Here is a 118684-nt window from a genome sequence, read left to right as displayed (position 1 = left end):
TGAAATCAAGCCTTCGATGACATAAACAAATATACAAAAAGCACGGTTCTAAAACTCTCATATTTCACCCTCTGCATTTTACACGTAGTCAAAGTTCAGGTGATAATCAAATATCAATTAAATATTAACCATCGTATAGTCAATTAATTTCTGAAACTTTTTTATACGAAATATGCACATCATTTGCTTTAATTTTATATTTGCAGGGTAACTTTCAACTATTTTTCCGTCTGAAACGATTCGAGAATCCTAACAACATATACTTCACACGAGGATTAACAAAGCATAATTGTCCAGAACGTGGCTGCACGCCGTCCTTCCATTTTAAATACCGAGGGTAAGTCTTAGTGTCTTGATTGATATCAAAGAAGTGATAAATAGTTAAATTATGAAATATTCTAGCACGACCCGTATTTTTCACTTTTGAATATAGAAGAACCGAAAGTGTGTGTTATGATGCATTCTAACACTATCGGAAATTTTTCTATATAAACAAAGAAGGCCCGAAGCGTGCATTATTCTGCAACAATGCACTCGCCGTTCTTATTATCTCCCTTGAGGGCGGCATTTTGTTTGAAAAATCTGATAAATAAAAACAATTTTTTGTCGAATTTTGTTGTGAAAACTATCTAGAATGATAGAAAATAGTCTAACTTAGAAAATAAATCCGAACACCAATATCTTTAATTCAGTCGTTAACGCTGTACAGACGTTTAAAGTGTTGTTTACGTGACGTCACAATGTAGCGCCAAACAGCACGTGCAAAACAATGAAAATCAAGTACGCTATTTTAACGTCGCAGAGGAGTTAAGTTTTACATTTATTTCACTTTTAATAATTTGTATTTCGCTTGGAAAATTATAGACTGAAATAAAATAAACAAACAAAGTTTTATCAACGTTTTCAAAATTCGTTATTCTCAAAATGTTTTTAATACACTTGTTACTATATATAGTAACAAAATTGTCTATGATTTCAACTGATTATGAGTGTCACGTGACCTATTATGAGTTTGCGGCCCGGGACCGAGAACTATTTATCATGTCATTACATTGATTCCTGTTGATAAAGTGCATGCCTGATAAACCTAGCTTTATCAGTCACCCCAAGCTTTATCAGACACCTCATCAAAAATTTGCAAAATTTGCGAAATGAATTATAAGAAAGGAATATATTTTCCTGCTACTGGGTTGGAAATATTTAACTGATAAACTTTGAATCGAATAGAAATTTTGAATATGAACGCGTCACTTACAATTAACTTAAACATTCGGGACTATTTCTTTTTGATTTGGCATTTCACATATTATTGCGCGCCGTCTGAACACGAGAGGTTCTGGATAGGGTTTTGCTTCAATTGAAATAAAAAAATTCAAACAACAATTGAAATTGAAAACATGATAAATAGAATACCAAACAAGTGTCTAATATTATAAAATTTATCAGGCTCGGCACGAAAAAAAAGGAGAGCTCGGCACAGCCTCGCCCTTCTTTTTTTTCTTAGCCTTGCCTGATAAATTTTATAATATCAGACACTAGCATGGTATTCTCTATTTATCAGCCCGCAGAACATGTGCACGTGCACAAACTGAACCAATGACGTCATATTTTTCGTCATCAAACAGTTAACTGTAAAAGTGAAAGTAGGTTGTCAGCACAATCGCTTTATTTTTATTATGAGAGCTTAAGCGTACTAAGTACAAACACATTTTGTTACTATTGAAATTTAAAGAAATAATACGACATATTCATTCCGAAAAAAAAAATGAAAGTGAAACTTGCTTCTAGATTCTACTGCTTTGAACACACAAACAGTTAACATCTCTGTACAGAACAGTGGAAGAGTACTGTAGACAAGAATTTCAACGAAAGAACTTCAAAGTATTTTTTTTTTTTTTTTTTGTTTTTTAAAAATGCTACTGTTAGATCTAGCAAGTGTATTAAAGACATTAATACACTTGTTACTATATATAGTAACAAAATTGCCTATGAGTTCAACTGATTATGACTGTCACGTGACCTATTATGAGTTTGCGGCCCGGGGCCGAGAACTAGTTATCAGCCCGCAGAACAATTGCACGTTCACAAACTGAAACAATGACGTCATATTTTACGTAATCAAACAGTTAACTGTAAAAGTGAAAGTACATGTAGGTTGTCAGCACGAATCGCTTTATTTTTATTATGAGAGCTTAAGCGTATTTAGTACAAACACATTTTTGTTACTACTGCAGTATTGAAATTTCAAGAAATAATACGACAAATTCATTCCGAAAAACAATGAAAATAAAACTTGCTTCTAGATTCTACTGCTTTGAACACACAAACAGTAGACTCTAAACATCTCTGTACATAACAGTAGAAGAGTACTGTAGACAAGAATTTCAACGAAAGAACTTCACAGTATTTGTTGTTTTTTTCTTTTAAAAAAAAAATGCTACTATTAGATCTACCAAGTGTATTAAAGACATTAATACACGTCAGAGTAGGGCCGGAAGGTGATAATCGGCCCTGAATGAATAATGGCCCTCGGGCTAAAGCCCTCGGGTCCATTATTCATTTTGCGGGCCGATTATCACCTTCCGGCCCTCTCCTGCCGTGTATTAACCTCTTACTACACACGGTAGATTTTCAACCCACTGGAACGGCCTTTAAAGAACGTTTCTATTGGAAACTCTGAGGCGAAAACAAATTTAACCGCCAAACATAAAGTCCTACTTTGTAATAATAATTGTATTTTTTCTTGACGTGTTAGAATGGAAATAGATATTAATTCTTCGTGCATTATTGTACGGCCTTCGTGATTATATTACTACGCATTTGAACACAAACCGTGCATTATTCTACAACAATGCACTCAGAATTGATATCTATTTCCTAATTCTTACACGACCCGCAATTTTCTCTAAGCGGAAGTGTGTATTATTATGCAACAAAGTCACTGTTGACGTTCTATATTAAGATATGTGACGTTATCATTATACATGTGACGTAACCACTAAAAATGCGACGCGTTGAAAATAAGTACGGAAACAAATCAGGCGCAATTTAGCTTAATTATAAGGTACGGAAGCATTTATGTGTTGATGTCGTGTTGGAATCGAGATAATAGAATCTATATCCAAATCGGTGATTTTATCGCTTGATAACATCACTGTTTGTCGTTGGAATGCGCAACATTATATCACTCGGGCTACGCCCCTGTGATATAATTCCTCGCATCCGAACTCCAAACAGTAATTTTATTGAGCGAGAAAATCACAGTTTGGGATATATTATTTTAAAATAAAATCACCGTTGACGTTCTATATTTAGATATTTTTCATTTTATTCTTTATTATAGTCACATCTATACACATATATACATACATGTATAAAACATTTAAAACATTGAAATTGAATATAGTCATTCTTGAAAGAATTACAAGAGACCTGCTATAGCTAATACTAAGAGGGATAACTCCAAAGTCCATATTATTGAAGTACTGTAGATTTACCTCCCTTATTTACGTATTCACATTCTCAACATTTACATCCTATAAATCAATTGGAATAGGGTTATTGCCAGTATTTGTATAATGATATACCCCATCTCTCACATAGAATGAGTAAATATAACCTTGCTTTACACTAGTTACGCTAATAATACTTATAATAGCAAGAAAAATATTACATACATTTGTATATAATATAAGTACGATTGCATACTAACTTCTGTAAAGGCTTTTATGCTGGCTAAATGAAAGGTGTAATGTAAAATGAACAAACATGTCATCAGATAATTTAAATTTTTAAACATTCACATGGATGTAAAAGAATCTAAATGTAATCATAATAGATCTAATAAAGTTGCTTACCTTCAGATGAGAAAAATGATTTCAAGGAATTCAAAATATAAAAAAAAAACAATTATGCACGACCAATTTACAGCTCTAAAACATAAACACAAAATTACACATCTCCCACTGAACAGAATATTTTAAAATTGTGCACAGATTTGAGACATGATTATTTCTTTACAAAAACATTGTGATTATAATTTGTTATCAATTCATCAAATGAAACCCCGATGAGATTCGGTTTGTAAATATTCATTTGTTACAAATAAATATAAACAAGTGTTTCCTATCCTATACCATGCGCCCAAGTTAGCCGCACTAAGTTGGCGTGGTGCTTAGGATAATCACGTAATAGTGTAACGGCAGCCATCTTACATAAAGATTATCGATTTACTATTTGCAAACTTTTTCTCTGCCCGACTATGTTGCTGCTTTTTCATTGGCTGAATTCAACACGTGATCAATACACATGAAGGTGTAAACTGATTTCATGTTAATTAAAATCATGCCTTTAATCGGACATATAACAATTTTAAATACAAATAATTTTATTTAACAATCCCAGAAGCATTTAAAATAATAAAAATCATTGCAAGGTAAAAAATGCTTAAAGTTGTCATTTGTGTTTTGAATACCCCAAAAACGAAAATAATAACCAAACAAAACAAGCTTTTGCTTTTTTAATTTTATTGATGACCATGATTTGAAAAATTAAGACAAAACCTTTGAAAAAAAATACTTTGAAAAAATTTTCGTCAAAAAAGGATATGAAACCCTGAAGAGTATTTTTTAAACTTTAATACATGTGATGGTTTTTCGGCAGCACTTTTTTGAATTTTTTTTAACTTTGTTATTTGAGAGAAAAATTTTAATTATCCGATCACATAAGTTTTTTATGAGGCATAAATCTAAAATGTTTTACAATTTTTCTGAACCTGTACAAGGGACAATAAAAATAAAAAGTTTTTTTCCATTGCTTCAAAAAGGGACTGGGACTTCTTCTTTTTCGGGTTTTAATTGGGGGGGGAAAACCCACATCAAAAATTTAAACGAGACTTTTTTTCCAAATTGTCATTAAAAATTTTTTTCAGTTTTAAGTTTTAAACGTGAAAGTTTTAAGTTTTCTAGTTCCCCAAGCCCCATAATTTTGTAACGGGTTTCTCCATCATGAATGAAAGTATCCCAGGGCATTTAATTATTTTACAAAAAATGTTGGAAAAATGTAATCCAATTTTTGAATATTAAAAAAATTCGACAAATTTCCCAATTTTTGCAACTATTATTATTTACTATGTATTTAAAAATTAAAAAATTTTTAAATTAATTCTCTCATACCTTTTCTTCATCTAGCATGTTGAACCCATTTCCAATGTTAAAAAAGAGGGGTTAAAAAAACCTCCCATAAAGGGACAATAGGAGTGTTTTTACCCTCCCAAAAGATCTTTGCTTGACCTGAAACATTTGCGAAAGGTTTTTTTTCCCCCCAACAGTCCCCCGGGTCTACGGGTATTGAAAATGTTGAAGCTTTTTGGATGACCAATATTGGGTTTGCTAAAGGAGAGAAGGGCCCCACCAGCCCCTGAGAACAATTTTCACCATGATATTTAAAAACAAGCATTTACAGTTTAAAACCAGGGAAATTAGTTGGCAAACTTTTAGACTGGGGCCCCCAAAGTGAACTTTATAAAAAAGGGCTAAAAGGAATTATACTTCATAGGATTTACAAATAGTATTTTGTTACATGAATTATTTAAAAATTAAATGAATGTAAAAACTTTGCTTTTCAGTTAAATAAATACTCTGCATAAAAATGATGCTAGTTTCTTTTATTTCAAAACAAATCCTTTCCCGCTCTTTTTTGATTTTTCCCAAAATTTTCGAAAAAAATAAATAACAAAGGTGATAAAGGAAAAGCATTTTCCACAGTAAATAAACCTCTTTACAAACCCTTAACCCCAAACAAGAGAACTTTATATTAGAGATTTCAAAGCATTCATATTTCCAAATTAAAAAGCTTCCCAAAATTCATTTCTATCCCAAATAAAAGTTTTTTTATAAATCATCGTTTTTTTAAAACATAAATGCACAAAGTAAAATTTTTGCTTTTTTTTAGTATCTAAAATTAGTTATGAAAATTCAACAATTTATTTTCCCTTCGAACCCATTCTGTTATTTAAATAAAATATTTTTTGATTTTGGTCATTTTTCAACCTTTCATTTAGGGTTTAACAGTAGATTTTAGCATAGCCCAAAAACAAAGAATTCCCCTAAAGGAAGTGGATCTCGAAAACTATGTTTTAGATTTTGGAAAAGGGTGAAATAACTTTTCCCATTCTGTAGATATTCCCGTAACAAAAATTATTAAAATATGTAAAAAGCACTGAAAAAAAGTTTATACCAATATTTTCCAGACTTTTCTTTTTAACACCTTTTCTATTCCATATAATTATTTTTATATAAAAACAACGAGGATTTTTTTGTCAACCCCTTATTGGAGGGGAGTTTTAGACTGCTTGTCTCTAAAAAACAACTGCTAAAATTTTTTCTTTTTAAAAAACTATTTTATAATTATATTTTTTTAATAAAATGTTTTTAATACTTCTATTGGGACCCTTTTTTTTATTAAAAACTACTGCCCATGGTTTTTAAAAATTCTGTTTATGAGTTCACTCAAAAGTAAATCTTCGTAAAGAAACCCCAAAAGCCTTTTTAAACTTTAAATTTCGGCAAAATTTTTTTTCTGATTGAAACACCTTTAATGATTTTTAACTGGCCAAAAGAACCTTTTTAAAATTTTCCTTTTAGCTTCCAAAACTTTTTCCAAGCGAGATGGTGTTTCCACCAGGGTTTTTCTAACTTTCTTTTTTGTTGAGAACCCCAAAAAATTTTTTTGCTTTATAAGATAATTTGTCATACACTCATTATTTAAATATAAAATGGAGAATTTGTAAAAGTTTTTTCGTTTAAAACGTATCATAATTTAAAAAAACTAATCAGATGTTAAAAAATATCTGGTTCACTTTTTAAAAAAAACTTCCAAAAAAAGCTTAATACAGTTTAAAGAAATGATGCATAAAAATTTTACTAAATTTTAAAATTTAACCATCCTTTTTAAAATTGATGGTCGGTTGGGTAAGGTATGGCTTTTATGAAAAATTGAATCATTTCAGTATTTAATAAATGTAAAATTTAAAAAAAATTCAAAATACTGTCACTATACAAAAATCAAAACCCCCACATCCCTTTTGCAATATTTATTTAAAAAAATTTTTTATATAATTTTGACCCTTAAATAAACCAGCGTTACAAAAAATCAACAAATTTTTTCTGGGAAAACGTCAACCCAAAAAAAACACAATTGTACAAAAATTGGGCTATTTAAAAAACCCAAAATTATAATGGACAATCATTTTGATAAACATATTTACCAGATAATAGGGTATCATAAAATTACTAACATCAATTTGTCTAGAAGAGTTATTAGGTGGCAGATAGCATACACATGTATAAAATTTTAACTCTGAAAGTTTTAACCATCAATTGCCTTAAAAACTGTTATCAATAATGTCTTTAACATAAAAATCCTACATTTCCTTTTTCATTAAAAATCCAAAGCCCCCTGAGCCCGTCCTTGCATTTATATGTAATGATTTACGATTATTACCAAACCAAACAAACCCTGGTAATTCAATAATATCATTATTACACAAAAGAGTCTCAGCAATGCCTAAAATGTCAACATTTAAAAACTGAACACATTCACTTCTTAAAATAAAAATTGTCACTGTCTTAATGGTACTCTATTCATTAACATTCCAGAAACCAGAAGTCACCTATCTTCTTCTTCCTCGTCCTTGCCCTCTTTATCCTTGACCCCTTTGACCTCCATGTTCTTGGTCTCTGTTTGTTTTACGACCTTGCTTACCCCAGTTCCCCCTTCTCGATGACTAGAACCCGCGTTACCCTGTGAAGCATTATTCGAAGGTAATTGATTATTGCCTGCTTGATTGGTAGTGTTATTCTAAGTTTGTGTACCTGCTTATTTTGGGATTTTTTATTCTGAGTTTTGATCACATAGCTAGAAAATTTTATTAACACTAAATATCATTTCCCTCATATAAAACGACTTCCCCTATTTACCCCTTTCCCTTGCTTAAAATTTTGGGTTTTAGACGTTTATCCCTTTGACTGATCTGCAGAAACAAATTTTTAATTTCGGGTTTATGGAGTTTCCCCCATTGTAATATTTTGGGCCCCTATTTCACTGTTAAATTTGCTACAAACCCAGGGATTTAATTCGGAATTAGACTGTACGGGGTCCTTTAAAGTCATGATTTTCAATTAAATTTTTTAAATTTTTCACTTTGCCCCAAAAGTTCATTTTTTTGTCTCAAAAAAGGTTTTGGAAATAGAAAATTCAGGCCCCTTTTGTTCAAGGGAAATCATCTGCATACTTTGGAGGCCATACGGATTATTCCCCATTAAGTGAATCAAAGTCATTTGTAGCATCAGCCTTCAGAGTGTCAAATCTCTCTTCCATACACTTGTTCACGCGTTTCATCTCATTGGTGACACGCGCTTATCAGTAATCTGTGACATCTTATCAGTGAGCCTATTCTCAAGCTCTTTATCCAATCTGTCTTCTCTATCAGCTACAGTGTTCAATTCTGTTGCCAAACAGTCAAACTTAGACAGAATGTGGTTAAATTTACAATCACTACTGTCAGACGTTTGCTCACTTTGTGCTCTGCACGCTTCACTCATTACTCCTTCTATGCTACCACTTACATTAATGATACTATCTTGTATAGCACCTGCTATACCCTTCTTCGACACATAAAGATTATCACTGTCTGAGCTATGCCTTTTCCTACTGATTTAGCATTTTTCCATCTGAGGTAATGGCTGAGAGGATGTTTATGTGTGACAATCTTACATGATCTGATCAACATAATCCTTTGCCTCCATTTTCCCTTCGTGATTCCTTCCCTGTCTCAAAGTTATCTTTCCGCTGTCCGAAATATTTTGCTATCCGAACCCTACTCTACTTACAGATAACGTCAATTATTTTTTGAACGGGAAAAGTTTATAAATGTTTACTTGTAACTCTACAGGGCTTAATGTCAGCTCAATATTGTTACAAGTTTTTACTCTCAAGTCAAAGCAGAATCGCCAGAAATAACGTTTTTTTCAGCAGCTGATATGTGACGTAATCATTATACAGCTGATTTAACCACTAAAAATACGACGCGCTGAAAATAGGTACAGAAACAAATCCGGCGCAGTTTTGCTTAATATCAGGCACGACAACATTTATTGTTGATGTCGTGTTCGAATTGAAAAAATATATCCAAATCAGTGATTTTTCGCTTGATTACATCAGGTTGTCGTTCGGAAGCGCATCTTTATATATAATTTATCTCGCATCCGAACTCCATACAGTGATGTTATTGAGCGATAAAATCACTGTTTGGGATGTATTATTTCTTAAACAAAGACACTTTTAAGGTAAAATAGACACATACAATAAAAGTAAAAGGCTTGGTGAAATGATAGAAAACAATACAACAAATGCTAGAAGAAACGAAAAAAAAAGCTGTTACACATGTACAACAATAACAATGGACGTAATTAATGTTAAGAATTGTTATAATCTTAAGGCAAAGCAAACGAAAAGAACAGAGGTCAGAGCCCTACTCGAGTCTTGATAATGTTCTTCTTGGTTGTTTAAGGTATGAGCCCCCTAATGGGCACTATAAGGAACTATAAAATTGACAACATAGGTCAGTTATATACCTTAAAAGACATAAGAATGCAAAATTTAAACAAAGTTTACTGTATGGTTTGTGAGTTAGGGAGATTTTTCTAAAGTAAAACTTGGCTATTAGAAGGGCTCTTATTTAGAAATGAGAACTCTAATTATTCTATTATATAATCATTATGAAATAATGTTTTCCTATGGAAAATATTTTAGAAACAAATAATAGCATTCAGCTAACAAATGACCCATCAAAATTATTGTTTCTACTCAAAATGTTTGAAATATGTATATAAATGTTACCCTACCCCACCCATTTTAAGTAGTTGTATGATCATTTTTCTACTTGGAGGGCCTTGTTCAAAATATCCCTAAAATTTACTCAAATCAGGGGCTGTTTTCAAAGTTTGCATAAATTTTCTTAAAAGTATATTGGATGCACTTGTCAAATATAAAATACTTTTACCGTCTAGTTTTTATTTTATTTGACTTTGAAAATATCGGGTACCATATTTTATAATAAATTTGTAACAATTTAGCCAAAAAATACCAATAATAATTTTAAAATTTAAATGAAACACTTTTTCCTTATCAAGAGTGATCTGAGAGACACAAAAAATGTTCAAAGAAAAAAAAAAAGAAAGAAAAAAAAGTTGCCTCTTCTGGGGCTTGAACCCGCGCCCCTCAGTTACAATGCAGTTGACAGTAGTTCTAGCCTATTTGAGTACTCTTCAAAGCGGAGGTAATGCATTAGGTGGCTCATACCTTAAGTAACACCTAATTTTTCGTTCACAAAATGAAAAGTTACATGTTTTAAGTATATCACCTATTTCATAGGTGTAAGTTGCCATTTCTATGTTTGTATATTGTGTGCTTATTTAATACTTTGTTATATGAATTGAAATTTTGTCGGAATATTTAAAAAGTAAGGATATATTGAAATAAATTCAACAGAGATGCAATGGAAGTCAATTTATAATATTTTTTTTATAATTATCATTTTTAACTATTACCATATTTCAATTTCAAAAGTATAAATCTACATTATATTCAAAAATATCACATAAACCGATGACCATTGATATTCATGCATCCATAGAAAACCCGATTTGACTATCATCAAGAGTAATTGACTAACAAGTGTGGTTCAGAACCTTCTGATAGTCAAAATATTTCAACATCCAAAGCTAGATTCTGAGACTCTTTTTGTTCTGGGTAGAAAAATCCCTATTAAGACGTATAGGGGTGATATTGCCCATACCGGTATATGAAATAGAACAACGCATGTATATAAACCCCTGTCACACTGTCAGTTGGTTAGACTAACCCTACTGATACCCTATACAAATATTTGCAATCACTAGTTTGAATTCGCACAAGTAATAACTGCCATTATTCCATCATCAAACAGGCATTTCTTCATAAATACAAGTATCCAAAATAATGTTGAAGAAAAATAAAGCAGATTTAACTCTAGCGAGTATCTTTTTGCACTGCTTGGTTTAGATAATTACTTATAAAAGCTAAGCGATATTACATAAGAGTTGAAGCTGAATAGAACAGAGTAAGAAAAATTGTAATGGACAATAATGGCAAATCTCTATAATATCATAATTTTGGGGTCTTTGTCCTTTGCTATATTTTAAGTTTAATTTGTATTTCTTGTCTTGTTTGGGTTATTGTCCTGTGTGTGTGTATTTTAATGTTAGTGTGTGCTATAGACTATTGTCGTTTTATATCTTTTCTCGGCGGGGTATTTGGCAGTCTGCTTTTTCTTTAATCTGGCATGGTACCTAAATAGGCGAACTAGGAACCTTATATTTTATTTTTTGCAGCCTTGAACACACTCTTCTTAAACATTCTCCAGCTGAGGAGCCACTTATCGATTGCTTTGGAAATCTGGTTGACGAATCGAATCCAATGGACAAAATAAACAACAGTTTATTCTGGCACAGCAGTAAAATATGGGTAGCTGTTCTTCTTTAGTTTTCACTGTGCACGTGAGCTCATTCCTATTCACACTTTGTTTTATATATATATCATGTTAGATGTTACAAAGTTAACATGGATATTAAAATGGTTGGAGCTTATCAATCGTATAGTAGATTTAAGCTCATTCCAGGACTGAAAGTGCTGAGCATTATTCGCATTACGTTTAGAATTTCTTAGTTTATTATTATCAGACTAATTTAATTTGGATGCTTGTATATCACCATTAAATATATTTTTTACGATTGCAGTTTAGACTCATAAAAATTTTAAGGATATTTTTACATCTGTATTTAAGCTAATATCTCGAGTTTATAGTAACTATGCAATAATTTAGGCTAATATTTGGACTTATTAATATTTAGCAAACATGTTTTAGATTCCTCTTTAGAATGAATATAAGTTAATGAACTTTTATTAAATTCCAACAGTATTTAGGCAATCTATAACATGGAGCATGGATCACTTACATGTTTTATTTTTAAAAATGGCAAGTAATTTATGTGTTTTTTTTTGAAAGGTGCATTCTCGAAGTAATGAAAGCTTTTGTGATTTTCGCCTAGCTTTATAGGTTTAAGCTCGTTATATAGTTTCTAATATATCCTCATAAAATTGGGAATAATATTGTAACGTACTTTTGCCGCAGTGTCAGGATAGCTGTTTCAAAAATACGCCACAAGTTCTACTGTATAAACATATATGCTAACTTAGCATCAGTTATATACAGCACCCGGTTTCAATGTTATATTAATAGAATCTTTTCTTTAGGATTTCCGGAATAAATAATACAACGCTTTCATCAAGTTTCAATTCTTTGGTTTAATAGTGTATACATAGTTTTGTATACATAAACTGCATATATATTCTAACATTTAATATATCTTATCATCAATATACAGAAATAAGCTTCGGCATCATTTCATAAGGCGCTATGTTAAGTGATTTTATGATTTCCTAAAATATAAATCAACAACGCTTTTATCAAGTTTGGATTCTTTGGTCTAATATCCGTTTAGTTTAGGATTAAAAGTTATAACATGAAGTACGTCAGCTCTCATTCAGGTAAAGTTGCTTAATAAAAGTTTAATACATATTCCAATGTGATTTAGGAGTCTTTCCTAGATAGTAACTTACTAAAATTCAGTTTTGATGTTTTCTGCTCAGTTTTGAATTATCGCGCCTAAGCAACTTTAGTGGGCGTTGTTGTTCCAAAATGAGGACTGTCGCTCTATTTATAACCTTTGAGCCGTTTAGGAATTTAGGAAAGGATTCCCGACCAATGAGAATGCACTTAGGATTTATCTAAGCCAATCAGAATTGGTTAGGAATTCCCATCCCAAAATGAGTAAACAGCTCAAGAGATCATAATTACAAAATACAAAGTAAACATATAAAGTTGTAAGTAATCATTATGTTGAGAAATAACACTTACGCTATTTAATACATCTCAATTAAATACTTATGGTAATTTAGCAGGATTATTACAATTTAAAGAGAATTAGGGTGATTCCACAACCCAACTTTTACTACGCGGAATGACCGAACAAATAGTTGCGGTCTTGTTTTACAACAAATAAATTATTACAGTAAATCTCTTGAACAATTGAGAAGCAGACATTATAATCACATAATACAAAAATACATGTTACACAGTAAAGTCAAATATGCTTCATTTCTAAACAAACTACAGATATCGGTACTCGAGTACCTAAAACAAAGATGGCAGCCTCCTGAACATTTTGGGAAAGTTTTAAAGGAATTATTATTTTGACAAAAAATAAATTGATTAGAGCATGTTTCATGAACAATTACTGATTATAACATCAAAACATAATGGATACTACAAATTTGTGAAGTAACAGACATGTTAATCCAGGAATAAAGAAATAATCGTGCTTTCTAAAATGTCAACAATCTAACATGAAATTCGGAGAAAGGTGACATTCAATTTTAGGAACGTTTATACATAGTGAATTATTAGAACGCTGAAAACAGTATTATTACTTTACTGTCCTTATTTGAATAGGAATATTGCGTATACATTACTTATATGCTAAAAATGACAAAAAGTAGTTATTTAATAAATAAATAATGATTCTAAAAATAGAATATTTTAGAAACAATAACAAGCTTACATGTCTTACAATATTGAATAAAAACAGAACTTTCAAAAGTAATTTCAGTTAGGCAGTCAATGTTCTTAAATGTCAAAATCACATTACTTGTATTAAACGTTTTGTTTGTTTTGTGTCCTTCTATCTCTACAGGATAAAAATGACAAAATTAGGTTGGAAATAAATCAAAACGACAACAACAAAGAAATTATTGCGATCATGGACATTAAATTAGACAATGTTGACGTTGTTAGTTCAAGTTATCTCCTAGCAAGACCTATATTGATAAATAAGACGATTGAGTTTACAAACGTAAGGTAAGTTCCAACTTTATTGCATATGTTGTACACACGCCCATGACAAAAGTGTTTCGGGTAATGGTCTGCACTTCTCGTTGTTTAGTCAGTAGATATTTTGAAAAATACTCGTAACAAATCCAGATTGACATTATGACGGGTCCATTTATGATATTTAGCGTAGTACATGTAGTATTGATTTGTGTTTCCATTCTTCCAAGTAAAACTATAGACTATAAACCTTGATGTACAGCTACATCCATATCATTAGTTGAAACTGGCAGAAAGAAAAAGCAAATAAACAATATCAACACAAAATTTTGTATGGAAAGAGACGTTAGCAAAAATTCTGAAAAAAAAAGAACAAGGAAAGAAAAAGAAACACACACACACACACACACACACATTATCTTTGTATGTCAATGCAATATGTTAGTGATCATAAGAGTTTTTTATCTAAAAGGGAGCATGCGAGTTTTATAGATCTGACTAAATTGTTACCTTTTCATTGTATATGTATGCTTTTGTTTGCCTGCCGTTATTTTAAATAATACTTTTTCGTGGTCTCTTCGTTCGACCAGAATAATACCAAGTGTTTAATATTGTTTTTCAATACATTTTATGATAATAATATAGCAATACTAAAATTCTGCAACATTATTTGTATCAATTTTAACAAAATAATAATTCAATTTAAATATCATGATAAACATGAAATGGTCGTATTTATTTCGCAAATTAAAAAAAAGTGTGAAGATGCGTCCGAGTGAATTTGTGCGGCCGAAAGTGGGTGCCAATTCTTTAGTGTGTAATCATATGTAGCCGCCGATGGGTTTAATAAATATGGTCATAATAGGAAAATAAATCAGTAAATTTAAATTAAAATAAATTTCTGCCAAAAAAAAAAAAAAAAAAAAAAAAACAAAACAAAAAAAAAAAAAAAAAAAAAACAAACTCGTTTTGAGTCTTTCCCTTATTTATGAAAGTGTTTAATAAACTTATCTTTTTTCAATACATTACACAATATTTTAAGTGTTGATATTGAAATAATGGTATGGTGTTCTACTGGATTTTATGGTAAAGCTTGCAACGAGACATGTCCTCCTGACAACATAAAGTGCAACATTGGAGAATGTATAGGTATGTGTGATATAGTTACTATTTTTATTTTTATTGTATGATAGCCGATCTAACAGCTGCAGCGAGGGTCAAACGCCCGGTTTAACTTAATATGTCACAGATCGTAAAGTACGTACTGAAAACCAGGCGGCTAAACATTTCATAAATCTCTTACATGATGTTGTGCATAACCTCAAAAATTAAATTGTCCTTTTCAGATAAGAGTCTAAGCTTTTTTGATTGTAAGAAGTTAATTAAAACAATTGATTATAAATGTTCAATGTCCTCTTGCAAAAAAACAGTGCAACTTTGGAGTATGCGTGTATTGTACTTTTTATATCTATTTTTACATTATAAAAACACTGTTTCAGAATAAATGAAAATTTAACCTTTTTTAAGACATCATATAACTGTAAAAGGAATCATCACCGACTTGCTAAAGTCTTACCGTTCTATCATTGCATAGTTATATTGTTGATTTTTTCCATTACACTCACAAGTTTGTAACACGATACATACAATTCTAACATGTTTCAACAGACAAAAAAATGCAAAAATCAGGATTCGTACCCTCTTGTATTACACGAATTATACATGTATGTGATTTATATGCAATGCGGTCGTACGTTTCCGTTCTTCCGGATCTTGGCGGACGCCGAGAAAATCCTAAAATTTTATCTATTTTAGGTTTGTCAAAAATGTCAAAATATAAAGGTTATAGCATTATAAATGCAAATAAGATGGAGTAAGGCAATGGATGATTATTATTTCAGAATTAAATGCAATGTATTCCGACATTTAGGTCGATTTTGATTTAAGAATTTAATTAAGTGATCGTTTAAAATAACTATAGTAAAAATGGCACGTAGATTCAAGCAGCGCTCAATTGCGCATTATATCGACGGTATATAATAAAAGAAAATTACATCAAAATACTATTGTATTTTGACTGTATCATTTTGGCTGTTATGCAACTTTTGTTCCATAATGCACCCAGGTTTTATAATCACGTCTATGCAGGTCTCTTATTCCGTAGATACATACTTGTCCAACGGTAAACTGCAAGATATAGTTGATGTAAGGTCATACATTTGATATTTTTTTTCAGAGTCACAAACAAACAATAATGCAACCTCGTCAAGACAAATAGACTATCACTGTAGAAAAGGGACATGTAATAACGGTGTATGCCAGTGTCCAGATGGTTTTGCAGGCGACAGATGTAACGTGGTATCAAATTATATACTTCCTTACAACAAAACTTATCATTTTCTAAATGACACAACCAGTAATAACACATGTGAAAATGGATACAAGAACTTCAATTGTGACGAGATAGATTTTTGTTGCAATAATTTATGCAAACATGGCCGTTGTTCAAATAATGTGAACATATATTCATGTGACTGTGATGAAGGATTTGAAGGCTTAAACTGTGAGGTAGATATCAATTATTGTACAAACAATACATGTCAGAACAATGCAACCTGCATTGAGGAACAAACAAACTATACATGTATCTGTCAACCGGGATATTCTGGATTAAATTGTGAGGTAGATATCAATTATTGTACAAACCATACATGCATGAACAATGCCAACTGCACTGAGGAACAAACGAACTATAATGTATTTGTCAACCGGGGGTGTATTTGTCAACCGGGGAAATTCGGGGCGGACCCCCAAACGAAAAACTAAAATTTTACATGTTTTAAGGGTTTGGGAAAAAATTGTAAAATAAAAATTTTTGCAATAAAGGGGAAATGATTAAGGCAAGGGAATTGAAAAACAAATTAAAAATGTACTTCCCGGGGAATTTGGTTAAATTTTGAAAATTTAAAATTTAAAATTTTTTTGACTGTTTAAAAAAAACCTATGGGGAAAAAAATTTGGCCCGGTGGTTTAACGGCTAAATTGGGAAAAAATACCCAAGGAAAAATAATAAAAGAAAATTAAACAAAAAAACTTTTTAATTTTGAAAGGGGATTCCATTTTGGTGAGGAAAACTTTTGTTCCATTTGAAGGGAATAAACCCTCCTTGAGGCCTTTTTCCTGAAAATTTGCCCAAAACCGGGAAATCCCGGAAAATTGTGAAGGAAAATTTAATTTTTTTGGGCCACAAAAAACTTGCCTGCAATTGGAAAAATGCAATTAGAAAAAAAAATTTAAAAACTGTTTTCCTTGCCCAAGAGGTTTTACGGACAAATTTTTGGTTTTAATTTTTTAATTTTTCAAAAAATATCCTAAAATCCAACCGTTTGGGGGGGGAAAGGGGGGGGGGAAAATTTTGGGGGGGGGGGGGGGGGGGAAAAGGGGGGGAAAAGGGGGGGGGGGCCGGGTTGGGGGGGGGGGGGGGGGGGGAAAAAGGGGGGGGGGTGGGGGGGTGGGGGAGGGGGGGAAGGGGGGGGGGGGGTTTAAAGGGGGGGGGGGGGGGGGAAAAATTGGGGGGGGGAAAAACAGGTGGGGGGGGGGGGGAAGGGGGGGGGGGGAGGGGGGGGGAAAAAAAAAACCCAGGGGGGGGGGGGGAAGGGGGGGGGGGGGATTTGGGGGGGGGGTAAACAATTTTGGGGGGGTCCCGGGGGGGGGGGTGGGGGGGGGGGGGGGGGGGGATGAGGGGGGGGGGGGGGGGGGGTCTGTTTTGGGGAAGGGGGGGGGGGGGGGGGGGGGAAGAAAATTTTGGGGGGGGGGGGGGGGGGTTGGGGGGGGGAGGGGGGGGGGGGGGGGGACGGGGGGGGGGGAAAGGGGGGGGGGGGGGGGTTAAATTAAATTTTAAAAATAAGGGGGGGCCTAAAGGGGGGGGGAAGGGGGGGGGGGCAAAAAAAGGGGGGGGGAATTTAAATGTTTGGGGGGGGGGTAAAGGGGGGGGGGGGGGAAATTTTTGGGAGGGGGAATTTTTTTTTGGGGGGGGTTGGGGGGGGGGTTTTTGGGGGGGGGGGGGGGGGGGGGGGGAAAAAACAGTTTTGGGTGGGGGGTTTATGGGGGGGGGGGGGGGAAAAAAGGGGGGGCGGGGGGGGGAGGTTAAAATTCCCCGGAGGAAAAAAAGGGGGGGGGGGGGAAACGGAGGGGGGTTGGGGGGTTTTTTTTGGGGGTTTTGGGGGGGGGTTTTTTTGGGGGGGGGACTTTAAATGGGGGGGGGGGCCCCAGGGGGGTTGGGGGGGGGGGTTTCTGGGGGGGAGGGGGGGGGGGGGGCGGGAGAGGGGGGGGGTTGGGGGGGGGGGGGGGGGGGGAGGGGGGAAAGGGGGGGGGGGGGGGGGGGGGGGGGAGGGGGGGGGAGGGGGGGGGGGGGGGGGGGGGCAAACGGGGGGGGGGAGGGGGGGGGGAGGGGGGGGGGGGGGAGGTTGGGGGGGGTGGGGGGAGGGGGGGGGGGGGGGGGTGGGGGGGGGGGGGGGGGAGGGGGGGAGGGGGGGGGGGAGGGGGGGGGGGGGGAGCAGGAGGGGGGGGGGGGGTTGGGGGGGGGGGGGGGGTGAGGGGGAGGGGGGGGGGGGGGTGGGGGGGGGGGGGGAGGAGGGGGGGGGGGGGGGGGGGAGGAGGGGGGGGGGGAGAGGGAGGAGGGATGGGGGGGGGGGGGGGGGGGGGGCTATACATGTATCTGTCAACCGGGATATACTGGACTAAATTGTGAGGTAGATATCAATTATTGTACAAATAATGCATGCCTGAACAATGCAACCTGCAATGAGGAACAAACAAATTATACATGTATCTGTCAACCGGGATATACCGGACTTAATTGTGAGGAAGATATCAACTATTGTTCAAATAATACATGTCTGAACAATGCAACCTGCATTGAGGAACAAACAAAACTATACATGTATCTGTCAACCGGGATATACTGGACTAAATTGTGAGATAGATATCAATTTTGTACAAATAATACATGTCAGAATAATGCAACCTGCTTTGAGGAACAAACAAATTTATACATGTATCTGTGAACCGGGATATACTGGACTAAAATTGTGAGATTGATATTAATTTTTGTGCAAATAATACATGCCTGAACAATGCAACCTGCTTTGAGGAACAAACAAACGATACATGTATCTGTCAACCGGGATATATACTGGACTAAATTGTGAGGTAGATATCAATTATTGTACAAATAATGCATGCCTGAACAATGCAACCTGCAATGAGGAACAAACAAACTATACATGTATCTGTCAACCTGGATATACCGGACTTAATTGTGAGGTAGATATCAATTATTGTACAAATAATACATGTCTTAACAATGCAACCTGCTTTGAGGAACAAACAAATTATACATGCATCTGTCAACCGGGATATACCGGACTTAATTGTGAGGAAGATATTAATTATTGTACAAATAATACATGTCTGAACAATGCAACCTGCCTTGAGGAGCAAACGAACTATACCTGTATTTGTCAACCGGGATATACCGGACTAAATTGTGAGATAGATATCAGTTTTTGTACAAATAATACATGTCATAATAATGCAACCTGCATTGAGCAACAAACAAAGTATACATGTATCTGTCAACCGGGATATTCTGGATTAAATTGTGAGGAAGATATCAATTATTGTACAAATCATACATGCCAGAACAACGCCACCTGCATTGAGGAACAAACAAACTATACATGTATATGTCAACCGGGATATTCTGGATTAAATTGTGAGGTAGATATTAATTATTGTACAAATAATACATTGCCTGAATAACGCCACCTGCATTGAGGAACAAACAAACTATACATGTATCTGTCAACCTGGATATACCGGACTTAATTGTGAGGAAGATATCAATTATTTGTACAAATAATACATGCCCGAACAATGCAACCTGTATTGAGGAACAAACAAATTATACATGTATCTGTCAACCGGGATATACCGGACTTAATTGTGAGGAAGATATTAATTAATTATTGTACAAATAATACATGTCTGAACAATGCAACCTGCTTTGAGGAACAAACAAACTTATACCTGTATTTGTCAACCGGGATATACCGGACTACATTGTGAGGTAGATATCAATTATTGTACAAATAATACATGCCCGAACAATGCAACCTGTATTGAGGAACAAACAAATTATACATGTATCTGTGAACCGGGATATACCGGACTTAATTGTGAGGAAGATATTAATTATTGTACAAATAATACATGCCAGAACAATGCAACCTGCATTGAGGAACAAACAAACTATACATGTATATGTCAACCGGGATATTCTGGATTAAATTGTGAGGTAGATATTAATTATTGTACAAATAATACATGCCTGAATAACGCCACCTGCATTGAGGAACAAACAAACTATACATGTATCTGTCAACCTGGATATACCGGACTTAATTGTGAGGAAGATATCAAGTATTGTACAAATAATACATGTCATAATAATGCAACCTGTTTTGAGGAACAAACGAACTATACCTGTATTTGTCAAACGGGATATAATGGACTACATTGTGAGGTAGATATCAAGTATTGTACAAATAATACATGTCATAATAATGCAACCTGCATTGAGGAACAAACAAACTATACTTGTATCTGTCAACCGGGATATACCGGACTAAATTGTGAGATAGATATCAAGTATTGTACAAATAATACTTGTCTGAACAATGCAACCTGCTTTGAGGAACAAACAAACTATACATGTATCTGTCAACCGGGATATTCTGGATTAAATTGTGAGGTTGATATCAATTATTGTACAAATAATACATGCCAGAACAACGCCACCTGCATTGAGGAACAAACAAACTATACATGTATATGTCAACTGGGATATTCTGGATTAAATTGTGAGGTAGATATTAATTATTGTACAAATAATACATGCCTGAATAACGCCACCTGCATTGAGGAACAAACAAAGTATACATGTATCTGTCAACCTGGATATACCGGACTTAATTGTGAGGAAGATATTAATTATTGTACAAATAATACATGTCTGAATAACGCCACCTGCATTGAGGAACAAACAAACTATACATGTATATGTCAACCGGGATATTCTGGATTAAATTTGTGAGGTAGATATTAATTATTGTACAAATAATACATGCCTGAACAATGCCACCTGCATTGAGGAACAAACAAACTATACATGTATCTGTCAACCGGGATATACCGGACTACATTGTGAGGAAGATATTAATTATTGTACAAATAATACCTGTCTGAATAACGCCACCTGCATTGAGGAACAAACAAACTATACATGTATCTGTCAACCTGGATATACCGGACTACATTGTGAGGTAGATATCAATTATTGTACAAATAATACATGCCTGAACAATGCAACCTGCATTGAGGAACAAACAAATTATACATGTATCTGTCAACCGGGATATACCGGACTTAATTGTGAGGAAGATATTAATTATTGTACAAATAATACATGTCTGAACAATGCAACCTGTTTTGAGGAACAAACAAACTATACCTGTATTTGTCAACCGGGATATACCGGACTTAATTGTGAGGAAGATATCAATTATTGTACAAATAATACATGTCTGAACAATGCAACCTGTTTTGAGGAACAAACAAACTATACCTGTATCTGTCAACCGGGATATACCGGACTTAATTGTGAGGAAGATATCAATTATTGTACAAATAATACATGTCAGAATAATGCAACCTGTTTTGAGGAACACTCGAACTATACCTGTATTTGTCAAACGGGATATAATGGACTACATTGTGAGATAGATATCAAGTATTGTACAAATAATACATGTCATCATAATGCAACCTGCATTGAGGGACAAACAAACTATACATGTATCTGTCCAAAGGGATACAGTGGACTAAATTGTGAGGTAGATATCAATTATTGTACAAATAATACATGCCTGAACAATGCAACCTGCATTGAGGAACAAACAAACTATACATGTACCTGTCAACCGGGATATTCTGGATTAAATTGTGAGGTAGATATTAATTATTGTACAAATAATACATGCCTGAATAACGCCACCTGCATTGAGGAACTAACAAACTATACATGTATCTGTCAACCTGGATATACCGGACTTAATTGTGAGGAAGATATCAAGTATTGTACAAATAATACATGTCATAATAATGCAACCTGTATTGAGGAACAAACGAACTATACCTGTATCTGTCAACCGGGAGATACTGGACTAAATTGTGAGGTAGATATCAATTATTGTACAAATAATACTTGCCTTAACAATGCAACCTGCATTGAGGAACAAACAAACTATACATGTATCTGTCAACCGGGATATTCTGGATTAAATTGTGAGGAAGATATCAATTATTGTACAAATAATACTTGCCTTAACAATGCAACCTGCATTGAGGAACAAACAAACTATACATGTATCTGTCAACCGGGATATACTGGACTAAATTGTGAGATAGATATCAAGTATTGTACAAATAATACTTGTCTGAACAATGCAACCTGTTTTGAGGAACAAACAAATTATACATGTATCTGTGAACTGGGATATACTGGACTAAATTGTGAGATTGATATTAATTTTTGTGCAAATAATACATGCCTGAACAATGCAACCTGCTTTGAGGAACAAACAAACTGTACATGTATCTGTCAACCGGGATATACTGGACTAAATTGTGAGGTAGATATCAATTATTGTACAAATAATGCATGCCTGAACAATGCAACCTGCAATGAGGAACAAACAAACTATACATGTATCTGTCAACCTGGATATACCGGACTTAATTGTGAGGAAGATATTAATTATTGTACAAATAATACATGTCAGAATAATGCAACCTGCATTGAGGAACAAACAAATTATACATGCATCTGTCAACCGGGATATACCGGACTTAATTGTGAGGAAGATATTAATTATTGTACAAATAATACATGTGTGAACAATGCAACCTGTTTTGAGGAACAAACGAACTATACCTGTATCTGTCAACCGGGATATTCTGGATTAAATTGTGAGGTAGATATCAATTATTGTACAAATCATACATGCCAGAACAACGCCACCTGCATTGAGGAACAAACAAACTATACATGTATATGTCAACCGGGATATTCTGGATTAAATTGTGAGGAAGATATTAATTATTGTACAAATAATACATGCCTGAATAACGCCACCTGCATTGAGGAACAAACACACTATACATGTATCTGTCCACAGGGATATAGTGGACTAAATTGTGAGGTAGATATCAATTATTGTACAAATAATACATGCCTGAACAATGCAACCTGCATTGAGGAACAAACAAAGTATACATGTATCTGTCAACCGGGATATACCGGACTTAATTGTGAGGAAGATATTAATTATTGTACAAATAATACATGTCTGAATAATGCAACCTGCATTGAGGAACAAACAAACTATACATGTATTTGTCAACCGGGATATACTGGACTAAATTGTGAGATAGATATCAATTTTTGTACAAATAATACATGCCAGATCAACGCCACCTGCATTGAGGAACAAACTAGCTATACATGTATCTGTCAACCGGGATATACTGGACTAAATTGTGAGATAGATATTAATTTTTGTGCAAATAATACATGCCTGAACAATGCAACCTGTTTTGAGGAACATACAAACTATACATGTATCTGTGAACCGGGATTTACTGGATTAAATTGTGAGATAGATATTAATTTTTGTGCAAATATAACATGCCTGAACAATGCAACCTGTTTTGAGGAACAAACAAACTATACATGTTTCTGTCAACCGGGATATACTGGACGCAATTGTGAGGTAGATATGAATTATTGTACAAATAATACTTGTCTGAAAAATGCAACCTGCTTTGAGGAACAAACAAATTATACATGTATATGTCAACCGGGATATACTGGACTAAATTGTGAGGTAGATATAAATTATTGTACAAATAATACATGCCTGAACAATGCAACCTGCTTTGAGGAACAAACAAACTATACATGTATCTGTCAACCTGGATATTCCGGACTTAATTGTGAGGAAGATATCAATTATTGTACAAATAATACATGTCTGAACAATGCAACCTGCCTTGAGGAACAAACAAACTATACCTGTATTTGTCAACCGGGATACACTGGACTAAATTGTGAGGTAGATATCAAGTATTGTACAAATAATACATGCCTGAACAATGCAACCTGCCTTGAAGAACAAACGAACTATACCTGTATCTGTCAACCGGGATATACCGGACTAAATTGTGAGATAGATATCAATTATTGTACAAACAATACATGCCTGAAAAATGCAACCTGCATTGAGGAACAAATAAACTATACATGTATTTGTCAACCGGGATATACCGGACTAAATTGTGAGAAATATATCAATTATTGTACAAGTAATAAATGTCAGAACAATGCAACCTGCATTGAGGAACAAACAAACTATAAATGTATATGTCAACCGGGATATACTGGACTAAATTGTGAGATAGATATCAATTATTGTACAAATAATACATGCCTGAACAATGCCACCTGCATTGAGGAACAAATAGATTATACATGTATATGTCAACCGGGATATACTGGACTAAATTGTGAGATAGATATCAGTTATTGTACAATTTATACATGCCTGAACAATGCTACCTGCATTGAGGAACAAACAAGCTATACATGTATCTGTCAACAGGGATATATTGGACTTAATTGTGAGATATATTTCAATTATTGTTCAAATAATACATGTAAAAGTAATGCAACCTGCATTGAGGATCAATCAAGCTATAATTGCCTCTGTGCATCGGGATATACTGGACTTAATTGTGAGATAGATATCAATTATTGTACAAATAATACATGCCAGAACAACTCTACTTGTTTTGAGGAACAGCCAAACTATAAATGCCTCTGTTCACCGGGGTACACTGGTGTAAATTGTGAGACGGATGTCAGTTATTGTACAAACACTTCATGTCAGAACAATGCCACATGTATTGAGGAACAAGCAAACTATAAATGTATCTGTCAACAGGGATATACTGGCACAAATTGTGAAAGTGACATTAATTACTGCTCATTTAAACTTTGTAAGAATAATGCAAAATGCATTGAAGAACAAAATAATTTTCACTGCGTTTGTACACCTGGATATACTGGACCGACTTGTGAAACTATTACTTTCTGCTCAAGTTACCCGTGCAACAATAATTCAACATGTCAAGATATTGAAGGAAGCTACGCATGTCTATGTAGAGATGGATTTACAGGACCAAATTGTGAGGAACGTACAAGCAGTTGCCAATCAGACCCTTGCAGAAACAAATCCACTTGTTTTGACAGATATGGAGGTTATATTTGTTTGTGTAGCGAAGGAATGACAGGAGAACGCTGTGACGTACGAGATATGTGTGCTTCCGGTCCATGCTTGAATAATGGAAAGTGCAAAACATTGGGATCAAATCCTGGGGGATATATATGTGAATGCAACGAGCTTTTTACTGGGAATCATTGCGAGTATGATATCAATGAATGTGAGACTGAATCAACTTGCACAAATGATAAGATCTGTAGAAATAAACATGGAGGATACCATTGTGATGGTAGGATTAATTTTGTTATGTATCTAAATAAACATTTCAATATATCATTGCTGAATATGTCATGTGCATGTCCCTGGAACCCATGCCTAACGTTATCGTATCACAGACGCATACGAACTCTCATGGTAGGCATTACTCTGCGTTCTAACTAAATCCAATTTTGAATAATTAATAATGAGATCCTGTCCGTGGTTTGCCCATGTGGTCTGTTTGCTGTCCTGCTGGGCTCATTGTTGTGGTTCTGTGTTGGGGTATGCGTACATTGTATGTCACCCTGTTTTGATCTTGTTTTGCACCTTTTCTTAAACAACAGAAAAGCCTTTTTAGAAGGCCATTTGTTCACACATTTAACACCTTTTCATTTTGTTGGACATTTTTAAAGCATAAGTGTATATTTAGCCATAAATCAAATAACATTAGTTTACCATAGTTCTTTTCAACAATACAACCGACTCTTTCTTAAAACTACTCACCATATATCACGCCGTTTTTATAGCAAGCAAAATTATTCCGTCTGTATCATAAGTTACAAAAATTTCACATGTATCGTTTCGCCATGAACATTACATAATCTTGAATGAGTGGACAATATACTTACACTTGCCAGACATAAATCATAAATATTACACTGGCCAAACCTAAATATATTAATGGCTAGAAATCAACATTGCATCGGCCAGACATTAACTTGCACTGACAAGACATTAAACTTACACTGATCAAACATTAACATTGCACAGGCTAGATATTTACCTTACACTGACAAGACATTAAGCTTACACTGGGTAGACATTAATCTTTTACTGGCTAGAAATTAACCTTGCACCGGCCAGACATTTATCTTTCACTAACTAGAGGTTAAACTTACACTGATCAGACATTAACTCTTCTATGGCCAGACATTTACCTAACACTGACCATAGATTAAACTTACACTAATCAGACATTAACCTTGCACCGGCCAGACATTTACGTTTCACTGACCATAGATTAATCTTACACTGACAAGACATTAAACTTACACTGATCAGACATTAATTTTGCACTGGCCAGACATTAACCTTGCACTTGCAAGACATTTACTTTATCCAGGTTGGATTAAACTACATGAATATCAATCTAGAAACTATTGATATTTGGCGGACATCATACTGAAGCTTAGGTAACATTATACATACACAATAAACTTGGCTGACATTGATCTTACACTAAGCTGACATTTAACACCGAAATTAGGTTTTTGAATTAAACTAACTCTGCCCTGACATTTCAAACTTACACAGGGGTGATATTAAACTAAAACCGAGCAGATATTGAAATAACACCGAATTGATATTTAGCTTGCAATGAGCTGATATTTAACTTACACTGAACTGACACCTATCTGCCGATATTGAAATAACACCGAGGTGTTATTCAAATAACACCGAGCTGATATTTAACCTACCACTTAGCTGATATTTATCTAACCCAGAGCTGATATAAAACTAACACCGAGCTGATATTGAACTTAGAACGAGCTGACTTTAAAACTGAGATGATATAGTTTACATTGAGCTGATATTTAACGTAAACAGAGATCGAATTTCTGCCCTTCTGAGTGAATGCAAGAGTTTTAAATTTTCTTTACATAATTATTTCTTATTTACAGATTTATACAAGTTGGAATCAACAAATAACATGAAAGGTTTTGCTGACGTTAACACGGATAATATAGTACAAAACGTTATTTCAATACTGAGGCAAAGTATAGTTATTTGTGATGACGCGCAGGTTTCCATTGACCAGACACGGTATAAGTAAGTAATGAAAAAACTGAAGTTAAACAAATAGATTTTTATTGATAAAACACAATGCAAAATATTATTTTATTGATCATACAAAAAAGCAAGTTTGAGTTTAATTATCAAACAGAAATAATATATGAAGGTACAAATACATTTTATTACACTTAAACCAAAGAAAGTCTCATCATTTTATAATTGAATCGTCTGTTAAAGAATGTGGCAACAGTGTTCATTTTTTATCTTAATTTACAACAGCAACTGCTTTAAGTTTTTCTTAAGTGACTTTTCTGCGTAACTCCAATTCCTCATTTGCAAATTTACTGCACTCTAAGTGATTCCAATTCTTCATCTGTAAATTAATTGTGGTAACTATCCATAACTGTTTGTTTTACAATTTTTTTCACTTGTAAATTTATTGCGGTAACATTTTTCAATTCTATATCATTCTATATATTCTGTGAATTTACATGAGTAACTATTTTCAAATCTTCATCTGAAACCTTATTCAATTATTCTTCTGTCAATCTACTGCGACAATAGTACATTTATGGTAACTTTTTATTTTAATTCATAGTAGTGCTCACACTCTTTACATTGGCTTACTTGAAAATTGAACATTTATTTAGATAAAAACAATAAAATGAAATGAACTAAAAAACTTTCATAAATTCTTGAAATTGAAACAAGAACATGGCAGGTACATAAAGGCAGGTTGGACGATCCCTTTTAAGTAATCAAGTAATTAAGAAGGTTTAATGGGTTTAATAATACCATGAAAAAAAATCGATTTCAAAGCAAGAGAAGAACTTCAAAAAAAAAAAAAAAAAAAAAATTCAGAAAAGCGATTATTCATATGGATATTTTCACAACATGAAATGTAATCAACACAACTTTATACTTATTTGTACACAGTTTAACAAGTTATTATATCCGTTTAGTATCGGGGCCATAAGGACTATATTATATACTGTAATAATTGTAAAATCCTTACGCGATGTTCAGTTCGTTTTCTACATGAACAAGTCAGCAGTGCACATGTTTTCATTTGTTTCTTAGTTTTCATAATGTTTTTTATCAGTTATTAAAACTCTAGGTAAATCATTATAACACTATTTTAACTTATGAATGGGGATTTTAGTGTGTATTAATTCACGTCGTTGTTTAAAGAGAAAAAAGAGATTATCAATATTCGGATAAAAACATAGATAGAATTAAGAAATTCAGAGGGTTGTTTTTTTTTAAATTAATTTTCTCGGTTTTATCTTCCTCAGAGGCTCTGTTGCAATCAGCGCAATTTGTGATGGAAGACCTTTGACGCGAGACGAAATGGCTAGAGCTATCGGGCAACACACGGAAATATTCTTTAAGCATCCGCATGATGCAAAACAGCATGTAAAACAGGTATTAGAATTACGTGAAATATGCATTGTGACGTTAGGATTTATTAGACCATATATAAGATAGATCTAATATGTTTTAGGCATAACTCATCGACAATATTTTTCATATTTACTTGTATCAATATGATTTTTAACATTTATCTAAATCCTTATCGCGTTTGACAAGGTTGACTTTGCAGAAACTACTATATTACGAAAACCAATATCAGTATAAATAGGTACATTGCGACGGCCCTTCAACATCCAGCAGCCGGAATGAATGGCTGTTGACCGTTGTTGAAAGGAAACAGTTGGTGAGAGTATAATTATAGAGTAAAAATATCAGGCGATTGAAACTGGCTGTTGTTATGAGACAACTGTTGCACAGAGTTGTGCGTTGGGGGGGGGGAGTTTTATTGTGATTAATTTGAAATCAGTATTCTCAGTCATGATTCTACCAAGTGGAAAAATTACAAATGTAACGCTTGCTATTTTTAGAGTTGGTTAGAGTCGCACTGGATCATTCTTGTAGGGATTGTGATAGGTCTGGTGGGTGCAGTAGGCGGGACACTACAGGCTTTTTACATTGTTAAGAGGTAAGTTTTCTAGGATATTTTTAACATCCTTGATTTATAAGATAGTAGATGCATTCATCAGATAGTATATAATGAATATCGGTGTTTTGTTTAATCTTCTTTTCTTCTTGGAATTGTATGCGTTAAATACGCGTATATAGACTCCTTGTATGTTTTAAAGTGAATTGGTCTACGATTGGCACATTTTCCAGATTTCAGATACATAACAAAACAATAAATACATGCATCATTTTGATACTCCTATTTAAATATTTCTTCTTCTTTTTCAAGTAAAAAATGATGTGGCCAATAATTATGTATTGCTCTCGAATAAAACTCATAATAACTCTGTTATGTACGGCACGGATATGAAATATCGGACAATGCTCATCATACTTACCAACAGCATACAAATGTACATATATGATTATTTCATGGTTTGTTGTTAAATGACACAAGATACTTTCAACATAATTATTACTGAGATAACAGACCTTTTAATTATGCCTCAATTTACTTTAAATCTCTCTTCAGATATGACTATAAGAAACTGATAACAATAGGAGTGTACGGTTTAGACAAGTTTTAAGTTTAACATTTGTTTATAAGCTAAAATAAGTAACCATTCAAATGCCAGAAAAAGGGTTATTATAACGGTGGAACAGAGGTGACATGTGGTGTAAATAAAAAAAAAAACACACATACACACGCACGCACGCACGCGCACACACACATGTCACCTCTGTACCACCGTATATTATAGTTAAAGTATAATATTTATAAACATGCAATATTTAACTTTTACAGAGCTCGAAAGAAACTTGTAGTTGACCGTGAAGCAATGGAAATATTGACTAAAAGATTTTCAGTCCCGAGACCACCAAACGGGATCAGACATCGTAACCAAGGAAACGCCGGATATTTCACGAATCCTTTATTTTCTTAAGGACAACAACTAATATGTGATAGCCTGATATATAAAAACGAACAACTTTTGTAGATTATGCCTGTGTTTTTGCAGCAAATTTGTTATGGAATATGTTAACATGTAGCTAAGAATTGAGACTGAATATAAACCTATTCTATTCTACTGTTTAATCTCAATACTGTAACAGTAATATTTAATTATTAATTTATTACATGATAACTATACATAGATTAAATTGTAAATGTACAATGCAGTTCTTTAACTGTGTTTGCATTTTGTAGTCAAACGTTAAAGGTTAAAGATATCCTATGCTCAAATTTGATTTTTACAGTTATTAATAATTGCTACACAGTCTCTTTTTAGTATTAAATAAACATGTTTTGACTTTATTTAAAGCAGATATGTTATGTTTCGAACTCGACACACTATAAGTGGTCACAATATGAATTTATAGTGTCATTAAAAAACTGGCATTTTTTAAGAAAAGGTCAACTTCACTTGACTTGTAATAGGGAATGCAGCTTCCTATACATAGTCTATTCATTATTTTATTCAAATTAAACATATTCAGTAAGAATTTCATGGATTTAAATACATTTTTAAGATAAAAAATATTTTACACAAAGATAAGCATAGTATATCTTTAATGCATCTACATAATGGCAATGTTCATTGATATGCATGAAAAGTACATGGGTAAATCATAAAACTGCTTTTTTTCTTCCTATTCTTTATTGAATTGTCTGAAAAATAAAAAAAAAGATCAAAAGCTTTCACTTCCAACTGCTGCTGTTGAACGTTTGTATGTTCTTTTTACTAGGGAGGAAATGGCCTGTAAAGGTTGTGTAAAGTGATTAAACAGGATTTGCAGTGCAATATATTTTAAAGTAATTTTGAATACATCGTTAGCTATAATTGTAAATACGGAATATTATGTTGTAGTAGCTTTCTGCGGCTTTGTATTATGCTACGGCCAGCGTTAGAAAATAGATATTTCGCGAGACCGAAGGTGGAGTAAGATATCAATTTTCTAACATTGCGAGTAGCAAAATACATGGCCCCAGAAAGCTGCTACAACATAATTTTCCTTTTATTATATACCTTATCGTTTAAACTAAAAAGGAGTTTCAAGATACTTCACTTCTATTAATATTTTCAGGAAATGAAATGTAGCTGTCAAGAAATGAATTCACGAATGACGTAATTTTTGCAAAACCGGCCACGCCTTTAATAATTTTTGTTTCCGTTTCCAAATGCTACATTATACACAGCTAAGATCGGAACCAACGTCAAAAATAGTCCGTCACAAAGGCAATAATAATAATTCATTAATGTTTCCTAAAAAAAGTCAAACGTGTGCATGTGCCAAGGAGGCGGAGCGAAATCAATGAGATGCTATACCGGAGCAATATGCTTATGGTTTTGGTCTGTAATAAAACTTTCGGTCACGAACCAGAAAAAAAGGCAGCCTGTGATATATTTGTTCTTGTTTATAATTTGAAGACATCAAATGTTTTCTGCAGTAATTTGATTGATTAATATTGTAACTATCTGTCCTTTTGACCGAATTTAACACGTTAAACAGTTAAAGATAAATGACAATTGGCGTCAATGTTCGATATGGATTGTCAAGTAAAATGTCTACCCCTTCCAAGGATCGGACCAATGACCACTGGTTTATATATAAAACAAAACAATAAAACAAACAAAACAAGAACTTAAATCAACAACAACAAAAAACAAGCACTCGGGGTTGTTTGTCATTAAACAGAAGCACACTCACATGTCTTGCGAGGCAATGAAATGTATACAGCCAGTTTACATACATCGATGCGTATTACAATTATTCGGAATTTAATGTAAAAAATAACGTAAATTGGCTTGTAAAAACAATTTTTATTTGCATATAAATTATCCATCGACAAAGACTCAACACCGATATAATTTTATTGAATTTATTTTAGAAATCATTGCCATGGCTGAGTATCATTTTCTCAGATGAAAATTTCAAATGCTAATTAAATGTTCGCTCCGATTACAGCAGCAACAATCTTAATTTTATGCTATAAAAATAGAACAAGTTACACTGATAACAACAATTTGCAAACGCGATAAGCTTCAAGAGCTTTTTGTCCAAGTTACTATAGCAAAATTAGAGTCTTTGCACACTTTGAAAGAATACACCGATTAACAGTTTCCGAACTAAAAGACGACATGCTATTCTTTTCAGTAGTTTTTTACGGTTGACACTGTACAAATCGTATATAAAATGGTCTGTAACATGTTAATTTAAATACTTTGGTGTCAAAAGATGTGTTGAAGTATATACTGTGACGAAGCTAAGATCCAAAGGTTTCCATTGGTGTAATAAATTTTAAAATCGTACATTGAATAACAACAATAGCTTACGGAACGTCGGTGGTGCTACTCAGGTGCCCGTTCGTGCCTGAAATAATGCACGGAAGGGCACCCGAGGTCTTCCTCCACCAGTAAAGCTGGAACGTCGCGATATGACCTATACTGTGTCGATGTGACGTAACCCCTACCCCCCAAAAAATCACAACAAGCTAGCTTAAAACCCGCTTAATTTGTATTGTTTTAGCATTAGAGATTTCGATTTTACTCGATGATGTTAGGGAAACAACTCGTATTTTTCACTCGATATACCTCGTTACTTACGTAGTTCATATCGAAACTGTTTATGAATGTATTTTCTCGCAGTTCATTTGAACACAGATATACATACAATTTCTCTATTAAGCTCCATGATTTGAATAAATATCATTACACACATGCTTGACTGGTCTCACTGTCTGTCTACATATTCGCGGCTAGTCTCTTTCTGATATTATACTACAAACGGACAGCGACAAACAGTCTGAGGTAAGAGGGAGGGTTAAAAATCATTTTAATTATGTGAAAAGACTTAAACTTTAAGTCTTTAAACATAGTGTAAGTACAACTACATTCTTAGATGGCTTCCAGATTGGAAAAGAATGACTAGCGACCGGTGCTACGCCTTTCTAAGAAAAGCAGTACTTAATGTATCCCTCCATTTTATATATACCTTATTTGTACATGTATATTACCTTTGCGCTGTGTAATGAGGTAAATAAAATATAAGTAACTAACCTGAATAAAATGTCAGGAATGTTGTTTTATTTTTAGTTAACTATCTTCTTTTTATCATCTCCGTAGAACAATAGCTGTCAGCGGAAATATATTGGCGTGTGAAATTGGTTCCCGACCTCATTCATCTATTTACGATCTTGCGTATCATCGCAAAGGAACCCAATACCGTATATGACCGTTCAAAATAGAAGTCGGAAAGCATTTTTTCAGGTTCCGAATTTATTTATTTCGCTGTAAATCGAAGAAATTAAACTTTCAAAATCGGGGGGTTCATGGACAAAATAAAAAGCTATCGCCTATGGACAAAAAGCACTGATTTCCCTTGGAAGATACGTTTCACAAGCCAAATTGTTATCATTTTAACAATCGAAAAATGATAGGTTAAGATCGTTTCCTCAACTTGGAGATGGTGTTCAGACCTGTGGTTATCGCGTTTGTACCGGACATGTTATCTGCAATACTGATAGATGGAGATGATTGCACACCTATTAATGTTGTTACAATGTTAGCAGGAACTGAGCTTTTAATACGGAAAAGTGCTAGAAGTGTACATGTTCCCTCTAATTTCTGTTTCTGTATTGCTGCAGGTAGGTACGATAGTTTATCACTGAAAATCGATCTTATTTAGGGACCATACACCGCCTGTCATAGAATAGCCCGAAGGCGTCACATTGAATTTTCTGTGTCTACTAACGTTTAATTCAAATTAAGTTGTAATACAATCAATTTTGCCGTTTTGAGCAATCTCTGTGATTTTCTAGTTCTCTATTTAAAAAAGCTATATAAAATATTACAATGAAAACTTCAGACAAGCATATTTCACTGCCGAAAATATACATGTATATTTACAGTGTTTAATGAATGATAAAACGCGCACAGAATCCATGTCCAGATCACACATACAATGTAGATTTAAAGGCATGAAATAAAGTCAAAGGTAAGTCCTGCCCGGCTAATGATTTTATTACTCCTTGGTGAATTTTTAAAATATAATGCATACAAGGTAATCAGCATGAGACGTAGTATTATATGCTAAAGGTCAAAGGTTCAAAGTCTTAACATAAATAGTCGGATCCGTAATATTTTTGGTCATGGGTACACTTGTCTATTGTCTAGTAGGAAAGATATTAAACCCGATTCGTGATAAACATAAATTTCAAAATTAATGAATGATTCTTTTATGTTTACAAAATAGAACACACAAAACATCAAAAATCCCATACAAGTCTCAATAGACAATATAATAAAGTGTACGGAAAATAAAATCCGTGACCCTTCGATGTCTTATCACAAAGTGTTTCGAAGGGACAATATATGGTTGTTTTGCCTCTATGTCCATTGATTATTTCAAAATCTTAAGACTTCGACTAATTTATTTATAACTACATTCGTAGTAAGATATGGCAATGCTATCATTTAGCATGTCACATGTTTTGTATAAACGCAGCGGTCTTTGCCCAAGGTATTGTAAAGGTATTGCAGACGACGACTTATGTTCAATAACCATTGTTCAAGCCATAGATCATTCACAGCCATGTGTGCAGTAAAATACATTTGGATAACTTTATCTGTAAGGATAAACTTAATGAATGCAAACCCATTACAATGCTAAAATCGTTATGACATACATGTACATCCTCTACCTTATTAATTGCCTCTTTCTGAAGACAGTGGTTCATTTTGCATTATTTTACCATTTTACAAAGAAATAAAGCTTGTTATTCAACATGACTGTACAAGCTATATACTGCACGTTCGTAAATTGTCCATTTCTGTCCATGTATACCTTTTCAAAGAAAACTAAATAGCATAAGAAACGCCAGCACATCTCTGAAAAACAAAACGAGCAAAATGCATTCTGGACTATTGTTAATGTGACGAGAAGTTTTCTTCTTGATTGGCTGCGTAGCCCGTGTGCATAGTGTGAATTGTATCAGGAATTTATACTTTTTTAAATAATAGGTTTAAATCATTGAATTTCAACAAAAGCGATCAGTAATAACATAATTATTCTGCCTCATGAATAACCAATTGCATGTTGCAGCTTCTTTGTAGCAGAAGACACACAAATCATTTACAGGGCAAAACGCGTTTTTTATTCAAGGACCATAACTCAGCCCAAAATCATTTAACCGAAAAACCCGTGTAATATGTGCACAAACAAGTAAAGTTTCACTGAAATTCCATTAGCGGTATAAGAGAAGTAGTCCGGATAAACTTAAAAATAAACATTTTTAAGCGCCATTACTCTGACAAAGATCAGTGAACCAACCAAAGCCGATGAAATGCACAACTTAAATTGGTATAGATCATTTCTGTAAAGTCTGCATGGAATTTCACCGGTAGTTTCTGAGTAGTAGTCCAGACAAGCTTCTGTGTAACTGGCAATATAAAAAACACCTTTTTTATTCTAGGGCCATAAGTCAGTTAACAATTTATCAAGTAGAAAACCTGTGTAATATGCGCAAGTACTTCAGCTATCGTTCAATCCTGTGAAGTTTTAAAATTGAAAATGCATTAGTGGTATAAGAGGAGTGGTCCGGACAAATTTTATTACCACTTTTTATTCAAGGGCTATAACTATGCCAAAAATTATTCAGCAGGTAAACCCATGTAATATGTGTAATTATTTGCGCTGCTGATCAATACTGTTAAGTTTAATTGTAATTGCATTAGTGGTATAAGAGAAAAAGTCTCTTTAAACTTTAAAAATAATAATCATAAAATCATAAAATGGCCATAACTCCGACAAAATCATTGAACCGTCAAATACCAAAATCATACACACTGATCATTCTTGTAAAGTTTGGTTGAAATTGCACCGATAGTTTCGGAGGAGAAGTCCGGTGAAGCTTCTGCTTAGCTGGAGACACAGGAAAAAGCATATTTGTCTATTCAGAGCTATAACTCGGCCAAAAATCATTCAACCGGATAACCCATGTAATATGCACAAGGATTTGAGCCACAGATCAATTCTGTAAAGTTTCATTGAAGTTGCATTAGTGGTATACGAGGAGTAGCCCAGACAAACTTTAAAATGACTATCATTAGGGGCCATAACTCTGACAAAAATCATTGAACCGGAAATGCCAACGATATGCACAACTGCACAACTTGACTTGTTACCGGCCATTCCTGCAAAGTTTGGATGTTGCACCAGTAGTTTCTGAGGAGTAACAAGTTTTGTGACAGACGGACAGACGACGGAGAAGTGATCCCTATATGCCGCCATTTCTCGTAGACGCGGCACAAAAGGATAATATTATGTTCCCACCAGTAATAATATATATAATGACACTTATCAAAAAGGAAAGGTGTCCAGTTAAATGAATGGTAAGTTGTAGATAGCATTTTCGAACATTTTGTGTTAACTTTATTTTGAATGTCCTTCTTATATACCTTCTAAAACAGCTAAAGTTTATCCTGCACAATTAAATTGAGGTTGGACAAGTCATATGCGTTTAAGGTGACAACGGAGTCAATTATCACTGAAAATACCTAAAATGAGATTTTTTGCTAAGTAGATTTATCAACCTTTTCTGAACACATTCGTGATTTAATTTTGGAAGCAGTTAGTCCGAAAAATGTGTTTTTAAACGTTTTAAAACGGTACCCATACTATTTGTATCTGCTATTTGCGTGACCTGTCGATTATCGATAACGCTCCGTCCCCTGTTGAGGCATCAATGAGGGAAATCGGTAGTTCCATATATCCGTGAATTACAGGTCCATACTGGTCCATACTTCTCTTAATACATGTATCGTACAACTACCGTACATCTTTTATGAATATCTCAACATTTAGCCTTTTTTATAAATTAAGAAATTGTCGGCCAATGTACGTAACATAATGTATGAAACATAAATAATTAAGCATAGCGGCAAATCGCACGACCACGGGGTTGATTAAAAATGTAGTTGCTAAAATATCCATAATGTGTGAAAATAATTTGTCTGTCCCGTTAATCTGATAGATATTACATTGAGTTGATAGACTTTTGTACGGATTCATGCAAGGGCTTACTTTACATTCAACCTCGTTTTCTAACAATGTCAAGTAAAACAACAACAAAAACAGACAACATTTTTTATGTGAACGCCTATATGACTTGTGGTAAGGTGTCCCTGACAAATTTCTAAACCATTTTAGATTGTCTAAGGATGATTATTTCTCTATGAATAAAAAAAAAAGATATTAAAATATATTCTCAGTGAAAATAAATTGTTCGCCAGTAAATCGGACACAGTACTAATAAATCTGGGACAAAGTATGTAATTTATTGTCTATCCCGGTAGAAACTGGATCTCTATGCCGTGCATAGATGATATTCATGATAATAGAAGTCAAGAAGGCCAGATCATAATGATCGAGTAATACCTTTTATTTCTATTAAATTATGTGAAGCATAATCAATTTGGTGGAAAAAAATATATAATATCCCGTTCTTATTTGTACATCTACCATGGACTTTAAAAGACCGTCAGAAGCTCAGTTTGTTGTTATTTTATTTTATATTTTAACGGAATTTCATACACGAATACACAGGCAGAGGGACACTGGTATAATACAATAATAATGCTGCTGATAATAATAATACACTTCAAAAAGGAAACAATTAAATACCCCGCTAGCGGTGCGCAAATGCGTTCCATTTCCCCCCACTGAGTGCCTCAAATTTTACCGATAGTCACGTGACATGTGCGACAGATATCAGACGGACAGTAAATCACGTTAAAAATTGAAGAAATTTCGGCTATAAACTGATATTAATCAGCAACTTTTTAATTGGTCAGATGTCACTGGGTCATAAAATGTTGTTAGAGTATGTTACCGCAACTTGTGATCCTCTCTGGTGCGATATTTGTGTATTATGCAATTATTTAGCGTGAAACGTAGGGGTCCGAGAGAGAACAGCCGATTTATGACACTTCGTTTGATGCGTGTCGGGCTAACTTCTAAGTCATTGTAACGCAAATATATAAAAATCAGTTAACATAGTTAAATACCATTCAAGCTAGAGAACATGTACACCCATTCATTTTTATTGTTCTTTCTTACCTAAAATCATTTTTAAAGCCAAGTACTATATATGTGTGAGTTTTGTTACTTCTATCTAACTGATAGTCATTCTTGTAAAATAAGTTATTGTAATTTATTGCATCAGGAAAGACCCGTTGCTAATGTTGAGAGAACTTGTGGGTCAACCCTTTTGCCAAATATGTCATGTCATTGTATTGTAACTGTCTACATGTATGTATATGTCTTATTTTTGGCAATAAAATATGTTTAAATCAAAATCAACTTTGAATCGGCATAACTTTTTTAATAATCAAGCAATTAACATGCGGTTTAAAGCACATGAAAGGAAATTCATTTACGGAGGGAACCGTGTCAGGGATTTTTGTTTGCTCAATCAGCGACTTAATTATCTTTAATTACGTAATATGTATGGTGAAAAAAGTCGCATAAAATGTTTGACGTTACGTAATATTTTTTTGAGAAAAGATAGAAAAAAATCGAGACACGGTTCCCTAGATAATATAAGTATGGTTATTTTCCAAAAGTTTGATGACAAAAAAATAAAAAATGACTTTGATATGACGATTTAAAATTTTAGGATTTTTATTCAAAATCAATCATTTACAAAGGAATTTTTTTCAAATATGTTATTTTTTATGATGATCAACGACATTTAATGCACAAAGATTAAATAAATAACAATCATTACTAAAATAACTTGGTTTAAATGACATTTATGTGAGTACCACGGAAAGTGTCTGTTGTCACCTTAAGTAATGTAAAAGTTACGAGGTATTAGGTCTCTTAAAAAGGTCTGCGAATGTTGTAAGACTTTAATACGAAACCAAATCGTGTGTTGCTTTACAAAGTCTTTAATTCAGACGAGACTAAACTAACGGTATGGAATCACCTGATTTTATTGTAACGCTCATTGACAATATGGCAGCACATGGGATTTTCAGGTATTTCTATATCATATCCCTTATTCTTAGAATTGTTGTCGTTTTTACCTTATTTTCCATCCATGTACTTATAGGTTTCACAAACACCCAAAAATGCAACCGGCATTTACAATTTGTATAATTATTTTGCGGGTAACATTCTGTCCAAATTTATATTTTGTAAGGAACTGATTAAACAATGTCAAGAAAGCAAGAGAATTGGATCGAAGAATTTCTTTATTCGAAAATGTAAATATTAAACATGTTGAAATTTAATGGGTTATTTTCTTTTCAAGAAAGAGGGAAAATGATTTGGGTAACGGAAACTGGCACTTGATTTCTTGATATATCCCACTAAATATGTTATGTTCAAGCGATATATTTGCAAGTTGAAGCCTGGATATTGATTAGATAAAATCGAAATCTTGATTAATGCATTCAGTCTTAAACTTTCATATAATTCTAAGTAATGTTAAGATTATCTTCAAGGCTTAGCCACCATGGATAGCAAATTTCATACTGAAATGAATATACTAAATGAATATACAGATAAATGAATCGCTGAAAGGAAAACGAATGTATCAAGTATTAGTTGAAGGTCTTGTATTTCCAGCTTAAACATTATTACATATGTCATATTTCATGTTTTGCAGCTTGGATATTGTTTGAGGAAATAAGAGAAAGCATTTCATTCACGTGCAGAAAAGCACCTTAAAACAGGACGTTAATAATTTTGTGATTAACATTTTAAAGCCGAGCAAATCTGTCACGTCTCATGTATGGTGTTTTTACTGTAGATATTAAGATTTCAATGACATTCAACTTTAAGTTCTTTACCTTTGAACACTCACTTTCTTTAGAGTAAAAAGCTGCTTCTGATATTTTGTAGGTTGTTTTCTTTCTTGCTTAAGAAAAAAACTGATTAAACATGAACACAAAAAATAATTTTAAAGGCAATTTGTCACATTTAAACAGTTGAATGGTTGAATTGGCCATTTCAGTTGAACGATCATGAGATTTTTTACGTGTAAATGAAGAATACTTATAGTAGCACTATGAACTGGATTTCAAAATTAGTAAAAAAGACATATTGTTATAGGCCAATACGTCGCAGTTAGAATACACGCAATACAGAGAAGCTTTATGGGATCCTGGTTTCACGTCTGTCCAAACTTGAAAGATTAAAGCTGCGCACGCCTGTGGCTAATTAAACATGCAATAAAAGACAAAAATCTCGGTAACATTGCCATTTCTCTGCAGGTTTTTGATATTGTTGACTCAAAAATAGCTGGCTGCCATTATAGCCTCGGTAATTTCAATATTAAAACATAACTGTCAAATGTATTGATCAACATAACGAAACTGGTTACTTGATACGAAACGCGGAATTAGCAAACCAGACGTAATGTTTTATGCAAGAATGTTAATTCATGAAAACGTATTGAAAGTATTTCCATTATGCTGACAATATTAAATATAAAATTTGTGACAGGCAAGAAGATCCAGTAAAAGTCCCGTATCTCAAAATGCTATTTTGCGTTGTAAGATATCATGTTTTGTACAAATTAATTCCAACCGTAATTATACAATACATGTACATGTATATCTGACAGACGTGAAACAATGGACCCCTGAAATATTGTGATTAGGCTACTTTGCACTGCATGTATTCTACTCGTTTTTAAGTGTCAAGATCGCGACACATTTGCCTATAACAATATGTGTGTTCTATAAATTGAATTCCAGTTCAGATGCTACTCTAAGTAATCTCATTTACACGCGCGAAACATTCTTATCGTTCCACTGAAATTTGCGGGTTAAGAATATAAACACACTTCATTTGAATACCAACAATTAATCAATCTTTAATATATTGTTTTGTCTTTTATTAATATTTGTTTATATGTATATTAACGTTATCATTAGTTTTAAGTTTTTATTTCGCAAAAACAAACAAGAGGGCCCTGAGGTCGCTCACCTGTATATAGGCCCCATGAGCGTGGCCAGTTTAAACCCCCAGGGCTTTTATTTGAACAAACTTGGAAGACACTCATTAGACGATGTTTTATGATGTTAAGTTTTTACTACCCTTACGGAATGCACTTATAAGTCACTTATAGGCTATTTTATATGTAGATTATACTTCACTTAGTCAATTCACCTATAAGTCAAGTATATGTATTTTAAATGCAAATTAGATGTAAGTGCAGTATATGTCTGGCATTTTGACATATAAGTGAAGTATAAGTTATATATAAGTCACATATATGTGACATGTAAGTCAAAGATATGCTCAACTTATAAGTAACATATAAGTGACTTATATGTTACATATAAGTGACTTATATGTTACATATTAGTGACTTAATATAAGTCACTTATAAGTAACATATAAGTCACATGTAAGTCGCATATATGTTGCTTGATGTCAAAAAAGCTTGAAATAAAATAAAAGTTTAGTAATTTAATTTCAAAAATGTTTATTAATTTATATTCATAGTCATATAAAAGAGCAAAATACAAAATTCAACATACATATCCTTCAGTTCAATCATCTTACATTCACTTTAACAAAAACAATATTCATTTGTAACAGCAAGTTTTTGTTTTTTACTGGTTTTCTTGGAATCAAACACTTTATTTATACAATTATTTTGCTGGAAGTCTGTCGGTGAGGAACTGTTCAAATCATAAATTTGATCAAATGTTTCTGATTATTCAAACTACTATTTCTTTTATTGATGTCTGTTTCAGTGCTCTGATTCTGTTTCCTCGGAGAACTTCATGTGGCTGTGTTCACCTTTAAAGATAAAATTCATAATTAATTAAAAAAGATGTGGAATAAATTCCGACCATTGTAAATGCAGTTATATTTCATATTTTGTATATCATCAAACTATATTAGCTATTTATGCTTATGCATATACAAATATACTAAGTTACACAGTATCTCATTTTTGTGCAGAAGTCAACAGTGTTGTTTAAGAATTGCTAAAAGTCTCTATAAGAATTGATTAACAGCACTATTTGCAACAACATTTATTATGCTCTTTTCTGTAAAAGATTTAGAGCAGTAAGTATAGAGATTAAAAAAACATACCTTTTCAGGCTCAATACTGCATATCATTATTCACCTGGCATCTCAAAGTAAGAACTGGTCCCACTAGCCTGCAATGTATGTAAAATGTAATATCAGAAATCTCCATTGAAAACAACAATAAAATGTTAAATGATTATGATGACCCTGTCTTATTCAGCTGCATAAAACTACTGATTGTACTATTTAGTTCTAATAATTCAATTAATTTGACTATTAAATCTAGATTTAAATCAATTACAAGTATTAGTAAATCTAAAATAAAAACAGCCTTGATCTCTCAAGTTACAAATTTTAGTTTGCTGCCATCTTACTTTGATTGTTTAATATATAACCTGTATCAATTCTGCATAAATGTAACTCAAAGGTATTTACCTGATTTTGTTGTATATCTTCTTGTCCTAGGTGATTCTTCTTGTCATTCTTATTTACCATAACTATACTTAAACATCTTAAACAAAACAATATCTCTAAATTTCCTAAAACATCAAGTAGATTCTCTGTGATTTCCACCAGCTTGCTAACCTAAATGTTTCAGACTTACAACTGTGTACCTGGGCAGGTCCAATGTTATGTGCAACAGGGTAAATCCAAAAATCAAAGCACTCATCAGTTCTATCTTACAATCATTGAATGTGAAAAAAAATCAAATAACTAATAGATATGTAAAGTTTAAAAATCATTATACATTTTTGAAAAAGAAAATGCAATGTCATTTTTTACAAATTCAGGATAGGAACTGTTATCTTTCCCCAAAATAATCACATGGAACAGTCTGATTTGTAGGAATGACCAGTCAAAAAATTAGTCATGCACATATGGTGGCAAAGGCAGGTGGCCAGTTTTATCAGACCTCTGATCTATGTGGTGTATCAGTGGATGTAGAAAATATAAGTAATCTTCAGGCATATTGGTTCCTTGATTTTATATAGATTAAAAGGGCAATATAAACTGTTTATTTCAAGCACTGTTTTTTTAATGTTTAAATATCTAAAATACACTAGGCCTAAATGTCTTAAAAATAACACTTGTGTATTAAAAAAAAATACACCTCTTTTTCTTGTTAGAATATCTTACTTCAGCGAAATTAGGTCTGTAAGAAGTACAGTAGGTAAAAACATATAGATTTCAATGTCTGTTTCAAGTTAGAAAAAAAACAAGAGTAGAATTATGCCTTGGGTGACTTTTATGTGAAATATTTTCCTTGTGAAAAGAAATGACATGGAATTTCATTTCTGTCCATGGTAGCCTAGAAATCACTGATTGAATGCCATTTCTGTCCAAATTCCGCACAGAATCTGTGCCAAAATTTTTTACAGGTAATATACTTAATTGATAATCATTTTTTCTATTATCTTATTTAAAAACCCCCAGCTGTGTTTAAAAATTAATAAGCAACATTTAAAAAAAAAACTTAATTGTTTGTGATTAAGGTCTAAGATTATAGTATTTTAAATTCTGAGTATTTTGATACCCATTGTGTTAAAGCAAAGAATTACAAATCAACTTCAATAAATTTTACCAATTTTCTCATGTTTTTGTACTTAGTAATTTTTTCAGCTTTGCACAGTAATAAAAAGTCTCGCAAAAGTTCTAAGTTTTCACTTATATCTAACATAGAAACTGGTTACTTCAAACTTCACCAGTATAAGGCACTTATAGGTGACATGTATGTGACTTATATGTTGGGGAAAAAATGGCCAAAAGTGACTTATATGTAGCATATACCATAACTGACTTAGACAGGTTTTTCGGTGATTTATAAGTGACTTATATGTAACTTATAGTTCTCTTATAGGTCAAGTATAAGTTGCATATAAGAAACATATAAGTCACTTAAAGTCATTTTGGTAAGGGTACACACATATAATGAAAAATAATGACGTTTGCCCTCCCACCCCCCGGCAGGGCCAATTTTTATCCAAGGCCTTTTATTTGAACAAACTTGGTAGACACCCATATGAAGATGTTTCATGCTAAAAATCTAAGCTCTAGCTCATTGGGTTTTTTAAAAGAAGATTTTTAAGTTTTTACTGTACACATATAGTTAAAAACAATGACACCCCTGGGGCTGGCCAATTTTGATCCCAGGGCTTTTATTTGAACAAACTTTTTAGACACACTAGAAGATGTTTCATGCTTAATATCTAAACTCTAGCTATTTGGAGTTTTTTCAAAGAAAATTTTCTAAGTTTTTGCTATACACATAATTATATGAAAAATCAATGACCCCGAGGCGGGCCATTTTGACCCCACGGCTTTTATTTAAACAAACTTGGTAGACACCCATTAGAAGATGTTTCATGCTTAATATCTAAACTCTAGCTATTTGGGTTTTTTCAAAGAAGATTTTTTAAGTTTTTGCTTTACACATATAAGGAAAATCAATGACCCCTGGGGCGGGGCCAATTTTGACCCCAGAGCTTTTATTTGAACAAACTTGGTAGACACCCATTAGAACATGTTTCATGCTAAATATCTTAGCTCTAGCTCTTTGAGTTCTTTAAAAGAAGATTTTTTTAAGTTTTTACTATATGCATATAGGGAAAATCAATGACCCCCTGGGGTGGGGCCAGTTTTGACCCCAGGGATTTTTTTAAAATAAAGTTGGTAGACACTACTAGAAGATGTTTCATGCCAAATATCTAAGCTCTAGCTCTTAAGGTTTTTTAAAAGAAGATATTTAAAGTTTTTTCTTTCGGTTGCCATGGCAACCAGAGTTCTGCATGGAATTAAATTCTTTGAACAATTTTTAAAGGTGACCACCAAAAGAACATTCCTGTGAAGTTTGGATGAAATTGTCATAGTGGTTTATGAAGAGATGTCATTTAAAGTAAAAGTTTACGGACGGACGGCGGACGAAAAGCGATCACAAAGGCTCACCCTGTCACTTTGTGACAGGTGAGCTAAAAAACAACCTATATTTTATGAGAAGGAGCTTTTTTCTAAAACTAAGTATCAACATTTTGAGGACTTACATTTGAATGTCAGTAAAACGCCATACCTAGTACGTTTCACATTTTCACAGCTTAAACATGTGTTACCGCTCTGTTTCGAGGTGTATTTTCATGTTTCATAAACAAAATGTCTGCCCGCATGTTTGCATTTCGCAAACGACATCCAAGTTGGAACCTTTCATAAAACCTGCAAAACATAAAATATGACACCTGTAAATATGCTTATCCTCCTGTTTAAATCTGAAATTTGTGCTTTTATTTCAGCTATTATTCATCCGTTTGTATATTTCGTTGTGTATAAACGTGTGAGTATTAAATCTACTACATGTATCTACATTGGCTTGATTCTATTCAATCGCCCTTTAAAGTATTAATATATTACCCATAGGTCTATGAGAGTTTAAGACTGACTTTATTAATTAAGATTCGCTTTGATTCCATCAATGTCTATGATATTGCTTGAACATATTATATTGTGTTGGAGTTATCAACAAAAACAAGTACACATGTCCGTTACCCAAATATTATTTTTCTCTTTTTGCCGGAAAAGGAAAAAGCTAATCAAAATTTTACCTGCTTTTCAATTCTAAACTCCTTTCTCTTTGCTTTCTCCACATTGCTCCAACAATTTCTTACAAAATACATATTATGAGTGAATTTCACCCGCAAAAATATTGTTTAAAGTTGAATTTATGAGTGTTTGTGAAAACTGAGTTAAGGCCGGCATATTGTCAGTAAGCATAACCATAAAAATCACGTAATTCCCTAATATGAAACCGACAAAAATTGCAAATTGCTAAAATGGTCAATGTTTGATACTAAAGTCTACGTTGGTAAGGAAAGCTACCGGCTATTGTGAATAGCCAGTAGTTGCTCTACATGGCTGTCCATCGGTTGCTATGGATGTAGTGTTTGCTTTGTATATTCAATGGCTGATATGGAAATTACTTGTTGTAAAGGAAAATCAATTGTAGTTATGGAACCGATGCGAAAGAAAGCCAACAGTTACTATCACAGGCGCTAGTCACATAATCAAATATTTTACATAATCGGTCTATATATGTATATAAAGATATAAGGCCCCCAACGAAACAAAAACATCATGCGGAACAAACAGGAACACTGCTGCAATAAACGACCAGATCACGGTTATCTCTTTCTGGTCGCCATCTGAAAGGATCAATCCAAGCGTTAAAGCTTTTTATTTGCATTAAAATTCTTCAAATAGCAAAGAAATGAGTAAAAGTTTCAGAAAATGCCAATATTTTCAATCCATGTCGTTTTCGACCTCAATCTATTCATGTATACAAACACGATTACTGGTCGATTTCTACGAAATAAATAGAAAACATCTAAAATTTCCTCATAAAATTCATAAACAAACTCTTTTTCTATCAATCTGCGAAATCTAAATTGACCTTGAGCCCTCTTTGTACGCAAATATTTAAAAAATATTGGTTGTAGAAGCGGAGGTCAAGTAAAGTGCGCCATTTTGAATTTGAAGTGAGAGGTAAATGAAGCAAAGAAATAGTATTATACGATTGGTCAATAGTATTCCGGTAATTATCTGAACCAATCAAATCCTTATATAATATTTTATGAGGAAATTTTAGATGTTTTCTATTTATTTCGTAGAAATCGACCAGAAATCGTGTTTGTATACATGAATAGATTGGACGTCGAAAACGACATGGATTGAAAATATTGGCAATTTCTGAAACTTTTATTCATTTCTTTGCTATTTGAAGAATTTTAATGAAATAAAAAGCTTTAACGCTTGGATTGATCCTTTCAGGTGGCGACCAGAAAGAGATAACCGTGATCTTGTCGTTAATTTCAGCAGTGTTCTTGTTTGTTCCGCATGATGTTTTTGTTTCGTTGGGGGCCTTATATCTTTATATACATATATAGACCGATTATGTAAAATATTTGATTATGTGACTAGCGCCTGTGGTTACTATGGAAAGTTAATGGTTGCTTTGAAAAGTTTTTTTGTTTGGTTTTACGGTGCACCAACACAGTTAAGGTCATTTGCGACGAAACTGGAGAGATGATTTTGTCTAACCTCAGGTGTAACAACCTTCAAAGCGTCATCTAAACCATCTCACCTGATGTTTCTGATAGAAACATAGACTCCAATTATTCGAACCCATTGAGTTGCCTTTTACGCTCACGCAGGGTTAAACATTGGATACAATTCTGATGCACTTACCCGTTAAAGCAACCCCCAACCGTAAGGGAAATGAAAAGAGAATGATTGTAATTGGAGTCAGTTGTCAAAAGTCAATGGTAACTATAGTAGTCTGTAGCTAATAAGGAAGCCAATAATTGTTATAGCAGTTACTGGTTGCTATGGGATGTCACTGGTTTCTTAAGAAAGTCAAAGGTAGCTAAGGAAAATGTATGGTTGCTATAGAGGTCAACTTTGTTAACATGAAGTACCGGTAAATAGTTGTCGGTTGTGTCACATCGTCACAGTATAGATCATATCCAGCTTTACTGGTCCAGGAAGACCTCAAGTGCTCTTCCGTGCATTATTTCAGGCACGAACGTGCACTTAAGTAGAACCACTGACGTTCCGAATGCTAGCTCGATGGCTTCCTCGCATGAAAGAATCGAAAGTCCCTGATTGTTTTGTTGCTATGGAAAGACAATGGTTGCTACGAAAGCCACTTATTGTAAAGGAAAGTAAATAACATGAGATTATGAAAGTCAATGGTTGCTGTATAAGTCAGTTGTCGCTAAGGAAGTAATTAGTTGCTATGAAAAGTCAAGATTTGCTGTTGATATCAGTTGTTGCGAAGATACGTCAATGGTGCTATGGAAGTCGCTGGTTGATACGGGAAGTCAAATGTTGCTATAGAAGTCAAAGAATGCTTAAGTGTGAAAAATTGCTATGGTAGTCACTGGATGCTAACCTTAAGGGATATCAAAGTTTGCTAAGGAATTCACATTGTTGTTACGGAAAGTCTGTTGAAGTGACAGGTAGTCGACTGCTAAGGGAAGTTGCTGGTTCAAGACAGGTCTAACTCAAAGTTGAGTACTGGTTAAGAATAGGTGCACGTTAAAGCAGCGTAATGCTTATGTACGTTGTTGTAAGGTGACACAGGGTACGTCATGAGTAGAAGAACTGCAAAATAATAAATAAAATCCTTGTGGAAAAACCGAGCCATAATTAGGATGACACAGGACACAACGTGCGTTCACATAAGACGATGTAAGGTTTCTTAGATTTAATCAGGAATTTTTCTAGATTTTTAATCGTGCGGCTGCACGCATTATTAATTGGTCACGGAAGTAATTGAGTGTTGACATCTGGAATATGTAATTTTTCAAAACAAACAGTTTTGAGTCTCTGAGGATGTCCCGAAACAAATCTCGCCTCCTGTGCATATTCTGTATCTACTCTGTGTCCTATGCTCTGAAAATAAGCCTTTTCGATTGCAATCATCCCATGACGACCAGTTATCCCAGTTCCCCTGCGTAACTGAATTTGAGTAAAATTTCTCATTACACATACATCATTCAATAAATCGAATGCAAATACCCTTCTATCTTTATTGTCTGAACACACTTGATCTCTCAAGGAATTAGAAAGAAGATTAACGTCAGACATTTATATAATTCTTGCAGAACAGAATAGAAAAACACTGTATTAACTTTAGTTACATGTAGCAATACAAATGTATACAATGCAATGTATATCAATGTATACCAAGTAACATTGGATTTAAGTATCAAAAAAGTACTATCAATATTTTATCATAGAAGACATCATAGTATTAAAAGCTGTGGGATTTTGAGGAATTGTTTAAGATATTGGTCAATTTTAAAGCGGATTATTGGTATAGAAGCCTGGGCGGTTCAAACTTCAAAATGCTGTTTGTGCTTCCTTGTATTGTTTAAAAATAATTTACAACTACATAACGAGAAATAAATCAAATGCTAGACTTCTTCCATTTACTTCTGAAAGGCCATAATTCATGAAAAATTTCTTACTTTGACAGCAACCTTCGTTGCAATTTTTTATTTGAAATGAGCTTCCAATACAGTGTTTTCCTCCGTTAGAAGGTTCTGGATTATTGCAATTCCTATGTCGAGAGGTTATTCCTAGTTGACACTTCTGAGTGCATGTTGACCAACCTGTCCACTGACCCCAGGACCCATTTGTACCTTAAATATATAAATTACAATAAAAAATTGCTTTGCACATGTACTTACTGTAATCTAAATCATTTATTGTAATTTACATGTACTATTTTAACGGCTGGTAATTCTAGAAATTATTTCTTTAAGATTTATTACATAAATCACATAAAAATGCGCTTTTGTAGTATGTAAAATATATTATATCAATTGGGCTTTTGTGAGGTGATTTTAAGCTGAGCGCCACCGTGAATCTTTTGAATTAAGAATAACGCAAATAATTGATAAATGAAATCACTATTGCCAACATGTTTATCAATTTAGAGACTACATCAATTATATTTAATTAGGATTACCTGAACAATGTTTATCATTACATAAGCTCACTTCATATGGTTCCCCTACACAGTATCTCCCAAGTAATGAGGGCAAAGGGTTGTCACAGAGCCGCGTTCGGGTTTTTATTCCGTCGCCACATGTTGCACTACACCTGGTCCAAACATTCCACGATGACCATCCACCATCTGATAATGCAATATTAAAACTGATATACGTAAACATTTGAAAAATAAATAAAACTACTTTACATATTTATAATTATCCGAACATAGTCTGAATATTTTCCTGTTCACAATAATCAGTTTAATTTAAGCTCTGTAAATGCGTAAGTCGTGAATGTATATTTATAAATGAAATATTTTGCAGCTTCATAAATAATAACAAAAAATGCGTTTTAAACATAAATTGTACGAACTTCTTTGATATTATTGTTGGACACTGAATAAGGTTTTGCAAAACTTTATATTACTTTTTTTAAATATCTGGAAAAAAGTTGTCCCTCGGAAGCATTAAACAGATTTACATGAAAATTGCAGGCTCGGTTTGGTTGAGTCTGTACATGAGGGATTATGAAAACGTGCAACATTCCTCATGCCCCATAGCACCGACAGGAGCGGTACATAATTCTCAACACTTTTAAGTGCTGGACTCAATGATCCCGAAGGACCAGGAAATATAACTACACTAAAACTTAAATTCAGTGAAAATAATACTCACTTCTCGGGATATTATAGACAACTTTATATAAGTTTAATATTTAATCTTATATTGTGTTTAATTGTTTTGAACAAACAAAGTTTAATTCAAGTTTGTAATAGCGACTTCCGTTATGGAATAAAAAATAACTGAATAGCAAACAAAAATGAATAAAAGTAAATATAATTGATGACACTACTGACCTCGGCAAGCTTTAGTTAAACATATCCTGTCATCTCTCGATTCTCCAAAGCAATGATCTCCAAATCTGCTCGGATAAGGATTAGAGCACGATCTGTCTCTTCTTTGCATTCCAATTCCACAGGTTACACTACAGCTACCCCAAGACGTCCAAGCAGACCATCCGCCGTGAACTTAGTAAAATAATAACGTAATAAAATATTCTTTGATTATTGTTAATTCTTTATTACAACGTAATGACATCGCAGTCATTACATTGTTGTCAGTGTAATACATTTTACTGCACATTTTTAATATCAGATGAGATTGGACGTTCGTCACGTTCATTATTTAAAACACAGATGTTCCAAATATATTACTCAATAATCAAGGAAAGCAGTTGACAGCATAAAGATCTTCAACAAATTATATTAATAGAAATGAACTTATTGACTGCCTGCGGAATTTACAATTCTTAAAAATGTAAATAGATCTTTAGCCTTTATATCATATTAAAGAAAGGTATGCGGCAAGCAAGTTTTTGTCAAACAAAATCTTTGTTTATTTGGAGTATTAATTACCAGGGCACGGCGATAGTTCACAAGATTTATTGTTGTGTAAATCACCAACACAATCTAACCCACCACCTGAAGGAGCTGGCTCTGTACAAGTCCTTGAACGTGATTGGAGTCCCTTTCCGCATGTAACGCCACACTTTGACCATGCCATCCAACTTGCCCAAAAGCCGTCGTCTGTTTTAATATTAAGTGATTATAATAATATTGTTTTATGTCTCTACATTTCTTTTTTGTTGATTTTTTATGTTAAACATGACTGGCGGCTGATAATAAAAGATACTTTAATGTATCACTAAATGACATAATTATAGCCATAGCATCAGAGCAATGGGACCCCCTTTCTTTATAGTTTGAAGGACCAGTCAACCTACACTCAACCTCAACTGAAAAATAAATATAGATATAAAATGGAATTAAAAAGATGAACTACTTAACCAATAGCATTTCAATAATACATGTTAAGTAAAATATCATTCGTGGTTAGTGGTTACGCACTATTGAATTTAAGCGGTCTGAATGAAAGTACTCGCTCAGGACGTCACTTTTAATTTTGTTGGAACACAGACCTATACTTGAAAGTTATGCATACTAACAATTACATTATATTAAAAAAAGGAGCTGCTCCATGGAGTCGCAGAATTACTCCCGATAGATACAAATTATACTTATATATCAAAGAAATTGTTGGACGAGAAATTTATGTAAGTGTTAGAGTAAAAAATATAAAGAAGAAAAGTAAGAAAAATAAGATGACGTACAAAAGTTACATAATCCACAAAATCTGCGACAGGAAAATTTTGCATGCTGTGTATCCAAACATATATTTAGCATAGCTCCAACCACTGCGCAATTGGCCTTTGGGATGTCTTTACAGTGCGGATCTAGATTAACAAAAATCAAAATAAACCGATTTTAAATTCTTATTTAAAAAATAACTGACTTAAAATTGTTTATAAAGTATCTCTCTCTTCTGTATTGTAGAAACAACTATATAGGAAATAAAATTTGAAAGGAGTGGATATATAACAACTAAACTTTCAATATATATACTGGTTTTAATTCTTTAGCAGCACACCACCAGGTAATAAAAAGTGAAACAAAATTTCAAGTAGATGGATTGCTTAGGTTTAATGCCAAAATCAATCATTTCTACCGGTATTTAAACAAGCATTTATTGGACATATTTTGATACGTAATATACCACCTACAGGAGCTCTGACACAGCTGCCTGTTACAGTTTTGGTCCATACAACACTCCGTGCAAGTTGAGTCGATAGGAGAAGACCGTCCCACTAGTGACCCCGTTATTGCGGTTGGTGTTGTCATTAAATTTGAACACATCTAAATATGTCAAAAAATCCTCTGCATTATAAGTTGTTACCATGTAATGATTCATTTTTGTTTGATATTTTCAAAGTTATGTTAGGCTTGCTGGGCGTTAGGTATTTTTGTTATTTATTGTATTGACTTCTACATGTGGAATGAACTGAACAAACTGATACTGATACTTTTATCTACAGATTAAGCAGATTATTAACAATTGGTCATTTTATATATATTTTTTTAAATGATAAGCGTTTTATCAACATATTAACTTTAGTTTATCAGTAAACAGAGTTTTAGTCTCTTCATATACATCTTTTAACATTACAAAAGATTCCTCATGCGTCCAAGCTCCCGATTAAGCAGTACTCAATCTTCAACATAAGGTGGCATCAGAATCAATTAAGCCGAAGGACGGACAAGAAAAATTATAACAACACTAAAGTAAAATACTGTGTAACTTTTACTGCTGCCGCACAACACTTAACACCTACTAACTTGTATGTCTTATAAGAAAAAGAAGCATTTTTAAATATTATCCTGAACATCTGAATCTAAGCAATGTCAGTTATGGCACAATGATTTCAAAATGTACAGAAATTGATTCTCTTGAACAGTTATTTCTTAAAACATGGGTTGCCGTATCTTGTATTTCTAGAGGAAGACCAAAGGAACCTTATTAACACACTAAATTTGACAAGGTTTATTTTGAAAAGCAGGAAAACATTTTGAAATTGCCAGGTTTGGGCTGATGTTAGACTCATTGCATATTGAAAAGTAGTATCTAAATATATTAACTTATTCAGTTCCACAAATATTTATTTTTCAAAATGTTGAATTACAAGGACAGAATGGAAGGTTTTCGGAATTTTTAGCACAGACTTAATACTATTTATCTATGTTTGTCTTGTAAATACATGATTTGTGACACTGTTTGCTAAGTTTAAAAAGTGTAGAAATAATTTTCAACTTATCACTTTTTTTGTAAGGAGACTCATTTCGATAAATAAATTAAGTTTACTTGTTAATGTGATAAATACCCGGCAGCGTAAATCTGAATAATTAAATTAAACATTTTACAACATAAATATGAAAATACCACATATGCATTTGTTAATCAAATTAATCATGATTGGAAAATCCGGGACAATATTTAGACATAACTTACTTTTGCTGGTCTGCATCCTAACGAAAATACATTACCAGTTGCCGAATGAGTGTGTTCTGCGTAACATACCTACAAGTATAAGCTAAATAAAATGAGGATATGAAAATTTAATTTAAGATTTAACTAAAAAAAAAAAAAAAAACATATCAACACAACGGTGAGATTAAAAACTTATCGTAAACTGTTAAAATTATACTTTTTTAATACTTGTTTATCAAACTTTTCAATTAACTGATGATAAAAGTTAAATCTGACAGTTGCTGTTAATTTATATTGTTTACATGCATCATAACATTATTGTGGCGGCGTGACGTCGGACTAGTTATCTAAGGATTGCTGATTGCGTGGGTTCAAACCCTGTCAGGGGCAAGCCGTTGTTTCCTGGAGCAAGATACTTTACATTCATTACGTAGTACTGATTGGTTCCAGGAACGGATTCAAGAATGTTTCAATAAGCTTATAGCTTCCAACACAATCGAACTAAAATAAATTTGTATAAACTAAACTCACATTATTACTTAAGTCATGTAAGTAATTACCGCATGTTATGAAAAGTGTCACAGTGGTAAAATATCCAAGTAGAAAGCATTTGGTATAGAAAACAATTAAATAATTTGAGTACAATTGAATTTCTTTCCCCATGAATGTCATACAAATATATCTAAAACTCTCAGCAATTTTCAACGATATCCTTTCCTTGGGACGACCCTGCAATTGAATGATCATTTGAGGAAATGCGTGTAAAACAAAAAAAATATATAAACAGACTGCACACCTCTCCAGACGAACATGTTCTAGTAGCTTTACATTGTGGTATTGCAGTTACATTATTACAGGTGAAACAATCCAGACAGTCTGAAACAGTTGTCACAAGATAAGTAAGGTAATTTGATACTTATCATGATTATTCTCTTACTGTATTGTATTTTTAGTGGAAGAATAAAGTGATGTATTTTTTATTTAGTCGAAGAAGAGTTGATAATGAGTATAAGATACGAAATAATACTCCCAACAACCCCTCAGTTATACAGGATAGGGTGTTTGTACTTGTAACATTGACCGTGACTCGACACATAATAGTTTTGCTTAGCTGAAATGTCCTTACCGCTGACATATTGATATGCTACAATGAAGTTAAACAAACAACAAACTGGCAAATTCTCGACTTTTTTGCTATGTATCACATATAATGGTAATGTTATATGCTCTACTACTACTCTAGTTAGGTATGCAACCGTTAAGTTTTTTTGTGTGATAGAATACATACCAACTTGAAAGCATACGGTTCAAGATCATGTGACTAAAAAGAGAGATAAGGAATCACTAAAGAACAACAAGAACGAAAAAGTTTGAAAATTGAACATTGAAAATGTTGCAGGCTCAGTTTGATTTAGCCTGTTCATGGACGGAACTCGAAAGTGCAAGTGACCGTCACCGCCCCCACCCCATCCCCTGGCATCATGTGGCTAACATGAAATACACCACATTTAATTTCATTGTTTGTCAAAATTTGGATATACAAGTATAATAAATAAGACACATTCATAATTACTTACCGGTTTTCCGTAGAAGATAAGAAAAGGCAGTCACTGCTACAAATACTGAAACTACAAAGTTAAATTAGGTTCTTTAAAGTCAACACTTGCGTAACTTTACATTACTTAAAAAATACAATATTCTAAATGTCTAAGAAAAAAGAATAATAATGCAGGCTTTAAAGAAAAAAGAAATACATAGATTTACCTTGTGACAAAATCTTCATAATTGATTGTAACTAGTAGGTTATCTTAAATTTAGAACAACAATCATGTCTAGACTCAGATATCAAAATTTAAGTTTGTTTGAGTTTTACTTCCTGCTTACTAGGTTATCAAAGTGGTTGCAATTTTTATGCTCTGGGCAAAAGTGCTGTTTAAAGTTGACAAATGATGATAATGCAAAAATAGTGCAAAACAAAATAATGGTCTTTTAACATTTCATATCATAAGTATGCAATCCGTACATCAATGTAGTTTTATACTTTATGTCGAGAGTTGTCATGACTTCTCATTCCGGTGAGCAAGGTCTTTTTTGAATACCGTGTACTGGTCCTTAGGGATCTCTGCTTGCTCTTCAAATATTCATATCTTTATACGCAATGATAATACGCCAGCCATGAAAAGATTTATTCAAATTTAGCAGTCTTGCGTGTTTATTCCACTTAGACTGCTGCCTTATTACAGTCTTTTTTGTGACGTTACACACATGCAAATATACTCAGTTTGCTTATGCAAGCCGATCTTGCAAACAAATATTCAAAATGTCATACACTCTATACGAAGGAGGGAAATTTAAATCTTTTTTGACATACACAAACACCGATGCTAGTACAAAAAAAAGATACAATTGTTTCGATAAAAACCACCATGAACTGTAGGAGGAGAAGCACTCACAAAAGATAACATTACAAACAGATTGACTATCCAACGAATGTGCTTACTCCAATTAAACTCCAGTGATTTTTTTGCTGGATATAAAATGCAATTTAATAAGAGCAACTCTTCTTAGAACATAGTGATTTATATATTTTGTTCATGTGGCCCAAGTAAAAATATTTTATACAGGTCTGTGCTTTGATTGTATTAAAGATTTGCTTCATCTTTGACATTGGATTGGAACATCATTAAGTGACAAGAATCACGGCACGATATAGATATAAAATATACTTAGTATATATTTGATGATCTTCATTGAACTAAAATAAGCAAATGAATATACAATCGCAGTTGTAAACTTTGTTGACACAAACCACTATTTCTGCCTGTAGTGCTCGGTCACGACGTTGATTTTGCTCCCTTTTTATCAGAGAATGTGTCATAGATCTCGAACTTTAACTTCCTAGTAGGCTTACTTTTATGTTAAGAAGAAACTAAATTATTAAAATAAGCAAAAAAAACTGTAAACCTAATCTGCCATTGTACTTGGTGCTATGTATAGGTTTACACCAAAGAACCCTTAGAACTTCAAACAAACAGATAACACAATATATCACGGAAGACAAAAACCTACTGGAGTCACAGATTTGTAGATCCCTTCAAAATGCAGATCGTGCTTCTTGGTGTTTTATTTGTATGCTTCTTGGATGTAACGGTTGGTTATTGTTACCGTAAAGTAGAAGGTAAGTGCTATTTATAGGCATTTCTATCAAAAAATTGATAAATGACATTACCAACCCAGCTCTCCAAGCAAAGATTTTAGTATCATAACAGCAGATGTCGAGCTGTAAAATGTTGCCCTTTACTTCAACCCAGTGTCATCATAATCCGAACCCTTAATGTGGACGGGTCATGTCTGGATTTTGCCATGTCAGTCCGAAGGCCGATTCATCCGACTTCATTGTGTCGTATCTTAACTCCTAAACCCTACAATGTGTTTTTTCAAGCTTTTTTTTCAAAAGTTCACCATAACAAGCACATGTTCAGAACCCATGCCGCCGCTGTGTCGGCTTAAGTACAAGGTCAGCCTTTGGAAACAAATGCCAGGCAAATTTGCATCCGCTGTATACCTTCTTTACCCTCGAAAAGATTTTTCCAAAAGTTTTCTCCAATGTTAACCTCAACAAGACGGTGTGGACATATTTCCGTTATGACGGCTTAAGGTGAATGTCATCATTGTAAGTAAAATATCAGGCAAGTTCAGGTCCGCTATAAAAATTCTATACACCCTAAAGGATTTCCTTCAAACTTGTCTTGAATGTCACCTCAATACGGTGTGCAGAACGCCAGCTGCCCCTGTGTCAGTTCAATGCAAATGTCACCCTTAACAACGCCAAATGTTAGACAATTTCGTTTGTGTTCGCCTAACACCCCATGAAGGATTATTTTCATGATAGGCTTGAATGTTCTCTACAACAGGGTGATGTGCAGAGAAATATGAAAAGGAAGGGCAGTAAAAACCTAGCGAAATAGGCTCACCTGACTATGTATTAACGTAACGATTTTCTATTATCGCTGCTGTTAAAGCAATAGTACCAGAAATGTTGTAGTTCTTTTAAAATAATTTCCTCGCCTATTGCAGATGGAGTTCATTGCACGCCTAAGGACGGCATAACAATGTTAGACGGAAGTGAGCTACTTTTACCAGAAAAGTGTGAGAAGTGTACATGTTCCCGCCACACTGATTCCTCATCCTTGGTTTTGTCTTGCTGCGGGTAGGTATGATACTGATATCAGTAGAACATTGAACTTTTAATTTTGTAGTGTTGCCAGTTTCAGTTTGCTTCTGGGAATAGAGATGTCAGTTGGAGGCTCTGGCTAGCTGCAACTAGCCAATTAATTGTCATGGAAGAAAATAGCACCAACACATGTGTTTGGGTACCATTATAGGACGGACACTTTCAAAGCACAATATGATATTCTTTACTACAAAATAATTAATTTATAATTCCTTTTGAACGAGCCTGTGGACATATAGATAAAAGCCTAATAACAAATACAGGGGATATTCTAATCAATGGTTGCTGCAATACGTGCGATGCAGACATGCATTCATTTAATCGGTTTCACTTTCAATGAGCTGTATCAGTTTTAATTTTGATGTTTATAAGCATCATCAAAGTATTTTATTAGTTACTCTTATGTAGTTGAAATCATAAATTCACGAGGCTTAAATCTCAAAAGTTCAAAAGAAGTGAATGCTTGAAGTTGAATTCGTGAAGTTAAAAATCTTGAAGTTAAAATCGTGATTTCATGAATTCCGAATGTTGAAAACGTGAAATTACGAAGTTAAAATTGTAAAAATTCACAAAGATGTAATTCATACCTTGTGTCGAGTAAGAACTCCACAAACTTTATGTAGTAAGCTAGTCAATGTGAATCTGGCGGTGATTTATTTAAACAATTTATTGTATGCATGTTCTCTCCGATATAGATACGGTATACACGCAGGGACGTTTGGTCCACCACCGGGTTGCGAAGTGATTGCTGGCGACGATGGATGCTCAGTCAAGATTGTTCAAGCCCTAGACCATTCAAAACCATGTGTGTAGCAAAATGACAAATAAATTATTTGAAAAGATCGAAGTTCCTTTTATCTTGTTCCAGATTTTTACTGCAACCAGACATGGCATAAAACAAATATTTGGCGAAAACTTGTGCACGCAAGTAAACATTTACGGAGAAGAAAACACGAATAATTGGATATATTTACGTGACCACTAGCCGTTGTTGTGCGGTTTTAATATTAATATCTGAAGGAGCAAAGTTAAAACTGCTTAATGTAGTAACTGCCCTATTGTTTTACATGCAATCGATATCAATACATAACTGTCAAATGGCCTCAAATAAGTAGGTTGAAAGTATGGCAAATGTGTGTTATACGAAATATTTATAAAAAAACGCGTAATAACAAAGTATAGAAGACATTTACTTCAATGCAAGAATAGCGAGAATGCACCTTTTTGTACGCATTAACATCTATATTAGTCCTCGGACTTATTTGAGCCGCGCCATGACAAAACCAACACAATGGGTTTGCGACCAGCATGGATCCAGACCAGCCTGCGCATCCGCGCACTCTGATCAGGATCCATGCTGTTCGCTATCAGTTTCTCTACTTGTTAAAGGGTTTGTAAGCGAACAGCCAGCATGGATCCCGATCAGACTGCGCGGATGCGCAGGCTGGTCTGGATCCATGCTGGTCGCAAACCAATTATGTTGGTTTTGCCATGGCGCGGCTCATTTAATCTCTCGCCCAGCGGGCTCCGGCTTTAAATACGTTTACGTGCTGCTGCGAAAACAACTGCATTTACCTTCTATTATCCTATATCGATGCGGTGCATCATAACAGCAACTTGAATGAATTCCCATTTTATCATAAGTCATTCTTAATTTTTTTAAAACGCACTCGTCAGTCAATTGCGAACCACAATTACGCCGACAGGTATGCACAAACACATACGGCCGCACACATGCATATGCGCATGCATGCGTGCGCGCATAAACAGAAACCTTTCCATTGTCTTACAAGCAATTTTGTATCAAATGCACTGAAATCGAAATTATGTAGATTCATGAATATTTTTTTTTGCAAAAGCCAACAATTGGGGATCACAACCAGTTTTGAATTTCCGGGGTGTGCTTAACTTATTTCCAGGTGTATATAACTTAAATTCTGTACTTTGAAACGATAGCTTTAAGTCCCTTTAATCTTATACTTATAATGCTAAATGTATTTCATGGACACGTCCAACTTTCTCCAACTTTCTATATTGAAAATATAACAAAAAAGTTCATCAATGTAAGATATGTACAAGCAGACGGTACGTTTGTGTCGGCTGATTATTCTCTAATATATGTTGCCTTCTATACAAATACTAGTCTAAAAGTACACATTGTAGAATTGTAGATGGTTTGGTCATATCTCGGCGGTAGATCAAAATTACAGGCTTTTTAGGATAACAAACTAGTAATTGTGCCATGTGTGACGATAAATTATCCTATATGATCTCTGAATCAGCAGACAAAGGACGTTTAGTCAATGTCCAAGAGCAATTGTTACGATCAAAATAGGTCCCAACGATCGAACAAAGCCTGTGAAGATCATATTCAGCTAAAATAGAAAAGGAAAACATTTTGAACAAACGTTGGATTATGCATATTTGCCATATGATGATCATATGGCAACTATATGGTTTGAAATATCAAAGGACGAACACGATTTTTTCTATAATTTCAGTCTATTATGTAATCTATATTAGAGAATGCAATTAAATTTATCACTCTTGTCACTAAATTCCCACGACTTAACTCGTGGCCACGACATGGTATCTCGCGGCCACGGTATGGTATCTCGTGCCCATGACTTAATTATCTCGTTGCGACGACTTAGTAACTCGTGGCCACGACATAGTATCTCGTTCCCACGACTTAACTACTCATGGCCACCACATTGAATCTCGTGCGTACGGGATAAATAAAAACGCACACATGTCACCTTTGTGCCACCGTACAAAAATGACTCGTTCGGTTGGTAATAAATACCATATTTATTGTCTTATCTGCTGAACTATGTAATGGATTTTCACAGCTTTGAATTGTTGACATTCTGATCGAAGTACATCGGATTTAAAATCAAAGTACATATGTCGAGTAACCAACAATATCCTGATGACAAAAACTACTCACTTTCAGTCCAGCAGATTATTGATTAATATGTTGACTTTTCACATGTTGCTGCCTGAATTGGCCGCGTCAATCTAAATAGATCAATTATTGTTGTGCTATTTTGTCATTCTTGTTCCACAAGAAGTAATCTTATTGTAATCACACAGGCGTCGGCGTCGTCGGCGTCACACTTAAGTATTCGCGTGAAGGTTGGCATTTCCAAAATTAATGAAGGGAATACAATACAAAACACTTGTTTGAGAGCATGATAGGTGGTCACAATTCAAGGCACATAACTCTTATGTGAATTTTGACAAAAATATGGCCTTTTATGAACTTAGAAAATTCTATATTATCAGGCTCATGATTTACCATCGAGCACTGAGAATTGTCAGACGTCTGGGTCTTGTTACATGATAAGTAGCGAGATTTAACATTTTCTTTCGAAGAACCTACACTATAGTCAAACTGTAAATAAGCTACAGATGCACGAATTAAGGTTAATCATCGCAAAGATTTTTACATATTCATTCTCACAAGACTTAAAGTGAAGCATGCGACATATTCAACGTTGAATGGCACCAAAAATTTCTCTTGAAAATGTTAAATCATGCCACGTTATCTATAAAATACACGACTTTTAGAAAAAAATATTGCATGTCAAAAAGAGTCAACTGGCACAAGCAAGATACCGTATATTTCAGGTGCCCAGATCCTTGTAGATGGAACATGTAACAGTTATTCAAAAGTGTCTTTTTACAGACGTCAGAAGACACGTTTTGAAAAGCTCTGCTGGTCGTACTATATATACAGGTGTAAACCTACATCATTGGTGCTACGTATAGGTTTACATCATACGACTTGAAATAATCAGACAACAGAGTATATAAGGCAAGATAAAAGCCCTGTTATACCGCACTTTGAGGTCAAACGCACTTAGACGCCCAACCCCAAAGTGCGTTACGTACTCTGTCAAACGCTAAAGCGCGTTACACAGGTACATATGCATTTTTAACATCTGACAAACGACCGCACTTTCAATTCAAATATTGAATCAATCAACATGAATTTTAGTAACAATTTTAAGTAAATATTGTAGTTAATGCCAACGGTAAACCTAAAATAAGGCACGAAGTAGGCGAAACTTATTAAATCGGATAAGAATAGCAGTATAATAAAAATTTATTCAAATTTGTTATATCTAAGGGTTGCAATTTCCAATCAATGATGTTCTTTTTTAATATTCAAGTTTTGATATCAAAGGATAGAGGCCTTAGCATGGCATACACTTTAAAATCCAGATCCCTTTACTAAAGTTGACGACCCATTAAAATCTAGACTTTACCCTTTTTAAGATATTTTAAAGGGAGATAACATTTCTACATTAATTTATTATTATCGAAAATTAGCAAGTTAAAATGGCGGGGGTACGGAGTGAAAGCACGCTAATTAGCGGGAGCGCGGGATGAAGTTTAATAAATAAAACCTCGCCCCTCGGAGGCGCGGAGCGAGATTTATGACATAAATAAAACTTTGCCCCGCTCGCACGCTAATAAGCGTTTTTTTCGACGTGAAAGTAACCGATTTCAATGAGCTTAATTTCACAAAATACATATCCAAATTTATCTCTCTCAAACTTCTCTCCCTCTCTTTCCCATCATTTATCTTGTTTATGTTCTTCACAATAAGATCTTTTGAACAATAGCTAGTTTCACTATGATTATGTTAGAAATAAACTTTATTGTTTCAAACAATATTACAAATACAGTCATAATTTAACTGCATAGTAAAAATATACAGGAGTAGACATTCATAAGCTTTATAGCTTTGAGCTCTTATCCTTTTCCATTCGTGTATATTATTTATTGTAAAATTAACTTGTTATATTCATTGTTTGATATAAACTAGGTTTAAGCTAATTTTTTAAATGATTTTCGGCATTGTATACATTTGCATTAGTGATCTCATGCGGTCCAAATATTTAGGACATTCGAAACTTGTGAGATAGGCTTTAAAGAAAGTTCATGCAACTTGATTATAATGAATGTTACTTCTAACTTACTTGCTACAGTCATTTAAGCAAACATTTAACTGTTGGAAAATAAGATGATAAAAGACGATTTTACTGTATTTTATTACTTCCCGTCATATTAAGTAAATCTGACAGAACAGTATATTTTCATGACATCTGTATTTAAATACATAATTCACAATTTTTAACAGCCACACAGTTCGCTGCACTTTGGGGTTCAACACCATATTACGATTAACCCTACAGTGAGGTTTTAAAAAGCCTTAGTAAGATTGCACAGTTATGTATCTACGACAGTAAGTACGTCTCAACCTTAAACAATTTTAAGTATACTCAGTATTTAACCAGAACTCAGTTGACACCTTCAGAGCTCTGGAACCCACAATGCAATGATATGTAGCATATAAACGCACTTTGTGGTCAATTTCTCGATTTTGATTCCAAAGTGCGTTTGACCCCAAAGTTCGCTGCAGTTTGGGGTTCAACACCAACGTACGTTTGACCCAAAAGTGCGGTGTTACAAAGCCTACTTGACTTATAATTGACTATATCAATGCAATGAGATATACTTGATCAAGACGGTTAAAAAGAGATAAAGATAGTGATTTGTAAAGAATGGAGTTGATATCTATTGTTAGTTATGTCCCTCCCGTCTTTGGTTTCATTTAGTTCATATAGACCTGTATGATAAAATGTCTTAACAATCTTTTCCTTGCAGTGCACAATGCAATGAGCTACGGTAATTAGGAAGAAGCATCACCTTGTAGTCCATTACAAAAGATGTTTCAATCATGCCATACAGGCCAAAATTGCTCCGGGGTAACTCTATTTATGTAAACTTATAAAGGCCAACACTTTAAGTCTTCTTGTATGAAAGTATTTACAAATTAAAGTAAAGTGATTCTTGTATTTAAACAGAAGATGATATTTAAATTCTTATCAAAGGTAGGTAATCATTTTTAAGAGGAAATTGAAACCTGTTATTGTTTAATAATTGGCGGATTTTATCGATTGCTTACATGTTCAATGTCAATGCATCTGTGTACTTTTTGTTTGTTCAATCAAGTGTATGTATGACCCCAACTCTGTTTGACGTAGTATTATCATCTTGATATTGTCTGTTTTTTAATTTCATGTCCTAACTTGAAAGATAAACTTAATATGTAACATCATATAAAGTCTTTTTTTTTAGATTTCTTAAGGTATTTTATTGTTTTATCTAATGTATTCTTAGAACGTTATTTTTGTTTCAATAATTTTGGTTAGATGACTCAACAGATTCATTTACAGATTATACAGTTGTTTCTTATGTAAATCATTATCAACATAGTCATTACCACAACTATCATCACCACAATATTTGATCCTGCATTTTTGTAGGAAAATTAATGAAAAATGATGTATAAGATTTTCTCGTAAAAATGTTTTTTTTTAATAAATGATAAATAAATGCCTGAATAAAATATGCCTTGTTGTTCTGTAGTTTTTCTTTAAAATGCAACTCCTTAAAGATAATGAATTCGTTTCAATGAGTACATCCTAAATTGTACTTAAACCAATGTCAAGATATTTGAAAGCAGTTGCAATCGCCACCAGCTGCGTTCTGTGATTTTAAACAATTGTCTTTATATTTCATTTTAAGGACTTCCCCATTTTATACATATGTAATCTTAAAAACTTACGGTTAGCAAGAGTATATAAATATAATAATTTATATCATACGTGAATGATTATCTGATATTCTCATTGTTATATAATTTTCTGTGATATTCTGCTTATCTGTTGTTAACAATTGATTAACATTATTACTAAGACAATTTACACATACAGTGTACTGGTTAATTACATTATGTATAAAATATGATTATTTTGTTTATACGGAATTCATTTTAGTTAGATTGTGTAGAAAGCTATAAGCTAACAGACGCACTTTCGAACCAACCATTACTGAGCAATGTGTGTAAAGTTTTTGCTCAATGAAATAACGACTTGTCCTTTGGCCACATGTAGCTAGTGATCATTAAATACTAGACCGACACGTTAACCAATCGGCCATGCCGCCACATTATTACTTATTAAGCTAGGGGGAGCAGTTGATCATAAAGTTAAGAAATTAACTTAGGCTAAAGGAGACAACTAATCATTTGCTATGTTATTAAAAAGAGAACCGTTCATGTATTAAGAAAGTACCGATAAAAGTATCAATAATTAAAGACAAAAATTGTTATAACGGATTCAACGTTAGAGTGAATAGTCGAACAATATAGTTGAAAATTGCTCATGTGCACGGAAAAACTCTTTTTTTTTATAAATAATTGGTTTAACTATCGCACCGTTTGTGTTGTAGAGGCACCACATTACACCGTTTAGAACATATAGAGAAAATCATGAGGTACGGTCTAGAATGTGCGCAATATATTGAAACAATTGTGATATGTTACCAGAATAAAGCAAAATAAAATATGCATAACCTATAACACACAATACAGCTGTAACATTTTACTCATATTATTTGTTCATTTCAGTCTCAAATCACATTTGCACCAATGCTGTTATATCTATGATACCGTGTTGATTTTGATTTCTGACCATTATCAAGCATTTACATCTTTAACAGTGCGATAAACTCATTTTACTCTCAATTATTGTAACTTAAATAAAATTGCTATAACAACTATGCAACAACCTTGTAACATATAGAGTTGATACATAGTTTCCACAGCATTGTTACAAATGTTAAGAGAATTAGGAATGAAATGACAATTTCATATACGATTGTTAAAATGTTCACGATGGCTCAATTAGTACAGCATATGGTCTACAAATTGTAAGAAATCCGAACCAATATGGTTACGTAGATTTTAAAATGTAGTTATATTTGTTTCAATTTTGATAGAAATGTTACAAGAGCTAGAAATGAAATAAAAAATTGATATAAAAATGTTACAAATTTGACAGCGCGAGCAATAAAAATGGTAAAAGATCTGGCTAAAAAGGGTAAACATAGATTATACAAGCTTGTTACATAGTTATAACAGCATTGTTACTAACGCATATTTTTTACAAATGTTACAGATGTTATATGTGTTACAGCACTGTCTCTAAAAATGGTCTGAAATGGGAACATATATGAATACATTGATGTTAGGGGCTGTTACACAGTTGTTACGGTATTGTTACAAATGCTACATCACGAACGCTCTAAATGTTCAGAAATCGGAATTAATTGGGTTATAAAGTTGGTATTAAATAGTTATATTATAGTGCATGTTACTCTAGTTAACTTTGAAGAAAATTGAATTTCCTATTGAAAGTGTTATTCCATGCAAACTTGTAAGAATTGATATATAAATGTAATTTAGTGTTACGTTTGTAACCAATGAGTTGTTTTATTAATATGCTTCCATTGTTTTGCTATTTATTCATGTAATTTCAATTTATATCTCTAATGATTGTGAAATGGGTTGTAGACATATGATACAAAATCTGGACAACCAGATTTACAGGGGACTGAGTGGCGCTCGGAGACAAGAAGGCCAGATACTAAGATGGTAGTTTGCTGGATATAAAGTAATGTAAAGATCACAAAGTAAGTCTTGTTTCCTCTAACTATACGACTATTGGCTTTAGGTTAAAGTTTAAGAAATAACATCGGCCTGAAAGGTGTATATCGGCTATTTAACACCGGTTTGGAGTTTTGATGCGTAGGAATTGACCACGAAGGCCGTAGGCCTGAGTGGATAATTTTGTCGTATCAAAACGACAAAACCGGTGTTAAATAGCCGATATACACCTCTCAGGCCGATGTTATTTCGATTCTAACACGATAAAATAAGGACCCAGCAGGCACATCAACGTTGTTTCAACGTTGAATTATGGTCAGATTTCAACGTTGAAATAAGGTTGGATTTATATTCGGATTTGAAAGTTGAAACAACGTTGAAATTTCAACGTTGATACAACGTTGCAGCTTCAACGTTGTACCAACGTTGAATTTTCAATGTCATTTCAACGTTGAAAACCCACCATACTTTATTTTTTGGATATAAAGCAAATTAAGTAACCAAGTTTAACAAAATATCAAGACGATATTAAATACTTCAGATATTTTATTTCAAAAATAAAGTTCAAGTGCAGCTTAAATTCACTTTAATAGTTTAACAATTAAGCTACAATCTGTTCAAATCTTTTCTTTTAGATCTTTCTGGGTATGTCAAGTGTTTGAGTACTTCTTTGGCTGTCTCTTACTGCTTCTGCAAATAAAAATAAGAAGTTTGTAGTTAAAAGTGACTTGGTCAATCTCAAATTTTACATATAATTACTCAACTTAGTGATTTGTTTTTATCTTAAAATGCTTATCTCTAAGATTTACATCATAAAACAGCATAGAAATTGAAACATAGCTAAGTTTCATATTGACAGCAAATACTGTACATAAAACAACAAAATCTTTTAAAAAAGCAGCTATTTAAAAGTCTCACCTATGATTGGTAAGAAAAACTGCTCCCCGTCAGTTACTTGCAGCATATTCCTAAGAAATTATCATTCTAGGCCCTAGCTAAGACCATTTTATGCAGCATCATGAAATAAACAAACATGTAAACTTTATGTGAATAATGTTACAGGAATATTCTGAAAATGATATATTTTAAGACAAGATAAAAATCCAGTAGTTGAAAAATTTATACTTTGTATTGTAAAGAAATTCAAATATATAAATTAATAAGAATTAATTTCAATTTAACAAACCTGACAGTCCTTTTCATGTTGAATGTTACTTATTATGTATGGTATACAGGCTACAGCTGTAATAGTGCCAATACTCTAAATTTCAGCCAGGACCAGGATCTAGAATATAGAACAATATATAATAAAATAGAAATAGATTTATTATTCCCTATAAATTTACGACTATTAAACTTTAAAGTTTAACACTAAACTTTGTTATTTTACTTCATAGTAATGTATTTTTTTCAAACTAATTAACACTGTATTATACTATCACTAAAATATAAACATAGTTATATTGACGAATCGTCTCGGGACGTAAATTATGTGGGCCAAACTACTTTATAGGTTTCAATTTTATAAATTGATTAAATTTTAATTAGGATATAGTACAGAAAAATGTTTAATAATATGAAAAATAAATTAAAGAAAGATCATAAATTGCCAAGGACATTAATAACTTTGTGTTTACAAGGCCAACCGAACCCAAATCATCAGGTCGCGAAAACGTGTCAGATAAACTCAATCATGTGTTTTCATCTCTCATTTATTTCATAAAATAAATTAAAGTAGTTTAAGAATAAATAATATTTTAGAAAAAAATCAGTAAACTAAAGTAAAACATTAAGGTAATACCTCCAAATCCAAATAAATTGCCGAATCGTGTTGTTTTCAAATTTCGAAACAGCTCCACCATTTGCACGGACGATAACCATAGACAACAAACATTATCATGGACCGCAACAATTACTTCCACTGACCAGCGTTATTTTATAAACGGAGTTTTGACTAATATCAATTAATTAATTAATATTATTCATAAAGAACTAAAAAATAAAACAACAAACAACAAAACATATTAACTAATATTTAAAGCGTTAATAGAAAGTGAAAAAGTATCTCTAACTTTATTTGTTTAAGCGCTAATTTTGAATATCCAGAAAAAGATTGTTACGCAAATTTTCCTGACAAAAATCACTTACAGACTAATTCAATAAAGGAATAATAACACAACATTAGTGGTAAAAAGTTTATATAAGTGTGGTGGTCACTGACCTAACCGAAATAAAGTGGTGTTTGACCTTGGTGAGATGGGACGTCCCAGTATTCCCTCAGTCCACATCCTGGTTTCCTGTTGAATGGACAAGCAATAAACTGCTCAGATTAATCTATCTGATTACATCCGTGTGTCAAAGTATCCAAAGAACTTGAACATGTATGTAAGTTTGTTATACCATTATAGATTTACTATAATGGTGGCAGCGGTGATTCAATTCTAGCTGCGGCCTGTATTTTTAAGACGCTACCAGTCTTCGTACCCACTTAGGTTTTTGTACAATTGTGGTTTCTAATTAGGATATTTGATACCGGTATCATATTTTGTTTTCTTCTATTGTTGTCCCCTTAGCCTAGCAATTTTTGAAAGGAAATTGCAGAGGAATTTTTAAGAGTGATATTTTCATAATATTGCTTATTTTCAGGCAGAAAGAGGTGTGATATTTTTTATATTGCATAATTCAAAGAGCGATATTCTTTTAATATTGCTTATTATAGTTACTGTAAGGCACAATATTGTTGTATTGTGCAGGTGTGTGGAATAAAATAAATTTATTTCGAAAATTGGTTTACAGTAACGGTAAGTGGTACTTTGCACGACCTGTAATTGCCTGATATTTTTAATTATTTGTAATAAAAATATAGTAATAAGTAATTATTAATATGGCAATGGCGATGGATAGGTCAGACACAAAAGGCCCCCACACCAATAAATCTAAGGTTGCGATTAATTTTGCTTTTGAGGACGAGTTGGTTAAAATTCCGGGGGTTAGTAAGAGGGTTTCTGCTATTCTCCTATCCATAAGGGGGACTGGCGGTGATATCACAGCCGACATATTGTCTGCAATATGTCGTAAAAAGTTTACGGGTGAGGAATTAGATATGATAGATTTTTCACCAAATGAGGTTTTGGAAGAATCCCCTAGGAAAGAGGAGGCTTTAGAGCATCATACTAAAGCTTCTAAAGGGGAAGGGTCCTTGGATAAGTCATTTAGGTCCTTGGATCAGTCATTTTTAGACTTTTCGGAACCAAAGCCTGGGTCAGTAAAGCCTGATGTGGCCAGAGGGTCAGCTGGGGTGAAAAGCACTTCAGTATTTGGGCGTAGAGAAGGTAGACCTGTGATGGGTGGGGATAGCATGGGGTATAATGGGCATATGTTTACCACACCTAGGGTTCCCCAGGCTATTCCTGCTGATTTTGGGTCTATGCGGTCTCTATGGAAAGAACAGGGGACCACCTCATTGGGGGATAATGAATTTAAGCCATTATCTCATGGATGGGGGATGGGAACCAGTTTATCCTGTAACAGCCAGGTCAAGACTATCATTAGATAAAATGCCCACGAATTTAACATTTGATGGCAATGGCAGTTGGGAAGCTTTCATTTTTAAGTTTTCCAGATATGCTGAGATGTGCCAGTGGTCAAATGAGGATAAACTGTGTGCGTTGTGCTGGACGTTGGAGGACAAAGCTTTAGATTATTATGTAATTTTACATAAAAGTGGTGAAGTGCAATCGTATACTTCTTTATACGATAAACTGGAGGCTCGGTTTGGTGACCAAATCTCACCAGAGGCAGCTCAAGGGCAATTTTATCAAGCTTTTCAAAACCCGAACGAATCTCTTGATGATTTTGCAGACAGGTTATGTTCCTTAGCCGATAAAGCCTTTCAGGGGGTGTGTGCCCAATTTATAACAAGTCAGGTTATAAGTAGGTTTTGCCATGGTTAATTAGACCAACAAGCTGGATTCCATGTTTACATGCATGATCCATCCACGGTCGAACAAGCCAAATTATTGGTCCGTAAGTACCAACAGAGCCATGAGGCCATTTTTGGTAGGAGCAAACGCAGTGAAAGATGTGAAGGAAAGAGGGTTTCTTCAGTCAGTACTGATAGTGATGAAGTTCATTGTGATGAAGATAACTCTTCCGTGACTTAGGAAACTGTGATAGAGGCTATTGAGGAACTTGAAGATAAGTTTGAGAAGACTAATACAGTTGATTAAGCTAAGGTCAAAGGGTAGCCCTAAAAGTTTATAAAATGCTTTTAGGTGTTTTAAGACTACAAGGTTGGGTCGATATCATGTTTATTCTAATGTGTGGTTCTTCTAATCCCAAAAGGGGGAAGGGAATTGGATAGAATAAAATGTAGGATATCGATCTGGGGAAAATCAGGTTGTAATCATGGTGTTTGGATCCAGGGTGCCATGTAGGAAATCAACTTGAGGGAAATTCCTTGTAGTTGGAATAAGTCTTAGGGACTAAAAGTCTGCCTCTTACTAGTAAGTACTGGTGGGGTAAGGGTAGCAGCTGGAAAAGCTCAGCCTCTTGCCAGTTAGTGATGGTGGGGGTGAGGGTAGCTGCAGATAGGAACCGCCATTGGGGTAATTAAATTTATCTGGTGGTTAGTCAGAGAAGAACTACCATGGGGTAATTTAATTTATCTGGTAGTTTAGCTGATTGCATACCATAGACTGATCACTCATATAAGGTGGTTTATTGGTTTTGGAGCCACAAGTAATTTGGCGGGATGGTTGAAGGATCCATCCCGGTGTAAGTTGCTGCAGCACAGATCAAATCGTAATCACGGTCAAATGATATAATGTCTAGTACCATGTGGGAAATCGATTTGGGCCAGAACAAATCGTAATCATGGTATTTAAAAATGATGTAATGTTGGTACCATGTGGAAATCGATTTGGGGAAAATTGCCTTGTGGTAGGTGTCAATTAGTATATGATGGCCCATGAATTGGGGGATCCTTTATTGACGATGTAGATGTGGTGCTATTGGCAAGTAAAAGATCACTTGGGTCACTAAGGGTCTTGGGAAGCCTGCCAGGGAAGGAACCAAAATCTACGGGTTTCAGGTTAAAATCGCATCTGTCATTGAGTGTGTTACAATCAGTCTTGGTAATTAGGAACCTTAGGAATGAATCCCAGGAGTGTAAGCTCATTATCTAGGAATCATCTTAGTAATAATGAGTTGCGAGCTTATTGGTGATTATGTTTCAAAAGGCCCTAGAGTCCATTCTGGTGTTATTTACAGAAATATGAGTCCCAGAACTGAGATGTTAGGTAACAATATAGTCACAATTAAGAGACGGTTAGCTCCCATATAAACAAGCAAGTTGCATCTGGTCAGTTAAGTTCACTGCTATGTAGGGGGTCACCAAGCACGCAGTTCCCGTCTCTTCTAAGCTAGATGACCTATAATGTCATTTGGTAGGTTGCTTGTTAGGCCGACAAGCAAATTTATATGACAGTTTGTATGGGATCTATTTGGATGCAGGCATCTGTTAATAGTGATCATTACAAATGTTAGTACAATATTGGATTGCGTGGTTGGGGGTTTCTTATGGCAGAAATAGAATGAGCATCTTGCAGAACTGAAGTAGTAATTGTCATGATGTTATCTGTTAGGTTTAGCTCTTGAAATAATGTCAGAGTTATAACAGTTATCAAAGGAAATGTGTTGTCTTTTTGGGAGGTAAGCAAATAAAACTGGAGATTTATAATTCAGTGTGGTTATTGTAATGTGGTATCACAGCTTATTGGTGAAGGTTACTTCTTGTTGGTCATTGAATATAAATCTGAGTCTGGATTGTTTGTTGTCCAGATAAGGTCTTATATTGAGGATTGGGGCACAATCCTCAGGATGTTCATGAGTTAAGCTGGTAGATGTGATAGGTGTTGCGGTAGTCTCTAGATATAGGCTGCATATCCTTGCATCTGAGTTTGAACCAGTGCATGAGTAGGTTAGAGTGTTTTGACAGTAGTAAGAGATAAGTCTTAAGTTAATCAATTAGACCTGAAGGAGGTTTCTATGTTTGTTGGTGATTGTTAGAGACTAATGTTGGTTAATTCTTCTCAGGGTGCTACTGGTGACAATTCATTCTAATAAATTCTACAGTGGGCTGCTTAGGTGATTGAGTGAGTCGTAGAATTCTGCATAGTCGGCTGCTCAAGTAATTGAGTAAGTCCTGGTGGGGCTGCTCAGCTGATCAAGTCATAGCTGAGCTGTTCAGGTGATTGGTTTATGATAATCACCTATTTGGTACTTGTACTAGAGCAGGGTACAGTACCAGTACTGGTAAGGATCCAGGAAATCATTCAATAGGCTCGTATTGAGTGCTGGATTAGATACTAGAAAGGTCTTATCTGGCAGCCAGCCTTTACAAATAGGACGGGGAGGAGTGTGGTGGTTACTGACCTAACCGAAATATAGTGGTGTTTGACCTTGGTGAGATGGGACGTCCCAGTATTCCCTCAGTCCACATCCTGGTTTCCTGTTAAACGGACAAGCAATAAACTGCTCAGATTAATCTATCTGATTACATCCGTGTGTCAAAGTATCCAAAGAACTTGAACATGTATGTAAGTTTGTTATACCATTATAGATTTACTATATAATGATTAAACTAAATGTAAAACTTCGACCATAAACAACGTTGAATCAACGTTGAATATACATTGGCAATATATCCGTATGGTCGCCCATAGTTGAATATTGGTTGAACAACGTCACGACCATATTTCAACGTTGTTTCAACGTTGAAACAACGTTGAGTGCCTGCTGGGGAAAATCACTAATGTTATTTTTTTTAAGCGGAAATAACTTCCGGTGTCGATTTTCGTATAACGCTGTTCGATTTTCGCTCCCTACTGTTGCGAAGATATAGAAATTATCAAACAAAAGAAATAATAAGGAAAAAAAGTTATTTTATCAAGTTTTCAACAATAAAAACTTACGTCGTATTGTTTTTACATCAGTGCCCCATTTATCATTCTTGTATGTATGACATAACGTCAGCTTGTTTATGAATGAGTTGTTTACTTAGGATGACGTCATTACGCTGCTTACGGATTGGCGCGTTTTTGTTAAAATATTTATTAACTGATATGGATCTAATATGTGGCGTAAGTATATGTGAGATATTATTTCGGTATTGTATGAAAAGAAAACATTATACGAACTGAAAATATAAATAAAAAAATGTTTTTATTGTTGCTTTACAATGCTTTGTAAACAATACAATCGAGGGTGAAAACATAACAGCGCATATACAAGTAGTCCCTAACCGGTGTTTATTGGCAGTTTAACACCAGTTTTTTTTCCTTCTTTGTCTATAGTGACAAAATCACGTGAGTGTTAGAATAAACATTTTCTTTCTAATAAAAAAGTATGTAAATGTATAATATGTACAATAAAAATTTCTTGAAACTCACCACTTTCTTCAGCAGCAAATCGCTCTAACAGCATGTTTCTGATTCTGTTGCTTTTCTTTGGTAGATCATTTTGGAAGCAATATTAGGTTCAAAACCCTAACAACAGCAAATTGTCCGGGATATCTCCACGTTGCATGGTCATTTGTTGGTTTGCTCCGGCTATTTCGTCTTTCTTGCGTTGATATTGTATTAGTTTGGTAGGTCTTCTTTACAGTAATACAAGTACAAATGTTGTTGCAATGCAGCCATTGAGAAGCTCCGCGCAAAAAATGCGCTCATTACAGATACCTTACCAAATTATTCCTACGCACAGGTCATGTTATATTCAGATTAAGTACTATTGTAGATCTTTTCCGAATGTTTCGTAAAACATTTTTTGCATAATTATACTTATTTTATGCACTGTCCATACTTAAAAAGAGGGGAAAGATAACAAAATGCTTTTATCGATGCCTACCTGGTAAAGAAAGTAATTCCATTGAATACAAACAAGACTTGTAAATGTTATGTGACATGACTGTACTGTGTTCTGTTTGTGTCACTACTGTAGTCAGTAACATAAGATGATAAAAATATCAAAGTCTGGTTTTTTTATTATTATAATTGTAACAATACATGTATACAAATAATAACAAAAGGGACTAAAATTATAATATAGTAATATTACATGCATTTTTTTCATGTCAAATATAAAAAAATGGTTTCTTTCAATACTGAATGTAGAACTAACACTGGAATGAAAAATTCGGGATGAATTTCAAAAAGACCAAATTCAGGATTCTTTTGTTTGTTATACACGCGTTACATGGTGATACAGTATTCATCAATATAATAGAAGACTGTTACCTGAATTTTAGGCAGGTATGAGGAAATTCACTAACATTATGTTCGTGCGAGTCAAAGATATAAAAGCTATTTGACATTGGTGATATTTAAAAAAAAAACTATTGTTAATTGATTTATTGGGAGATCAATATACTTATTTGTTGAATTGCTTTAAAACCATTCATAAAAAACATTACACTTCATGTTCAAACTGCAGATCAAAGTTTCTGTTTTCAATAATGCTATCTATCTATAGCCTTGGCTTAATGAGGGGCCATCCGCTCGTAAGTCCACAAAATGCAGCTTTCGCTAGTCATACCCTTAAAAAGTTAATTTTGCAGTACAAAGTGGTATGCTAGACCAAAGACGCCAATGAAATGTAACCTTATATACTAAAGTTTAATTATTTCAAAACAACCAATATATCAACATGTTATTATTAAACATTTAATTTCATAAATATAAATTAAGAATAATTATCAAAAGCAAAATCATTAAAGTCTTATGCCTGAAATCTTCATTATATTGACAAATTCAATCACTAATGGTATACTTGATATGCTGTGTGTAAATGTAATTCAAACTGTAACAAATTATAATTTCATGTACTACTAAAAAAGGGAAATAACAAATTTATAACCTAAGTGTCAAAACTCAGAACATTTTTAGCTATTTATAGCTTTCAAATTCATGTACAGCAGAACTGCTTTCCGGTTGTCATTCATTAATATGACATGCTGCGAATCACCGAAGGGGAAACCAATATAGAAATCGAAAGGAGTTCTTGAATACGGATTTATTTTTAGCTGTAAATCGAAGGGATTAATTGATCAAATCCGGGCCCATGGACAAAAAAAAAGTAAACACAAATAGCTCCGCGCCTGTGGGCGCGGAGCAATAAGGCCCATAGCACTTATTTGAGGAAAAAGTACCAGAGATGTCCTCGTGATCTTTTCATGTTTATTGGTGCGGCGATTTTTTTCTGTATATAAAATATTTCGTAAAAAGCACAATTTTATCCATCCATTTTTTTGAAATACCATTTGTCTAATTCCTTTGCGGATTCGTTTAATTTTTGTATTAGTTTTGTAGGTAATCTCTACAGAAATATTAGGCCCAAAGCCCTAATTCAAGCAAAGTAACCATGAGAATTCTGCGTTGCATGTTTGGTTTTGTTTGGCCGGTGATTTGTTGTTTTTGCTGGGTATAAGATAAAGGTAAGTGTCTTGTTTATCATAGTGTCACCCCTACTGAAAAGGCCAGCCATTTCTTTAATTATGAGACACCTTTTGCTTGCATACCATGTTCTTCCGGACTCCTACCACTATGCCAATCGCCAGGCGGATAGAAACCAGTAACCATTAATTTAAACTACCTCGCGCTCACGAAGCGGCAATTTTAAAACGAGTCTCACGATAAACATTCATCTTTCAATTAACGCTCCCCGCGGGTCTCTAACTTTCGACCCCCCCCCCCCCCCGATTCGAAGGCGGACCCCTTAACCACTCTGCAAACGGTACCGGTGTATAAATATAAATAAACCGGTATATCTGTATTTCAAATGTAACAACTTTTTGAAAAATTTACAATTTTCTCAAGCCAATCGTTTAAATAGCATTTGTATGATAAAGTTGCGGGCTCGATTTTGGATCAATAAAACGTCGGGAAGTTCATGCAAAGCATGGTCGTTTTTTTGGTATGGCGATTTGTTCTTTCTGTATGTAAAATGAGGATTTTCTTTGAAGAAAAAACACTTATTTCTCAAGCCAATCGCTTAAACACCATTCGGATGCGAATTCTTTTTTGTATTAGTTTGGTAGGTGTATTTTACAGCAATATAAGGCCCAAAGCTCTAACCCAAGCAAAATGACATTGTCGGTTGCTTTTTGTTTGGTACGGCAAGTAGTTCTCTCTGTATATAAAATGTAAAGATTTGAGTAAAAGCACCATTATATTTCATGCAATGGTTTGAAACACCATTTGTCTGATTTCGTTGCGGATTTGTTTTTGTATAAGTTTTGTATGTCTTCTAACATTAGGCCTAAAGCTCTAGCATAAGCAAGGTGTCCGGGACAGTAATAGCTGTCATTTACTGTTGATGAATTACAAACAACCCCAAGAGTTATGATTGTTAAACTACTAATTATTTTCACAATTTCACACAGTTATGAACCGACTGCTCTAACGATGTGTAAACAGATTATAAATGGAATAACACGATACAATCTTAACTGTTTTGTTTTACCTCACCCGAGTATTTTCGACAAAAACATCTCTCAATTATTTGTATTTCCCGACGGAGCTGTTTATATTGCTTGTTTTTTTGGGATATATTAATGAATAGTTGGTATAAAACATGGTATAATTGATCAATAAAAATCCAGCGTGAGCGCAATCTATGTAATATCATATTAAAAGATAAACTTATTGAGTATGCATAGAAAATAAAATATGATAAACAAGATCAACAAGGAAAGGCGAAGTTCAATGAACGCCTGACTTTGTATTATGTAAATAATTTATATATTTGTCGATCCGAATCAAATTAGAAATGCCGTTGATATTCTAACGGGAATAATTTCAAACAGGCAATTTGTATCAATATAATGGCATGTGTTATTTGTAAATATTAAATCAGTTTTTATGTTGTTTTTTTTTAAATTAAGAATATATACTAATTAAAACCAATTATGTTCACAATTTCAACCATCATAATCATACATTACTAATTTTAATCAAAGTACTTTACTTAATTATCTAGTATCACTCCTATTGCTTTCGTTTGACACAAACTCAATTTAATGTGGTAATCAATGAAAACAAAGAAAGATATGTTTTGTGTTCAACGGATTTTTTTAATTACATGCTATCTATTTTATAATCATCACATTTCGGACATGTATTATTCAACTGAAAATGACAGGTTATAAAAATCCATTTGCGCAGACATTATGGGTTGGCCGCAAGAAGTCAATTGTTTCCTGTTTAAAAGAGTCTGTTTATTTGGAATAATGTTTAATTATTAATTTGAAACTACGCACTAATGTTGCCATGCATCTACAAATAATTATTCAGTGATCAACACATTTTTAGTATATTCAATAACTTGCTAGTAGAACCAGCATCGCACTTGCCTGGAATACCAATTGATCACTTGAGCTGTGGCTTTTATACTTATAAAATGTTTTTGAAAATGATGAAATGTGGGTTGATTTTATTGCTTGTTTTTCAAACAGTTATTGTTGTAACAGTAATACATGTGAATATAAACAATTTTGAATTAGAGTATTTTGTGACCTATGAAAATTGGTGTAAATCTGACAGAGACAGATTTCAGTTTATAGTTGGTATATCTATCGAACAATGTGTGGCAGAGTGTGGTGCACGGGGCCACTGCAGTTCTCTTATCTATAGAAATCAAATTAACGGATGTGAGCTTTTCCTTACTTCCGAAACGGAGCATTCAAGCCCCGGTGAGTGTGCATATGTTAAAAAAGACAACATCAACGTGATAAAGGTAGTTTACAGATTATTTTTTCTGTCGTATTATATATTTATAAAGTCTTCTTCACTATAATAACTATTCCTGAAATTCCAAAACGCAACATTTACTCAATTGTAAATTTTCTGATGAAAAAAAATACAGGTAACACTTTAAAATGCATATAGGGATCCTTTTTTTACTGGACAATCAGTTTACCGGACAAAATATATTCCTGTATAATAAAGCTTTATTTTTAAAAAATCATCTGGTGTGAATTGTACACACGCTTTCTATTTCAAAGTAAATAACAATAATACCACTCTTAGGTAAATTATGTTGAATCAGTTCTTTATTTACTAACATACCCTTTTACTTACTAGTTATTTCATGACCTGATCATGTGGGGGGAATAATCTGATCTGTTTATCCGAATATTGAGGTCCTTAATTGGTTATTTTAGACGGTTTTCCTTTTATTCTTCTCAACGTTATCTCAGAAGACAATCTTAACATATTTTAATGATAAAAAAATTTTAATTTAATTCAAACAGTATCTCGGTGTTGAATTTGACGAAGAAATGCAAATTAAAAATAAAACATATAAGGAAATGGTTTGAAAACACCCATGGGAGAATATATGATTCTTACACCGGCTGCCGGTACAGACCGGAATATCTAGCTCGGGGGTGACTGTTTACGGCGGTAACGAGAGGCTCTGCTAAGTTTCCTCTAAACAGTTACCCGAGAGCTAGATATTCCCGTCTGTACAGAGAGCCGGTGTTTAATTTCTTTTTATTGCATATTACATATCAATTATTTTCAGAACAAAAATTACGAAAACTGATATTCTCATTGCGCACTTTTTTCTTATAAGAAGCGTATGAACGTTAAACGTCATTCATAACGGTTAGTGACGTCATCTTAAGAACGCAATTCATTCATAAAAGGCGCGCAGAAATGACGTCATTTAAAGCACGCGACTGGTCTTACATGTGGGTGTATGACAGGGTTTTCTAGCACCTGTGTAAACGGTAGATAATTCTGTCTGATATGCAAGAAATGTTACATGAAATGTAAAAATAAAAAGATTTTATGGCTTTTGCAACATGCTGCATGATGACCAAAAGGAAACTGTGTGACAAAGAACAGAATTCCAGTTGAATATCAAAATGTTTCATACGTTTAAGGATCATGAATAATCAATATGTTAATTGAGTTAATAGTTTTAATTTCAATTTGATCCCTTAATTGGCCTCTTCGTAACAGGCAGGGCTGCCGTGTCATTTTCTAGCTACAAACTGGGGGTTTCATATATCTTAAACTTGCCATTCAATAGTCGTAGTTTCTTTGCTGATGTTTAAAGATTAATTTCATGTCATGACTTCAAAAAATTTGAAACACAATGTCCGGTAAATTGAGTTGTCTACACGATTTTTTTCTTCATAATTCCCTACTTTAAAGTCACATTTCTACGGTCAAATGTTTACTTTTATGTTTGATAAAATGTTATTTGGGTAAAATTCCATGCTTTTTTATTATTTTTAATAAAAGTTACAGCGAAAAACCCCATCATATTTTGTCCGGTAATATGTAGGATCCCAGTACATAAATATATCGATGCTTATGATTCACAGAATACATAGGTGAATTTTCTCTGTTCTAATATTCGAAGGAAATATATATTATACAAAAAAAAAAAAAAATAATTATAAGAAAAAAAACAAAACAAGTTGTTTGATAAAGTATTGGTAGTTTTCTGTTCTAATATTCGAAGGAAATATATATTATACAAAAAAAGATAATTATACGAATAAACAAACAAGTTGTTTGATAAAGTATTGGTATTTTTGTATATACAAACGCCATCAACTGTTTTGTGAAAACAATTATTTTACTTTTGATTAAAATGTTGCTAAACATGATGATGTATTATTTTTAAATTATGTCACAGTTACACAAGAAATAGAGTAACGGTATGTGTCGTTCATTAACACTTTTCTGCCCCCACGCTGGAAATGGGGATCATTTAGATTTGCCCAAGTCCGGCTGTCCGTCCGTACTCATGTTGTTTCACATATACCTCTACAAGTGTTTGAGCTAGTGTCAACAAATTTTACAGCACGTATGGCTGTTCGTCTGTGGTTTTGATCGTTTTTATTTTTCTTTAAACTTTAAGGATACTTTATGTTGTAATTATGAATGACACAACAATTGAAAGTGAAAGTTTATATATGTATATAATTATTCTTCTTAAACAATTTACAAACATCCAAGGGTATGGTTTTATATGTACGGCAAATGTTTACATACGTCATAAATAAATAATATTTAAAATACATGCATTCATTTCTTATTGAAAAATTTGGCTTTGACTTGATCGAATATTAATTTCTAATTGCATCTCTTAATTAATATGAAATGTAAATTCGGTAAATATGATAACTTTTTATTTGAGTATCATAAATTATTTGTGATAAAAAACCATAACAACAATTAATTTACATATCTTTAAGCATACTTTAGGATTTTTAATCAAAATTTGAAATTCATAACGTTTGGAACTATCAAGATGAAAACATTTAAGTCCCAACCGTGTAGGGGAAGGGATGGTCAAGTATATTTTTTCTGTCCCTGTGACATACTGTTCTGTTTTACGTTAATAGAAAGTGCATTGTTGAGGCATCATGACCATGGACACAATTCTAATTATTCTTAAACTGTATAACATTGAATAACATGCTCTTTAACCTCCCCTTAACTTTTCGAAATGATTGTAAAAAATAGAAGCTATTCCCTTGTTTACTTAATACAACGTTTTCAAACTCAATCAAAGAGCATAACAATATAAATAAACATTCATAACTCAAGTTGTATTTAGACAATTACAAAACATATGGTGCAAATGAAACTTTTATAGATAAATAATTTAATGCTTTAAAGTATCAATTTGTCTGACTTCAGAGTCCTTGTGAAGACGGTTGCGACTACGGACATGTCTGAGAATCAATAAATTCCCCAAGGGGAAAGTGTAAAGTAAAAGGTAAATATGTATTATTACACGATAACGATTATTAGACAAACATATTTTTCATTGTTTCCCTCTTGTTGATGAGGGGTTGCTTTTTAAGAATTGAGGAATCATAATTGTGGCCGCTGTTTAATCCTGTGTGATCATAAGAGGTGACTAAATGGGTCCGAATAACTGGAGTCTATGCATCACTTAGTTCCAACAGATGAGGTTGTTTTGATGCTTGTGTTGCTGTAACGTTTCAACGTTCGATGCTAGCCTAAATCATCTTTCCTATTTCGGCGCCATATAGCCTTAATTGCAAATAAAACTAAACAAAACAAACACACGTCACGTGTTCCCATTGATCAGTGAGTTAAAAACTTTCGTTACTCTTTTACTAGATTAGTTATTGTGAAAAAAATATATATCAGGTAGAGTATTGGTCATTTAAATGAATCTGATGAATCAAATTATTAAACATATTTAAGTGCTAATATGTAGATGGTGTTGTCTTTGTACAATTGTGCGTGACAAATCTATGGGAATCAAATTGAAATGAATTGAGAGTTTATTGCATTTATTATGTAAAATATGCGGATGACAATTGCCCGAATATTGTAATTCAAAAACGTGAAAACTTGCAATATTTAAACCTGAGATATACGATCTATATATGAAGCTATCTATAGGTTTGTAGTTCTAGTATGATGAATGTCGACATGATTCCTCAGTCATATTTGCAGCTTGCGCATATATCAACATAAGCTAGGAAATAGTCAGTGACGGTTTGCTTGTTGTGTGGGTCATATGTATTTTGCATAATCCTTACCTTGAATCCAGTCGGTGTATCGTTCAAATAAATTATTCAATGAAATATTGGTTGTTGTTTAGAATTATATCTTTTTCTAAATTAAAAGGAATGTTTGAAAATGATAATTTAATACCTTGTAACTAAAAGGTCACAAAAATCCGTTGTTTTGCAAATGATATTTTAAGTCAATCAATAATTAATGTGACACGAAGTCTTATGTTATCCGGTCATTATATTTCATATTTAACTTCATAAGCTCTTGTTTTTAATGATTCAAGAGTGTATCAACACAACGACTCCTGAAAATGGTATAGTTCTTGGGAATGAAAGGGGAATCGGCAAAAAGATTCGTTACATGTGCAATCCCGGGTACAAACCAAAAGACGACGGCGTAGAACCTGTAGCTGAATGTCTTTACAATGCTCAATGGAGCCATATAACAGAATGTGAAAAAAGTAAGAATATACATTATCAAACGTTTGATGTAAGTTCAAAAACCATTATTAAATGATGTTAATTTAAATTTATGAATTAAGAAACCGGAAATACCGTTGGCATATAAACTCTAAGGAAGTAAAAAGATCGATTTAAGAATTAAAAAACAAATATTGGCCATAACAAAATTGTATTAATTTAATTTTTAAATCAGCTGACAAAAATTAGAAAATGTAAATGAAATACGACAGTTTCATTTAGAAACATATCTTGTGACCCTATATTTGAAAAATAATTGCTTTGACAAAACACTGAAATAATCTTCGCAATTAAAAGCAGTTTCATTTTGTCTGAGTATATTTTCAAAGATACTCTTAAGCTTGTTTGGCATGGAACAATATATGGTGGCTCGGTTGCGACAAACATGATTAAAATTATGGCTCCTGGTAGAAACTAGCCATTATTTAATATCGTATAGCCTACGTTTTTTTTCCTCACCAAAACCGTAAGGGGTAAGAGCTAAGATATATTTCATCTAACATTATATATTCAACCTCTAAAATGGATTTTTTCAAATTAATGTTCTGTAGGAAAGAATGACCACGTCAAGGAGTACTTGTTTTTATATGTATATAAAGTATAAACAAACTATAAATAAAAATTCCATCACTGAAAAGCCAATAGCTAGAACTTAGACAGTCAGTCTAAAGATACGATCACATAAACGTAAAATACTTGTACTCAGATCTATTACTACAATTCGCTTTTACCTACAGTCCTTAATTATTTTGTGGAACATGATCACGATAAATAGATGTCGATAATTGATTTTGTGGCTAGTCAGTCTAAAATTTTAAGTTCCCTTTTACAATGATCACTATCTATCCTAGCTTAAGTATCTTTTGGACTGCACTTATGTCAAAACTATGCATTTCGTACTGTTTCACCCGTGATAATTATATGAACAGCCGTCTAAGAACAGTAAGGATATTTTTAATTTGATAACTTATTGGTTGAATAATACTATTCAAAATTTGATTTTTATTTCTGAAATATAGCTTTAAAATTTAACCCAAATATGGTGATCCCAAAAATGAAAAGCAACGGTCGGCTGCATGTACTTCAATGGGACCTTTGATGCGAATTGTCTGCACACGCCTAAGATAAAGACTATGATTTCATGGACGCCAATGGCCGTCCACACAGGGCACAGGCCACCATCAAGTACCTGCATAAAGGAACTGGAGTGAATTGACAGGTCGACAAGGTCCCAAGACCTTACTTAATCCGATTGCACATGCTGCTAACGGCAATATCTGCCTGACCATTCCATTCGACCACGACTCAAGAGCTTCAACAGGCAAAATTGGACGAGTGGGCGCGAATCTAACACCGACAAAGGAAATGTTGGAAGGCATATTATCAGTATGCGAAGGCGATTCCATGTTTTTCTGAGAAGCCTTATTTAATAACCTTTTTTCCCGTATTATTGCCGATACTAAAGAGTTTCAATCACTGTTCCGATTCAACTTTTTGTCGGCTCATTTAAAGCACAATACAAATTTTAAAAGAACGATTTTTTTAAATAAGAAATTAAACTTTTTTCAATTTTTAAAACCTTATCTAAGAACTAAACACAGTCTTATAAGTGATTCTTATAAGATTGTTAGTAACATAGTCAAGCAATTCAGACATGTCTTTTAATGATTAAATTCACTTTATTTATCAATATTTATTGATATCAATGTTTGCACGCTAGATTGTATATATGATACACAAAAAGCAATATCTGCCTGACACTATTTTAGATAACTTAGGCATAGAACAAAAAATCTATAGATTTATACAAGAGGGTCATGATGGTCCTGATTCGCTCACCAGAAATGTCTTCTTTACAGTGTTGGAAATTATCAATTGCCAATATTTTCTAACATTAAATTTGAGCATAGAATGTGTTTAAACAATATTTGTTTAGTAATTCCATGACCTGAAGCATTTAATCTTTAGCTTAAACGGGACCAATCAAATTAAAATGAGCAAAGTTGATAAAAGGCTACGTAAGAATGTTACAGACAAAGTTTGGTGAGCATCCATCGATTAGTTCTGTCGTAGAAGATGTTAAAATGTTTTTCTACTTTTAAGCTCTGTTGACCCCTAAAAGGGGCCAATTGAAATGACATTAGCAAATTCAAGTGTGACTGTCACAAGGTTGCTCCAGACTAAATTTGAAGTAAATCTGCCCAGCAGTTTCAGAGAAGAATACGATTGTTAACTCATGACGACGGACGACGGACGCCGGAGCATCCCCCCTTCAATAGTAGTAGCTCACACTGAGCCTTCGGTTCTTGTGAGCTTATAAATATAAAATTATTTTTGTTTAATATTATTGTACAGTACTGTATACTTGGACTACTTGGTCGTCTTGGGGACAATGTAGCCTTAGCTGTGGTGTCGGTCTAAGGACTAGGCAAAGGACCTGTTCAATACCCTCAACAGGCGTAAATGGAACAGATTGTGAAGGAAACGAACAACAACCCGATGAATCAAAATGCAATGAACAAGACTGTCCGAGTAAGTTTAAATAGTATTTAAGATGCACTATTATTAGCCCTTTTCAGCAACTAATACTATTTGATTTTGGTAAAGATTGTTAAAACAATCGTATCAATAATTTATTTCTTTGATCAAAATGTAAACAAATATATCAATGTCGTTCATACACTGCTCTTTCAGTAAGTTACATTGTATCGAAAAATATATCAAGACCCTTTCAATTTATATACGAATATATATTGCAACTTTAACAGTTATTTTATTTTTAACGTTTTAACAGTATGAATATTAGTAACATTAAACTCTTATATTTCCACCCTACGTTAACAGCAAACTCTTATCACACCAGGTAATGTATGTTGTATTCATGAAATATAACAATAGTCAGTTGATAAAAATACCGAATCATCGTATGTTTTGATGATTTCATTTGTATTTAGATATTTATTTTCTATACGTAACTGCAGAGTATTATAAAACACTGGTTAATATATATTTATGTCCAGCACCTACATTCCTGAAGAGTTGCGCATCTGATACAGATTGCATTGAGAAAGAGGGGAAGTGCACACACGGTTTTTGCCTATGTAAGCACACGCATTTCTACGATGATTCCACTAAGAACTGTACAAGTAAGTTTCAAAAACGTTCCACTTACATAACACTTAGACATGAATGAAGGTCTAGACAAATAAGTTGTGTGCAAAAATGCAGATTATTCACTCTCTCCATTTTCTTCTGGAACAATTATTCCTATTATGAAAAATTATCTAAACAATTAGGATATGATTTCAATTAATTTCCAAGTTTTTTTTACTTTATTAATTATCTTTTGCGTAACTTTGATTTTATGGTTAGTACCTAAACTATTAAATGTAAGAAATTCGAATTGTTTGTTTTAGTCTTTGAAGCTCTACAAATCAATACGTTTGTGAATAAAAGATATAAATCTCAGTATCATCGAATGAAATGAAGCGTTGCCTGCGTGCAGTATACAACTTTATTTTGATCGTCTACTAATTGAACATTGCTTTTAATTAGTAAAAAACAAATGGTTCTTCGTCGTCATCCTTATAACCATTGTCGTAGTCGTCATAATCATCATCATGTTATCACTATATTCACTTTTTACCTAGAAAATGGGGTCTTTGAAAAGACAAATATATATCAAATGGTACTTTCGTGTTACTTTTCAGTTTGTACTCAGACGCAAACATCCTTCGTGATGCTACATGAAAGATTTATACCGGATATTAAGATTGGCAAAGATCTTCTAGGTGTAACAGTTGAAAAATGCAAAGAGAATTGTACTAAAAATGAATTGTGCTTCTCGTTTGATTTATGGAATGGTGACAGTTGCTCGTTTCAGTCAGTATCGCTAGAGATGGCACAAACTGCTGGCGAAAACGTGAAAATTGAAGAAAATGCAAACCTCGATCTTTATTTCCGAGAATGTGTTTCCAATGATTTACCTTGACATACTGTTGTTAAAGAACTATACATGTATAAAGAAAAATGTATGCTAAATGAAATCTTATAGTATGTAGTTCTAGATTCATTGGAGGTGAATTTGTGAGTTAGTGTATTTACTTATCATTTATATGTAAAATGTATGCATCTTTCAAAAGACCAATGTACGGACTATGATAGATATGTTGCATAATATTCAATATTACAGGTAGCAACTGAGTGTACAGAAAAAGAAAAAAGACAATATAAAAGTCCAATAATAACAAACATGTGTAATTGATTCTGGTTTAATTGTATTTTCAATTATGATTTTTAAACATAAGTAAAGAAAACTAACCATCTCTAATCTGTAATCAGAGGCTACGGAAAACATATTGTATCTCATTTTGAAACTACACACCCTCAGGCATGTGCATATTGGCATGGCAACTTTAATTGTTCTAATGAACAATAAAGCGCAAGTGAAAAATCAAATTTGAAACGATGCAACCTTCACTTACACATTTACTACCAACATTCCAACAACAATTACATAATATTTGGCATTTCTGTTATTCTACATGTAATAAATATACATGTCTGTCACATTTTGCATAATACTATATAAAGCTTCAGCTTGTAATTGTATAAGGATGTATTGCTTTAAAATAATGTTTCATCAACTTGAATGTATAATAAATTTATTTTACTCAACTGCGATTTTGCCGTTTAATATATGAGAGGTTATCCAGAATTTCATGAGAAAATGTAAATGAATTATCACAAATCGCCTGATAGTAATGCAACTTAGTGGATATATCATTTTTGTTATCACTATAAACCGTTGTGACAATTTCATTAATTATGAAACACAAACAGGGCATTTGAAATAAGTCATATGCAATAAAGTTGCGCACGTAAAAAAATTAATTATTTATTTTCAAAGTACGCAGATGCCGACGTAATTCACTTTAGTTTTCGCTCGACCCACTGACGATATACCTGTTTAAACCACTTCTTTTGGTTAAAATAATATAAATATTGTTTTGATTCATTGTTTTAGTTCACTGAGGTGTTGTCGTTCAACTGGCCTTTCAATTAAAGAATAGTTTGCAAATCCTTTAAAATATTGTACCAAATATTGCAGCTGTCCTTGGATTTCATTACTTGACGGTCACATCTTTCATCATTCAGTATTGTTTCTCGTCCTTCGCTTTATCGTTTTTGCCAATTGTACACTTACGACCTCACAACGGATGTGTGCTTCCTTGACTCTGACCTTTTAAGCGGTACCATCTTTTTACTAGCATATGGGCAAGTCCTACACAAATCTCCCATTGTTTCAGAGGGATATCATTTGGATTTGTTAGTCAAACACCTTTTTAAAAGAAAGAAAACTTATTTGAGGATTGTAACAGACAAAAAATAAGTGTTGATATATGTGAAAACTTTAAAAAGACAGCTAGGAAAATGGAAAACTTAGAAGCTGGCACAGTAACGCTGGGTTGTTGACTTATTCTTCGAGCTGAAGGCTGTCATTGTTTACCAATTTTTCATAAAGCATACGGCAGATTTTGCTCGTAAGGATACTTGAGTAAGCCTAAATGTCATCAAGAGCAGTTTTGCATGTGGAAGGAATGTATTTCTCATACTGTACAAAAGAAACAAAAACAATTTAGAGACGAAATTTGGTGATTGGCATTTGAATGAATAGAAGTAAGTTTTCTTCTTTTTATTATTTTTCACATTTAAGTTATTTATCAATTTCAGTTTTGCTTTTCTTTAAACAGCCTGGCATTGCCAGAATTGTCAGCAAAAAAATAAAAATAAAATAAAACTAAGGTACCACATGGGAAAATCTTTAAAAAGTAGTTTTGTCATTTAAAAGTGTGAAATTAAATTTTGATGATTTTCACTGTGAAATCATCAAATATGGTTTTCACGGATAAATCAGTAATCCACTGAAAAGCATAAAATAAACCTCTGTATTCGTCACCAAATGGAATATTTTGTAAAAATAACAAGTCTGCTATCTCAAAACCTAACCTTGTATCTGAAGCAATTCATGATTTCTAAGATAGACATATAATCCAAAAATATACCTGCCCTTCCCCATTCCCTATGTTATTTATCCATTGACAGTATCAGTTCAAATTCTGGTAAGAAAATACTTACACTCGATTAACGTGAAGTCAATATAGTGAACACTAGTGGAAGCAGTTTTTAGAATAAGAAGTCTTATCATCTGCTTGTTATTTGTTTAGGAAGCTATGCAGGCCATTGATAAATGAATGACGGACAGAAGGGAAACTTATGGTTTCGACTGTGTAGATTCCTATGATAAACAGAGTCTAGGTTTTCAGGTTTTTCAGATGTAAACTTGTTCAAAATAGTTTTGGCTACAATCTTGGCAGTTAAGAAGATACAGTACTCGGAGGCTTTAAGGAACCATGTCGCCGGTGTAGTAAGGTAGATTTATGTCAGTTGTAATATATCACATTTCCTAATCATGACAATATACCTAAGGGTAGACATTTTGAATGCCCATCATTAAAATTCATTTAATTGCATAAGTGATGAGGGTTTACAATTGTATTGTTTTGGAAGGAGCATTTAGCGTTCATTAATAACAAGCAAATGAGGCAGTCTTTTTGTGTTACTAACGTTATGTACTTAGATGCAAGACATATGAGATCAGTAAGGTAAACAGGGTAGGCTATCTCATGGCGAAGGATCAGAGGAAGAAATTACCTACTTGGAGAGAGTGAGTAGCTGAATACCAGTTACTTTTATTATTAGGTCATATATTGAGACATCAAAAGGTCAAGTTGTTTACAGAAAACAAAGGTGTCAAATCAATCGCTGTTAAAAGTTTATTGAAGAAAAAAAAAAGATCTGCAATATGTTACTTTTCATATTTTTTAGTGTTTGTATGAAACATTTTATTTCTTTGGAGATGGAGTAGATTCCGAGGTCTGCGAATGACGAGGCAGACTTTTTGTCGAGATTAACTGTGTTTGATGACCAGGGAATATTGTAATAGATATAATATGATATTTTGAGAATTATTCAAAGTTTGGGCAGTTACTCGCTGACTGTTTTGATCGAGGTTCTGGAACCGCCATGTATTGCTGTACATGCTTTCGCAAAATATTGTTCCCCAGTTTATTCGTACCCGATTACTATTTTTCACAAAGTACTTAACAAAATTGCTGGTGATAAAGCTCGAGGTTATTCCTTGCTGGAAGACTGCTATTCTTTTAACCTTTCTATTGCTCAAATGTATATTTTTAGGCTGGAATGTGTCGATTGGTTCGATTTGCCAAAAGAAACCAGAACTATGTTATGTGTTAAAATACCAAGCGCGTTTTTGGCAATTCAGATTTGAAATTTAGAATGCGCTAAATATTAATTTTACACAAGAGAACTAAATAGTACTGATAACGAGAAATAATGATGTAGAGAGTATCCTCTATTGAAAAGTTATTACAGCAATATTGACACGATAGATTTCAATTAAAATTTTATAAACACATATTAAATTTGAAACAAATTACTCCAAATTATATGCTTTATGGAAATTTGTGGATATTACCTTTATCTATTCATATAAAAAGTAAAAAAATCAGATTTGTGCTTTTGAATTTAGATTTTTAGTTGCAAACAAGAATCAATAAGCCATATCTTGTATGATATGTTACACACTTTGTATTGTAGAAATGTGTTGAAACTCCCATGGATGAATAGTGTTTGTAAATTACCAGATTCACTGGGTTTATCAAATTTTTGGATTAAAAATGTTTCACTTCTCTTCCATTGTTTACGACAATTGTTAAAAATAGACTGAAAGATCAGTCCAATCAAAATTGGCATAGGGAAATGTCAGAATCCAGTAAATGTCTGAATTATAGAATGCACATGTACAAATGAAAAGTTTTTAGATTTTTTACCATCTCATTTAGCTGTTAAATTAGTACTATTGCGCTTTAGATGTATGAACCATAAATTGTAATACACCAAGAGAATAAAGAGTATGTAACTTATGCAATACTAGCTCACTTCGTGATGAATATCATTACTTATTTAATTGTCAATTCTTTAATACTGAAAGAAAAAATATATTACAATGTACTAGAGAGTATAGTACTAAGGTTAATACAATCAAGTTTTATGTGTTAATGAATAGCACAAATAGGAGTATATTGTTAAAACTTGCAGTATTCTGTAAAAATTATCAGCATTTAAGTAACTGATAGCTAAGCTTATTTTCAAAATGTAGCACTTTCGTTTTGATTTATATTTGCTATGTAGTACATAAATATATTTTGTGGAACTCTTTTTATGATATTTCATATTATATGTATATTATTGTAAATGTGACTGATGCCTCTAAGAGGCCCAGCATTTTCAATAAACTGTTCAAGCTGTTCAAACATATTTGTCATGCCGTATGGCTATATACTATCCAATTCCAATATTGCTCAAAGCACTGACTGGGGTATCTCACTTACATACGACGGTAGTGTCTTCGGATGTTGTTTAGAATGTAAATGTGTTTATTAGTTTAGCTATATTGTGTTTTTTAATACATTTGTTTTTTTTTTCCAAATTCATGCGGATGCTATTTAAATATTACTAGACATGATGGCAGAGAAAGTGCACCTTATACCAGACATGCTAAGGGAAAGCACGTGCATAAAATACATACAAAAATATAGTTGTGAACTTTTGCGTATTCAAAAATGCGCTATTCGTTTGATTGTTTGATTGGGTTTTACGTCGCACCGACACTGTATAGGTCATTTGGCGATGCTCCAGCGTTACTGATGGAGGAAGACCTCAGGTGCCCTTCCGTGGATTATTTCAGGCACGAACGGGAACCTGAGTAGAACCACCAAAGTTCCCCGTAAGCTAGCTTGATAGTTTCCTAACATGAAAAAATAGGCTATGAGCAATAGGCTGAATATTGGGGGTATGGGTATGAGGTCAGTAAGATTAACAACGTTTCTCATGGCAACGTTTCAGAGGAAGAGAGTTTGAAATCCTCTACTTGGAGAAAGTGAGTAGCTTAATACCAGTTACCTTTGTTATTAGGTCATATATTAAAATATCAAAAGGTCAGGTGGTTTACAGACACACGATGTGTAAATTCCATCGCAATAAGAAGGAGTGGATTCCAAGGTCCTGCGAATGACAAGACAGAATATTTGCCTAGATTAAAATAGTTTGATGATTGGGGAATACGTAATAAATATAATATGATATTTTGCAAATGATTGAAAGCATGTTTGGACAATAACAAGTTGACGGTTTGCGTCGTTTTACAATCTTCAAGATTCTTGAACCTCCCCTGCGATCATTTTGGTTTATTCGTTCCCCCGTTTGCTATTATTCACAGAGTTCTTAACAAAATGGCTGTTGATAAAATTCGAGGGGTCTTAGCTATCCCTTGCTGGAAATCTTTTTTGGCCTTTCTTTTGTCGAAATGTTCATTTTAGGCGGAATTTTTCCGTTGGTTCGATTCGCCAATAGAAATTATAACTATGTAAGGTGTAAAAATGTTAAGGTTATTTAAGGCGATTCATATTAGAAATTTAGTATGTAAGCGATTCATATTACTTTTACTCAAGGGAACTAATTAGTACTGATAACGAGAAGTAATGATAAGGAGAGTATCGTCCCTTGAACAGTCATTACAGCAGTATTGCTACATATTTGTCATGCCGTATGGCTATATATTATCCATTGCAAATATAGCTCATAGCACTAACTGAGGTAATATCTTATTTACATACAACGGTATAGTCTTTGGATGTTGTTAAGCATGTAAATGTGTTTATTAGTATAGCCTTATTGTGTTCTTTATTACAGTTGTTGTTTTTTTTCCAAATTCATGCGGATGCTATTCAAAAAATACTACACGTTTTGGCAGAGAAAGTGCACCTTATTCCAAACCTGCTCCGGAAATCACGTGAAACAAAATAGACACAAAATATAGAAGTGCGTTTTTGCGTTTTTAAAAATAGGCTATGATCAGTGTGTTGGGTAGTAGGGACACTTTACCTGCTTAAACTCTTACAGATGCTATATATTTATTATCTTTATTTCAAACGGCTAACACTACAAAACCTGTTATTGCTGCAATAAAATAGTATCAAGAACATTTTTTATAGGTACTGTACATAGAACAAACATAAAGTAGACCAATGAAATATTAATGACTAAGTTCATTTTCGATATTAAACATTATGCTTTTCAATCCAATAACATTTACAATTAAAATAAATTGACAAGGTGCTGTGCAATTAAATTATGATTTAAACTTCTGGTAATTTATTTGACGATATTTTATTCAAATAAATTTGAAGTAGACAGTTTTGAATTTTTTTTTTTTTAGATTCATCGAATTCCGTTTGAACCAGTCCCTGGTGTATCGTTTGACACACTTCAGGTTTGACTAGTATAAATAAATTAAAATGAAATTAAGTAATGTAAGATCCTTTATTCATTAAATGGCAATTTCATAGCTAGTGATATGCAGTACAATTAAATTGTTGTAATTAATTTGATGTCACATAGAAAAATGAAATTGTATTAAGCAGACATTATTAAATCGTAAATGTAGGAAGTTGAGATCGTAAATTCGTGATTTCCAGATGTTAAATCTTGAAATTGTCAATTCGAAGCGATGAAATGATGACTCGCTAAAGCTCAAATGTCTCTAATTGCCGTTATTATACATTGTTGTTTCCTCTGCTTAACTTCTTAAGCATTCATTAAAGATTTTTTTCTACAGTTTTCATACAAACAGAGGCAAAATGAAAACTAGTTTGTAAAATGATTTAAACAATGCATAATCATCTGCATTAAACATTTCTCGTGTTTGGAGTTATCCTTCATTCAAATGGATGTTCTTTGCTATTTTTAGGGCGGATTATTAACAATGAAAGTGAACAATTACTTACTGCTTCTGTTTAAATGTTGCTTACTTCCTTTAAATGTCATTTCGTCACAGTTTTAAATTTTAAAGAGCAATATTGAATTTGTTTTTCTATATTTTATTTATATTTTACCAAAAGCGTATGCAAAGTTTATTTGAAGTTGGCATGATGTTTATACCGTCATCAGAACACACATTTGATATTTCTTTATGCAATCGATGATGTAAGGTGAAATAAAAATATGATAATCTAATGTATGTTTCTTGTAAAAAATGACGCTTTGTAAAATAACGAACCAGTAGTCAATAAGATTTTAATTTTAATAAGATTTTATTTTCGTGTTAGGTTCAAATTTTAATCAAAATATTTTGTAAAAAAATATTATTTTTTTTTTTAAATTATGTGACATATTAAATTTATAAAAATGACAACACAACACCGAATTGAGCTTAAGTGTGTTTAAGTCCCAAATCCCTGCCTTCACGGTCAAGATGGTAAGCTTGTTATTATCACAAGAACACTTTTAAGCAATTAGTTTAACGTTAATTCTCTTTTCTTTTCATAATACCTTTCAACAATATTACAATACCTTTTTTAGGGGCATTCGTCTATTTTGTGTGACAACTTGTATCTTTAATTAAATTTAATATGAGTATTTAAACTTACATCAGGTTGTTTTGGTATATGTATACCATACCTAAAAATAAATCTCTCAATCTATCTATGCAAAACTTAGCTCTCGAAGGCCTACTTTAAGTAGCTTACTTCAAATCACTTTCCCCAGCACCCATATCATTATTAAGTCGCTAAAATATCTCTATTTGATGTTATAAAGTTATAACTAAGATTATGTTCTATTTAGGTATTAGCTTCTACCTGGAATAAAGTACGGTAATATACTTAAAGAGTTCGTAAACCAGTAAGAATGTAATATCAGAGTTTCACTTTTTACACTGTTTCGGTGACTGAAGATCTTGTACAAAAGTATGAAACTACACTGTTAGTGGTATTCATGAAAACAAATCGTAAAAGTCTTCACGCAAGATATATAGCGTCAAATTTTAAGAAAAAGAGCTATATAAAAATCAACGAAATAATAATACTGTCACTTTTAAATATAAGTACAATTTGAGTATACTTATATTAGTAACTTTAACACGTTTTGCATACATAACAGTCAAAACCATTACAGGGACAAAATATACTCTAGGAAAGGATAATGCAACGGATATCATCAGCACGTAAAATGTGTTTCTAAAGCACTTCAAGGTTCAAATAGCAATTGATTTCTATTACAAATTTCAAAAGATATAACTTTAAAATATTAATGTTTATTTTAATATGGCACAGGTCTTTTTTGGCATGATGCAATTCGACGATGAAATATTTAAAAAAGTGGATAGTTCGTTTATCTGCGTTCCATGATTGTCATTGCCATGAGTAATTGCAACACAGGAACATGTTGCAGCTAATCTCAACTTCGTTTGCTACACAAAAAAAATACAATGAAACAAGCTGTAAACAATAATTCCAGACGACAAAAACATGATAAATAATTAAAATCAAATACTTTACAGCCGCCACATTGAAGTTATGATTCAATTAATCAAAGGGATCCTACGAGAGCAGGCTTAATTAAACAGAACATTACATTATTATTTTAAATTATAACCACTTTCATATCAATATTTTAAAATTCAATTATAAATGTTCATCAGAATAGACTGAGGATTCTGATAATGTTGTTGCTATTAATACAAAAAACTATATGATCATTGTGATGATAACAATGATATTGTTGTTGTTGCTGTTGTTTTTGACGACGGCGACGACAACGACGACGATGATGATGATGATAATGATGATGATTGGGGATATTTTCTTTAAAGATAATAAAGGGCCCCGTTATTGTGGGGTAAAAAGATGGCAATGAAAAATAAAGTCGATGCGTTACAGTAGTATAAATTTTAAACTTTTTCCCTATTTTGAGACAAAAATCAATAGCAATTATTATCTACAATCTGGACCCGTTGGCTCTTTGATATTAGTAATTCATTGAAATTCATTTTATGCTTAAATACATCAAAACTCAATATGGATTCTTTTTATTAGCTTATGAAAATATTTATTGATTTACTTTGTAACACTGAATGAAACTGACTATACTTTTTCGAAGTAGCTGTATTAACATGATTCAAATCGTTTTTGCCCATAGACAATAACGCTTTAACGCTTTAAGCGTTTATTTTATTGTCTGGAGTCAAGAATTTTTTTATCCAAATAATATTTGGATTTATCAGCGGCAAATAAAGGCATAATTTGTAATTTAGCAATAAAGTTAGAATATATATAAAGATTTATACAAATAATAACATTAATATTAAAGAAGCAATTACAAACTCCATGATTTCATTTATTAAGATCGCTTTCAAGGTTTGTTGTGCATATCATCAGCCGAATATTTTAATCAACAATAATAAACATATAAAATGGCGTAAAGTCATAAAAATGAGGCAGATTGTTGTTATTTCTTAAATATTTATTTATGTCAGCACTGCTCGTTTTAATATACAAATTTATACATCTTTAGAGTATAGACTAACTATAACATTCAGATCTTTAAACATTTATTTAGTAATTGATTATTGTTTAGATAATTATGTTGACTGGTGACAGTTATTTTTTTTAATTATTAGACAGTTAAATCAGTGCATTTTAAACACAAGATATCCTTATTGTGAAAACATGTCTAAAATATGATTAAAATCCCTATGTTGTTATATTTAATACTTGAAGAAGACAACGACAATTTTCATGTATATTGTGGAATTAAATGCAAGTATTTATGTCTTATATACCAATAAAATTTTATTTGTACGCATCTTTTGTTGTTCATTTATTATGTTCGATTGATTAATTGAAACAAGTGTGTTATAAACGGTACTTTTTCTATGACTGGCGTATGGCCAAAGTTGAATAGTTGTCGTCTGTCACTATATCCTAATTTCGATTTTTGAACTCATTGCATATTCGTAGCAAATGTTCAGTCTCCTACAATTTGAGGTTGGACTGTATGTCTTTGAGGCATTTACCATTTTTTCTCTTTAAGTTGAACAAAACGTGCAGTAATGTAAACAAATATTCTGTATCAGTGACCGACAGCGAATTTGTAATCAATTTACATGTACTTAATTATACACAGAGTTTTTTTTCTAATTATTTTTATATACTGGAATTTGTGCCATACATTTCATCATTTTAACTTTTGAAAACTAAAAGCTGATTTATTAGAAATTGTTTCGCCATTTATTTACGCAATCGATGATGTTGATTGATTTGCAAATAGTGTTTACACTTATAAATGCGTTGTAAAATCACGAACCATTAATCAAAAAGGTTCATTCATTTCAAATTTTCATCGATAATTAATTTTCAAAATCAAATGATAAATCAAGTAATTATTAGATTGAAAAGATATGACATGAGGGTCTTTCTTACAGAATATAAGGCTTATAAGATTTAGCGTGATATTCTCATTTTTTGACCGTCGATTTCTTCTTTCTGTATAATAATAAACCATCTTAAAAAGCATCATCTTCTCGACCCAACCATTTTAAACACCATTTGTCTGATTCCGTTTCAGATTCGAGTTTGTATAAGTTTAGAGAGTCTTTCTTACACATTACCGAGTCAAAAGCTCTTACCCAATCAATGCAACAACAGTTGCTGCTGGAACTCGTTTCATTTAGCCAATAGTGATTCCTGTTGGTATCTTAATATTTTATCTTACTGGAGTGAAGATGGGTATCATAACTACACTAGATTAGTCGAAAACAAGGTTATTAGTGTTTGAAAACAAGGTTATTGGTGATACATACTTATATTAAACAAACAAAGCTATTTTGTTACTGCACAAGGCTCATTTGTTCGCGAAATGTCATTAGATATAAGAAAAAATGCTTTAATATCCATTCCTGGTATAGATTGATTTCTGATGTTTAAATATGCAGTATTCATTCAATGACTGGAATGCATTTACTACCATCATGCTATGATCACCTCATGTGACGAAGTGAAATATAACATACTATAACATAATACAGAATGGAGATACTTACATCTGGAAAACTCCATTGACAGCTTGAAATTTAAGTTCTTTATTCCTAATAAAATATTCATATTATTAATGTATTGGAAATAATGTCATATTTTGAAATAGGACGTGGTAAAAAAATCTGAAAACAAAGTGATCCCTGGAAGAATTAATCACAACAAAATTATATGAACATTGCAGAATCGGTTTGATTGAGTCTGTTGTAACACGAATTTATTTCAGAGGTTTTTGAAGAATGAATTGTAATTGTTTATGGTATCAAAGTATTTTCCTTTTTGTTTTTTTTGTCTGTTTCATGTTGTTTGAGCATTTCTTTTGTTTCTATGTTAAACATATACGACAATGGCGATGCAACATTTTTTCGACATTTATTAAGAAAGGGGGAAATATGTTATAGGGTACAACAATATATCTGTTTTTATTTCAGGTATGCCTTAACAATACCTAAATAAGAGACACTCAATTTATTCACATTGTGTATTAAATCATGCTGCGTTAATTTACTTAAATATAATTTGAACACCTGAATGAAGTCATCAGTCTAAATAGTAGTCCTATTGATAGTAAGGATGACAGAAATTCGTCTTACTTTCTTAATTATAGTACGTCTTTTACTTCACTTGCTTCAATTGACCTCTTCTCTATTATCAATTAATCGGTAACGTATCACATCAATTTCCAATCATCCGCCATATTTAAAAACGTAATAAGAATCAAAACCTTATTGTGCTGAATATTGTATAAATATTGATATATGTATAGGTAGTAATGTGTATCAATCTGTAATATGATGATTGTATTTCTTGAGAGTTTTGTATTTTGCTAATTCTGTAATTCTGTAATGTCGATATTTATAAATTATACATTTGTGTGACCTTAAATGAATCGTCTCTTACAGGACTGTATATGTCGTGAAATATATTCACTTGTCTGGTTACACGAGTTATATTATTTGAGATCCTCTGTAATAAAGGCATGGTCAGCGACAAATGATTGTTTTATGTTGTTTCACAACTTGGTATTATATTAACCATTAATCAATACAACATCAAACGTACGTGCATGTATGGTATCAAGTTAAAAGGAAATGCATTCAGTATGCATAGGAAAAAAAGCATGCATTTGTATTATGTAAATAATTAAGATACCTGTCGATCAGAATCAATTGTGAAATGTCGTTGACATTTAAACGAGAATAATTTAAATTTAGTAACAGGCCACTGGTGTTGATGACTTAATGAAATGGCATCTGTTATTATTTTTTAAATTAAATTAGTTTTCAAGTTTTATCTAAAATTTAGTTTCCACTGTCTAAAATGTATTAATAAAAATTTTTAAGTTGACAATTTCAACCACCATTCTCATGCATTATTCAAGTTACTTTACTCTACCATCTAGTATAATTTCTATTATGTTTGACATAGAGATCGGACAGTACAAACGCATTAAATCAAAATTTTTAGATCGATAAAAGCAATGAAAGATATATGTCTTGTTTTTAAATTACAATTTTAATTAAATGCTATCATTTTATAATCATCACATTTCGGGCATTTATTATTCAACTGAAAATGAAACGTTATAAAAATCTATTTGTGCAGAAGTTCTGGGTTGGCATCAAATATCAAGAGTCCCCTGTTTAACATAGTTTGCATTTTATGTGAATCTGTTTTTGTTTTGGAATAATGTTTAATAATTCTTTTGAATACTGACGCACACACGTCGTTATGCATCAACATTGAACAATGATTTAGTATTAGCCACAGACATTTTCATTACATTCAGCTTCAGCATCGGACATGCTTGGAATACATTGTGATCAAGATGTGATTTTTGAATTGTTAAAATGGTTTTGAGAATGATGAAATGCGAGTTTATTTTATTGCTTGTTCTTGAAACAGTTATTGCTGTTACAGTAAAAAATGTGAAAATTAACAATTTTGAATTAGAGTATTTTGTGACCTACGAAAATTGGTGTAAATCTGATAAAGACAGATTTCAGTTTATAGTAGGTATAACTATCGAACAATGTGTGGCAGAGTGCAGTGCACGGGACCACTGCAATTCTCTTATCTATAGAAATCAAATCAACGGATGTGAGCTTTTCCTTACTTCAGAAACGGATCAGTCAAACCCCGGCGAGTGTGTTTATGTTAGAAAAGACAACATCAACGTGACGAAGGTAGGTTACACTTAGTCTGTCTATTACCCTGTTAACAGTATCCTTTTAAATTCTTCTTCAATAATATAACAATAAAACAAATGTAATAATAAATAAACTGTTTGTATTAGAAAGTGTGTTTGTATTTTACAAATGCCACCATTCTTACATGTATTGTTGGATAAAAACAATTTAACACAGTTGTCACTAGACTGGATTGATTTGTTTATGTTAAATTTATCTTAAAAAAAGTCTAAACCTTACACAATTTATATTATTATGTTTTAAACTACAGAGTAACGGTTTTATAGTTCATTTACACATTGTGCCCTTATTCGTTTGGGAAGAATTTAGATTTGTTCTGTGCGTTAGTCCATCCATTCATTTCATGCCGTGTCACATGTTCCCCTTAAGGTGCTAGAGCTTTAGTCTTTATTTCAGTCGAGCGGAGCCCATATTGTATTGGATTTAGTGTCATGAAACTTTACAGAAATTTTAGTCAGCTTTTGAAGTTGTGCTACTATCCTACTGTATGTCTGTAGACAGTTGAATGTGGGCTCGGCATCCGTGGACATATTTCTAACTATTTCTAAAATGAATGGAAGAATATACAGATACATTCTCTTGAACCTTACCTTAACTTTTCGATATAATTGTAAAGAAGAGAAGTTTTTTCACCTTGCTGTCTTAGTAAAAGGCTTTAGAACTCGTCAACGAGCATAACAATGCAATTATCCTTCATAATCCAACTTGATTTTAGACAATTTAAAAACACATGCTTTAAATGAAATTGTTAGATATACTTTTTAATGCTTTGAATAATCAATTTGTCTGATTTCAGAGTCCTTGTCAAGAAGGTTGTGACAACGGGAAGGTCTGTGAATCAGCAAGTTCCATAAAGGGAATGTGTAACATAAAAGGTAAAGATTTATCATAACACGATTATATACAAATTTTATCTCTATTTTTTCCCACTTCATTCTGATGGGTCGCTTTAAAGGGTTGGGTTGAACTTCAGAATTACACCCCCGTTTAATCCTGCTTAATCGTAAAACACGACTGGATAAGTTCGATTTACTGGAGTATATGCATCTCTTAGCTTCAGCAGGTGAGCGTAAACCCATTGTGTTGCTGTAACGTTGTAACACCTGAGGTTAGCGTACATCATATTTCCTATTTCGGCGCTATATAACTTATTGTAAATTGCGCCGTGAAACAAAACAAAACATACAAACAAATGTTCATTGTTTCTGTTGATCACTGAGTTAGCTATTTTAGTAGTGTTGGTATTTTGAAAAAAAAGGTAATATATCAGGTAGAGTATTTTCTTTGGTGAATAAAAAAATATTGAAATATATAAGGGCTAAACAATAGGTGATGCACAGCTTTACAGAAACATGCGTGACAAACTATCGAAATTAAATAGAAATGAATTCAAGTTGTATATTATGCACACAAAGCGGATGAAAACTCTCCGAATTAAGTTTCATAAACGTGAAAATTTGTGATTTACAAACCTGATAAACTTGTTAATCAAGCTTACGGTGCTCATTATCGGTATGAAATTCTAGTATGTCACGTAATAAAAATCGAGATAACAACATTTAAATCTGTTTGTGAATTTTGCAAGTTTCTTACTGTTAAATATTATGGTGACCCTTACAGTTCATTTTAAAGTTGCGAGAACTTGTACCGACAGTTTATAAAATGTCGCGGTCGCGAGATTGTATGTCGAAATTGTATAAAATGTCGCCGCTTATAGATACTATCTCTGTCGTGAAAAGCGATATTTTCGTTTGATGCATACCTTGTAAAAAGCCGCGACTTATGCGGAGAAATGTCTCTATGAAAAAGTCGCGGCTATTACTCGCCGCGATATGCTGTGAGATGATGTTGATGAGGAACTATAATTATACCTCTCAAATTGTTTGTTATGTTTTTATTTATTTTTTTATTTTACAATAATTTTTGTAATTTTTATTTTTGAATTTATATATACGATCAATATAAATTACCTTTTACTTCATAAGTTCTTGTTTTTATGATTTAAGAGTGTATCAACACCAAAGCCCCGAAAAATGGTACAGTTCTTGGGAATCAAAGGGGAGTTGGTGACAAGATTCGTTACATGTGTAATCCCGGATACGAACCAAAGAACGACGGCCAAGAACCTGTAGCTGTATGTCTTCACAGCGGACAATGGAGCCATGTGACAGAATGTGTAAAAAGTAAGAATATACATTATCATACGTTCCTAGTAAGTAACACTTTTGACCTGAGCACTGATAATATATTTTTTTTTATATATATGAACGAACGAACGAACGAACAAATTTATTTCACATAAACTTTACAGTTTCTAGTGGCTAGCCACTACATTTTACAAATTAACATATAGGTGTACATAGAACATACAATTGTGACAAATATCAATTATGTATACTAAAAGGATTAGGATATAATAATATAAGAAATTAAATTGATCTAATATTTATGGTGATGGACTATACATGTAACCATGTTTGTTTTATATCATGTCATATATCATCAGAAGTAATAAGAAACATCATGGTATCAATTCGTTTCGCTAAAATTTATAATAACATGTTTTGCGTTATAAATTATTTAATTTTAAATCAGCATAATATTAATCATACATTTTTTCGCTTGCTTTATGCTTTTTATGCCATTTAATATTCTACCAACAATTCGATTGATGTAAAAAGATACCATATGTTTCTTTTTGTTTCATATGCAAAATACAATGCCATAAAAAAGTATAAGTTATAATTAAAACACTGAGCACTTGTTGGATTACTATCATATAATATGCATTTTTCGTAGTAACATTAACTTTACTTTTTTCTTCAATGAATGTAGCATTTTTGAAAATTCGCTCGATATGAGCGATTGCTTCACTTTCTGTTGATGTTTTTTTTATTTTAAAATACTCATTCTAATCCATCGTTTGCTCACTTTCTTATACATATAGTTTTGATATATACAATCTTCTTTGTTTTAAATTATATATTTCTGAAAAATGCATTTAGGATGTGCTTTATACAATCTATAAAATTTTACATCTTTGTCATTAACAAGCATCATATTTACAAATGATATATTACAAACAATTAAATGTAAATCAGTTGTTGGATCGTAATAATCTACTCGTACGTATTTCTAGTGATTCATGTATAAATTTTGCTAACATGACAATAATTGACTTGTTTTTAAATGACAACAATTGTGTAAATTGAAACATACTTGGCTTTGTTCTAAAAAAATTCTTGATATACTTTAGTCTAATAGAATGATATGCCGGACAATTAAAAACAAAATGGAACTCGTCTTCTATTTCATTACCATTACATATTTGACATACTCTAAGATTTCTCTCTAATCTATCTCTCCCATATCTGCCGGTCTGGATTCTTAGACTATGTGCGGATATACGCAACTTTGTCAATCCGATCCGTAAGTTACGAGATGCGATATTGTTTAAATATGGTTCCATTTCTAATGTATCTTTTACATATTTATACAAATTTAAAACCTCCATATTGTTGATACTAGTTCGCCATTCTTGTGTAAATTCGTCTATCAAACGTTGCTTAAACATACTAAGAAACGCATAATCGATAGGAAGGTTTACATTTCTAGTGCTTATAACTTCATTCCATTTATATAAAAATCCATATTTAGACAATAGAGTTTTTACATTTGTAAACCAATTGGATTTACCATTTAAACAATCAATTAAGTCCGACTCAACTATAGCCTTTATAATAACATTTTCACTATGGCATAATTTGAGCCAGTATTTAACTATACTAACATATCTATTTATGTACAAGGGATATCTCCCTAACTCTCCGTAAACGGCAGTATTACATGACGACTGTCTCACTCCCAATAATATCTTACAAAATTTAATATGTAAAGTTTCTAATTGTTTTGATTTCACAAAACCCCATATTTCACATCCATAGTTTATTGTAGACTTAACAAACGAATCAAATAGTTGTAAGGCTACTTTCGGCAACGTATCGTGTTTCTTTAAATTTGCTATGAGTGAACTCATTGCTTTAAAACCTTTACCATACAAATTTTGGGTATTTAATGAAAAATTTCCTGTATAGTTAAAAGTAACACCTAAATAGTTAAAATCATTAACATTTTCAAGAATACATGCATTTTCACCGTAGAACCACTTTTCCCTATTTTTCAAGCCTCCCCGCTTTCTAAATACCATACATTTTGATTTATCTACATTTACCTGTAGTCCCCAAGTATTACAATACTCATATAATTTATTTAGTGACGATTGCAAATCAGACGGATTTGTTGCTAGAATAACCATGTCGTCAGCGAATAGTAATAATATGATACATAACTCATTTAAAGTAAGCCCACAGTTTACTCTATCTTGCAAGTATAGCTCAAGATCTTCAATAAATAAGGAGAACATAATCGGGGAAATTATCTCCCCTTGACGTAATCCGATTGCGATGTCGAAAAAATCAGAATAATTCATATTATCACATGAACGTATACACGACTTCACAGATTGATACATATTTCTAATAATGCGTAGAATTTTTCCGTTTAATCCCATATTATGAAGCTTATACCAAAGAGAATTTCTACAAATAGAGTCAAAACAGCGTTTCATATCAATAAAACAACAATACAAACGTTTGTTTTCGTTAATAAACTTCTGTATCAATGAGTTCAACACAAACACTGCATCAATAGTGGACCGGCCTTTGCGGAACCCAAATTGAGCGTCAGATACAATATTATTGTTCTCGGACCACTTATTTATACGCTCATTTAAAACCGATGTAAATAGTTTACCTAAATTGCTTAACAAAGTAATTCCTCTGTAATTTGTGACGTCATCTTTATCGCCCTTTTTATGTAATGGTATTATGATGCCTTTTGTCCATGCAGCTGGGAAGTAACCAGTATTTAAAATTTTATTAAACAATACAGTTATGTAACCGGACAAAATATCACATGCTTCTATAAAGTACTCATTTAACAACTGGTCCTCACCAGCCGCTTTATGTTTGTTTAAACGTTTGATTGCATTGCGCACTTCTGTAAAAGTAATTTGTTCGTCTAATTCCGGATACACAGGTATAACATTATCAAAATCATGGTTGACATTGAAATTGTCAGCATCTGTATGAATATTAGCATTGACGTCAGAATACATGTTTTCAAAATACGTTTTGAACTCATCAACAGGGATATTATTGGCACTTTTAGGTTGCTTATTTTTGAAATACCTCCAAAATTCACGAGGTTTACATTTTTTAAGATTTTCAAAGTCTCTCGTTAATTTTAAATTATAGGATCTACATTTTCTTTTTAACAATTTTTTATATATTTTCTTACATCGACATAACTCTATTCTATTTTCCTCACTGTGTGTCCTATTAAACTGGTATAATGCGTTTTTATATGTTATTTTTGCAATTTTACAATCATTATCGAACCATTTAGAACTGTCGTCTTTGCTGTTATTTACAAACTGTTGTCCTGTATAAACGGTTCTCCGAAAAAGTGGGTCTGCAACGTTACGTATAATGTTTGTAAAAGAGTTCACCATTCTGTTTACGGAAGCTTGATCCTCTCCCGACTCGTCTAACAAATTATCAAAGTTTAACAGATTGCTTATCAGGCCTGCGCGATATGTTTCCTTTTCTTCATTACGCCATTGTATGTGTTCTGTTCGAGAAGTGAAATTGACTTTCTGTAACTTACTGGTATTTAATTCGAAACTAATCGGTGTATGGTCACTAAACGTATTGAAATCATGTATTTTAAAATCATCTATTATGTTAAAATTAATTTCCTTTAACAGTAAATAATCGATCACACTGGAACCATTCCGATTATAACATGTGAATGCGCCTTTACCACAGTCGCTCCCTAAACGCCCGTTTGCAATTCTGAGTAATGTCCCCTTGCATAGATCGAGTAACTTATTTCCCTGCACATTACTTACACTATCGCATGAAAATCTCTGTATTGGTGTATCTGTACAATAATCGTCTTCGTCTATTTCTGGTACAAACCTATCATACAATATATAATCAGATTTGCATGCCGTCCGCGCATTGCAGTCTCCTGTTACTAGTACTGTCCCTTTAGATTCAAATAAATGTATATCATTTTGTAAACACTCAAATAAATCATCATCGATAATGTTTGTAATAGGAGATACATCACTCCACATATATACTCCTGCAATATATATATCATCTACGGTTCCAAAGAAGTTCCTGTCAAGTTTCATCCAAACGATTGTATCATGCCTGTTTTTCACTATTGAAAGTCCCTCTTTTATTTCGTTTCTCACATAAATGACTATTCCCCCACTGTTTCTCTTAGCATTAGATAATATTGATGTTAGATATTCTGGTGACCGGTACTTTTTCTTTTATATAGTACATGTAAATTGAAAATGAATTTCACATTTAAATAAAATGAGATCGAGGGTTTTATTTTATTAAATAATAATTCTGTTTGTGCTTTAATACAATATAAAATACAAAGGATTGTAATCAAAACTTTAGAAATGACATTTTAAATGATGTGAATTATATAAAGAGAAGTAAGTGGCGTCTATTCTGAACACATTCCATTGTAAACTCATGTAAAAAGAACAAAAAACCAAAACAAAAATGTTAAAATGTGATCAGAATCACGCATTATTAAGATGTGCATGTATATTAAAAAGGGTTAGTTTCATAATTATTCAGTACAGAAATAACGAAATTTCATTTAAAAACTGATTTAATTCACAATCATCATTGGTTTAAAGCTAACTATACTTGGGCGGATTCATGGTCACCATGGAGCACATGCAGTTTAAGTTGTGAGTCCGGACAAAAATCAAGAACGAGGGAGTGCTCTCTTCGCATAGAAGGCAACGGTACATCTAATTGTGATAAAGGGGATGTTGATGTTGATACTATTACTTGTAATAACCAATCCTGTCCTAGTAAGTAATAGCTCTTGATATTTAATATTTCATTCCTTAATACAGTACAATCATTTTCAGGAATGTTTTTATGTTTTGTTCGTTTTTACTTTTTCTTCTTTCTTTTCATTTTTTTTAAATTTGTATCTTGAGAGCGTCCAGTGATACACAGGCTAAATAACACTTATTTATTTTGTAAGGTTCTTTAGTAAGCATGTGTAACAATATGCCTTTAAAGTTACATCTGATATTATTGTTATTGTTGTTATTGGTTTTAAGATTCTACTGATCGTACTCTAGAAGATATATTGATAAATTTCTGGATTATAGGAACGCCTCCTTACTAGTGATTGGTTAATTGATTTCTGCGTTAATATTATCGATACACAGTCCTCCCCTGGGGGGGAGAAGAGATAGAGAGATTGGGATTAGAAAAGATCATAATAATAAAAAAAATAAAAAAATAAATGGCCTGGGGTGTTGTAGTATTTATGGAAATAAACTTAGAAATGACTTTGTAGTTGTTGTTTAACTCATCATGTTACACATGGGTATTATCCTCCTTATATGATCCATACGTTTCCGTCTGAGGTATAGGTCTGCATATTATTTACAGACCCGGGTGGCGGGTTAAAGACCAAGGAGCGTAGTGATCGAGGTTTTTAAAGGCCACCCAAGTCTTTAGATACTTTGCAAACCTATTCCGAGTGAGGTAACTGTCTGACGTACATACTCTTTTGTTTTTCTATATCAGCATTTATTCGTATTAATCACATTCTACCTGTAATTTATGTACTTTATCATCAATCCGATCTTCCTGGGCTGCTAATAAATCAAAGCAGCTTTGAATCTAAGAACTTAAATTTTGAATTCTCAATACTAGTTTATCCTCTTGGGAAGTTGATGCCTTTTAATTGACATGTTAATTTGTATAAGTCTAGACAATAAAATTTCTTTACTGCTGTGTTATATCGGATACATTTTACGAACTACTAAATTTCTTCAAACATTTGCACAATACTACAAGATTTTTTAAATTTTACAATTCTGCATTTAATTTACGAGATATAAATGGTGATAATTGGTGCACATCGACTCAAAATAAAAAAAAATCGCCACATTTCTTTCCCAAAGTATTATGTTCAGTAACAGTATAGTTTGTGTTTCGTATACGGCATTTTCTCTCAAAACTGTTTCAGTTGTTTTACCAGAAAAAAAAAAACATTATAATTTGAAAAGTACCAGACATCAACTCTGATCATCAATTTTTGATGCTATTACCTGTTTACAAAGAATATATTTACATGTGTATACATAATATAACATTTTAAAACAATAACGCTGAAATTTTCTTACAAATGTATACTTAAACATAGATTCCTATCCTAAAACTGGAGTATTTTTTTCTTTGTTTATATATATATTATACTGTATATATATTACAAAAAGTAATACTCTGACCCTTTTCCCATGTTTATAATATAAGTACTTTAAAAAAAGAAAGAAAACAACAAAGAGAATAACAAAGGAAACGTGCAATAAAGCAATAAAATTTATCTACATTTACATTTGCTCATAGAAACCTGTCACGTATTTCCCATTGAAAATAAATGTTTATTTGATATTACAAAATAAACCTGATTACCTGTTTACCATGAATTTTACTATATATAAGATAATGTATTCCATATTTTGAATAGGAAAACTTAGTAAGTTATAGTACACATTTTTCAACAAATTTATATCAAGGACTTGAAATAAAAAATCTCGTCATGTTCTTTTTTCATTTTCTGTGACAATTTAACAAGTATATTTACCTGACCTTAGTACGTAATGAAACCCCACAAAAAACACGAGAACTTTCAAATAACACCTACGAATTACAACAGCGTACCGGTAGGTATCTTTGAGTGGCTTTAGAATGTTTTTTTAAACATGATAAAGTTCATAAATCTTGGGTTTATTGAGATTAATACTGATACATTCTGAGTCAAAACATGATGTTTGGGTAGGGAAAACAAACAACAAAGGAACATCTAGGTAAGATAGTTACCGTCCGCATAGTATTTACAGACACGGTTGGCCTTTTTAAAACTTAATCGCTACGTTCTCTCGGTCTTCAGATCACCATCTGGATCTGTAAATACTATCCAGACCTTATTCCTCGTACAGTCACTATTACTTCCTGCAAATTACACGACAGTGCCTCAGTGAAGATTTTATACATTTGTAGATGAGTTGTATTCGGGCATGGATAAAAAATCCGTAAATAAAATGAACAATCAGAGATAATTACAATTTTGACAGGCTGTATGAATAGTTAAAATTTCCATTGTTGACTGTATTATCTTTGTAATGTATAAGTATGATTTTTTTATGAACTTATATTACAAATATTTTGTTTTCCAAAGGTTCAAAAGTGTTTAACAAGTGTGTGGAATGTATCTTACCATCTAGAATAAGAAAACTTATTATGTTATAGTACACATTTTTCAACAAATTTATATCAAGGACTTGAAATAAAAATCTCGTCATGTTCTTTTTTCAATTTCTCTGACAATTTAACAAGTACATTTAGAGTTAATTGACACATGCATCTCCTTGTATGTTTAGGGTAAGACCAATACCTTGTGTGCAAAATTTCAGATCACACCCTTTTCCCTGAATAATTATTCTAATTGTGACAAATTACCCGAAACTAAAAAGCGTTTCAAAGCTGTTCGCCTAAATCTTACCTAGATGCTCCTTTGTTGTTTTTTTCCCTACCCAAACATCATGTTTTGACTCAGCATGTATCAGTATTAATGTCAATAAACCCAAGATTTATGAACTTTATCATGTTTAAAAAAACAATCAAACCCATACATACAAGGAAATACATGTGTCAATTAACTCTAAAGCTAAAAGTTCAATATATTAATCATTATTAAAGGCCCATACATACAAGGAGATGCATGTGTCAATTAACTTGTTCTATCTAATATGTTTAATTTATATTTAAACTGTATTGTAATATTTCTAAGCACCGACGCATGGGAAGAGTTGTTCAAGTAATACAGACTGTATAGAAACAGAAGGTGTGTGCATAGAAGAAATATGTTTCTGTCACCATCTATTTGAATACAACAACACAGTTAATAACTGTACAAAAGGTAATGAATACATGTATATGATTAAAGTTACCATAGTACTACAATAGACATATTGTATAAGTTTAAATGCATATCGTATTGCTTCAGATACCAGTATGCAAAATAAAAAAAAGCATAACACAACTTTTAACTTTTAAGCAACACTTTACAATATTAGGTTAAGCCTTTCCGATGAATATTGCCAAATTGTGCCTGAGATATTAATCATTATTAAAGGCCCATTTAGTCTCCGATATGCTTATCCCTTTTAAATTATTTTCCAAACCGTTTTTAATTTTAGTGTCTTGTTACAGTTCGATAATATTACTAGTTGGCCGTATTGCTGAGCCATCATTTGCATTTTAACAGCAGTACAGTGTTAAAGCATTTTGTATGAAAGGGCAATTTTATTGAATTTAGATTGTTCTACCTATATCACATATTAGTTCATTTAGTAATGGTTTAAGGTGATAAGCATCATTCAAAATTTTATTGCATCATTTTAAAGCATACATGTATGTTTTTACTCTTTCAACCGAAAGAAAAAATTGCAACTTCTGAGTAGTTTTCATGTGCCCTTAAAGTTAAACGATTATGTTTTTGAATAGGGTCAGTCAGCTGTAAAACGTTGCCCTGTACTTCACTTAAGTGTTGTTATATTTCTAGTCCTGCGAGATCATTGATTACAAGACCTTTAATTGTTGAAAATTGAGTACCGAACAAGCCGGTGGTAGGGGCTTGAGGGATGTTGCACCTTTTATTATTCCTCATGTAGAGACTCGATCAAAACGAGTATGCAATGGTCATAAAATTTTGTTGTGATTACTGCTTCTGAAGATTTTCCAAGATTTTTATTTTATTAAAAAAAATGATTGTGTGTGCATTATTTTTACAACGATACTATAGTTATGTGAAAACATCCAGAAATATTTGATTCCAATAGTCTTGGTTATGCCTAAATTTTTTAAAGCTTATGAAGCTTAACTTCTATATTTAAGTTAAACCTTTCTATGCTATAAGTATTCTGTTGTTTTTTTTTGCTCATGAAATATATAAGTACTATATATTAGAGATCATTTTAAATTTCAGTATGCCACACTTTGACAGGCAGCTATAGTAAAATCAGTAACACAGCAATTTCCGGTTTTAACAGTGGAAACGATAAGGTGTATGACAGTCTGGAAGATTGTAAAAAAGCCTGTAATGACAACCCTATCTGCTTATCCTTCGAAATTTGGCCAGACGGGGTTAAATTTAAATGTACAACAGGTTTGGTAACACATGATATGATACATTCAACTGTTCCTACACTGATCAAACATGATGGAAGCTATGAACTGTATTCCAAAACATGTTCCTGACTTATATGTATAGATATAAAAAATGAAATATGTGAAGAAAGTATCTAAAAAATGAAATAAATTCATTTGGTTTGAAATTAAACTTTTAAAACTTTGAAATTGAAAATAAAACGAATAAAGGTAGTTATAGTTTACTCATATATCAAGTGGCATGGTACCTTACATATTTAAAGTGGGAACTCACAACTAAAGACACAATTCAAACGACAACATTTTAATATTGGCCACATTTCATAAAATTCAAATATTTTGTAACTTAAAGTGCTTTTAGAATAATTACATAAAAACTACTTACAGTAAACACTAAAACTACTTACATACATGTATAATTTTATGCAAAATATTTGATTACATTGTGTGAGATAATATGATGCTTTATTTGAAACAAAAAGAGCTAAATGATAAATAAGATTTCCTTGTATGTCAGTTAAACATAAAATGGATCATATTTGATAAAATAGTTTTACCAATTCTTAACTATGATGGGAATACTTGATAGTCATGTTTTAGAAAATATAAATTTAAAGTATTGTAAGAAGTTGTTGGGAGTTAAAAGCAAGTATGTCTATGGTGAACTTGAAAGGTCATCTTTAATATTAAAGTTATAAGTTATAAGTTGTTCAGTAAAGTAGTACAGTCTGTCAAAGCTATGTATGATCTTATTTGTAGAGATTTAGAACTAAAACCAAATCCAATGTCCTGGGCTAAGTCTGTTTATACGTTTTTGTAACAATCTTTAGGTTGTTTTAAGTATGGATTAATAAGTGTGTGGGAGAGATAAATAAATGATTAACAGATACATTTATGCAAAAATAATTTGCAGCACTAAGAGATTCATGAAGAGCAAGAAGTTATGTACTATTTTGTGATTTTGGTTTTAAATCATATCTGTCAATGGTTAAAAATGAAAAAGTTTAGGAAATTTCTATCACGTTTTAAGACTTCTGTGCATAGATTAAAAGTAAAAACTGGTAAACCTGATGCTATTCCTTAAATGAAAGAAAATGTAATAATTGCCTCAAATTAGAAGATGAGGTTCGTGCATTATAAGAAAACAGCTTATAGATAAACATTTCTGAAAAATACCAAAATTTATCGAATTGTTAACATATCACAATTGAAATATGATGATAAGAAAATTATCATTGTTTATCTTTAAAATAATTGAATTTGTGTATGTATGTATGTATGTATGTATGTATGTATGTATGTATGTATGTATGTATGGATGGATGGATGGATGGATGTATGTATGTATTCAAACACTTCAAATAAAATAACTCACTGCAGAAAATATTAATATAAAAGTATTTTCATTTGATAGATAACTGTTTCTAGACTTAACGTCTACACTGGCACATAACTGCAGGATAGTGTCATTCAAGTCGAAAATATTGGCCTTTATTAACCTTGCAACGGACATCAGTGTATCATACAACAATGTATGTTAATGTAAAATGGAAATTAAGATAATATTATCGACAGTTCAAATATTTTCCTATATTACCAAGTTCTTGAAAAACACGACAACGTGGATTCATTTCTTTAAATTTTCATGCTTGAAACCGCGTGGTATGTCCACCTTACTGTTAGTACTGTTGTTAATATTTTAGCATAGTAAATGTCAACTACAACGAGATTTCCAACATGAAGATATTTGAACTGTCGATAATATTATCTTAATTTTCATTTTATATTAACATTTATTGTTTTATGATACACTGATGTCCACAGATCTTGTCAGTTGCAAGGTTAATAGTCGCCCCTTTATTACATCTATTTAGTATCTTATAATATGCAGCATTAACGCCGACTAAATAAATTTCAGCCTTTATATGTCATAAAGCGATGAACGTTATTACCTCGAGAAAATAATGTCATATGCTAGCAAATGAATATCCACTTACTGAAGTTATATCTTTAATATGCAAATGACGTTATGTCTTGTATAGGGAGTAAATTATGCGCTGCTAAACTTTAAATACATATGGTATTGTATGCATGTAACTGACAGACACAACAGATCAAGCGCACATGCATGAATATAGAAAAAAATGAATTTTTTCATGTTATTGCTCTGTTTATAGTGCTATTTAGTCGTACTGAATCATCACATTTTGTATTGTAATTGCGTATTGCAAAAAAGCTTTTTCGATGCACATATCGCATTAATAATTTTTCTATCTTGAGAAATTCCGACTAAAAGGGCGCAAAGAATAGAGAAATTGACTTTGATTTTCTGTCAGAATGTTAGTCACTTTCATGGTATTTCTGCTATCGACGGAAGCATTTAAAATAAGTATCTGCCTACAACGGCAGCATTTTTTCTTTGACCGGACCAGATTGAACGTCTGTAAAACTTTAAAGAAAAGACTCCCGGGGTAGGCTTGCCTGACCCCAATAGATAAACGTCTATATTAATAACACGAAATCCTGCCATTTAGTTAAAACTTGAGACATTTTGAACAAAAATCAGACATTTTCACGGATGTTTTCGAAGCTGACACTTTTAACCTGCTCAAAATAGTCTAAAAACAGGAAAAACGAGTCCAAAATTACCTAATAGTATCTCCAGTCAATGGACAATAGTTTCCTAGCAATGAAATGGGCCGTATTTGTGTAATATAAAATACCAACCAAATTTATAACCTACCTGTACTGAGCGGTAAATTTCAGCTATCTGCCATCACTGCAAGGATTTGCCATCACTGGCGCCGGTAATACGGCGTGTTTAATAGTGTGAAAATTTTTATTCTATCGAAGACACCACCACAAACAACATATAATTTGATTCGTACTTAAGTATCAATAGATTTTTCCTCTATGTATTTCGTTTATATGATGAATGCCAATTTAGACTCAAATATGATTAATTTACTCTTAAATCTGAGGCACCATTGCAAATACCGTAAACAACAATATTTAAGATTACAAGTAACAATCGTTCGTTTAAATTCCTTTGTAGAATTAAGTTTTAATGCAGTTGACATAGCATCTAGACAAAACTGTAAAATATGTTTCTGGATGATGTGGTCTTGTTTATGTAATAGTACCTTACAATGACGAATTCATCATGTACACTTTAATATGTGCTTCATTAATATGCAAAGATACATGTATAAGAATCATAACATTCAAATCAATTGAACTCATAAATTCTAATATAAGATAATGAACCCTGAAAATAATCTTCTTATAGTACCAGATGATTTCGGAGTTTTAATATTGTGTCTTTCGGAATTGTAATGCGCATGCGTTTCCAGAATTGTGAGCGTTATTGGTGATCTCGTTATTTTATACAAAACATAAAAAATGCCATCTACATCATAGTTAATATTTATGCTCAATAAGCTGCTCATGACTTACAATTTTAAAAAGCAGTGTAAACTGTTGTAAAATGTTACATGGGAGGAAGCACGATTCACATGTCTAAAATTATTCGGAAATTCAACTAGAAAAAATCCCATCCAAATCATCCCCATCCTTGGATGGATCAATAACTAAATGGAATATATTTTAACATTAAGTCTTTTTATGGCAACCACGTAATGCGAAATATCCTGAGACCGTACATATATTCCATGGAATTATTTAATGTCTGTTGGTGTAATAGTCAAGGTAAATCTACTTTACATGAAACTAGTTGCAGTCAAAGTAAATATTGATTATGTTGGATTTAGAACGACGCAGACATTTTCCCTTTTTACATGTTTTTTTTTCATATTTCAAACTATGAGGTTACTATGCTCAAGAAAAGTAAGTATTATAATGTTACTATTAAGGAGAAAATAATTATATATTTTAAGTGGTGTGTAGTGAGATCATTGTGGTCGGTACTATATTAAGCAATACACCTTATCATGCCTTGCCCTTAATATTAGCAGATAAAGATTACGCCTACGGCAGTCACAATTCACTTTATGAAGGGAAATGAAGATTTTATTTGGTTTTGTTTTTGTAGCTTATTGTTTACATGTAACATTTGGTGCTTGTTACTTTAAATTGGAAGGTAAATGCTTTTTTACACATTCCCATACCGATAATTATTTACCTATAATAGAACTCGAAAGTTTCTGTTGTGTTTAACTTTTTTGGCGTTTGATTTGAGAATTTGCACTGTAAAATAGAATACTTTAGATTTTCTTTTCAAATTTAGATGGAGATCATTGCACACCTAAGAATGGTGTTACAATGTTAGCCGGAAGTGAGCTGCTTATACCGGAAAAGTGTGAAAAGTGTACATGTTCCCGCCAATCTGATTCGTCCTCCGTGTACATGTCTTGCTGCGGGTAGGTATAATAAAACATTATCGTTATGGTTTGTACACTTTGCGTTTAAGGAAAAAAAGTTTTAGGAGCATATATGTGAGTGTATAACCTTCCAAATTTGAGTACTTGATGTTATTTTAAATATAGAGTAATTTAAAGCCTCCGTCAATCGAGCATATGAAGGATTTGTTGGACAATAATTTTATGTAGATATGTATTTAATAGTCTAGAACAAGATAAAGATATATAAGATTATTCTATTTAATGATTTTGTAATGAGCAGGTCGCAGGTTATCAATATCCTGATATAGAAGTCTCCATTATCAAACTTTTTAAATTCATTTTGAGTAACAGCGAATCGATTCGCCAATCTTTGATTTACATTCATAATGAGTTATTACAGACTCATCTGTGCACATTTAATTATTTCATTTCACTTCATGTTTCTGTTCATCTTCTACTGACCTTGTGTTGGGTAAGAACTAAACTTACTTTAAAACCCCAGTCACACTAGAGCTTACGATTACTTGCGACCACCGGCGACGTGAAAAACCGACGATCGTCGGCGATTGTCTGCGACCAAACCCTCTTTGCACAGATAAATTTACTTCCGCGATTATCGTACGACCAGTCATTGACAATCGCACGACAGGTCATCAGTAAACGAACGATGGTCTCAAGATTGTCTGAGATAACTTACGACTACGCTTGACCTGTAATGCGATCACCTACACCTTATCGTACGACCATCGCACGATTACTTAAGACTTCTCAAGACTATCAGTGACTAGTGGAAATTTGTAAAGACTGTCGTAAGATTGTTGCACAACGATAAACCAAAAATCTGGCATGACGGTGTTACACAAACGAAACAAAAAGTGCGTTTGAGGAATGAACCGTAAAGTTCCTGCTTTATATAATGTTAGATCACGTGGTCTTTGTCTGGTCACAGGAAATCTTTAATTAGTCTCTGACGATCGTACAACGGTTGCTACTAATCGTAGCGAAGTCGCTAGTTGTCATTTGTAATCGTGGGTGATCGTAAGACAGGTCGCTACTAATCGCACGATGATCTTACGACTTTGGAAAGACAACTTGCGACCGAGTGACAAGGACATCGGCGGCGACCAGTTGAAGATTATTAGAGACTTTCGAACGACTTTCGAACGACGATCGTGCAACAGTCTAAGACCTTATAAGATCACTAGCGACCTGTTTGATAGCAGAGAGGTTTTTGTGCATGCTTGGGACCATAATAAGATAACCTGCGACTGTCGAAGATCACCGATGACCGTCGTAAGACGTTTTAAAGATTGTTCACGACTAGAGGTCACTGGTGATCGTCAACTGGTCTTTAGTGGTCGTAAGCTCTAATGTGACTGGGGCTATGTAGTGAGCTAGTCAATGTGAACTTAGATGTGTATTATTCTTAACATTTTATTATTAATTATCGTTTCCTCCGATATAGATACGGTATACACACAGGGGCGATTGGTCCACCACCGGGTTGCGAAGTGATTGCTGGCGACGACGGATGCTCAGTCAAGATTGTTCAAGCCCTAGATCATTCAAAACCATGTGTGTAGTAAAAGAAAAATAAATTATTTGAAAAGATCGAAGTTCCTTTATCTAATTTCATACTTCCAGATTTCTACTACAACCAGACACGGCATAAAACAAAATATTTGCATAAAAATTTCGCACGCAGGTAAACATTAACGGAGAAGAAAACACAAATAATTGGATATATTACGCTGTTGGTTCCTTTTTATATGCGTGTCTCACGAAGCAATGTTAAAAGTGCAAATATAGTAACCGCCCTATTTTATTATCAATATATAACTGTCAAATGGCATCACACCATCGACAAATGTTTTTTTTTCTTATACGAAATGCAGATAATAAAACGCAGAGTTGCCATAGTACGTATTTATTTTATGCAATAATACCGAGAATGTACATTTTTGCGAGCATTTATATCTTGAAAAGTCCTCGAACTTATTTTAACACTCACCCTGTGGACTCGAGCTTGAAATGCATTCTCGCACTTCTGCAGATGTGAATGCACGAAAACGGGTACGTTAACCCTCTTTTCTCCTTTTCTCGTACTTATCTATGTGAGGCATGATAAAAAGCAGCAATGATATCAACTTAAATGGGAAGAAAAGAAATTAAGATCACAATTGTTTTTAAAACACAATCGTAAGTCTTTACTGGGTGATTTTAACACGCATAAAAAAGTGCGCACATATGCACGCGAAACCGGCCCGCATATACGCCGACATGTTTAAACACGGGGGAGAATCACGCCGTTCGTTACCCAAACAAACAAGATGACGGATGCAGTCAAAAAGTAAGGTATTTTTCCTTTTTTTTCTTGAAATTCGTGATGTTCTCATGTAAAGGTACATATAATAACCTTCTACACAATTTTCCTGGCACACAGGATTTTATTTTATGATGTTTCATCCCGTACTTTATCTGAAATGCGCGTCACAAGATTCGAAGCGAGATAATTTTCCACCGGTTTGACCGTGGTAACGTACATCTTGTTTGTTTGGGTAACGAACGGCGTGATTCTCCCCCTTGTTAAAGCCACCAAAGGGAATATTATGAAATGTATCTTTACATTAGAAAAACCTTAGATAAATCTGTAAAACTGAAACTAGTTCATTCATTGATCATAGAAATGGGATGAAGAAAGATACATCTTATCTATAAATACAGAAATAATTTCTCTTTTCACTTCTGTTTGCTTCATTTTAAGGTGCCCTTGACGGGTCATTTGCAATGCCATTTGTGCAAAGTACGAATGCATCGCCACTTCTCTAATTGCACTACAAGAGTACAGGAGTCATTTGGACGGGGAATGCATAGCCCATTGAAACAAATATGCTATTATTTGATAAATGAAGAATACGTCGCGGCGAATAGGTTAAAATGGTAGATGTTAAGACTGTGTGTTGAAAATGATTAAAGAATTCTCAACAAATCGATGCATATATTGTGACCAAGCTTACATTAGGTTGTAACCAG

General features: G+C 33.0%; 5 protein-coding genes and 1 long non-coding RNA gene across 8 annotated transcripts; 4 read left to right on the top strand and 2 right to left on the bottom strand.

Moving 5' to 3' along the window:
• Positions 1 to 13919: 13919 nt before the first annotated feature.
• Positions 13920 to 30552, top strand: LOC132738055 (neurogenic locus notch homolog protein 1-like). The gene is made up of 11 exons (XM_060725478.1): positions 13920 to 14017; positions 15030 to 15136; positions 16224 to 16669; positions 18709 to 18962; positions 19177 to 19800; positions 20060 to 21105; positions 21149 to 25678; positions 27330 to 27477; positions 28737 to 28866; positions 29343 to 29440; positions 30227 to 30552. The coding sequence occupies exons 1-11, from the start codon at positions 13920 to 13922 to the stop codon at positions 30363 to 30365; spliced, it is 7620 nt and encodes a 2539-aa protein (XP_060581461.1). The 3' UTR covers positions 30366 to 30552.
• An 11602-nt stretch (positions 30553 to 42154) lies between these two features.
• Positions 42155 to 42905, bottom strand: LOC132738047 (uncharacterized). Its single transcript, XR_009626812.1, has 2 exons — positions 42541 to 42905; positions 42155 to 42240 (listed from the first exon to the last, which is right to left on the bottom strand). It is a non-coding gene; the product is annotated as an uncharacterized LOC132738047 (long non-coding RNA).
• Positions 42906 to 48726: 5821 nt separating this feature from the next.
• LOC132738046 (coadhesin-like) lies at positions 48727 to 55787 on the bottom strand. The gene is made up of 11 exons (XM_060725470.1): positions 55668 to 55787; positions 55481 to 55531; positions 54700 to 54779; positions 53925 to 53993; positions 52642 to 52774; positions 52192 to 52314; positions 51437 to 51607; positions 50879 to 51049; positions 49997 to 50164; positions 49494 to 49667; positions 48727 to 48981 (listed from the first exon to the last, which is right to left on the bottom strand). Exons 1-11 carry the CDS (start codon positions 55684 to 55686, stop codon positions 48827 to 48829), a joined length of 1314 nt encoding a protein of 437 aa, XP_060581453.1. The 5' UTR covers positions 55687 to 55787; the 3' UTR covers positions 48727 to 48826.
• A 1073-nt stretch (positions 55788 to 56860) lies between these two features.
• LOC132738045 (beta-microseminoprotein-like) lies at positions 56861 to 117263 on the top strand. 3 transcript variants are annotated; one of them, XM_060725469.1, is made up of 3 exons: positions 56861 to 57081; positions 57981 to 58113; positions 58833 to 58980. In XM_060725469.1, exons 1-3 carry the CDS (start codon positions 57003 to 57005, stop codon positions 58948 to 58950), a joined length of 330 nt encoding a protein of 109 aa, XP_060581452.1. In that variant the 5' UTR covers positions 56861 to 57002; the 3' UTR covers positions 58951 to 58980. The 3 variants fall into 3 exon arrangements, with proteins under 3 accessions (XP_060581452.1, XP_060581450.1, XP_060581451.1); XM_060725467.1 differs by lacking the exons at positions 57981 to 58113; positions 58833 to 58980 and adding exons at positions 115537 to 115669; positions 117117 to 117263 and having other exon boundaries at positions 56891 to 57081; XM_060725468.1 differs by lacking the exons at positions 56861 to 57081; positions 57981 to 58113; positions 58833 to 58980 and adding exons at positions 115250 to 115389; positions 115537 to 115669; positions 117117 to 117263.
• On the top strand, positions 70219 to 86937 carry LOC132738048 (uncharacterized). Its single transcript, XM_060725471.1, has 5 exons — positions 70219 to 70594; positions 82520 to 82696; positions 85071 to 85247; positions 85736 to 85861; positions 86426 to 86937. Exons 1-5 carry the CDS (start codon positions 70219 to 70221, stop codon positions 86704 to 86706), a joined length of 1137 nt encoding a protein of 378 aa, XP_060581454.1. The 3' UTR covers positions 86707 to 86937.
• Positions 99540 to 110204, top strand: LOC132738065 (thrombospondin-1-like). Its single transcript, XM_060725491.1, has 5 exons — positions 99540 to 99915; positions 100736 to 100814; positions 101946 to 102122; positions 106730 to 106909; positions 109912 to 110204. Exons 1-5 carry the CDS (start codon positions 99580 to 99582, stop codon positions 110085 to 110087), a joined length of 948 nt encoding a protein of 315 aa, XP_060581474.1. The 5' UTR covers positions 99540 to 99579; the 3' UTR covers positions 110088 to 110204.
• Positions 117264 to 118684: the final 1421 nt, after the last annotated feature.

Source organism: Ruditapes philippinarum, unplaced genomic scaffold, assembly GCF_026571515.1.
Source record: "Ruditapes philippinarum isolate M1 unplaced genomic scaffold, ASM2657151v2 ctg1031_1_1_1_1, whole genome shotgun sequence".
Lineage (NCBI taxonomy): Eukaryota > Metazoa > Mollusca > Bivalvia > Venerida > Veneridae > Ruditapes > Ruditapes philippinarum.
This window is presented reverse-complemented; position numbering and strand designations above follow the sequence as displayed.

What these genes read in the sequence shown, in the direction of transcription:
- LOC132738055 (XM_060725478.1), top strand. Translation starts at nt 13,920, where the DNA reads ATGGACATTAAATTAGACAATGTTGACGTTGTTAGTTCAAGTTATCTC. An exon ending in ATTCTGGATTAAATTGTGAG is followed by an intron (nt 16,670 to 18,708) that starts GTAGATATCAAT and finishes ACATGTATCTGT; the next exon opens with CAACCGGGATATACTGGACT. An exon ending in ATTGACCAGACACGGTATAA is followed by an intron (nt 27,478 to 28,736) that starts GTAAGTAATGAA and finishes TATCTTCCTCAG; the next exon opens with AGGCTCTGTTGCAATCAGCG.
- LOC132738046 (XM_060725470.1), bottom strand. An exon ending in TTATCTTCTACGGAAAACCG is followed by an intron (nt 54,780 to 55,480) that starts GTAAGTAATTAT and finishes CAACTGTTTCAG; the next exon opens with ACTGTCTGGATTGTTTCACC. An exon ending in TAATGATAAACATTGTTCAG is followed by an intron (nt 49,668 to 49,996) that starts GTAATCCTAATT and finishes TATATATTTAAG; the next exon opens with GTACAAATGGGTCCTGGGGT.
- LOC132738045 (XM_060725467.1), top strand. Translation starts at nt 57,003, where the DNA reads ATGCAGATCGTGCTTCTTGGTGTTTTATTTGTATGCTTCTTGGATGTA. An exon ending in TTGTTACCGTAAAGTAGAAG is followed by an intron (nt 57,082 to 115,536) that starts GTAAGTGCTATT and finishes TTTCAAATTTAG; the next exon opens with ATGGAGATCATTGCACACCT. An exon ending in GTGTACATGTCTTGCTGCGG is followed by an intron (nt 115,670 to 117,116) that starts GTAGGTATAATA and finishes CCTCCGATATAG; the next exon opens with ATACGGTATACACACAGGGG.
- LOC132738048 (XM_060725471.1), top strand. Translation starts at nt 70,219, where the DNA reads ATGCCCACGAATTTAACATTTGATGGCAATGGCAGTTGGGAAGCTTTC. An exon ending in TATAACAAGTCAGGTTATAA is followed by an intron (nt 70,595 to 82,519) that starts GTAGGTTTTGCC and finishes TAATGATTCAAG; the next exon opens with AGTGTATCAACACAACGACT. An exon ending in TATAACAGAATGTGAAAAAA is followed by an intron (nt 82,697 to 85,070) that starts GTAAGAATATAC and finishes ATTATTGTACAG; the next exon opens with TACTGTATACTTGGACTACT.
- LOC132738065 (XM_060725491.1), top strand. Translation starts at nt 99,580, where the DNA reads ATGGTTTTGAGAATGATGAAATGCGAGTTTATTTTATTGCTTGTTCTT. An exon ending in GGGAATGTGTAACATAAAAG is followed by an intron (nt 100,815 to 101,945) that starts GTAAAGATTTAT and finishes TTATGATTTAAG; the next exon opens with AGTGTATCAACACCAAAGCC. An exon ending in TAATAACCAATCCTGTCCTA is followed by an intron (nt 106,910 to 109,911) that starts GTAAGTAATAGC and finishes AATATTTCTAAG; the next exon opens with CACCGACGCATGGGAAGAGT.